Source organism: Fringilla coelebs (assembly GCF_963513975.1).
Source record: "Fringilla coelebs genome assembly, chromosome: 18".
NCBI classification, from domain to species: Eukaryota; Metazoa; Chordata; class Aves; order Passeriformes; family Fringillidae; genus Fringilla; species Fringilla coelebs.
In genome coordinates this window covers 7,975,120-8,092,925 of record NC_140044.1, presented here as the reverse complement: position 1 = coordinate 8,092,925, position 117,806 = coordinate 7,975,120, and the positions used below count along the sequence as shown (strand labels likewise).

Here is a 117,806-nt window from a genome sequence, read left to right as displayed (position 1 = left end):
ATTGTTTTTGTCACTTGAGTCAGAGCATTTAAAGAGCTTTGATTTCTTTAAGAGCTTTCCTTGCTGAGGGAAACAAGCTTTTAACTTCTGTTCAGATTTTCCCCTCCTAAGTTTACTTGCTTTTTGATGTCTTCCTTCTCGCTGCCCCCTGTGGGGCTCTCAGCAGCCCCCGGCTGCGGGCACGGTGTTGGAGGGAGGATGCCACGCTGGGATCACATCCTGCAGAACGGCTGCTCACAGGTTTCCCTTCCGTGCTGCCAATCACTTCACCCCTGTCTGGTGATCACAGAGGTGCTGGTGATGTGAAGGGGATCCCCAACACTCCCTGCACAGCAGACGTTGTCTGTGAAGTCCTGGTGTGCCCCACAGCCCCAGAGGCAGACAGGGATGTCCCACCTGTCACCAAGGCACGATGTTGTGTCCTGGGCCGCAGAGCAGCTGCGGTGCTGGGCAGTGCCCTTGGAGTGCCACCCCCAGGTGGGCTCTGCCAGCCCCTCACACAGGACCTGGGGTTTGCAGGGCTCCCAGCCAGGCACTGGCTGTCACCAAATGGTCTGAGCTGCCCAGGGCAGCAGGCAGGACATCAGTGCTCCCTGGCCCACAGTGGCTGGGGGAGAGCTGCTTCCATGGTGGATCTTGCTGCAGGGTGCAGGAGAACCCCGGGCTCTGGCTGGGAAGAAGAATTCCTGCTTGCACCCAGCTGACAGCAAAGCATCACCATTAGCAACAGAGCAGCCATCCCAGGAGATGTGTGTGAGGCCAGAACCTGCTGGCACAGCTCTGGGGCCGAGCTGGCTGCAGGTTGGGCAGCACATCTGTGACACCTCGGGATACCCAGGGTGTCCCCAGCCCAGCACAGTGTCCTGCAGCAAACCAGCGTGAGCTCCCAGCAGGATTGCTTTCGCATGTAATTCCTGGGTTTGGGAGGCAGGTGAGGAAGGTGCCAGTGGGATGTGCCGGTGCTCCTTAGGCTGCAGATGATGCTGGAGGAAAGCACTGGGTGCCCAGTGCCATCCCAGCTTGCCAACTACCACGGGGAGAACTGAACAGCCTGCAGAGTGATGTCCTTGCACAGCACCTCAGGCCATCCTGGCTGGTGCAGCTCCTTATCTGTTCATGTTGGGAAAAAATCAATTATATCATTGATAGGTAACTGATACGGTCTCCCAAGGCCTGACACATCCTGGGCTTGTCATTGGGTTTGTCCTTTTAGTTTAACTACAGCCACTGTTTTCTCTCTTTGGAGAAGGTTTAACTGTAGATATACATGTGTGTCCATTTTTTTACTGTGTGTTGCTTCCCGGCTGCTGGCGTTGCTCCTCTGGCTGCAGCACGAGACCCGGCAGCGGAGAGGGACAGGACCTGTGCCTGCCCTCAGCTGCTCCTGCCCACTGCCACCCCTGTGCGGAGCCCGGCTGGGCTCATCCCGGGACCAGGAGCCCCTCCGGTCCCTCCGAGGAGGGGATGGTGCTGCGGCTGGCCCCTGTGCCCAGCGTGCTGCTGGTTCACTGTGACGATGCTGGGGAGGCAGCAGGGCCCTCGAGTGCCAGCTCTGGCCGCACCATCTCAAGCACGTGGCACCCCGCGCCTCCAAGCAGGAGAACGGAGAAATCCCTCTCTTTCCTCAGGAATGTGTTCGTGTTTTCCCTCTGGGCTGCAGAGCTGAGCCCCTCCGGCACTGGCCCTTCCTCTAGCCAAGTGTTGTGCAATAGCAGGGCTCTGTCCTAGGAGATGGGGTCTGACAGGGTCGGTGTTTAGCACCCCTCCCTCCCGGCGGGTTCTCCCCATCCCCGAGCAGCCCGTGCTCCGCATGCACTCACGCTCGCGTTTTCCTTTCTGTCCCCCTGTAAATACGGGAGGAGCAGCGCGGTGCCCGCGCCCCCTGCCCGCCCCCGCAGGAGGAGCTGGCAGCTGCCACCGTGTCCGATGGAGTCACTTCGGTTTTGTTTCTCTACCCAGATGAAATTAGAAGGTTGATTTCCTCACCCTTGTTATTTTTTTTTTTCAAGGTCTTTGTGGGACCTGGAAATAAATTATTTCCTTGTCGTCTAGCCTGAGTCTTATGAGCTTTTTTTTTGGTCTTTTTTCTTTTCCTTATATTGCCCTGTCATTGTGGTCCCTTTGGTGCCTTCCACAAAGGGCTGGGTGGCTGATGGGCCATGGCACAGCCAACCCCTGCAGCAAGTTCCCCCTGGCAGGATGCTGCATCTCTGCCTTCTTCCCATTTTTCATTGAAATGCTCATCAGAAAAAGCTTCTTCAGGGGAAGGGTCATTTTTTCTCTCTGAACTTGAAAAAAATGAAAATGAACAATGAAAAAAAAATGCCCTTGGTTTTCTCCACCCCTTTCAGGAGAAAGTTGGGTTGTGCTTTGAGCAGCCCAAACCATTGTGTGATTCTGTAATTCTTGATGGATTCAGTACAGCTGAGCATGGCCAACAGCTTTGGTACCTGACCCGTTCTCATTTTGGTGATGCTGTGTGTTACAGCAGTGTTCAGTTACTGGCAGCAGCTAAAAAACCCTTCTTCAAACTCAGCTTTAATACTGAAATAATGCACATAAATGACATTCTACCCTGACCCGGCTAAATCAATTGCTGGTGGTTTCCTTGATGGCCAGGGGCTGGGGAATGATCAAGGTGATCAAGGCAAAGTGTGACCCTCCCTGGGCCTGGGGAGCCTCACTGAGGTGGCTGCAAATGCTCCAGCACCCACCAGAGTGACAGTGGCACAGCATGGAGGGATGGAGCAGGCACAGAGAGAGGGGACATGGCCGAGCAGTGGTGGCCACAGTGTAGGTCAGCAGAGAGAACAGGCAGACTTTAAACTGCTCCATAAAGGAACAGCCATTTAAACAGCATCTTACAGTCCTGGCTCCAAAACAGGATTATTGTTCCCCCAGGTCTTTGAGTGTTTCCTTATCCTTCACCATCCCCTTGCCTCCACTCCATCCTGCTCCCTTGATTATTCACTAAATGTTATGGAAGAAGCATCTGGTGACCTTTGATGACAGCAGTTAGTGGATGCTGTGACAGAAGGGGGAAGCCTTGAGGCCGGAGGGTTTTCCAGAGGCACAAGGTGTGCTGTCAGACCTCAACATCCATGCAGTTTTCCTTCTCACACTTACAGTGAGTGCTTCCACAGCTGCCAGCCTTGAGGAAGCCTTTCTGCTTCCTGACTGTTCTTTCTGCCAGCATCACCATTAATTGCAGCATTAATTAACTGCCCCCTCAGAGCAAGTCAGTCAGTGCTGTGGTCACAGCCACCTGCTCTGGCAGGTCTGCACACTTGGCCCGAGGCTGTTTGCAAAGAGCTGAGTGTTTGTACCCGAGTTTCCAGCCCAGGTCCTTGGCAACAAGAACTCTCATCCAGCTGCAGCTCTCCAAGTCCTGCTGTCCCACTTCAGGCACCCAAACACTTTGGGATTCTAGAGGCTGGGGTCTGGAATGTTCTGGGAACTCCACATTGAGAAGGAGGAGGAGGAGGTGTCTGCAGTCGCTGTGCTCATTGCAGTGGAGGTGACAAGTGCCTGGCATTGAGTGAGAGCCTGTGCTGTGCAGGAGGATTTGCTTCTTGTATATTGTGGGGAAATGGAGAGAGCTCAAAGCAACAAATTGCCAGTCAGAACCAGACCCTTCACTACAAAAGAGGAGGATTATTGAGAGCTTTGATTGCAGAAGCATCTGTGAAGATGCCTGAATAGCTCCATGCCTCCTCAACACAGCCCCTTCTGAGGAAATTCTTCTATAGCAGCTTCTCAACAGCCTCCTTGCAGAGCAGGGTAAGGGCAGGTCCCTCTCCTCCTCCTTCTGCAGGAGGAGAAGCCAGTCCTGCTCTGCAGATGATGCTTCTCACCACATGGGACGTGATCTGTGGCTGTCTGCTGGCTGTGCTGGCCAAGGACAGTGGCACTTGCCACACATTCTGACCAGGTCCTACAGGGCTGGTGCTGCTGTGTCCCATCAGCCACGGGCTGCTGCAGCCCCTTTTCCATCCCCAGCACAGGGAGGCTGCATCAGTCACCTCCAGCGCCTGCACTGAGCCATGGCAAACTCCAGAAGGCAAGGTGTCCAGGTCTCCTCTAGAGAGGTATTTGCAAAAGATGGATGTGATCTGCTGGGATCATTAAAAGGAAGTGAAAAAAGGGCAGTGATACCTTCAACCCCAGGAGGAAAATCCATCTCTGGTAGCTGAATGTAGCAAGGCTGTGTCAACCTCTACCTCCCGTTCCCCTGGCAATATCTTGCTCTGGAAGGTGATCCCTTCTCTCCCCATACCCTCTGAGGAAGCTGCTTTATCACCACAAAGCTGACTCCTTTTAACCACCTCCACCACAGCTAATATCCCAGCCCCCTACATCCTTTCATTTACCCAGCCCTTGAGCTGCTTTCAGGGTTGGTGTCAGACTCTCCCTGCTCAGCAAAATCTCTGTTTTACATCTCTGCCCTGCTCTTGGTGCAGGCAGCAGCTCTGTCTTGTCAGGGCTCTCTTGCTGTCACAGAACTCTGGTTTGTGCTCTCTACTTGCTGTGGCTCTGCTGCCTCCCAGCCCATCCCAGGAGTGTTCCCAGTATCTGGAGATGACCTGACTTTGTGCTCAGCAGCAGCAGTTCTTGCTCCACTCTCACTGCTGGGAGCAGAGCTGTGTTTCCAGGCAGCTGTCACAGCTCTGTCACCACAGCCAGAGAAGTTGGAGAGAAACAAAATCAGTGAATTTCACTTGGCCCTAGAATTGTGCTTCTGGGCAGTCAGTGGGGCTGAAACCACCCCTCACTGTGTGGAGCAGCCAGGGCAGCATGGTGGAGAGCTGGTGCTCCTGCTGCCAGCAGGGCTGTGCCCTCTCGGGGTGCTGGTACCATGCTGAGCAGCCAGGCTGGCCATCATCTGCCACTCACACATCCTTTCCAGATGAGTGTGGATTTAATGACTATTCTTCAAATTTTTAGGGAAATACCTTTGGCTTTGCAAAGCTGAATCCAGCATGGATGGGCAGAGTCTGAAGCAGTTGGGATACACAGCAAAGCCACAACCAGGGCTCCCCACGCAGCAGTCACAGAGCCCTGGCTCTCCCTTGGCCCATCCCAACACTGGAACCCAGCTGTGAGGGGTCAAATCTGCCTTTAACAGCATGACATTGGGCAGCAAGAGAGGGTGAAAGCAGGAGCCCAGTGCCTTGGTGTTTGCCTCCCCTGGGCTGTGCAGTCTCACCATCCACCCACCTTTGCTGCTGCAGCGTGTGCCCAGCGGCCGTGCTTGGGAGGCCAAGTGGTGATTCTTAGACATCCCTCATCTGTAGTCAGTGACAGCAAGTGTTTGTGGCTCAGGGTTGTTAACTGCCCTGTCCAGCCACACTGCAGGTTTATAGACATCCATTTTTCATCTCTCTCCCCTTCGCTGCTGTGGAGGAGCTGCTCAGGTGAGCATGAATTGGCCCAGCTGTTCACTGGGGAAGCAGCCACCAGCCATTTCTAAGCACAGCACATCCCCTTAGCTTGTGTTTTAACCGTGGTAATTCGCAGAGTTTTAATCCGTCTTCTGCTGGGGGAAGCACAGGGTTCCATCCACCCCGGCAGAGCCGGCCCACGGCAGCCTCCGCCGCGGTCAGGAGTCACTCACCTTTAGCCAGGAGCCAGGCAGCCGCTGAAATCCCTTCACACCGCACGCAAATTAGGCATTGAAAACACTCATTACAGGCAACATGACACGCCTTCATTATTCCAGAATAATTGTCTGAAAAGCTCAGCTCGCAGCACAAGCTTCACTTGGTGCAGGAATGTGATAAAAAGAAAACAGGAAGTGCAATCAATGCTTGTAATCCTTTTAAATAAAAAGGTACTTGCTAGTAGCTGCCAACATCTTTAAAAAGCTGTGATTTCCCCGGAGAGAGCCCTTATCAGCTATGACTGCGTGTCATTCTGGCAGTCTGTCAATCCATCAGACTTCAGTGCCACTGACATTAAGAAGCCAGGCGTTAAGATTATCACATTTACCCGTAATGTAGCACAGATTGTGTTGACATTTGGGAAGTATTCCACCACAGGAGCTATTTGACTTCAATTCTTTCTTCCTGAAGAAAAAAATGCTTTGAAATACTCGAGGGCAGGAGCCTGCTCTGCCTGCAGCATGCTGGCATGGGGAGCAGGAGGAGAGTGAGGGTGCACAAGCGATGACCCAGGATGTATCCCAGGAATTCTGCTCTCCTGTTCTTTGGCTGCACCTGGCATGGAGCAGGCAGGTATTTGGGTTGGCTGAGGAGGGTTCCCCTGTGCCCTGCCCTGAGGCAGCTGTGATTCAGTCTCCACAGGGACCCAGAGAGCAGCACCATCTGCTTGCACCCCCCTTCCTCCTCCTGGCACTCCTCCTCCTGAGAAGGCCTCGGCTCCGTCCACAATGGAGAGGGGGATATTCCAGACTAGGCCATGGAAACAATGGTAAATGACCTAAAATGAACTGATTAATCTCTTTAAATAATTGTGAAGCCGTTTTCCAGAAAAAGTTAATCTACTCTAAATGGCTTTGGTGTTTTTCTTGGGCTCCAATCAATACGTAGTCACTTGCTTTTCATGTGTAATTCAGAGTAATTGCAAAAGAGCATTTTCTGAAGAAAATGACACTCTGCAAGCAGAAATGCAAAGGGCCAATTGTCTTTAAATCCCAGCACAAGGCATGCTGTCAGACACACTGGTGAACTGGAGGTGCTTCAGCATCACAACTCTGTGTCCTAGGTTCTTCTCTGGGAAGCTGCTGGAAGTGCTGGAGCGTGTTGTGTCCAGATGGCTTGATGTGGAATCTCATCTACTTTCAGGTCTGGCTGCCAGGGCCCTGGCCTGTGGACCCCTAGCCCACCAGCTGCACAGAAAAGTTGGCTGCAAGATTACAAGGTTAGGCAGAGACACATCCCTTTCCTGTCACTGCAGACATTGCTGGGATCCAGAGGCAGCCATGCTCCTTGCCAGGCTGCCCCATCCAGGGCTGCACACAGCCAGCACTGCCCATGCACAGCAGTGCCCAGCCATCCCCCAGGGCCTCTGGGGCCTGGGATGAGTCCTGTGTGCAGACTTGCTGCAGTCCAGTGCAGATCACATTCCCAGGTCTGTCCTGTCTCTTTCATCTCCTGTTCAAGTTTCCACCAACCAGGCTCGCTTCATCCGCACCCAGCCTCGAGCCACAGCTGTCTGATGGTAGGACAGGCATCCCCTTCCAAAGTGTCCATTGCCTTTCCATCATATGCTGTAAAACCAGAGCATAATTTTCCAGGATGTCATTCTAATTCTACTGAGAAAGCTTATTACTTGTGATTTACCCATAAAAAAGGCCCGGTGACTTATGCTGGTGTGTCTGTGGGTTTGCCCATCAATCCATCACGGCAGCAGCAGGCTCTCCTCAGGGCAGGGGGAGCAGATCCAGGGCTGAGGTGAGCATGCCACTGTGATTGACACGCTGCTTTTAGCGGCCATAAAGCCTCTGACATATTCCTTTTGGCTGGCTGCGGATCCGCACTGCTGAGCTCCAGCACAAATGTCATTAAAACATGTTCTACCCATGGTACCTATAAATAATTGAGGCAGCAGGTCTGCACTGAGCTCTGTGCCGCAGCTTTCTGCTCCTCCAGAAGGAGATGACCTCTCCTTCTCCCACTCACCATCTTAGACATGAAGGGGCACCTGACACTTGTCCCCACACAGATTTCTCTGCTGCTCCCAGGGCTGGGCTCTGGGCTGCTGCCTGCAGGGAGGTGAGTGCAGACCCTCGGGCTCCAGACCTTGCCCTTCCTGCCTCCAGCCTGGGGCACTGCCACGTGTGGATGTGTGGGGAGAACCTGGCACGTGGGTAGAGGAGCCCAGTGATCTCAGGGACTCAGGAGCAGTTCCTGGCTGTCAGTGCCCACCACTTCCCAATCTGTTGAAGTTTCCAGAGCTGCCCAGGGCAGCACCTGCAGGTCTCCCTCTGCCAGCACATGGCCAGCACAGTTAATGCTATCTGAAATAGTTTAATGTACTCAGATGCATTTCCAATACTGTCACTAAATGTGTGAGAAATTCACAATCCATGGCTGAGAGTGCTTGTTGCTGCTGTGGCCTTGGAAGCACAATCTATCCCTGAGCACAGCTTTCCTCACTCAGCTTGCCATGAGTAGTGGGAGCATCCTGTCCCCTGTGAGTCCCACCATGGTTCTGTTCACCAGTCTGACACTCCAGCCCTTCTGCAAGTCCTGGCACAAAGGACAAGTGCAGTCCTTGACTGGGGCTCCTGCAGGCCATTGGGCATGAGCTGTGGGCTGGCAGATGAGCTTGCAGGCAAGGCTTACCTGTGTGGGATTCTCGTGTGGAACACCCATGTGGGACACCTGTGGGGGACATCAGCAGGTTGCTTTGTCCCCGTTGAGAGGGGCAAGTTCACACCTTCAGCATCAGCCCCCTACACCTCCCATCACATGGTTCTGGCTCCCTTCATGCCCACGAACAGTTTTTTCTTTCCTTCCTTCTCATGACAGCCACCAGCTCCCCCGTAGCAGTGGGAGTCATTAGCAGGCACCACGCTGGGAATGTGCAGGGTAAATATGGAGTGCTGATATCCCACTTTGCAGTGCTGGAACCAGCAACCCCAGACTGACGCTGTTCCCCTGGCAGCCACCATCCATCAGTCTGACCCTGGGTGTTCTTTGGATCCACAGGCTCCTTCCTGCTCCCTGGGGCTAGGAGGGCACAGTGCAAGAGAGCTGTGTCATGGCCACACCAAAGGCACACAGGGGCTCATGCACTGCCCGGCACAGAGACACACATGGAGCCACAGCAAGGTGTTCTGGCGATGGAGGAAGCACCTCCTACCCCAGGGACACATCCTGGGCAGCAGTGCTGAGTGTGGCTGTCCTGCCCCTGCACACACATGTGCAGGGTGCTGGGCACGTGCAGAGGCAGGTGCTGTGTGCGTGTGGAGGTGTGCAGCCATGCAGAAGCATGCGTGTGCTGAGGCAGACGCTGTGCTGTGCAGCCTGTGTGTGCCCTGACAGATCCTGAAGGTGTATTAAACAGCAGCTGTCGGGCTCCTCCCGAGCACAGCGGTAACACAGTTGGGACCATTGTGATGTCTTCTTAATTTAAACTCCTGTTGTCTTTCAGCCACGTGCTAATGAGGGCTAATGGGAAGATCAGCTTGCTGTTTGCCAGCGTTGCTGTGTGCATTGCCATGGCCTTGTCACTCCTGCAGCCTGGCTGTCCTCACTGGCTGGTGTCTTTCCCTGCCTTGCTGCTCTGATGGGAAGAGGGACTCAGGGTCTGCTTCCCCTGGGGCTCATGTGGCATGTCAAAAACTGCTCCACCAAGCCAACTTCTGTGACCACAGAGCAGCAGGACTCATCTGGGGAGCAGAGCCTCCTGGTGCTGTCCATGGGCAGCCCCCAGGATCTCCAGGGCTCCCTTGTGTCACAACAGTCCCGAAAACTCAATTGGCCCCTGTGGCTGGGACATCCACAGTGCTGCCATATCCCCAGCCCCAGGACAGCCACATGACCCTTGGGACGCTCCTCTTAGAGAAGGGGCAGCCAGCTACCCATGGAGTCTGTGACACCCCTCGTGCTGCCCTGCTGTGACTCGGGGTCTGCACAGGGTACAGAGTCACTGGTACCCGCAGGAGTGATGGTTTGGCCACAGCTCAGTAACTTTTTGTCACCTGCATGCCCATCCTGGCTCACATGGCTGTGGTGCCTGGGGACAGAGCAGCTCTGCATGGGACATCTCTGCTCCACAGGCCTGGGGCCCATTATCCCTGTGCCTGTCCCCTGCTCTCCCTGCTCCCCAGCCACAGGTGCCAGCTGCACTGTCCCAGGGCTGCCGGGTGCCAGCACCAACCCTCCGGAGCGGGAGTGGAGCACAGGGAGCTCCACAGTGGCAGCATCCCTGGAGCTGCTTCTCCCAGCACTAACCCACACATTTATCAGGATTAATGAAGCGTGCAGCAAATGGATCAGGGAGGCAAAGAAAGCAGCAGAGACAGAGCCAGAGGCTGGCAGACGGCAGGAGGGACATGAGGGGGTGTGTGGGTCAGCAGAGCTGGCCAGGGCTGCACAGGAGCAGCACACCTCCCTGGGTACCTGCTCCCAGCTTCCCACATGGACACACAGGATTGCTCACGTTAGCTCATCATGTGCACACAGGCATGAAGAAAAGAGAGACAGTCTTACCAGAGACCAGCCATCAATATTTGAAAAAAGCCATTGAATACTAACACAGCCACTTACGCCATATTTGCATTCTTGCTTAATAAAAAATTATGGCCATGCAAAGCTCAATCATTAATTACCCAGCATATTTTTGTTTAACTCCTTCCCTTTTTTATTACAGACTAAGCTGTTTTCCTGCTTATTCAGCAAAAATTCCCTACTCTTCCACGAGGATGAGGCATGCAATAAATATGTACTTATTAAGTGTGCATTACAACTGCACGAGCTGGGAGAAGTAATAACAGGCCCAACATAAAGCTGAAGTATTTATGCATGTACCTAGGGCCACTTTAGCTATTTATTTTCACAAAGAAATTAAATTAGATAGTTTGATAGCTCTCAGTGTGACTATGGTGGGAATTTACATAGGCCCCAGCCTGTCAGGTGGGATGGGTTTGAAGGCACAAACTCATGATAAGGACAAGCTGCAGACATCCTGGCAAGCCAGCTGTGCTGGGCAGGACTCCCTGCCGGGAGGATCAGTGCCCAGCCAGTCTCCCCTGCCTCCCAGCTGGGAATCCCATGGGGACACCAGGAAGCCGGGATGGACACCAGGCAGTGAGGATGGATACCAGGCAGGCAGGATGAGGCTTCCCACTGTTGGGACCACAAGTGACTCCGTGAGAAAAACACAGTGGTGCAGTGTCCTTGGAGAAAAACTGTTGGGATGTGAAGAGGGATGGATTTTCTCAGGAAAATTGACTTTTCAAACCCTTCTCCCTTGAAAGAATCCCAGCGTCTTTGTTAGTGTTTAACGCCCACTCTCCGCAGATGCCTTTGACAAGAGATGTGACACCTGCCCGGGACAGGAGAGGGGATGGGGAGGGCAGTGCCACCCTCCTCCGCGCCCCCCAGCCCTGCGGGAGGCCCCGCAATTAGTGAGCGACCTGATTAGCGCTGATTACGCACACGCCGCCTGCAGCGGGGGAGCTTGCGGGGCTGCCTGCGGTTCTGCCAGCTCTGCCCCACCGCGACCCCGCACCAGCCCCACCCCAGGGCACCAAGCCCGGGGGCTCTGAGCCTGCAGGGGACACTGAGCCCGGGGGCCGCCTGCCTGTTCACATGGGGCTGGGACCAGCTGCAGCATCCCCTGGTCCCCAGGGACTGGCTTCCCCTTGCGCTTGTCCCCTTGGTGTCTGACATCCCCCTGTGCCTGTCATGCAGGTTCCTGATGTCTCCGAGTTATTAAAGATGGGATTTTTAAATAGCACAGGGGATGTACAAGTTTTGCAGTGTCAGCACGGGGGAGTGACAGGAGTTGCTGGGAGCCAGCCCAACCCCGGCAGTGACAGTGTCCTTTAATTACAATTGATGACCTGGAATCTCCCTTCCCCAGTGCTCATCAGCTCATTGCCTCGCAGCGGGACAATGGGACCCCAGGCCCTACCCAGCCGCCCCCTGAACCCAGCACAGCCTGCTCTGCTCCTCCAATTGCCCACATTTCATCCAGAATAAAGGAAACTTTGGCAAGATGCCTTCCCAGAAGGCAGAGGAATCTCTGTTCAGTGCCCACTGCCTGCCCATCCACGAGTACGAGGCTCTGTGGTCCTGGTCATCCTGTGGCCTGCAGCAGCTGCTTCCAATGAGGGCTTGTAGAGAGACCAGCAGCTGGCACACACGGGGTGGTGTTTGCTGGCAGAGGAGTGAGAGGAAAGCTGCCTCTGCCCGGGGCATGGCTGGGGTGGAAGCACGCGAGCTGCGCGCCGGGGCCGGCCGTGGATGTGCCAGCTTGCCAAGAGAAGCGTGAGAGCCGCCTCTCGCTGGTGGAACAGGAGGGAGCACAGCTCAGCAATTACAGCACAATTAGCTCAAACAGCAGGTTGATTGTAAATTGCAGCTCTGTGCCAGCTACAAGTACGGAGCGAATGGCTGGCGGGAGCTCTCCTGCAGCCCGGCTGTCGCTGCTCGGGTCTGAGCCAAGCAGGACGTGTAGGGCCATGGCCCACAGCATCCCCTGTGGGGTCTCCTGGCACTTGGCCCCACAGCCTACCCCTCGAGCTGCTGCAGACACAGGAGAGCTGGTGAGGAGCCCTGTGGTCTCCTCTGTGGAGAACTGCCAGGAGCAGCTCTGCAGAGAGGACCTGTGGGCCCTTCTTGGGGCCACAGGATGTAGGAGCCATGCTGCCTTCCCAGAGCAGCCCTTGCTCCAGAAGAGCTCCTGGGCCTCCCCTGCTCCGTGCTGGAGCCTGGACTACACTGGTTCAGAGCCCAAATGAGCAGTGCCACCCATGGGTCCCCAAACCAGGTGTGCAGGGTGCAGCAGCCTTGCTGGAAAGTGGGTAGTTGTAACACTCCTCCTGCATCCTGTGTGGGGAGCAGCCTTGGGGAGGGCACCTCTCAGAGGGGAACCCCCCGACCTGTCCCGCTGGGGCAGGGAGCCATGGCTGAGCATGGGCTCACCTTGCAGGCCACAGCCAAGCAGCGAGTGTGGTTGTTGTGTTGCCGTGGGATGGGTGGCAGTGAACATGTGCATTTCTCTTGGGCATGACAGCCTCAAAGCAGCCTGTTCCCTGCACCATCCCATCATCCCACGCTGTCCTGCCTGGTGTACACAGGACAGGCACTGTCAAGGACTAGGAGGGGGCCCTGGAATGGGCAGTCTCTCATGCCCGAGCAGTCATCCCTCCCTAATCCTTGTGCAGGGTATGAGGCAGCCTGGCTGCTCTGGCTGACCAGGGAGACATGGCAGGACTCCTGTGCAGCCCTAGGGAGGGACAGGCTTCTGGGGGCCCACAGTGGAGCCCCACTCACTCAGCTGTGCTGGGGGAACCTCTGGTACAGGTGCAGGAGGATTCGGTGCTGCCCGTGGGGCTTGCAGCAATCCCTGTCCCCGGGACAACACCCCTCTGAGGGATGGCAGGGGATGCTCACAGGCAGCTTTGGGGATGGCTGTGCCCTCAGCAGGATGTCCTGTTGGCTCTGTGCCCCAGATTGTGCTGGCAGTGGGGTCGGCGTGCATGGAGCTGTGTGCTCAGTGGAGGCAGCAGACGGACACAGAGTCTGTGCCAGGAGGGGCAGGAGGGGCCCTGGACACGGAGTCTGTGCCAGGAGGGGCAGGAGGGGCCCTGGACACAGAGTCTGTGCCAGGGAGGGGCAGGAGGGGCCCTGGACACGGAGTCTGTGCCAGGAGGGGCAGGAGGGGCCCTGGACACGGAGTCTGTGCCAGGAGGGGCAGGAGGGGCCCTGGACCCGGCTGTCCCCGTGCGTGGGCTGCCGAGGGGCCTGGGGCAGGGGGGGCAGCGCCTGTCAGCCCGCTGAGGCTGATGCCTTCCATCTCTGAGTTACTGGCTCGTGTCAGGGCAGAGCTGGAAATGTCAGGGACTGCTGCAGGGTGACCGTGCAGAGTGGCAGATGGTCAATGATGGATTTGTCACTTCAGATTCAGGCGGTTTTTAAATATTCAGCAGAATCGGAGGTGACAGCTCATGGCAGCAGGCAGAATTTCTGTACGTCTCAGTAAGACCTCCTGGCCCCCTGGGAGGGGGGGCACAGCAGGACAAACCCCGGCACCTCCCGGCAGTGGCTGGGGACAGCGCAGGCTGGGATTGTGGTGAGCAGGGCCAGGGCTCCCTGTGCTCCCGTGGCTGGTGACCCAGGGGAGGTGCAGGAAGGAGCCTGCTGCTGAGCTTGTTGTGCTCCAGCTGCTCCCTGCGAGCTGGAGCATGCAGGTAGTGCCTGTGCTGCCTGCAGCCACCCCCCTTTGTCAGCACCAGTGCATTGGGGTGTCTCAAGAGCTCTGGGGGCTCCCACCAGCTCCACCAGAGCTGGCACTCCCCGGCCCTCTGGTGATGGCCCTGGCAGCCACATCCTGAGGAGAGGCTCAGCAAGTGAAGGAGGCTCCTGAGCCAGGAAGAACAGGGGTCTGGGCAGGCTGGCAGTGCAAGGAGTGTGGGCAGAGCCTGTAGGCTCAGCTGAGCATGCAAAGTAGCTGGGTGAGCAGGGAAGAGAGATGGAGCTCGGCACAGCCCACAGAGCCACCATGCAGAGTCGTGCCTCGGACAGGGAGCAGGGTGCCTGCTGGGCTGGCCTGCATACAGGTGCCCTGCAGACTGCCAGGGCAGCAGCACTGAGGCAGGGCCAGTGCTGCAGTGCTGTGCAGCAGGTCAGGGCAGACTGGTGAGAGTGATGCTGCCACACCTGCTGCCATCAGCCCGGGTCCCACTGATGGTTATGAGGAGCAGTCACTTCTCCTTGCTGGTGCTTCTTCCTGCAGCACAAGCTATTGTTCAAAAACTGCCTTGGACCTGCTCAGGGCCCCGGTGGTATGTGGGATGGACATGGCCCTGCAGACCCAGCACAGGAAATGTCTCCTGTTGCAAGAGGAAAGCCAGGATGGGTCCTGGCTGATGCAAGGGAGATGAGCTTTCCCTCCCTGGGGGTATGTGTGGCTAGGGCCACTGGCAGGAGGAAGGCAGCAAGGTCATTGCAGTAATGAACACACCCGCCCTTGAGGGCAGGGGATTCAGTATTGACTCTGCATCCTCTGTGGCTGCTGCCTCGCAGAGAGCTCTGCTCACACCAGCTGGGTTGGCTGGTCTGTCCCTGTGCCACAGCTCATCAGGTGCAGCCCTGGCTGCAGGGCACTGCCAGCCACGCTCATTCGCATCAGACTTTGCTAACGGTGCAGGTCCTCCTGTACATCCACCGTGTGTGCAGAGGTGCCTGGCTGGGGGCATAAGCAGAGGGATAGCATGCTCCCCCTGATCCTCCTGTGCTGCAGGCAGGTGTGGGTAGCCTCCCTGCCTCCCCCAGCCCGGGGAGTGGTGCCCTTGCAGTACAGATTTGCAGTCCAGGCTGCCCATGCAACCCACAGGGTGGGCAGCACTGAGAGTGCTGTGTCTATCAGGGCTGTCTCCCCATGCCCCTTCGGGACTGAGCAGGTGAAACTGCAGCCCCTTCCTGCCACTGTCCAGCCCTGCCAGGAGCCTGATAGACAGTCAGTGATTAATGCTGAAGTCAAACCCTTCCAGCAGCTCCAACCTCAGAGTGCTCTGCAGCAGTGCTGCAGCCCCCACCAGGGAACCCCAGGAGAGTTCACTGACCACCCTGAATGTTGTGGCTCTGCCCTGCTCCACTGAGCTGGCTCCTCTTCATCACTGTGTCTGCTGTCAACAGCCTGTCCCTCTCTCCTGCCCTGGCTGTGTGATCACAGCAGTTTCCAGCAGGGCAAGTTCTCTGCAGCCCAGCCCAGTGCCAAATTCTTCGTCCTCCATTAGGTGCTTCTCTGATCAGCAAGCAGAAGGCAACTTGCTGGTCAGACTCTCCTGAAGGAGCTGAGCTTGGCTCTGGCTCCAGCCAGCGCTTAGAGCAATTTAATATCAGCAGCAGGAGGGGATAGGGAATTAATTTTGGTTGCTGCCACCCCTTCGGGCCACACCTACGTGTGCTGGGTAGTGCAATGCGCTGGCTCCCCCCTTCCTCTGCTGGAACAGCTGCTTGAATTTCCTTGTCCTGCCTTCATCCCTCCTTGCATTAACTGTTTCTGAGCCAGGAAACACTGAAGGGCTGCAGCTGGCTCTGCCCAACAGGCTTGGCCCTTCTGCTGATGGAAAAACACAAAGCTCTCAAGGAAAGCAGAGACCATAAATCAAGGGCAGCAGCAGCATCAGGCAGCCCTTGGCTCTGAAGGGGCCCTGTGAGCACAGCCCAGGTGCTGGCGGCCACCAGCCCCCCCAGATGACTGCAGTGGGACTCTCGGGTCGGTGCAGAATCCAGGCTTTACAGGGCAGCCCCACACAGCAGCGGGGTGTCAGGTCACACAGGACAACACGCTGTGTCCCCACCCCTGGAGACAGCACAGGATGTGTCCCAGCCCGGCTCTGGGGGTGCTGGCTCTGGGGGGCACTGCCTGAGGAGGTGGGGCTGAGCACTCTCCCTGCAGAGGGGCAGGCAGCTCCAGCTGACTCTGAAGAGGTTAAATCTTTCTAATCGCTCAGTAAGACCTTCTCTAAGAATTTATCTACTTTCTGCCTTCCAAGAACATATGGATAAAATCCCCCTGAGCGGGACTTACATTTATAGCATCTATTACTGAGATCAAGGTTAATCCAGAGTAATCTAATGGGGTGAAAAGGACTTTATATAAATCTGTTTTAATCTAAGGGACATGATAGCCTGACAAGGCCATCAGAACACTCCTGCACCACTGCTGGGGCAGTGAGAGGTGCCAGAGTTGCACAGGGGATGCAGGAGGGAGAGCTGGCTCATCCAGCACCCACCAGTCTGAGTGCAACGGGGTCAGGAGACTGGCAGGGCTGGAACATGGCCCACCAGGCTCAGAGCCAGGCCAGCTGTCCTGGTGTGCAGCTGCTGCTGGTGCCCCCAGAGAGACTGAGTGGCCCTGTCCCTGTAGGAATGTTGTGCCATGGCACAGGGGAGGCTGCAAGTGCCCTAAATTAAGAGCCATCCCTGATAGGTGTAATTGATCCACACTTAAAAAGAGGGGATTCAGCAGGGAGACACAGAAGGTGAACACCCTGTGTGCTTGCCCATGCAGAGCTGGTGCTTGCAGCACATGCACAGGGCATTCCAGGTGGGCAGAGAGGAAGGACTGCCCCTGCCAGGATGTCACACTGTGGTCCCTGCCTCACCCCATCTCCCACAGCTGGGTGAGTGCACCCCCTCTAAACCATCTAGTGCCAAGCATTGCTCCCTCTGCCACCACCAGGCTCACTCAGCCCTGAGCCCTGCAGAGCCTGGGCTCTGCACCCACCTCAGCTGTGCCAGGGCTGGTGCTGAGGGCAGGGTGCCCAGGCAGCAGGAGTGAGTCCCAGGGACACAGGAGGCCAAATGAGGGAGTTCTCCAGAGCATGGCGTGTCATTTTACATCTGCTCAGATGGAGACTGAGTTATCCAGGTCCCTGAGTCCCAGACCCGCCAGAAGACAGTATCTCAGCTAAACGATGCAAAAATGATTTAATGGAGGGAACTAATCAAGGAATCCAAGAGAGACTGCTCACCAAGGGCTGATGCAAGATTCAATTAAACTGCAGCCTTTGTGGGTTCACCATTTTAATTTTCCACAAATTAGCTTAAAAAAGGTATGGAAATGAAGATATTAGATTTTTTTTAAGTCAAAAGGAAAAATCCTTTGAGGATTATATTAGCTATTTCGCTTTAACAAACATAATTTCTATACTCATTTTCTTGTTTTAATCTCAGCTGTTGAGATACTCTTTCCATTCCACTCCAGTGTCAGTGTGGAAGGCTGTTAACCCTTCCCAGAGCAGGTCCCACAGCCTAGCTGCTGCAGTGCCCCATTCCCATGCCAGCCACGGTGCTGGGGCGAGGGCAGCACGATGGCATGGGAACCCTCCTTGTTCTGCTGGGAAGCAAGTGCAGCCCCCCAGCAGTGATGGAGATGCCTCCCCAGTTTGAGGGCTCTGCTCTGTCCCTGCCTGTGCCAGGCTGGTTGGACAGAGGCTGGCTGTGAGTGATTCCAGTGCAGACAGGGCTGTGGATCTGCCTGGGGCTGCAGCAATGCTAAGCTCCAGACACCCCACATTTTCTGTAACTTCACCTGCTTTTGCCCTCAGGCAGCTGGAGATAAACACGGAGTAACAGTGTTGTGTGTCGGCTGTGATTTGTCTTCTGCAGGAGTATGTCTTGCACTAAGGATCTCCTGTGAGTAACAACAGCTGCTCTTATGGCACCTGCTGGCCTGGCACGGCTGGCCTTTTCCTGCCCTGTGTGGTGCAGCTCCAGGGCTTGGCTGGAGGATGCTCTCCAGCAGGAATGGTGCCTTGAGAGTGTCAGGGCTAGTGGCTGGTTCCCTGGGCTTTGCCTGCACACACAGCCCGCTCCCCCACCCCAAGGAGCAGAGCTCCTCTCCCTGGGCTCCTGCTCACAAGTCCCCATCAGCAGCATCACTTACTGGTGCGGGGGCTTTGCCAGGACTGCAGTGGGTCTGGCTGGGCCACGCTGGCCAGGGCTGGCATGGCCAGGCCTTGGCACCAGGCACGTACCAGGGTGCTGAGGAGCACCATCCACAGAGCCCCTGCTCCCAGGGTGGGGTCAGCTGCTCCTTGCCCTCTCCTCCCAGCACTGCCTGCACCTCTGGCACTGTCAGTCAGGTGCCACATCCACCATCCCACCCTGCTTGCACCTTCCTGTCCTGCACTGTCCCCTCCCGGACCCCCCCCTTGCCTTCATCTGGCTCCTGAGTGACCTTCAGCTTGCAGCTCCTGGAAGCACCTCCCTGTCCCCTTCCTCTGTGCCTCGAGTGGAACAGAGCTTCATTTGTCACTGTCTCTTTTAAAAGGTCCAATCTCTTCCGTGGGGTCACCTGGCTGCTCTGCCAGCAGCTCCTCGTGCTGGCACAGCTCTGCTGCAGCCGCCACAGCTGCCAGTCCGGGATGCGTCATCCCTGTCCCCTTGTCCTTGGGGTCCTCAGTGGTCCCCTCTCTGCCCGTGGAGCACTCCCAGTCAGAGCCCAGCCCACAGGTGGCTGCAGCACAGAGCTGAGGCTCAGGGCATCCCATCCCCTCCTGATGGAGAGGAGCAGCAGAGCCGGGGACATGGGGCCTCTCCTGCTCCACCCTCCCAGAGCAGTGCATTGTGCAGGGCTGGCTTGGCCCTGGCACAGGTCTGGCAGTGGAGGCTTGGCCAGGACCCTCCCCACCCTGCACACACTGAGCCCTGAGTGGAGCTCAATGCAGAATTAATTTGTCATATTGACACTGATCGTTTATTAGGGAGCAGAGTGGAGCCCATTCATTTGAACAGAAAACATTTCATCTTATCTCCTGCCTTTTCATGCCTCAGCTCTCACTCTTTAACCTTGGACAACGAGACATTCATAATTTCCTCACTGGCTCTATGGCTCCTCTAGATAAGAAACTTATTTTTTAATCTTTCTTTCTATTGAATTTTAAACATGTTCCATTACAAAACCTGATGCACATAACAACACATTTCACCCAGAATTAATGTGGCCATGCTGTGCTGCAGCCCTGCCCTGAGCTGGGCTCCTGGCCCTGCCATTCCCTGGGACCCAAGAGCCAAGGAGCAGCTCTGGTTTTCCAAATGCCTGGAGGGGCTCTGGCAGGGGTTCAGGGGCAGGCAGGGCCCAGCAAGCCTCTGCTCTGGGGACAGTGTGACACCAGGGTGCTGCCTGCAGAAAGGTGCACAGGTCTGCAGGGCTGGATCTGCCCCCTCCAGGGACTGCAGCCAGTGGGGCTGCAGGGAAATGGGTGCCACAAGAGGAACGTGCTGTCACCACCTGATGCTTTTCAGCAATTCCCATTTGCTCTAACATGGTCTGAGATTGGGAAAGCATTTCTTGTTTGGGGATGGTCAGTGGGGAGCCAATGTGTGACTGGGAGCTCTCGCAGCCCCACACCTGAGCCCCACTGCAGCCCCACAAAACAGTGCAGGGTCTGCCCCAGCCCAGGGCCATGAGCAGCTGCAGAGAGATCTGTCTCATTTCCAGTCCACAAAGCTACTGCCCCGACAACAAATAGCCCCACCAGGGCCCCTACAAGGAGAGGCCATGATTGCTTTCCATGTGCAGAAGAGCCACAGAGATAAGGCTTTCACCTCCAAGGCTCTGCTGAAAAATTAGGGATGGGAGGTGGGAGGGAGCAAATTGAGATAAATGAGCGCGCTGCATGGCATCCTGCCTGCAGGATGCTGAAATAAAAAATCAGTAAATAAAAAATCACCAGTCTTTATCTGGTCAGAGCCTGAATGGGCTGTGTGATAACTATAACGGATGAGCCTGCCATGAGGGCCTCTGAGAGGGACCTGCTGGCCCTCGTGCCACGTGGAAAGGCACCTGCTGGCGCTGGGGACACAGCAGTGGCACCACAAAGGGCCAGGACAGCAGCTCTGCCGTCACACACCGGGTGCTGTCCCTCTGAGTGCACCATGCTGGCTGCTGCACCAATCCCAGGTGGCTCTGGGAAGGGCTTGGCTCCTTCCTCAGTGTGAAATGCACTTTTCCAAGTCGTCCTTCACAGTGAGAAAAAGGCAGATCAGATGCCGAATTAGCCTGCGAGAGCCGTGTTCCCGTCTCTCTTATCTAACTCACTGTAACAAGCTCTTTGCATTTATTCTACCAAATGTGCTGCAGAATTGCGTTACAGCTCATGGCTGCGAGCCATCTGTGGAGAGAAATCCAGTTATACCTTGTATAATAAGTTCCTGACAATCTTACAGAGGACTCCGGGTCATAAAAGTCTCCCAGTTTTATCGCCAGTAACAGACACGGAGAGAAATTAAGTTGTCTTATCAAATTTAGATAATATATATCCCTCTGGAGTGGAAGGTTTCTGATGGATCTTTTACAGTATTAGAACATTTAGAGGGGTGAGCAGAAATGCACAGTGGGGGTGGGAGAGCAGCGGGGTGCAAAACACCCAGGGGCACCCAGGAGTTGTGTATCTGCTGGGCAGAGACCAGCCCTGGGGAGCCCTTGGAAAGCAAAAGGGAGGTGAAAGCTGTTTGCAGGCAGGAGCCATGCTGAGAGGGGGGCTCTGCTCCTGCCTGGCTCACCTCGAGCTCTCTCATGCAGCTATTAATGAAAGCAATAACCTCCAGCATTCTGATACGCACGCTCCTTCCCGCTGCCACCTGCACCCGGCACTGCGGGCAGCAGGAGCCACAGGGTGTCTGCTGAGCTCCTGGGATCTGCTGAAAGCAGGAGCCAAGCCCTGAAGGGAGGCTGGAAATGGGATGTCCCTGTCACATATCCTCTGTGGTCGGTGCAGGGATGAGGATCTCTGGTTGTGGAAGGGTCCTGCTCTGGCAGCCTGCACAGTGTTCGTCCCATCTGGGCTCTCCTTGCAGATGTTGGCAGGGACAGGAGTGCTGCTCCATTCAGGCAGTAATTTTAAGCTCCCTGGAGAAGGCTCCCTGCTGATCCCATTGCCCAGGACTTGGCCTGTCCCTGCCCCTGGCTCAGGTGTCAAGGCTCCTGCAGCCAGGGGGCTGGGACAGGGACGGTCACCACCTGGACTGACCTGTGGCCCCTGGCCAACCTCCCCCTCCTGTGGGACCAGCTGCCCAGAGGTGGTGTGGGAGGGCTGGGATCCTTGGCACACCTGCTCTGTGTTCAATATTTAGTTTCTGCAGAGGCAGAGAGCAGTAGCCATGGCAATGCAGCGGGCAGGCCCAGCATCGCCGGTGTGCCGTTTATTATGAGCTGAGCAGTCTCGGGCACTGGGGATGCAGACACATGCCTCCCCCGAGAGCCCTGTGCTAATAAAAAAAATGAATCCTCACTTACTGATCTCTGTATTTTTAAAGATTGGTTACTCTATCTTTTCCTTTTTCATTCATTTTATAAAAATCTATCTTGCCGTTCAGGGCAGAATTATCTGTTTAGCACCGTTGTTACTTTAATCACAATTAGCTTTCCCACTCCATTAATAAGACTCTCAATAGTGCTACATCATGGGAATGTGCCTTCACAGCCATCCTGGCACTCTGCCGAGACTGATGCCCAGGGTTTGCTCTCCCTGCAGCTCTGGCAGCCAGTGCTCTCAGTGCCACGCTGTGCACTCATCTCCATCGCCCCCGTGCTCCCAGGGGGGCTGAGCCCCATGGCCAAGCAGGCTCTGGGGCAGGCAGGAGCTGGCAGCTCTTCCCTGGAAGGCTGAGCTGGAGCTGTTCCCGCTCCTGGCAGCAGGAGCAGAGAGGCTGGGAATTAGGATTTAACCTCAAGAGTGGGTCAAGAGACTACCTCGCCTCCCCACATCTTTTCTTCAGAGCATTTGGTGAACAATGCATGCAGAAGGCTTTTTATTTTTGTGTAGAAACGTGTGTCTAATGAATTAGCCACGGATTGGAGCCTAACATGGGTAATTTACACTGAACATTCGCTTGCTCAGAATCATGCATCAATTTTGTACCACATTAAAACCCACGTCCCGCCCTGGGACTGTGTGGCTGGTGCTACACTGCAAGTCTCCCTCCCAGCACATCTCTTGGTGCAGTGTGACTGCCCTGGTGCCCTCTGCAGAGAGGGGGACTGGTGTGCCACAGGCTGTGGTCACACTGGGCTGGCCACTTCGGGGGAATGGGATTTGCCCAGGAGTCATTGGCATGCCATGGGCAAACACGAGGACAGACACAGGGTCCCTCTCCTGCAGCCTCTGGGCACAGGGTGTCCCTGTCCCAAGGCACTGGGGTCAGCCAGAAGCCCTGCTGTGTGCTCAGTCTCCCCCAAAAGCACAAACAGCTTTTCTGCTGGAAGTCGTGTCCCCTTGGCTTACAGTGTGGTGTGAGCCTAAATTGCCTGCCTGGGGCAGGCACCCGAGCCAGGAGAGGATGCTGCCACCAAAAACCAGCATGGCCACAACGGGGCACCTGTAGCACCAGCAGGGTGTGGGTGGGGTGGTGTGTGACCATGCCCAGGGCAGAGCAGGCAGCTCACCCCTTGCTCAGGAGTACTGTGTCCCCCTCCTCCCCACCACTGCAGGGACTCCCCCCCGGGGAGGCATTACACGAGGGAATTGCTGGCACAGGCGTAATTGCTGAGATAACTGCTGATTGTGGAGTTTGCAAACAAAAAATAGAGTGGCCGGGGTCAGTCATAATTGGTAAATATTTGTCTATCTAATCAAAAGGCCTTTTAATTAACAATTTTCTTCTTGCAACTGGTTTAATTTTTTTAAGAACTTCTGCGGGAAGTCAATTAGACCCAACAGATGGTGAAGAACATCCCAGCATCAGCACATCCTGCCATCTGCCACCTCTGGAAATGGCAGCCCCACCAAAGCCTCATGCCCCATGGCAACCACCTCTGGGACAGGGCAGCTCTGACACTTTGGCCCCCATGGACTACAGACAGGTGGGGTTCTCTCAGCAAGAGTCATGCCCAGCCAGTGCTGGTGCAGATTCTGGGCAAGAGGAGGGGCTGGAACTGCCTGGAGCACACGCCAGGGGCCTCTGGGTCTGCAACTCTGCCCCAGGCATTTTGCCTCTTTTTTCCTGTCCCTGGGCAGCTTTTGAGCCCTGACCCAAGCAAGCAGCAGGCAAAAATGGAGCTCTGCCATGCCACAGGCTGGTTCCGGGTAGCATTAGCAGCTGGCACTGCTCAAAGTGGGCACAGATTGCCCTGCTGACAGGCTCTGCCCCATAGCTGGAGACCACAGCACAGTGGCCCTGCCTGATGCTGCCCATGGGGCTGCCTGGCCCCTGGTCCCCACATGGACTGTCCCTGCCAGGATGGGACAGACCTGCCAAGCCCTTGGCAGAAAAATACCTGCAGGGACACAGGGCACTGCCACATGGGGACACAGGACACTGCTGTGCAGAGACACAGGACACTGCCACACAGGGACACAGGGCTCTGCTGTACAGGGACACAGGACACTGCTGTACAGGGACATAGGACACTGCCACATGGGGACACAGGGCTCTGCTGTACAGGGACACAGGGCATTGCCATAGGGGGACACAGGGCTCTGCTGTACAGGGACACAGGGCACTGCTGTGCAGGGACACAGGACACTGCCACATGGGGACACAGGGCACTGCTGTACAGGGACACAGGGCACTGCCATAGGGGACACAGGGCTCTGCGGTGCAGGGACACAGGACACTGCTGTGCGGGGACACAGGACACTGCTGTGCAGGGACACAGGGCACTGGCATAGGGGACACAGGGCTCTGCTGTGCAGGGACACAGGACACACTCCCTCTCGCATCCTCCCCGCTGTCCTCCCCTCCACCCGGGCAGGAAGGGCTCCTCTCTGCAGGTGAGCTGGCAGCACTCGCACCTGCGGCTCTCCACAATCAGGAGATTGCTGTGCACAAGAGGCAGCTGACGCATCTCTTCCTCAATCAGCTGCTCTTGACGCCCAGCTCCGTGCCACTCGCTGTGCCACTCTCGGTGCCACTCGCTGCTGATTGCCCTTTGTCTCCCGCATGGCAGCGCAGACAGCGGGGCCAGGCCGCTCCCGTGGCGCTCCCGTGGTGTGGTTTTGCCCTCTGCTCCCCATGAACCCACAGTTCCCAGCAGAGGAAGATGCTGGGGCTCTCCCAGCGCCGGGGGATGGAGGGGAGCCCCGCGGATGGGCTCTCAGCAGGCTGCTGGCTTTGGCCCCATGTGGATGCAGGATCCTGCCCTCAGCAGGTGTCCAGAGAGCCTGCAGCCAGCTGGGTCTCCAGGTCTGTCTGGTGATCAACCATGGGGCAAGTGGATGGTCCTACAGGGCAGGGCAGGGCAGGATGAGCAAAGGGCTGTTCTGGGAGCCAGGCAGAGCGCCCGTGCCCCAGGGCTGGGCACAGGGCAGGAGGGGGTACAGCCACCCCAGCATCACTGCCCGGCCACACCACTGGAACATCTCCAAAGCACCAGGGAGCAAAGCACCTAAATCTTTCCTGCCAGGCCCTCCGGAGATGTCCCCCTTTATTCACAACTGCTTTTTAATTGCCTTTTGTCAATTACAACGAGATGGATCGGGTTCCTCGGGGAGGCAGCAATTAGCGCGGGGATGAATGCCGAGGCAACCAAGCTCCCTCTGCACGCAGCAGTGGTGATTTGTAAACCTGTCACCCAGACACCGAGCTCTGCTGCCAGACACAGCGGGAGCACCATCGCACCTGCCCCGGAGCGACAGGAGCGGGGCACCCGCCCCCGCGCTCCCTGCCAAGCGCCCCAGCCGTGTCCCCTCCGTCCGGCTCCGGGGAGAGGTGTCCGGCCGGTGTCCGGGCGGGGTGTGCCCTGCCGAGGGATCTCGGGGCTCATGCAGAGCAGGGTGAGGATGGGAACGTGGTGCCAGGGCCAATGGGAGCTGCTCTGGACAGGCTGGGTGGCAGGAGCCCCTCTGGATGGGGCACCACCCTTGCCAGAAAGAATTAACACCTACAGTTTCCAGCTGGCTGTGACCAGCCTCCTAATTAGGTGTGGTGACAATGGCAATTATTCATCCAGGTTCCCTGCTGCGGTGCCTGGGACGTGCAGGGAGCTCTGACCAGGTCACTGCTTTCCATGCTATGGCTCCAGGTGTCCTCTCCATGGCTCAGCCTGCAAGGATACACTGCCTGCTGCTGCACAGCCACCACAGCTAACTGTCCTTGAGCTCAGGATGCTCTCATTCATGCCAAATTCATCCCTCCACATTACCTGGTCGGTGATGGGACAGCCTAGGCAGGGCTTGTCTTGGCTGAATCCAGAGGCTCAGACTGCCAGGGGCTTGCTCTCCCTCAACCCCCATCCCTTCTTGGCATTCACTCATGGCTCTCACCGTCCTGGTCCCAGTTCTGCAGGGCTGTGGGACCAAGGATGTTTGGCCATCAGCCCCTTCTGGGGCAGCAGCAGCCGCTACCTGCTCTTCCCAAATTCACCCGACCCTCCCTCCCTGCTTCATGGCCTTTGTCTAATTCCCTACGCCCCTTTCCTATTTTTCTTCTTGACAGAAGCAGCAGGCTCATGCATCCAGAGACTACACAGCCCTTTCTTGTGGCTGTAGATTAAATTTCCCAGCTCAGTGTCTGCTGGCCTCTGGCTGAGTCACTGTGCACAGGTGTCCCCCTGTCCCCAGGAGCTGCAGGCAGTCCTGGTGTGCCTGAGCCTGGGGAGAGGGTGTGTGCAAGGACACAAGGTGGTCCCTGCCGGCTGAGCTGAACTAAGCACAGCCTCCTGGGCCATGGCTGTGGGCAGAGAAAAGGGGCAAATCTTGTGTGGGCCCAGCAGCTAAACTCTGCCAAGCATTCCTCAGCTCCTGCTTCCCTCACTCCACTCTGTCCTTGACCCTGGGGAGGGTGCAGCATGTGGAGGGAGCCCGGCTGCTCTAATTAAACCATGTTTGCAAACTCCCATGGCAAGCATTACTAATTATAATTAAGGAGAGTAGATCTGCTCTTCCTGCCTCTTGGACACGTGAAGCACCCTGCATGCCGACCAGGCTCAGGGGCACTGAGGGCTGGCACATGGCACTGCTCAGCCTCCCCTGGGCTGGGCACATCCCTGGAACAGCCCCCATGGGGCAAGGACACCACTGGAGCCCTTGGGCCGGAGTGCCCAGCCAGGGGCAGAGTGCCACAGCGCAGCTGGCAGCAACCCCTGCACCCAGGCATGGCGTGACTGCACCCCTCTCCCTCTGCATGCACACTTCATGCTTGAACCACTGGCCTAACGATTTCAGGTTTCTCCCCATTTTCCTGTATTATTATTTGTCGTTGTTCCTGTTGCAGTTCAGTGACCATGAATTATTGAACGTCTGCTTGCTCAGTAACTCTTTACTTCCACCTCGGCACACTGCCGCCTGTGTGGGACGGCCGCCAGCTCCTGCCCCCGGCCCCTCCTGCTGCCCTGGGACCCCTCGCCATGCTCAGCACATGGCAGGGCCCCACACGCTGCCAGGGCTGCGGGCAAGGGGCCACACAGGCTCTGGGGCCAGCAAAGGGCCTTTCTCTGGCTCCTCTACAGCACTGCAAGGGCTCTCGGCCATGGGACCCCTGGCTGGGATGTGGGTCCACTGGGATGTACTGGGATGCACTGGGATGCACTGGGAGGGTTTGCTGCTCTTGGGGCAGCACTCACAGGCGTGAGGGGATTTGCCCAGCACCTATCCATCCCTGCTGTCAAGAACTCTGTGCCCATCCGTGGGCAGGGACATGTTGGTGATCCTTGTGCTGCCCTGGTGGTGATGGCAGGACAGGGGCTGGAGCCATGGCTGAGCCATGGTGTTTGCAGGAGTGAAACGGCTTTTGGTGGGTGACAGTGCCTGTCCAGGCCACCAAGGCACAGGGAGGGCTCAGGCAGAGCCTGCTGGTGCTCCAGAGCTGCTCTGGGCAATGATGCGAGCATTGGAGATGAGCAAGGGAGGCTCATGTCAGAGCCCAACCCAGTCCTGGGATGGGAGGACTGGGCTTTCCCAGGATGGCAGAACATGTCCCTCCCCTGTGTCATACTCAGGATGCATTTGCCAGGATCAGAGGGGAATCCCGAGGTCTAACAGGCCTTGGAAGTGGCCCTGGGATGGGTGTGAGGACACAAGTACGGTCTGTGCCAGTAGAAGCCAATCCTGGCAGTGCTGGAGCAGCCAGGGTGGCTGTGGTAGGAGCTGCTGCCCTTGCAAAGCCATCACTTTCCCTGAGCTGCTTTAGTACTTGGGGAAGAGTTGAGAAATCTCTGCTGGTATTGTGGGATTTCACAGACATGAAGGATAAAGTCTCCGAACTCCCACAGCTGCATTTTCTGAGCACTGCAACACTCCGGTACCTCTGAACTGCTATTAAGCACCTGGTGCTGGTTTGTCTTTGCAAGTGAGTCCCCTAAATAAATCCTTTCCCCACGCTGAGCCATGCTAATGGCCTATTGTTAAATGGCCAGCCAGTTGACTGTAAGCTGAAGTCATTATTTTTTCCACTCATCACTGGGAATAAAATCTCTCCAGCATCTGTCTTGTAGGATAACACTGAAACTTGGAAGCTGCAAATCCCTGTGCAGGCACAAGCCCCTTGCCCTGAAGCATCAGGGGCCACTCAGGCTCCTGCAGGGCTCCTCAGAGGAAGCAGTGAGGGTTTGCCATTTTGAGCTGGATGAGGCACCTCTCTGGTGGGACAGGATGGCACCAGGGCAGGGGAGCAGCGTGGCAGCAGCTTCTCCTTCAGGGCGGGCTGGCAGCACCCACAGGGACCCTCGGCTCTCTCAGACTGTCCTGGACCTACCAGCACCTCTGGCCTCCTGTTGTGAGCCTGGGCAATCTCTGCCTGGTTCCATGCTGCTGGGGAGCTGGCCCTTGGCACATGTGTGTGCCTGGCACTGCCTCCCACCGCGTCCCACCCCGGCTGCTCCCTGGCACCCGCGCCTGTCTCTGTCTGCTGCCATCTCGCACGTAAGTGGCTCCCTGGGAGACTTGATCCATTTTTTTCCTTTAACCTTGAAATGCAATTTCCTCCCCAAAATATCCTTTTTCCTGTAAACAACATCTCTTTAGTGAGATTACAGCAGAAATCCCTGAGCTCCCAGGTCCCGGGCGCTTTATCACCTGGTGAGCCCCATCCGTCACGGCCACGCGTGGGTTCTCAGCACCCCGCCCTTGCCAGTGGGTGATGGTCTTTTCATCATTTTTACAGATTTATTTTACAATAATTTAATTTCATCCTCAGCCCTGGGAAGACGAATTGGCCCCTGATGTGACTGGGAATTCAGAGCCAGTCTCATAAATTTGCCGCCTCTACACAAAGCTCTATTTGGAGTTCCTGATGCAGCCGCCAGCGAGAGTCCTTAAACAACGGGGGGCAAAGGGGCTGCAAATCGCCTGTGTGGCAGGGGGATGTGGTGCTCCCTGAGCCTCAGCCTGACTTGCTGGCTCTGGGTGGCCATAGGGCATAGGGCACAGGGCTGGGAAAGGGGCAGACAGGGCTTTGCAGGCTGCCCCAGCATGGCCCATGTGGCACTAGGTGCTGCCAGTGCGGCACTGCCAGGATGCCATCTGCCCACATGGGCACTGCTGCACAGGTGCCCTGAAGTGGAGAGGGCCCAGGACCCATCTCTGCCAGCACATACCTCACTTCCTGACTCGCTGGAGCCAGTGCTGTGCCAGGCACGGCGTCAGGGTGGTGCCACCAGCTCTGCCACCAAGCTCTGCACATTCCTGCACATCTGCACTTGACACATCTGGGACTTGCTGTGCTTTTGCTGCGAGAGGCTTGCCAATGTAATTAAACTCGAGTGACTCCCCTACCCCCAGGCACAGCCCCTCATTTCCCTTTGATTTATTATGTCTTCTTAATTTATTTAAATGAGCCTCGGTGTTTGCACAGGCTCGGAGGGGGCTGGCTGGAGCTGTAATTGCTGGAGTGAAGGGAAGGCGGCTGGAGGGCTCCAGGGGATGTCTGCAGGGCTGTGTGCTGTGGGGCTGGGGGCTGAGGCCAGACCTCCAGCTGAGCCCCAAGCATGGGAAGTGCCTTTAGAGCAAAGCTTCCTGCACATCAGTGGTGGTTTGGCCCCTGGTGCTGGGCTGTGCCAGTGCCTGGAGATCTGCCTCAGTGGGGCTCTGTAGAAAATGTTGAGCATCTTTTGGAGCTGGCATAGGGGCATCTCCCTGGGGATTCCAGGGCAGTGTCTGCCCCAGCTCTGAGCTGGTAAAGGCAGGGGATAGAGTAGCCCAGAAGGGAACCTCTGCTCAGCCACACACCTGAAGTGTACAGGGGCTGGGATGCTGCCAGATCTCACCGTAGCTCCTGGCCAGGTGGGAAAAGTGCATGGGACCACAGGGGAGCCCACGGCACAGCTCCAAGAGGTCAGTCTGTGCTTGAGGCCAACAGAGGTTTCTCTCATTCCCTCCATCCATTCCTCCTGCCTCCTCATGGCCCTACCCCCCCAGCTCAGACTGAGCAGACAGCCTGAGCCTCCTGCCTGCCCCTGCCCTGTGCTGCCCCATGCCTGTGTGGCCTCATGCCTGGCTGGGCCCCACGCCGCCAGCCCTGCTTGTGTTTGCACAGCTGATTGTTCCCCTGCTCAGCATACTGCCTTGCACTTGTCCCTGTTGAATTTCATCCTATTTTTTCCAGTCCATTTCTTCAATTTGTCAAGATCATTTTGAATTCTAATCCCGTCCTCCAAGATACTTGTAGTCCCTCCCAGCTTCGTGTCATCTGCAAATTTAATAAGCACTTTCTCTATTCCATCATCCAGGTCCTTAATGAAAACATTGAGCAAACCAGAACCAGGGCAAGCCCTTCGCCATCCGAGCAGCCCAACACATGCTGTGCTCACCATGCTGTGCCCAAAAGGTACCAGAGCTTTGCCATGTTGGCTGTGCCCCACTGCACCCCCAGCTCACCTGGGACCTCTCTGCTTTGCTGCCCTGGAGCAGTGCTGACACCATGGTGTGCTGCCAGTATCAGGGGCACTGGTGCTGGGATGAGGCTGGGAGGGGACAGGGCACATCTCCAGGATGGCTCCAGCTTGAGCTGCCACTGACTGGCACAGTGCAAAGGCCTGGGAGCAGCTCCCATGTTCTCCCAGGTGACCCCAGTGGTCAGTGTGGGCACAAGGGCAGCACAGCAGCCCCTGATGGGGCCATCCTCCCCCCTCACAGCTGCCCACCCCCTCCTCCACTGGGCGAGGCTCTGCCCAGCCACATTATCTCCCCATTCTGAGGCTGCTCCTTTTGGGCTGGGACTGCTCCTGGGGCTGTATGGCAGGGACCTGGAACCAGCCCCAGCCTGGAGCCATCTCGTGTGCCACCTCTGGCTACAGCCATCTCTTTTCTTTAATTGATTGTAGAAAGCAATTTACAAAATACAAACTTCTGCTTGTGCCAAGCCCTGCGTGTCCAGGCAAAGCCTAATTTCACAGTAAAATTTCAAGTGCAATGAATGGCTTTTCCCAGCACCAGTCCTTGTCCAAGCCAAGAGCTTTGCAGTCTGCATAAGCTGTGCTGAGCAGCCCAGCAATGGCTTTGCAGTGCCCTGTGGAGCATGCAGCTCCCTGGGCTGGCTGTCACAATAGCCAGGGCAGCTCTGCCAGCACTCACTTTTGGGCTGGTGCTGCCTGGCTTGGCATGGCTGGTGGGACCACCATGGCTGCAGCCCAGTCTGCAAAGAGCCACAAGCCCCAGCTCTGTGTGCAGCCAGCTGGATGATCCAGGGATGCTGCATGCTCCGTGTGGCCATCAGGAAGGTGTCCCAGCAGAGCTGCAATGAGGGGGGCTCAGCTGAGAGATGGTGCTCCCAGGCTCTGGCTCTTTTCATGTCAAAGTCATTATTTCATGGTCAGGGTCTAGGAGATTTGTACACACAGATGCATTAATTCTGCATTTAGTGATACAGGAATAATTGGTGTCACATCAATTAGATCGGTTCTTGGATACTGCAGTGATAAGTGCTGTGCAAAGGCCTCTGGGCTGCAGGATGTGAGGAATTCCAGCAGTGAGCGAGCCTGGTGGGGCTGGCAGGAGCAGGCAGAGCAGGGCTGGCAGGGACATTGGGTGCTGAGGGAGTGGTGGAGTGTCCAGCACTTTTTTTCTTTGCAAGAGAACAATAAGGCTCTCACAGTGGTCAGTGCCTGGGGCTGCTGCACAGCCTGGGGGTGCAGCCCTGTGCTTGGGGAGGGGCTGGCAACTTGGCAAACCTCTGAGCCTAATGTCCCAGTCCCACCAAGGTGATCCTCTGTGTCAAGGATCTTGTGTCAAGGCATTTGCTAGGCACCTGGCTCAGCATCATCAGCTGTATCCCTCATCCCTGCGGCACGGCTTTGCACACACACTGGGTTTGCCAGCTTGCTGCTGCCCACCCCACCAGCCAACAGGATGAGGCTCAGGTGGGTCTGGGGCAGCGTGGAGACCCCCTGTGCTCACACCCCCACAGTACAGATCGGTGCTGTCAGCCCCATCCCTGCTGTGAACTGTAGGGGGAGTAATTTGCAGATGACAAATATCCCTGACAGTAAATATTTTTCCCACCCTCATCCTTCTACAAGCAGATAAGGTGGCAGCACTGTAGCAATACGGTTGCTGGAGGGAGACAAACTCTTTGGCAGACTTAAAAGTCTATTGTGTCCCCGCAATTATTTATAGATAAAGAGAAGAAAGCCAATAAGCAGAGAATGGAGGTGCACAACTGCATTTGTTATGATGATGATGATGTTATCTCTCCCTCACACCCACACACGCACATCTCCAGTGCATGGGAACTCGCTGCTGGCAACAATCAAATCCCCAACCAGGACAAGGCAGGACAGACTGTAGGCTTTATCCTCTCATCACTGACTTGTGCCCAGCCTGTCTTCCCCACCAGCTGAACCCACCACACAATTCCTGTGGCTTAACACCTGCAGGAATAGCACCTGCAGGGCCCCTCTGAGGGGGTCCCTCTGTTTCTGGCTGCAGGATGTAGAGACCAGATGGTCTTTGTCCCCAAAACCAGCCCCTTGTGGGTGCTTTGTGGCAAGGGGGATCAGGGGTTGCCTGCAGGGAGTATGGGACCGGCTGGGTCCTCACCAGCTCGTGCAGCAGGGCCCCAGAATGTGGGTGCTCCCCACTGATGGCAGGGTGCAGGGGGACTCTGTCAGCTTTCCCAGCTTTGCATGGCCAGCACCTCCTCTCCCATCCCACACCACTACTGAGAAAAGAAATGTGGGTGTTTGGAGGGATCTGGGATTAAAAGATGTGGCAGGCAAGAGTGATGGAGGTCACTGCCAATAAGTGCATTTCTGCAACCACTGGAGCAGAGACACCCTGAGTGAGAAACATCGACTGCAGCGTGGGAAGAGGCTGGGAAGCACTGTGTTCTGCCTTTTCAGTGAGCACTGCAGGAGCCAGTGGAGGAGACCAGGAGCCTGGCAGGGCTGGACCCACAGATGGGAAGAACAAGGAAGTTGAGGGGTCAAGACCTGGAGTGCCACTGAGCCAGGCACCGGGGTCCCTGGGTGACATGTGTGACATGTACGACACTGGGGCCCTTGACCAGCCCATGTCTCCAAGGGTGCCTCATGGCATGGTTGGGCTCCTGCTGGGGCAGAAGTCCTGCACCTCCCCAGAGCATGCACAGCCACTGCTCCACCCCAGGGCTGGGGGTGCAGGAGGGGTGTGGGCTCCTGCCAAGTGTTCAGCCCTGTCTCAGTGGGACCCCCACCCTGAGGGAGCCCCAGGATGACCTCTCCAGCTGGTGAGATATTGCCCATCAGCAACTGGGAGCCCTTAACTGGACTAGAGAGTGGGATGATTTTTCATTGCTTCCTCATAATAAGAGGACAGGAGTAAGTGACTAGTACAGTCCGTTCACTCGGTAAAGATTTATACAATCACTTCATCCGGTAATTGGTATTCTGGGGAGAGAGAGCGAGCTGCAGCTCCAGCATCCGCCTCTATTTGTTTTATCTCTGTCTTTCTCTTTTTCTCTTCCCTTTTCAGAATGAGTAATTCTGTCCCTCACAATCCCATTTAAACAGAGCATTTGCAGAGTGAATAATTAGTTACATTCAATTAGGCCTCACGCACTCTCCCTCCTCACTTTGGGGGACAGACGTGCTAATGAGATGGTACATGTGTGACACGCAGGAGAGGGCACTGAGCATGCTGCACGCCAGCAGGAAGGGTCAGCCTTGGGGGAACTGGGGAGGTGGCCCCAGATAGTTCAGCCTGCGACCTGGGGACACAGTCCTTTGGAAAACCATCTGGGGCCACAGGCTTCACGTTTGGGGCCAAAGACTTTGCATCTGTGGCCCACATAACACCTTCTCCTCCAGCAGGAGCGGGATCACATCTGTCCCCAGAACTGGGTGTTCTCTGGGCTGGTGCCAAGGGAATGCTGCCCAGCCTAAGACCATCCCACTAGCACTGCTGGGATTGCCAAGCCCTGAGAGGAGGGAAAGCTGCTGCCGTGTTTTTATCTCCCTTATTAAACCTAACATTAGGTTTTAAGAGGAACCTTAAATAATGTGCCACTGCCTGTACTGGCAAAGTTGCTCCATGCTCCAGCTGCTCCTGCTCTGGGATTTATGGCCTTTCTCATGCCGTGCTGCCTGTGTTCAGATCGTGGGTCACAGGCTGAGGCTGCTCCCAGCACCTAAAGCCTGCAGTGGGCTCAGTGCCACTGCAGCCCCACACCAGTGCTCTGGAGCCCGGGGTGACTCCACTGCTACACTGCAGCACCCCACAGTGCTGCCCATACAATGGACCCCACTTGTGCATTTTACTGCCAGAGCAGTGAGGAGAGGGGCACGGAGCTGCCTGCTGCAGGCAGCCCTGCCCACATCCCGTCTCCCCTGGCGTGGGACACGGGCTGGGCATGGCTGTGCTGGGGCAGCTCCTGCTGTGGGGGTCAGGAAAGGCAGCCACAGGGGAATGGGGCCAGCCAGGTGTGCTGGGGAGGGCCTGGGGGCACGGTGCGGGTCAGCACATCTGGTGGCAGCTCTTCCCTCCCTCCTCAGCTGGGAGCCTCTGCCTTGGGAGCACCCGCCCATTCCCAAAGCATCCTTCCCGGAACATCAGAGCCGGGAGCGCCGGTCCCGGGGGCGCGGTGGGCGGCAGGGGCTCGGGCTGCTCACGCCTAGGGGCAGATAATCACCTTTAATCACACGCTTTCGCCACCAGTGGGTGGAGGTGACGGAGCGCGGCCGCTCCCGCACGGACGGGCGGGTGTGCGGGGGAGCCGCGGGAGGGGCCCCGCGCTGGGCAACCCCGAGGCCAGAGCCCCCCGAGGCCAGAGCCCCCCGAGGCCAGAGCCCCCCGAGGCCGCCCGGAGCGTACGCGGGACGGGGCGGGGGCGGGCGGTGCCGGAGCCGCCCCGCGCAGCCCGCGCCGGTCCCGCAGCACCATCTCCCGGCCGCCGCACGCCGGTGTCTGCGCTCCGGCCCCGCCGCCGCGATCCCCGGCCCCAGGCAGAACCGTGAGCCCGCCGGTCCTGCCTTTCTTGGTCCCACGGAGCCCGGCAGCGCTGGGCAGCACGCAGGGGCCGGGGTGCCCTGTCCGGATGGCAGCAGGCCCTGCTCCAGCATGGGCAGCGCTTCCACAGCACCCCAGACAGAGGACTGAGCTCTGCCGTGGTGATTTCATAGCCCCCTTTCCCAGCTCTGGCTTCTCCAGCACTCAGGGAGACAGGGCTCTGTGCTGGGGTCTTCCTGTCAGCATGGTCACTCTGCTATGGCCTGGGGCTGCCCTGGGCTCTGCAAGGGCTCAGCAGGTGAGCAGCCACCCAGGTCATTGCATCACCTGGGCAGGAAGCAGGATGGGGCTCTGTTCCATGTGCCCATGGGGGCAGCCAAGCCTTGCTCCACCAGGGCAGTCCTGTGCAGGTGACCAGACCAGGAGTTGTAGTGGTATTCCCGTGGGGTGGTCATGCCATGGTCCATTGCAGCATCCCATCATTTGCAGCCAGGCCAGATGCCAGATTTCCTCCCCAGCTGGAGAGGGGACAGAGGAGATGGTGCTGTCCAGTCTGTGCTCCTGTCGGGGGCAGTGCCCTGCGCCTTCAAAGCATCTCCTGCTCCGAGATGCGGCTCTCCTTGCCATCCTCCTGGGCCACAGGCTGGCCCCTGAGTAGGGTCTCCTGCACAGGCAAGACATTCTCATCCTGCTCCATGGGCTGCTGGGTATCTGGGTTCTCTCCGGGCTCCCCAGCCTCTATCTGCACAGGGGCAGGGGTCAGGGGCAGGCAGCTACATTCCCCCACTCTGCACCCACGTCTTTCCACAGGATCCTGCTACAATCCCATGCAGGCCAGAGTATGGGTCCCTCCCAAATGCTCAGCACTTGCCAGCAGCACCCTCAGGTTGCCCCAGCCCTTGTTCTGCCCCAGCTAGGCAGCCTAGTTCAGCCCCCACCCCTCCTGCATTGCAAAGCCACAGCCCCTGCTCTGCTGCTGGCACATCCCCAGCTGTGCCCAGACAGGATCCCAACCCACTGCTGGAGGGGGCTCTAGGTAGACTCACCTCCTTTGGCACTCGTCGCCTGGAATCTGGATGGAAAGAGGGACAGAAAAGGCAATGTTCAGGGAGAAGTGCTGTCCTGCAGGGAGCTTCCCAGGGTCAGAGCCAGGGCTGGTGCTGCTGCACCACAGGTCCTGCAGCTCATGTTATGCCTGCTGCCACTGCCAGGCTAGGCAGGCTGGGGGTCACAGCAGGAGCCAGAATGGACTTGTGGGGCACCAGTGCTGTCCCCCAAGAGCTGGCCCAGCTCAGGCTGCAGCAGTGCCAACACACCTGCTCCCAAAGACAGAGCAGGACTCAGCAAACCCTGTCCTGGTGACGTCCCCAGAGGAGCTTCCCCACTCTCAGCAGAACTGCTGCTGTCCTCCCTGGCTCAACCTCTCAGCCCTTTACGGCCACTCTGGCTGAGGTTCTCCCTCCCTTGGCCAAGGCAGCAGTTCACAGGCTCTAGCCCCTCACCTGTGTGCACCAGGCAGTAGATGCAGACACCCACGAGGCACGTGACAACTGCAGCTGTGATGGGGATCAGCACTGACAGAGAGGAGCGCCTGCTCGACTCTGCGGGACGGAGGACACAGGTCAGTGAGGCACCCATGGGACACCCAGCGTGACACAGAGTCATGCCCCAGCCCCACAGGGATCCCTCAGGGAGACAGAGGCAGGAAGGCATCACACTGGCCACGCACTCAGACCTTCCTCCCCCAAAAACACCATGCATGAGGCCAGCTCTGCTGAGTGCTGCAGGAGTTGGAGCCCTGGGGCGCTCTCTGCTTTGCACTGGATCAGCCCAGGCACCAGGCACTTACCACAGATCACATCTGAGGAGTTCGTCCCTTTCACCTTCACCACCAGCCCCTTTTCCTCACACCTGCAGGGAAGAACAAGACCATGTAACCACAGCAGTAACCCGAGCTCAGGAAATAGTTGGGGCTGGGCAGGCACCAGAGCTGCCCCCAAACACATCCTGCTGAGCCTGCCAAGCTCCAGTAGGGCGAGCAGGGGGACCCCCACCAACACAGCATGAGTGGGACAGCAGCTACACAGCAGGGTACCAACCTGGGGCTTGGCCTGGAGTTGCTGAAACTGCGGAGGATGGGAACAAGTTTAGGGACAAGGGACAGGAAGGAGCAGACCTGCCCGGTCAGGGAAGCCCCCAGGGCGTGAGCAATGTAGCTATGACAGAAAAGCTAAGATAGGCTACAAGTGGCTCTGTGGGGAAGTAATTTCTGGGCACAGATAAAAGCTAAGTGAAATCCAATGGCTGGCAGCTGAAGCAAGACTAATTCAGCTTGGAAATAAGGCTCATGTTTCTACCAGGAACTGCAATTAACCCTCAAGCAGCTTTCTAAAGACACTGATGACCTGCCAGTTCATGGCATCCTCAAAGCCAAACTCCCCATGGAGAGGGCTTGTGCTTTGGCTGATGACCACAGCCACACAGAGCACTGGGAGGGAGAAGATGAACAGGGCATGGGGCATCCCCATAGATCCCAACCCCTTACTTCCAGCATGGATGACAGCATGGACTCCTCTAAAGGGACAAGCAGTCTGCACAGAGCAAGGGACAGGTACAAGTGCCTGAATGTCTGCCTCAACCTCAGCCAATGCTGCCCTGGACCACACTGTGCTCCTAGCCCTGTTGCTCTCTCCTGGCCCTACAGCAGCCAGATGCTGTGTCCCTCAGAGACCAGCCTGGCTGCCCAGTCTCCAAGGCGACCAAGAAAACTGGCAGCAGAGGATGTGCTCACTGGGGCTGGTGGAAGGACATGGTGGGTACTCAGACAATACCTTGTCCAGGGGTGGCACGGCTCGGTTTTAGAAGAGACGTTGGAGAAGGTGCCTTCTGCACAGGGTTCACAGGGGGATGACATCCGGTCCATGGCCTTGGCTGGAGAGGAGCACAGATGGCAGCGAGGTCAGCAGGGGCTGTGGGGGGTGAGGGGCTGGGGGGGAAAGGAGCTGCAGAGTCCAGATGTGCAGCACGCCCTGTGGCAATGGCACAGCTGTCCCAAAGCCCTGCCAGGGGCACCACGCTGGGGGAGCCCCCATTCCCTGATGTCAGTGCTGACAGGGCATCAGTCCTGTTGAGTGGGAACAGCTTGTCAGATTTACCTGCCACAAAGCCAAAGCCAAGCTGGCAAGGATGGTTCTCCACGCAGGTCTGGCAGCTGATGTCAGAGCAGTGCGTGCCAGCCCGGCACTGGCACACCGTGTTGTGTGTTGCATTTCCTTTCACCTTCTCAACGAGGCCGGCATCTGGGCGGAGGGAACATGGACAAGGTGAGACAGCGAGCAGGGGAGCCAGTCCCCCCAGGTTGGGGTCAGTGGTGACAGGGAGCACTTACTGCTTTCACAGATTTCATGAGGAGCACAGTGCTTCTCCTTGGTCCAGCTTGGCTGATAGTGCTCGCTCTCACAGGGGACACAGTCAGAGTCTTCTGTTTCATTGCACTCAGAAATCAGTTTTTCCCCTGCAATAGAGGCTGGTGAGGAAGGGGCAAGGGGGCTTTCCCTCTCTCCAGAAAGCACCTCTGCCAGCAGGACAGGGGAAGGCTGGCAGCTGTGGATGCCAGGACTGCTGCACTATTCTGCATGGAAGCCAGGGCTGAAGGAGTCAGCTTGCCTGATGACCACAAACACTGCAGGGCCCAGGTGGGGAGGGAGGGCTGTGGGGCCACTCCAGGGACCGAGAGATGACCTGACAATGACAGCAGGACCTGGCAAACACCACCACAATTTCCTAGTGCCAGTGCCAGCACTCTCCCCACAAAGCTGTCTTTGCCATGGGGTCCTGTAGCTGCAAGAGCACAAACAGTCCCAAGAGAGCTGTGGCACATTTGGTGAGGTCCAAGGGATCTCCAAGACCACCCACAAGGTCCCAGCTGCTCTATCACTGAGACGACACAGGGAGGTGAAGCTGTCAGCATTGCTGGCAATGAGGTGGAGGGGTCTGTCACACCAAGCGAAGCTTTCCCCACTGTGCCAGGCAGTAGGTCCTGGCACTGCCCAGTTGTGAGGTCCCCAGGAAAGGGTTTCCATACCTGGCCGACACCGGTTGCAGCATCTGCCCTTGTATGGATACTGCTTATCAAAGCACGTCAAGGCATCACCAGGCTCCCAGCACTGGAAGAAATAAGACCTGTGAATTCATATCCAATGCTCCCGGATCACCATGCTTCCAAAGACACCTGCTAACCTGCACGCTGAGGTGAGGGCTTCCTCACACTGCTCTTCCCACACCTCCACTAACCACAGACCACAGCAGCCACCCACGCTGCCTGATGCCATCTGTGCTGTCTTTGAAGTGGGGTGGCAGTGATTCCGGCAGAGTTGCTCCACATTTCCCCACATTTCCTATCATAAGGTGATTGCTCATCACCCTGTGCCCCTGCCAACAGTACTGCAGTCCCGCACAGAGGAAGCAGCGATCACCAAGCTTGCACGCCCAGAGCACTGCCAGCCCCTTCCCAAGGCTGACACGCCGCCGTCCCTGAGGGACAGGAAAGCCCCAGACAAGCGCATCACCCACGAAAACTTTGCCAGAGCCTGCCCTTGCTCCTCCTGGCAGGGGACTACCTGCACAGGGAAGGGTAAAAAGGAGGCAGGCAATGAGCTCTCGGGCAAGACAGGGTGCAAGAGGGCACCCGGTGCACCGTTCCCAGCCCCTCGCCGCCCACCCCCAGTAGCCCGGCAGCTCCCGGCAGATCTGCCTGGCCATCCTGCGGAGCGGGACGGGGCTCCGGCAGAGAGCGAGGGACAGAGGGCCGAGCCGAGGGTGCCATGGACGAGCAGGCAGCACGGCCGGGCGCAGCCCACCCCCGTGGGCACCTCGAGCAGCCCCGGCGCGGGGACAGCGATGAGGCTGCGGGGCCGTCCCAGCCGCCCACATGCAACCGAGAAGTGAAAGAAGAGCGGCAGCCAGTTCCAGCGCCCCACCCGACTGGGGGTCCCGGCTGGGGGTCCCGGCCGGGGGTCCCGGGGCTCGCCGCTGCCCGTCCTTGCCCGTGGGGACCCCCGGCCCAGCGCAGGGAGAGGCTGCGCTGCCGGGCCCGCGCCATCAGAGGAAAGCGAAAGCGCGTGGGTAGATAACCTCGAGAAGATACCAGGCAGTCCAGATATCTCCTCCGCCCTGGCGGTGTCCCGGGAGAGCGGACCGACGGACCCGACGCGGCAGCGCCGCCGGGTCCCGCTCACGCCGCCCGCGCACAGCCCCGGGTCTCCCCAAGGGAGCGGCTGCGCCGAGGGGACGGGCCGGAGCGGCCGGAGCGTGCCCCTTCCCGGAAAGCCCGGCGGGACATGGAGATGGAGGGATCCCCTCCGCCTCTGCCCCCGTCCCGCTCCTTGCCCCGATCCCGGCCCCACTCACGCCCAGCAGCGCCGTGCAGAGCAGTCCCAAAAGCCCCAGCCGGTTCATGGCGCTGCGCCCCGGCCGCCGCCGCCCTCCTAAGAGCGCCTCGGTCCGTTCCCGCCCAGGAAGGGGCGTTGGGCCGCCTTGTCCGGGGCTTCCCCGCCGGCCCCGGCTGGGGACAGCTCCCCGCCGGCCCCCCCGAGCCCCGCGCTGCCCCGCCCGGAGTCACGGCCGCAGGCAGGAGCAGGGCCAGGGGTCGGCCGGGGTCCGCGGGAAGGGGAGGGGAGTGCCTGTGCAGCCCCCCCGCAGGAGCTCCAGGTTTCGCTTCTTTCCAACAGCAGCTCAGAGAGGGTTTTGGGGGTTTTTTCTTACTTAGCCTTTAAGAGCCCCTGAGCTGTTGCCCTGGAAGGCCCCCACGGCTGTGGTCAGGGAGAGCCCCTCTGGCTGCAGACCTGGAGAGCCCCCAGAACCCCCAAGAGGGGCGGAGTGTCCCCACAAACGCGTCAGTCCTGAAAGGGGAAGGGGCGACAGTGCTGTGCCGGGGCTGTACTTTCGTTTCAGTTCCCCAGAACGGTTCCCAGTAACCCCCAAGGAATTTCCAGGTTCCCTGTCCGCTCCGGAGACGTTCCCTGCACTTCCCTTGGCATTGCGCTGGCTGGACAGCGAACGGTGGCTCCCCAGCGCCCCTCGGTGCCCCGGTCACCTCCGTGCCCCGGTCACTTATGGCACTGCCGCCACACTGCCCACACTGCCGCGACGCCGGAGAGGAGCACACCGCAGCAGCCGCCTGCCCGGTCACGACCTCGGCCCCAGCCGGAGCCTGGTGGCCACAATCGGCCATGGCCGGGTCACAGCTGCTCCCGGGAAGAAGGGGAGCGTGCTCCCCGCGGGCAGCGAGAATTGGGAACCGAGCGCTCTGGATTCCCCGGCCCAATGTCACTTCCCAGAACTGACTCGCTCGGGAGCACGAAGGGTCCCTGGGGAATCTCGAGGACAAAGGGGGCGGCCGCGGAGAGAAGGGGATTTCTGGGCTCCCGTGAGCCTGGCCTGGGAAATCCCCGCGGCGCCGGGCACTGCCTGAGCAGAGTCTCCTGTGGCCACGGGCTGTGAGCGCCCCTTGCTCCCTGTCCCAGGGCGGGGGCCGGTGCTCAGGTGCTGCTCAGGTGGGAGGAGCTGCTGAGGCGGGAGCCCCTACGGGACCCCCCGGTTCCGCTACCCGCACAGCGGAGCAAAGTACCGGGACAGCTGCTGCTCGGGGCGGCGCCGGGGCTAGGGCCGCAGCACGGGAACGCCACCCCTTGAACGGGTCAGGAACACTCCGGTCCTGGCCCTGGGTACGGTCTGATCCCGACTCCGGTCCCAGTTTGATCCTGACTTCGCTCCTGGTCTCGGTCTAATCCCGATCGCGGCCCCAGTCTCAGAACCTGTCCTGGTTTGATCCCCACCCCGGTTCCGATCCTGACACCGGTCCCGGTCCCGTTCCAAAGCCCCATCCGGTCTCTGTCTGACCCCGACCCCTATTCCTGTCTCAACAGCAGTCTGATCCCGATCCCGGTCCCTGTCACTCTCTGACCCCGATCCGGGTCCCTGTCCCAGTCTGATCTCGATCCCTGTCCCAGTCTGATCCCGGTCCCGATCCCTGTCCCAGTCTAATCCCGATCCCAATCCCTGTCCCAGTCTAATCCCGATCCCGGTCCCCGTCCCAGTCTGATCCCGATCCCGGTCCCCGTCCCAGTCTGACCCCGATCCCGGTCCCCGTCCCAGTCTGATCCCGATCCCGTCCTTGTCTCTGTCCCAGTCTGATGCCGATCCAGCTCCTGCCGCCTCCCCCGCGCGAGGTCCGATAGCGCCACCCAGCGGCCGCCTGGCCTCCTCGGCACTACAACTCCCAGCCTGCCTTGCAGCACCGTACCGCGGGATACGCCGGGAGCCGGGGCAATTGGCTGTGCCTCGGCAGGCATGGCGGTGCGCCGCCGCGCCGTAAAGTGCACTACGTCGCCATAGCGACCGTGCTTCCCCCCTCCTCCTCTTTGCGACGGCGCCGTGCGGTAGTGGCGGGTGGCGCCTTTGTCCTGGCGGCGGCGGCCTGACGGGGCACCGGGTCCGGGCCGGGAGCGGCGGTGAGTCTGCGGGTCCGCGGCCGCGGTACGCGGAGCGCCAGAGCGACAGGCTTACGTCAGCGAGCCCCGCAGAGGGCCCGGTCCCTCCCGGCTCTCGCCTGAGGCCGGGCCGGGCGTGCCTCGCGGCCTGCGGGCGGGCCGCGCCTCCGCCTCGCGTCCGGGCCGCGCGGGATCACGGGGATTCGATGGGGCTGCTCCGCACCTCCGGAGTAGCCGCTGTGCGGGTTGAGCGGCGCTGGCAGCGCCCAGGCCCGGACGGAGAGAGGAGAAGCACGGGTGGGAGCGGTGGCCGCCGGTGAAGCTCCTGGCCGGGAGTCCCTCCCCGCTGCCCCGGGAGCTGCGGCGCGCCCGCGGTGAGCGGGGCCCGGGGCAAGGGCGGGGCGGCGGGAGGAAGGCGGGGGCGCTCCCCGGGTTACCGTGTGGGCGGCACCGCGAGTGCCCCGGTGCGGGGGCCGGGACGGGACGGGCGGTGCCGGCTCTGCCCCGCAGAGCGCGGCTCTGCTCCGAGGGAAGCTCCCGCTCCTCGGCACCTCTGCCTTCCGGGCCCGCGGTTTCTGCTTTGCCCCCGAACTTCACGGAGACTTGTGTCGTGTTTCGCTTGCGGCAAATGAGTTGGAATATCCCGCTCCAGCAGTCTTGCTTCCTTGAAGCTGTAGCTCTATTAATAAACAACTCTGGTTTTAAATATAAGGTTTTTAGAGAGATGTGGCTTTAATTAATTTCCAGAGGATTTGTTGGCTCATGAGGTGCCGTGGGCTGTCCTGTGGTAGGACCCGCGGTTACTGCGCGGGGAATCGGCACCTTTAAACTGTCCCGGTGCCTCTCTGGCTGCATTTGTACAAGACTTAATGTGGGAATTAGATGTTCGCCTGATGTAGCGTGCCCAGAGGTGGGACAACATTCATTTATTCTGGTCTTAGGATCACTAAGTGGCCCTTAATTATGTAATCTGCTGCGTGGAAAATGATAAGAGGCAGTGAATTACCTTAGATGAGAGTTCTGATTTACTGATTGTTTTGAAGTGGGAAAATAGCTCTCTGTTTTTCTGAACGTGGAAAGTTCTTGCAGCCTCTTCTTCAGGCACCCCCTGCTATCCCTACCCCTAAGGAACACGAAAGAGAATTTCTTACAGCTTTTTATCCTGAAAGTGAGATGTGCTGCCAGCAGCTACAGGCCTGTTTGACACCTGTTTGCTGTGTGTGCCTGTGAACTGCATCCTGCTCTGAATGTGAACTGGGGCTAGATGGTGCCTTCCATGTTTTATTGCCTCTTATAATTTTAAGGGAATTTTGAAAGCTTCTCTACCCTCAACTGATGAGAACTTGAGCTGCAGTAGTGGAAAAGACATCCAGTGCTTTTGTGTAAAAAAAAAAAAAAAAAGGGATTTGGTACTTCTCATGGGGAAGATAAAAACTGTGTGTGTGTGTGTGTGTGTGGACAAAGTTGCAGGGGGATTGGGCAAATATGATAGAGGACATTAATTTTGTTGGATTTTAAAAAGTTTATTAGACAGGGAAGTGTTCGCTGACCCCCATCTCTGCAGGATTTCCTAAAAAGGGGCAAGAGTGATACAAATGTGAAGTTGATTGATCTTTAAAGGATAAATAAATATATTTTTTGTCTCAGATCTGGAGTACATGTATTTTTCATGCCAGTTAAATGTTGCAAAAGTATTCATATAGAGTCATCTTATCTATTTTGACATTTGATTGATTTATTTAGAGATGACTTTTAAATTGTATTTACTCCAGGGTGCTGTTAGGGAGTATCTTGGTTGTAGGCATTGCATGATTAAAAAGAGAAGTTTCTGTTGATACACTCAATTTCATCATATTTCTTTTTCCAAGCTTCTTGCATGTTACAAACAGAAAATCCCATCCTGCATTCCTGTAGGTAAATGTTTAGGAAGTAGAAAACTTTATTAAATAATTTTCAAACTTTTAAGTTCACCTTGAAAGTTTCAGTGTTATTAATTTCTTTGAGTTTTATCTAATGGCGAATTTTAAACCAGAAAGTGAATATTGGGGATGGTGTTTTTTGTTAGCCTTGGCAGTGTTTGTTATGTTATTATTTTTTTTTTGCTGGGGTGGTTTTTTTTTTTATTTGTTTGGGTGAGTTTGTGCAGTGAATGTTGCTGACTGCTCCAGCTGTGTGCAGGGGTGTGGGCTAAGGGAATGTGCTTTTTCTGCATGGGGGAGGTGAGGAAGGGTGCAGCATTTACCTGGGGGTGGTTAAATTCCCAGCTATGGACCCGCCTGCTGTGGGAGCTGACATCTCCATGGGGACAAGGCTGTGCTAACAGAGATGCAGATAAGGACCTGTGCTCTCTGGGATTGGAAAGCTGAGATTTCACATGTAATGAAATGACCCACATGAGGTCACTTAGGAGTATTTCAGCAGTATTTCCTGATGCCTCATTCCAATATTTGGAATATTTGGGTGCTCTTATGCAATGTTGCAATGAGTGTTTCCTTTCAGCTTATTAAAATATTGCATAAATTTCAATATTTCTTATCAGTGGATTGAAGAACTAGATGTGACAACAATGGGCATGTTGAAAAGCTTAAAGTTAAGGAGTTTTAGTGGAAAATTAGTTTTATTTGTATCTTAGTTTGGAGTCAAACCATTAAAACCTATCTGCAAAATAATTAGGTTTGCTACCTTTCAGTATTACAGAAAAGCTCTACCAGAATGCTGCAGTGAGTGTTTTTGCCTGACCTCTGTGTCCCTCGTATTAAGATTTCTCTGGAGTAAAGTTTGCGTCAAGCAGGACCCAGTTGGCTTCTAGTCTGCAAAGCTGTTAAGTTTAATCTTGTTCCAGTTTAATTTTAATGTCATGGATTGAAATTATATGCATGGCCATTTTTTTTTTTTGTGAAGAGTTGGATTTGGAGCGAAAGCAAAATGGCTCGAGGACGCAAGAGCAATAGCATCAAACAGAGCGACTTCACTAACAGCACCAATCCTCAGGATTTAGAGAGAAGACTTTTTGTCGGCAATTTGCCCACAGACCACATGACTCGTGAAGAAATGGAAGAGATATTTTCAAAATATGGCAAAATCAGGGGTTAGTATATTATCTTATGCCTTTTTGTGGCAGGGATTCAGGGAGAAATATTGCTTCATGCTTGTCAAATGCTATTTGATGATGATGAGAGGAGTGACCAATGTTGTTCCTAAACAGTGACCTTTTAATGATAATTTTCTCTGCGTGCATTTTGTCTGGAAAAGTGATTCCTTCAGTACAGCTCAAACGTAATGCAAATATATCAGCTATATTTTAGCTTTTAGGGTCGCAGTGTGATGTCACAATACTCTTTCATAGCCTCTTAATCAAATCTTGGTCACTTCACGGGCTGAATTTTGGTCACTGCCTTGTCAGAAGGAACTTGATCAGAGTCTTTGAGCTCTGCACTTTGATCCTGGTGGATTTGATTTTCCCAGGAAGCTTGCATAGTGGTTTCTGGGTAGAGTGCAGCTGGTGGGGTTAGCGATGTGTGTGGGGGTCAGCACTGTCCATGGTTGTAACCGGTCTTGCCCTGCTGTTAACTCTTGCAGCCCTCAGCATGTACCATGGCTATGGGTTCGTGCAGTATGACCGTCTAGAAGATGTCCAGGCCGCTCTGGACGGTGAGAAGGGTCGCCTTTATAAAGGGTATAGATTAGGTAAGGAAACTGCTCCTCGCTCTCCTGACCCCAGCATGCGTTTGGGAGAAAGGGTGCTGTTGTTTTAAAGCCCTCCTCGAAGGTCACAGTGTGACACTTGTCTGGCCTTAGTCTCAATCAATTTAAACAGAATTTATTTGCCTCCTGAGTTCCTGCTGTGTGCTTCACCTTCCGTGTGGTTCACCTTACTGCCTGGGTCTTACCCTGAATTTTTATGTGTTAGTGTTTGGACAGCTCCGTTAGTCTTCAGAGCAGAGAAGAAACTGTGCAGCAAGTGAGCCCTGGAGAGGGATCATTGAAACGTCCAGCACAGAGTTTAATAACATTTGTAAACCAAAACTGGGCTTCATCTTGACGTGCTCAAAGGAATTGGTCACAGTGCTTAGTGGCTGGTTGGCTAAGTAAACTTAGCTGGGATTTTTGCACAAGTGGAGCCTGTCTTTAAGCAGTGCTATAAATACTGTGTGCTTTAAAAAGGATATTTTCATAAAGATGAAGATAATTCTGCTAAATGTGCTGGGAGCAGACTTAAATGGACATGAATGGTTAGAAATCCACGACTAATCTTTTAAATGCAAGGAAAAAAATTACTTTCAAAGTAAGCCTATGATAATTTGAAGAAAAACAGTGTGACTTTAAAAAGAATGACAGGAGGAATAAATAGTAACCTGTGGGAAGGTGTATGTGCAGTAACAAATAGGAGCCTGAAGATGGAAATGAAGGCAAATAGACAAGGAAGGTAGAAGGATACAAGAAGAAATTATGTCCAGCATTATCCAAGTGTAGAGACTTAAATAGGAACAACTTTGGCTCTTTTAGAAGCTAAGGGTAACTAACTGGCAATGATAAAATTTCTAACTGAGAAGACCAGTTAATGTTTCTGCTGTCTGTTTTTGAAAAGGCAGGAGATGTGTTTAATGTAATTTCCATTTTAGTAGCAAAACCAAAAAGGTAAAAATGCAGCTACCAAATCTAGAGCTCTCAAAAGAATTAACGTCAGTGAGGCTCAGTGAACTACTGACCTGCCTAGTCTGTTACTGGTGTTTTTCCACAAGCCTTGGAAAACTAGGGAGTTTCCAGGGAGCTGGTAGAGTGCTGCAGGTGAGCCAGTAGGCAGGGTAAATGGAAGGAGCCTGGCAACAGAGCCTGGGAACAAAGGGATTCTTTCACCTGGCACTGATGAGAAGGCAATTGATTAATGTCCATCACAATAAATTCTGTCTTAATTACTCTTATGGTACTGCAAGCTCTAGGGCTGGAAGCAGCAGTGTTAGTGTACAGATTGCTGTAAGGTGTTTGACTTATAAGAAAGGAGAACAGTTAAAAACAATATAGTTAAATGGATTTCAAGTGAATCTAGAATGGAATAGTTGTAATATGATGGAATTTCTCAGTGCTTTGAGTGGTGGTCTAGAAAAACTGAGTCCTGGCCATACAGGGCTTTTATAAGTGACTTGGAGAGAAAAACATATTTTAAAAAAAGGATGAAATAAAGAAGATTGAGTCACTGATGGTGAAGGGACCTGGACTTCCTGTCCTGGATGCAGACAGACCTGAGCTTTAAGTGAAGCTGACAGGGAAGGTCTGCACCCAGCCAGAGTGCTCTGGTCATCCTTGGTTGTGCAAAACACAGGTGTGCAAGTAGGGAGGTTTTGGTGCTTGTGGGATTTTGCTGCTGGAAGAGTGCTCAGTTCTGGTATGCCTAGTTCAAAAAGGATAATGCTGAAATGGAAAAGCCTTGAAAAAACCTGACAGAGGTTTAGAATTAAAGAACAAACCCAAGCAAAAATCTCAAGAGAAAGGAGTGATGTGATCTGTGTTACAGACAGACCTGGGATCAGGGAGTTTTAGTGTAGTCGGCATAAGTGTGACAGTGCCTTGAATGTGAATAAAGACTTTTCTCTAACAGCAGAGTAATTGGCTTCCGGAGTAATTTATTGGATCTGTGGTGGTTTCTGTGCTCTGAAGACTTTTAAATTGGAATTGGATGTTTTGCTAAAAGATAAGCACTAGTTCAGTGCCACTGCTGCACTTGAGATAGATGGATTCCAGAAACTCCTGTCACCTGTGTTTGTTCAGAAGGTTACACTGTGTGATTACAGTGGCCTTGTCATCTCAAAATCCTACAGGACATAAGACTTTTTATTTGGGCTTTTTTTCCAGAAGTTTTGTCAGTGTTCAAATACTTAACTTGTAAATGCTGTTGGCATTAAATAAAATGTTACTAAATGTGTTTGTTTTGCACAAGAGAAGGATCCCTGTCAAAGTTTTTTTTCTTTTTTCTTCTAGTAAAATATTTTTGTGCAGATCTAAATACTTTTTTTATTTGAAAGAAATGTATGATACCGAGTGTAAAAATCATAATAGGTTTCTTCAATGGCATCTTAACACAGAAAATAAAAATAATCTTAAACCAAAGAAAGCAGCTAGTGTCTTGCTTAAAGATAACACTTGATTTTAAGGGGCAAAATGATCAACTAAAAAATGAATGCAAGGAGAACAGTTACTTCAGTTAAGCAGTGTGAGTATTAAATACAATTGTTAATAACACAGTAAGGTAAAAAGTTTTGGGAGAGTTTAACTCCAGTGTAGCATAATACAAGTATTTCCACAAATGCACAGTAGTGTTTTCATATCTTTAGTAGTAAAACTACTTAGAGAATAAATGTCCTTCAGATGTAGTTTGTAACAGTAGACCCTGCAGCTGTGTTTGATCCTGGGGAGGTGCTTTGGGGTCCTGTGAGTGGTGTTATGCTGCAGTTGTAGTTAATGTTCAGATTGCGTTTGCTTCTCTGCCCCATCTGAGAGGCAACATGCTGCTTCATGGACATCAAGAACAAAAATTTGACCTGATCCTTTAATTACAATTTTAATCTTGAAAATAATGAAGGATAGTTTGGGATGTTACAGAAGCTATTAAGACTGAGTCTGCCTAAAGACGTCACAGCATGTTTATATTCTCATGCAAGAGCTTTGAAAGTGGTTAATGCAAATAACTCATCAGAAATGTTAATTGTTGATAGATTCTGGGGGAGCAGATAGGGCCTAGATTTGGGTTCTTTTCCTTAAAAGGTTCTCAGTAAAATGTCCAAAGTCACGTTGCTGTTTGCTCTTGCTCCCCTCCAGTGCATTATTTCATCTCCAGTCAGCTGTCACGGGAGGCTTTGAGAACAGTGTGGGTCCCTGCCAGTTCTGGGCAACTTCACTTTTGTGGGTTGAGGACAAGATTCTGTTTCTTCAGCTCTCTTCCTTCTTTGTGTTTCCCTTCATGGTGTTTTCCACAGAGATGCTCAGAAGCCAACCAGTTTTCAAATTTCTGATCTGTTGCTTTAGTCTGTATCACATTAACGATGGTGTTTTGGATGCACCATGTTGACTTCATAAGGAGCCTGTGTTCCAGGCTCCTGGATCCGTTTCTCAGTGGTGGGGGCCGTGCACCTTAAGACTGCAGCAGTCTCTTGGAAGGCAGTTGCACGTGCCCCTTTGAGAACCCTTGGATTGTTTCCAACAAGGGTATCGGCATGCTCCGTTGAACAGGACTGGCTGTGAACTTTAGACTGTGCTGGCCATCATTCCTTTCTCGGAGGTTTTCAGACTCTGCTTTTTCTCCTAGAGTCCATGAGTTGCTTTCTGCTCGCTCATAGACTGCAGAAGAAAGAGGTTCTCTTATGGAAGGAAGAGTCTGGATGTAGGCCTGAACATGCAGGGTTAAAACTTCACCCAAGCTGTCCACCCTATTTTGAAGTCAAAGAAATCCATGAAATTTTCATTATGTTGTACTATCTAAACTTAATAAAAAATTGTCAAAGTGACAATGTCTCTCTGCTGAATGGATTTCCTTGCACCATCTGGATGTTGTTGAGCTTAAGTTGCTTTCATTTGAATTGTGCTGATGATCTTTTTTTTGTTTCATAGCATTGAACAGATGGGTTGATTATTCTTTACAGATATTAATAAAGCAGTGGAAAGAAGAAATATGAATAAGGCTTCATCAAGGTCCAGTCCCACACGAAGGTAAAGTACCTGGAAGCAGTGAGTTATACTAGGGATTCAGGCCTTTGGGGCGTGAGCCCAGCGGCCTGTGCTAAATGTCTGTGTCTCTTCCCTACTGCCACCTCCCCAGTCAAACAGTGATGCTCCAGCAGGAAAGTGTCTGCTCCCACCTCTGAGAGCCCTTTAGGCTTGGGCATTAAAGGCTCAAGGGAAACCTTGTGTCTGCTGCCCTTACTGCAGCCCAGCATTCAGTTTTGCAGCACAGGCTGTAAGAGACTTGACAGGAAGAATACACTTGATGTTTACTCCTGCCTCCAAGGATCAGAGAAGCCAAGACATATCTAGAGAATGCCAAGGGGCTGCAGCGTTCCTAGTGCAGAGGATCTTGGGATCTTGCCTCTTCTGATGTTGAATGCTTCCAATGCTGCCATGAGACTGGAAAAGAGCACTTGAACAAAACACAAGGCAGAGCAAATGTCTCTTGCACGGTCCTGTCTGCCTGTGTGGTTGTGTTATCAGAGCCTGGAGCCAGCCCCCCCCGTGCAATCACTGTTGTACTCTCCAACTTCTCCTGGCTTCCCACCCTGCAGTGGGCACAGCACATTCACCTCTTTCACCACAGCACATTCACCTCTTTCACCACCTCTGTGTAAGCAACCACAGGCAAGGGGAAAAGATATGGATTGGCCTGTCACAGGAAGACAACTTCAGTTTCCTTTCCACAGCATCACTAGGAAGCACACAAAGACATGCTCCAGTGTTGTTTGGTACAAGGTATCCACCCTGTGTGCTTCTGTAAAGCTTTCCATGAAAAAGCATGGTGCTTATTGGACTTGAAGGTAATCGAGGTGCCACATCTAGTGTGCTTTACTACCTTGAACTGTTAAATTACCAAAAATCAGGGAAAAGTGCAACTAGCAAGATATCTACACACACCAAAAAAATAAAAAGGCAGAGAATGAGTAGCTGCAATTCTTGGCACCATCTAGGATTTTTATGCACTGCACCTAACCCTACACAGGGCCAAATGTGCTTGCAGAGACCAGCATATGGGCATCAGGCCCAAGAAGTGCTGGGATTCCTGTGGCAGATGCAGCAAGTCTTGGGCCTGGGGTGTTCTCAGTGCTGGTGGGAGGACCCTGGGAGTATGTGAGCAGCAGGCACTGATGGCACATCTTTGGCCTCAGTGCCACTGATGCTGCAGCACTGCAGGGGTGAGGGGCAGGTGTCTGTACCATGAGCATTGATCCTTGGACTGCACTGCAGAGAGATAAGCACAGGCACTGATGCCATGGGCATTGCAACCTATGCCATCCTGCATGTGTGCAAGAGCAGGTGCCTGTGCTGCAGTACTAAGGAGCACTGGACGCGACTGGAGAGCAGCCAAAGGCTTTGGTGCCACTGTGACATGCACTGGGTTTCAGCTGGCACTGCATACACCATGGCCATCGCATGTGGTTAGCACCAGGTCCCAAGCAGCACTGTGGGCACAGGTGGCAGTGGGGTCACAGTCACAAGTCCTGGGCATGGCTGTGATCCATGGACTCTGGATCACGCCGTGGCCTGGGAGCAGCAGCTGCCGCTGCCAGTGCTGCAGAGCCCCACGCTGCACCACACACAGCAGTGCTGGGCCAGCAGGGCCAAGTCCCAAGCAGATGCAGGTGGTGGTGCTGATGCTGTAGGAGCCAGACCATGGTGACTGAGGTGTGGAAGCAGAAGGCGGAAGCTTGTGTCTTTGTGCTGCTGTCTCCCTCCAGCAGGGCAGCCATGCGGGCACAAGAGCTGAGGCAACCTGTGCCACATCTCTACTTCTGTCGCAGTTGTGCATTGTTCATTCTGGATCTCTTTGTCTCTGCAGATAATAAATGTGGCCTGTTCTGGTCACCCCCACTCCAGCTGGAATAAATGTCATATGCCAAACAATTACCCTGCATCTGGTTGTTTTGCTAAATGGTCTCACAGCTATGGAAAGATCAGTTATTCAGTATCCATTAGAACGAGTCAGAAGTTTCCCCTGAGCTTCCGCCATCATTCATTGTAGGTTTTGCGGGAAGGGGGCTATAATGTGTGTCTCACAGGATATGGTTTCAATGCAGATCATAAACAAAAAATGGATTTATATGTCTAAGAAGCTGAAGGAGTTTATACCTGGCTGCTTGCAAATTCATTATGTCACTTAGAGGAGGAGGCTATATGTGCTCTTGTTGGCATCTCTCACTTGTCCCAAAATCTGGTTTGTATCTCACATGCAAACAGAGAATGCCAGCACTCTTATGTGTGCCCAGCACAGCTGGGTGTCTGACACCAAAATCCATGCACAGACTGCTCTTCCATCTCATTCCTGTCACTCTGCCTGACACCAAACTCGGCTCATCTGACTTGTTCTCTCCAGGTGATCTCTATGTGACTGCACTGCAGTGGATGCAGACTTAGGTTCTGCTTATCTTTCATAAACTAGATTAGGCTGTTTGAGGACTGTACAAATCATGTCAAGTATGGGAAATAAAGATTCAAAAAGCTGGGGGTTTTTTTCCTGATGGTTGTCACTATTTGGGGGAAAAACCAGTCGGAACACATCAAGCTCCATCATTTCTCTGCAAGATTTTTTTTAATGCTTTGTTTTGACTACAGTGAAGTTATAGCCTTCTCTGGAAAACAGAGTACGACCTGGAAAAATCCTACTGCTTTGGGAAAAGATGAAGACTGGAACATTATTCTTCCTTGCCTGTGAAGACTGCAATATAAAGTCTGAATGAGATGGATCATTCAGATCCAACAGAGAAGTCTTTTGTGGCCACTGAGGATGCAGTGCTGGTTGGGTTTAGTACCCTCTTAACCAGGGCATTATAAACATAAGGCTGGCTTTCTGCAGAAACTATCCCTCAAATCCAGGACAAGGCCATAGCTGTCTTTGCTTTCTGTCGGCAGCACAAACCCAACCTCAACATGGAACCTGCAATGTCTTTCCTCACAAGCTGCTCCTTTTTTAATCATATGCCAGTAACGTTACTGCAGGTGTTCTGCTGTCATTGATGAGCGAATTTAATGGATCCCATTAAATTGAACACTCCTGGCTATTGCATATATGTGGGTATTAGCCTACATCACCTTCAGTTCTCTCAAAGAATTTGCCAAACATGATTGATAGATCATCTATGGCTGGTGTTGGAGGTCAGAGGCCTTAAAATGGTGGTTTCTGAAGTGCCTGTTCACTTCATCCACAGGTGCTCTACACTTAGTGCTCCATTAAGGAGCTTTCTGGGTATTGTTTGGCCGTGCTGATTATTAGAATTAAGAACCTTCTCCAGATTGCTTTAAAAAATATGACTTTTGGTCAATGTTTGTTGTTGTGGGGTAAGAGGGAGGATTCAACTCCTGTGAAAGGTGACTTTGGCACCTCAGGTAAGGGATGTAAGGGTAACTGTACTCATGTTGTTAGGAGGCTAATGGAATTTCCCTGGTGTTTTCCTCAGAGAGCAATATGCCTACGGGGATGGCCGAGATGCCAGGCGCGACCGCTCCCCTCTTCGGGGGAGCCCACGGAGAGACCCCAGGGATGGCAGGGATGGCAGGAACGGGCGAGATTCTAGAGACGCTCGAGACATTCGAGGTAGAGACATGCGTGATGCCAGAGACCACAGGGACCCACGGGACCTGCGAGACCCACGGGATATCAGGGATCCAAGGGACTTGAGGGACCCACGTGATGTTAGAGATCTTCGTGACCCACGGGAGCCACTGTATGATCGATACAGGGATCCACGGGATATGAGAAATACACGAGATATGAGGGATCCACGGGATATGAGAGACCCTCGGGACCCTTTGTACAGGTAAACACTCCAAGATCCTATTTGCCAAAGTAATGTTTTTATGGCATTTCTGACACAATTGTTTGAGTGATGTCAGGTGTTTAAGGATCTCACCCTTGGCTGGGGACAGTTGGGTGCTGCTCTGTGTCTTGTGAGGAGCAGATAGGTACCTCAGAAATTAAACCTGGGGGAGGTCTGGGTGTGATGCTTTGCCCGAAGTTGCTGCCTGAAATGGTGCTGCAGGAAACCATTGCTGCTTCTGAATGTTGCAGACGAGACGAATCTTACGACCGTTACCTGCGCTTTGACGACTACTACCGGCGCAAGGACGACTCCTACTACGACCGCTACAAAGAGCCAGAGGGTGAGTACCTGCACCACTTCAAAGGGAGGGTGCCATGGTTGTGGTGCTCTGTGCCCCTCTGAGCAGGTCTGAAGGGTGTCACTCATTCTGTCCCTGTGGGTCATTTCAGACCGCCTGAAGCGCGAGGAGCGGCGCCGGGAGGAGCTGTACCGTCAGTACTATGAGGAAATCAAGAGACGGTTTGATGCAGAGAGACCTGTGGATTGTTCTGTGATAGTGGTGAATAAACAGACAAAGTAAGAAAATAGTTATAATCAGTTTTATTATTGCATGGTAGAAGAGAATGGATTTAAACTTAGTCCTGCCTTGAGGCTGCTTGTCTTACAGGCTGCTCTTGAGGAGCATGGGTTTAAGCCCCCAGGAAGCTACAATTCCCATTTTTCTTCTGGGAATATATGTTGATGAGATGAGGAAATGTATCTTGTGCTTTGCTTGTATTTCCCCCTTGTAATCTATTGCTATACTTTCTCCTGATACTTTTATACCTACTCTCCATATAAGCCTATCATTTCAACAGGTTGCCTGTACTTGCTTTTCATGGGTAGCATGAAATGGAACTTAGTAATATGTGCCAACCAGGTGGCAGTACAGAGCAGGGGTCAGGGTGGATTGGGGATGTTAGTTCAGAGCTCCTGCTGGATTGGTTCCTAGGGCAGATGCCAGTCATTGCCATTAGTCCAGTGTGCAATAAATACTGAATCACTGCTGAAGGCAGTCAGGGACAGTATCAAAAGCAGGTGTAGGTAGTAACCAGGGTGATCTCCTATGGCTGGCTGAGCACTTACTGAGTTCACAGGGCAGGCTCTCTGTTGGGAACAGGAGGTACACCTGGCACAGTAGTAGAGGGCTTTCACAATGTCACCAGTCTGATGACTGTATCTTTACAATTAAATATAATAAAGAATAGTAAATATGTAAATAAATCACAGCTCTGGCTTGTAATCTGAGAAAAATGTTTGTTGGCGGAAAGTTAAAGCTCTGTCTCCTTCACCCTTCAGAGAAAAGATCAAGAGTTGCTTTTCTTTAACTTTGCTGTACATGTGGGGCAGAAAGAGACAGCTGGAGCTTGCCTCATCTGCTGGTAGAAAATGGAGCAGGAAATGGAAATAGGAGAAGCAGTGAAACTAGAAATAAACTTCTGATGGAGTTGATTACCTATTGGTACAAATCTTGAGAGGAAATTTTAGATCCTTTATCCCCTGGTGGCTGAAATTCCTTGGAAGATATTCTAATAGACCACAAGTTATTGTGCTTGACCCAAGAATATTTTTTTGTGCCAGAGGATCAGCTTAGTATCCCAAGAATCATTTTGGTCTGTAACAGCTAGAAACCTTAAGAGCTGGAGCCTGTTCATAAATCTTGTATTGAAGCACTGATGTTACCTGCTATAGACCTGTTGAAAGATGACTCCTGAATGCCTTAGATACAGTCATTTGACTTCAAAGCTCTTAAAAAGATGGTTGAAGAGGGGGACAGTTTTAATCACCATTACAGACTTCACCTCCAAAGACAATAAAATTACCCTCTTTCTTGAGGTGTAGGTGCACACAGACTGAATTTGTCAGACTTTTGTGCAGTCAGTATTGCAGGTTTGGTTCTAAGTATAGTAAGCTTAAAAAAAAAAACCAGACCCTTGGCAATTCAAGTTCAGCCTTGTGAGCTGTGTTTTGTGCTTGGATGGGGAAGTCTGTAGGACAGAATATACAGGAGCAGTGGATCCAGAGATGCTGTTTTGGCAGTGGGTTAGACCAGAAAGCAGCTAGTAGAAAAGAGCAGGCCAGTAAGGAATGAGGCACGTGTAAACAGTTGAGATACTGAACAAAGCAGGAGTAAATGAGTTCTACAGGTTGGCTCCTCTGCTCTGTACCCCTTGGACCTCTGCCTGCAGAAATTCTTTCCCCTAATGAATTCAGTTGAAACACATTTATGTGTAAACAAATTTGTAATAGTGTAAATCCCTTTGCAAACACTCTGCTTCTCAGCTCAGCTAAGGCTTGATTTGTAATTTATTTTGGTTGAACTGAAATGACTGATTCAGATCAGAATAAGGGCTTTTATATTGCCGTAATGGGATTGCTTTAGTACTGTCCTGGTAAACGTCATGAAGCTGGGCAAGTAATCAGAAAAGCAAATCTGGGATGGTGGAGAGGGTGCAGTGCCAAGGTTTCTGTTCCTGTGTGTGACTGATTTGTTAAACTGCTGCTTTGCTTTCTGGTAGGGAGTACGCAGAGTCCGTGGGGCGGAAGGTGCGGGACCTGGGCATGGTAGTGGACCTGATCTTCCTCAACACAGAGATGTCACTGACACAAGCCCTGGATGATGTGAGCAGGGGAGGGTCTCCTTTCGCCATTGTCATCACCCAGCAGCATCAAGTCCACCGTTCTTGCACGGTTAACATCATGTTTGGCACCCCACAAGGTACTAAGGTCTCAGTAGGCTGGGAATTATGTGGTCACTCTGAACTTTTCTTTCAGGCAGAACCACATAGAACAAAGTTCACCTTGCTGTCACATAAGGAGTTATAAATGACTTGACACCATGTCATAAATGTGAATATCATTATTTAAAAGCTTCCATAATACTGTTTGCCCCTTGTCAAAAGGATTGTCTAATTCCTGCCAAGAGGGAATCTCATCTGTGTTCTTGGCTCCTAACACTGCCAGCCTTTGCAGTGTTAGGGCAAGTCATGGACACCAGAGCTGCACTGCTCTGGGACATCTCTGAGTAATACCAGCCCAACCTCACTCTACTACTTGTTGCTCTCAGAAGGAGCATGTTTGGAATGTGGCAAATTAAAGGACAGATTTTAAAATCAAATGTGATTTAATAAGGATTTGGTAATGGTGGTGATTTGATAATGAAACTGGGAAGAGTTATGAAAAGATAAAACTACAAAGTGTTATGAAAAGATAGATCTACAAAGTGTTTGGGTATACAGGCTCCACCTTCTTAGCACCTTTACACTTGTCACATCACTTTCCATCACAAGGTGTGACTTGGTTGTTTCATGAGGGTGGGTGTAAGTACTAAAAATGCCTTGTCAAAATGTGATTGGGGAAAGCAGCTGTTGCTCTGATCATAGCAACATGTAATGTTCATGTAATCTGACAACACAGGTGACTGGTCTGACCACAGCTGAGCTTTCAAAGGTTACTTCTCCCTCAGTGTGTTCCCAAGTAATGTTCTGAGTTCATGTGGGAGGGGAAACCTCTGAGTGCACAGTCAGTGCTTGGTGTGTCCTGACTGACTGGAGAAGCCCAGTTTCTTTTAACATCAGATGCAGATGTGATAGGAGAGCTCCCTCATTTCTTGCAGACACACAGCTCACATGCACTGTCACTGAGCTTCCCATTACCCTTGGTTTTAATTCTCAACTTCTTTGGTTTAACACCTGTTAAACCTTTGGCAGGAGGCCAAAGCTTCTTTTCTTCACTGGATCTGCTGGTTTATCAGATGTGATGGGAACCCCAGCCATTAACTCATCCACAGCTCATTCCAGAGATTAGATATGGTCACTTCAACTGCTCCTGGCCACCTTTGCATGCATGTTTGTTTCAGGGAACTCTTTCACAGTTTGTGCAAAGCTTAATGTTGAAATGAACCCAAGTTTCCTGTTAGGAGGAAAAGGCTTGCAGGATTTGATATTCTGCAGGTGTTAAAAGGACCCTGCCCAAAGCTTTGGGCACTTCTAGGAAGGTAAAGGCTATTTGGATCTGTCCCAGGGTTTAGCAGTAAAATGACTGGGAACATCTCATCTCGGAGAACTGAGGATTTATGTGAGAGGTAGAGGGAGCTGCTTTCCTTTTAACTGGTGAGAGACAAGAAAGACATTTCTGGGCCGAGCCCTCAGCTGTGGAAGGAAAGGCTGGCCTTGCTGGCTGATAGCCGTGGGCCTTCTGTTGGCTTTGAAAATGTAATTGTTCCCGTGTGCCTGGGAAGTTCCCGAGTCTGCACTCACACTCCCTGAGCGATGCCTGCTGCTGACTGGGCTGTGCTGGCAGGCAGGAGGAACAGCACCTCCATCAGGGTCACTTTGGGTCACTCAGAGCATTTCTCCCTTTGTGCAGAGCACCGCAACATGCCCCAGGCTGATGCCATGGTGCTGGTGGCAAGGAATTACGAGCGCTACAAGACAGAGTCCCGGGAGAAGGAGCGGGAGGAGATCGCCCGGCAGGCTGCCAAGATGGCAGATGAAGCCATTCTGCAGGAGCGGGAGCGCCCACCCCCCATGGAGGAGGGTGTCAGAGGAGGTCACCCTCCTGGGATCCAAACTCTCTTGAACCTGCTGGCAGACAATCGCTATGTGACTGCTGAGGAGATAGATAAAGTCATTAATTACCTGAGAGACCGGAAGGAACGGTTGCTGCGGGGCAGCACTGAATCTCTGCAGGGTAAGTCCCACAGCCCCAGACAGACTTTACAGTGTGGTTTGTGGTCCTCAGGGCTGGGACAGGAAAAGAGTCCTGGGACTGCAGAGGAGTTTGGGAGTATAATATCCTCATGTAGTACCTCATTTTACTGAGAGAGATGGATGTGTCGTTGCATGCCGTGAGACAATTCAGAGTATTCATGTGGAAGATCTTTTATGCTGGATTCTCTTAGGGCAACAGCCGGACTGCCATAACTGGTTGGGCTGCTACGCTCAGTCCTCTAGAGTGGTTTGGGTTCCCAGAGCTGTGCAGCTGTGATCTGAGGGTGGATGTTCACTGATGCCATGTCTTTGGTAGCTGTTTCAATAGTTTTCTTTAGGTGTCCCTTCAAGGGCATTTGCAGAGCTTTAACCACCTTTCCTTTCTTTCCCAGCACCCATGTCAAGACAACCTTTGGGGCCACCTTCAGGATCATCACTGGGTAGTCAGTCCAACCTTCCAAGTTCTCAGGCTCATCAGAGTTCACAGCCTCTGGTCTCTACTCCTTCTGTTCCAGTGTCCTCTTCTACTCCTCAGCAGGAGCTTCAAGCAAAAATCCTCAGTCTCTTCAACAGCGGGGCAGCGGCGGCAGCAGCTGCTGTGGCAAACAGCGGCCCTGCGGCCTCCGCGGGCTCTTCGGCCAGCACTCCCAACCAGAACTTTGCTAACCTGGCCGGCGGGCAGCCCCGGCCAGCACAGATGAATGCTGGAAATTTAAACCAGGCTCAGCAGAGATTGCAGACTCCGAACACGCAGATTCCTGCTCTCCCGGGCCCTTCGAGAAACGCGGGTCCGAGACCCGGAGCTCCTCCACAACCTCAGCCGCTCTATGGTCAGCACCAAACCCGCCTCCCTGCGCCTGGCAGTGTGCCCGCCCAAAGGCCGGTGTCTTCTGGTATCAACTTTGACAACCCCAGTGTACAGAAAGCCTTGGACACCCTTATCCAGAGTGGTCCTGCACTCTCCCACCTTGTGAGCCAAACTGTGGCCCAGGGGCGAGCGGGGTCCTCAGCCCAGCAACCGATGGGTGCCTACCAGCGACACTATTAGAGCTGAGCTGTTGGACCCATTCCCCTTCCCTTTGCCATTCCATTCTTATAGCTGTTAAAGAATTCTCCCATCCTTGACCGGGGACAGATGCCCTGGACATGCATGTCCTCTCTACTCTGGCGAGAGCATACCCCCTGCAGCATTGCTGCCAACGGTTGCTGGCGCTGCCCTCCCTCTCCTTGGTCTGGTTAGCAATGTTTGGAGCAGAATGCTCAGTTTTCTCCAAGGCACAATGTGCTGAACTGTGTTGGATCATTGGTTGTCTTGTCCCGTCCCAGAAGCTGCCGCAGCATCAGTCCTGCTGCATTTTCCTTACTCCCTGCACCTGGTGCACCTTCCCATTGAGGTGCAGTCTAGGCTCACTGATTGGTCTCAGTGTAGTTTTGGATCATCAGTTTTGATGAATAAGGGGACAGAACAGAGCAGCAAACTGATGGGCCTTGGACACCCACCAGTGTGGAATGGGCACTGTTTTTCTTTGGATTTCTTTTCTTTCTTTCTTCTTTTTTTTTTTTTTTTTTTTTTTTTTTTTTTTTTTTTTTACTTTTAATAGCATATAAGCCATTTGGAAAGTCCAGTGATAGTGCTGGCAGCCAAAATCATGAAGCACATGCCTGACCACTGCTCAGTAAACAGGACTGTGCAGTCCATCTGCAGCTGGCCTGCCCTGTGCAGGCAGAGAGGCCGGTGTTCCTGACCACTCACAGAGACTGGCAGCTGTGGCCTGAGCACACATCTGCAACACAAGAACTTCCAGCCAAGGCAGAGATTTCAAACAGTCTGTCAATTTTCCTACCGTGAGTAATCAGTGTTAAGATCAACCTGGTAAATTTGGTGTGTAAATTTCCTTTTCTTACAGTCTTTGGCACCGTTGTTAGTGTAGCTTAGCTGCAGCCACACTGATGTGCTGCTGGCTCTCCTTGGGAATGCCTGTCACCAGGTATTGGGGGCAGTGCTGCTCTTTCAGACCTCTTGCTGTTGATGGATGTTTGGTCCATCTGAGGAGGAGAGGTTAATACCATAATTTTAAAGATGTTAATACCATAATTTTAAAGATGTTAATACCATAATTTTAAACGTTTTCTCAAAACTTTGGGAGCAGCAGTGGACAGTGGAGTGGTAAATCAGGCAGTGATTCCTCACCCTGTTTATACTGGGAACATACTTTGATACCAGAACACAAAGCATCACTTAGCTGTGTGATCCTTCCTGTCATGGCCTTCTTGGAGTCTGTGGGCTTCCTGCAGGGAACTGTGAGATACTAAAAAAGCAGTGGATTGAAGCAGAGGATTTTTTTTGTCCCAGGTGGTTTGTGTTGTAGCATTTCTTTTATCTCTGTGCTGTTAACAAGAAGACATTACTTTGTAATAAAAGTCAGAAAAATTTCTTGTTGCATTTTTTGACACTTGAGTACTTTCAGATTACATCCTTTCACTGTGTTTGCTGTTACTTTCCTCTCCTGGAGAAGCTGTGCTGGAAGCTTCAGACTGGATGCTGAGCAGAATGTGTGTGGACCTCACAGGTCCTGACTCTTGCACAGCACTGGCGTGGCCAGAAGATGTGGTGTGGCACAGCCACTGTGCAGAGTCCAAAACCTCACTGGTGACAGGTGGTGGGAGGGACAGGTCCAGGTCAGTGCCACAAGCCAGCGTGAGGTCAGGGCTGCAAGTCCCTGTGCCTTCAGCACTGGTGTCCCACAGGCTGAGTCTGGGCAGCAGTGTGTCTGTCTGCTGTCTCTCCTCCTGTCAGATCCCTTTCTCCACCTCTGCAATCCTGCAGCCAGGTAGAGCACTTTTGGTGGGGTAACCAGAAATCTGCACCCTGTCAGGGCTTGCTCCATGTTATGTAAATGATGCAAAATAGCTGTGGAGACCTGGAAGCAAGTGAAAAGTCCCCGTGCAAGTAGTGAAGGGTGTAATAAAATCATTTATTGCATTTTGTGCAGACAGGAGTCTAGAAAAATGAATACAGGTAAAGCAGTAAAGCAGTAACAGGGAGCATTCAACAGCTGAGGAGCCACTCCTCCATGAACACCTGCACAGAGAACACAGGGTCTGCACTGAGGCGGCCTAATGCACAACACTGAAACACACACAGAAATTAAATGCAAGCCTATTGGGGTTTTTTTTTTGGTTTGCAACCTGTTTTATTTACAAGGTTTTAAACTTAATTGCATTGCTCTGCACACAGATTCTCTGAAACACAAAGCATTCTAGGTCACTACATGTCTATTGAAATATTGCACTCGAATAAAAGTCACTTGAATGGACAGAGAACATCTAGCTACAGTGATTAAAAGAGTATTGAATGAACCGACTTTGTGATAACATTCATAACAAATATATTGCACATGTAGCACAGAAAGTGTTGTAACCAGCAGATCTCAGACCTTTCGGTCTTTCTGCTAGTTTTTAGTCCTGCTACACAGAGGAGGGTCTTGACTCTTCTAGTGCAACTCTTGCCCTTGTGCAGTTTCTTGTCCTTCTCGTCCAGCCACGGACCAGCATCTGCCCAGGCTGGATGCTGCCTGTGCCTCCTGTCCCTGCTGCCCTGTGGCTTGCTGCCTGTGTTGTGTGGTGGCCACAGCAACCTGAGCTGCCCTCCACAGCGACCTGAGCTGCCCACTGCCACTCAGGGGCCAGGACTGCTTGGCCCTCTTGCAGCAGGGACCGGAGCACGTGCCACCAGCGCTGTGCGCTGGCCGAGCACTCCCTGCCAGCTGTGGCCACGCTCCAGCCCACCCTCCCGTGGGTTGTGCTGCTCAGTGCTGCTCCAGCAGCAGCCTGCCTGTAAAACAAACTGGGGGGTCAAGACCTTCCTGTCTGGAACAAAAACCGGACCGTGTCTGCGCATGTGCCAAGGAGGAACTTGCATGTGTACCAGAGGAGGACACTGTCTTCACCACGGTGGAGCGGCAGAAGGGTGCTCCATGGGGAAACTGAACACTCACAGAGGCCAAACGTGCAGGGCTGGGTTTGTAAACTAACATGCAGTGCTGTCTGCTAAAACTGGCCCTCTCCAGCCGACGGCGAGGGGACACTCTGTGGAAACCAGCTCCTGTATTGCCACAGCCAAACTGCCTGGCAGGGGTGTGGGCGCAGCCCTGACTGTCCAGAGCTGTGCCCCTGCTCTTGCTGAAGGATGGGGAAGGAGAATGCCTTTTTTCAGCAGTAGTGATGGAAAGGAATGGCCTTCCTACTCCCTGGGGGAGCCGGGACCATGGCTTTACCATCAGGGTGGAGTGATGCTGAGGGGAATGGGATCCACTGGTGATGCTGGGGGGATGAACCAAACCTGTAAGAAGTGTGCCTTGGCTGCTCTCACCACTGCTCTGCAAATGTCATTCCTGGCTGCCCTGTACCTGCAGCTAACGGAGGAGCCTCTCACCTGGCGCTGTGAGGGTGGGTGCTGTCTGCAGGCTCAGCAGAGGCTGTGCATAACCTGTCCCTGCCCTCTGCCCTGTGCCAGGGCAGGAGGGGACCGTGCTCACTGCCTCAGGCCCAGCAGCACAGGGGGCAGCAGCCAAGCTGCAATTAGAGGGCAACTGCAGGGAGTGAGTGGCATCTTGTGAAGAGGCAGAGCAGCTGGCAAGTGCTTGAGGCCCAACAACATGGTGCTAACACATGAGCTGTGTGGGCAGGCTGCTGTGCCTCCCCCGCTGCTGCTGAAGTGCCTCAAATAATTTTGGGAGGCTGGAAACAGCCCACGAGCTTGTGTGTGGTGGTAAAGGGCCAGCTCCAAGGGGCAGAGCAGCTAGACACTGGCAAATGCTGGCTCCCACGGGCTGCCCTTCCCAAAACTAAAGGAACTTTTCACTTGCAGACCCCTACCTGCTCTTCTCACAGCTCCTGGGCTGCTGAGGCAGCAGCAGGACCAGAAAGTGCTACCCTGTGCATCTGTACCACTTGTCAGCCCTGAGCTCCTGTGCTGAAGCCAGGTCTCAGCCCAGCCTGACAGTCCCCCTGTATATGCTGAGCTCCCCATGCCTGTGGGAACAGCTTCCACAGCAGCATCTGTGGCACAGACCTGCAGCCACACAGGCCACCAAGCTACCCTGGCAGAAAGTCTGGCTGTGACTGGGACTGCTCCTGGAGAGAAGGGAGGCACTTCGGGAGTGATGGAAATGTAGGAGCAAGGTATGAGCAGGCACAGATGTGCAGCTGGGGCTTGGTTTTGGTCTAGGAGTGTGTCCAAGTAGTATCTTACAAGAACAACAAAAAAATCCAACATCAAAAAACCCACTGCTTTCTATCCAAGCATCCCCAAATAGCTTTGGCCTGGACCTGGAGTAGAGGAGCTCTGAAAGGCAGCAGGGGCTGGAGTGGGCGGTGCAGGGGGGTTTCCTGTTCTCAGGGAGGCAGGAGCCAAGGCTGGCAGGGGGTCAGGTGGGCAGGGAGCTTGGAGCAGTCAGGCAGGAGGCAGCTGCTGCCTGGATGGACACCCGCGGGGATGCTGTAGCAGCACTCGCCCCCCCTGCCCCTGCTCAGTGCAGAGCAGCGCTGGGGAGCGTCTGGAGGGGCGGAGGGGGCGAGTGCTTCAGCACAGGGGCTCAGCTCTGGCCAGGGACAAAGTGCTGCCCCAGGGCCCAGGCTGGCACAAAGCCGCCAGCGCTGCCGGGAGAGGGCAACTCTTAGCAGGCTGCACTTTGAGTGGAAGCTCAAATCTGCTGTGAAACAAGTTCAGAAAAGTCTGTGACTTCTTTTCCCTGAAAACTCTTAAGAAGCTAAATTGAGAAGAGAATAAACCTGCGACCTGGCCCTTTCCCAGGGGCTGCTGGTGGCCGAGGAAGGCTGCAGCCTCCACCACCACTCTGGAGCGCTCAGTGCGACGGATGGGCTCCTGGTTTGTGCAGGAGCAGCCCGGCTCAGCTCCCCGTCCCTGCGGCCTGGTGCTAGCAGAGCCCTGCATCTCTCAGAATAGATATAGATCTCTATATATAGACTTCATCTGGTTCTATTAACATAAATATGATCACTTTAAAAATACACGTACTGTATTATGTACACTATGTACATGGGGCTGGGGCGGGCGCCAGCGGCACCCTGCTGCCCTCGCACCGCTTCCTGCGTGGTTCCTGGAACCGTTCACATTTGTTAAAAGCGCCTCAGTTTCTCTTCTGTGAGAGATGCTGGGGAGGGGGGGCGGGGGTGGGGGACGGCGGCGGGGGCGACCCTGCAGCTGCTGCCAAAGATAAGAGGTGTTTGATCTTCCCCGCGGGGCTCTGCGGCTGTGGCGTGGCTGGTGCCGGGGCTGCCCTGGCCAGCCGGGTGAGGGAGTGTCAAGATGCCGGGGGAACAGCGGGACCCCTACAGCCCCCCCTCCGCCCCCCACTGTGACGTCTTGCTGGTCATATCAGCAAACAGCCTTTGCATATGTTAAAAATACACACAGATCCAGACTGTCCCACAGCCCCCGGCAGCATCTGCGACTGCCTGGGGCCGCGGCCAGGGCTGGGTTAGCAGCAAAGCCCTGGGGAGCAGCAGGGAGTGCAGCGGGGCACAGGGGGGACCCAGACACATGTGCAGGTGCTGGGGCCAGCCGGACTGGCTGGTGCTGGGCCCTGAGAGCCCCCAGTTTAGTGCGGCGGGGGAGCAGGGTGGGGGTCCGGGACACCCCTGTGCCAAGCCAGAGCAGGCACTGGTACCTCGGGGGTCCCCAGCTCACGCTGCACACGGCAGGGCCCCTGCGCGGCTCCCGACACCGCAGCTCCACACCGCGACTCCTGCGCAAGCACCTGCACAGCGTCGGGAAGAGAGAGCCTGGAGTCAGGCAGGGGGGACAGGGACCACCCCCGTCCAGGACAGGGCTCCTGCTCTCATGGCCTTGCTGTGCTCCAGCACCTGACCCCGCACAGCCTCCCCCCACCCTCTGCCTCCTCCAAATCACCGTGCTGCACCTCCACAAGCTCAGCCCGCGGTCTCCGGAGACGACGGTGCCGAGGCAGCGGCGAGGCGGGGCCGTCGGGGCCCGTGGCGGTGCGGGCCAGCAGCGAGGGTGCCGTGCCGAGGGAGGCAGCCCCGGGCGCTGCCGGAGGCGGGCAGAGGAGCGTCCGGCGAGCGGAGCGTGCTGCGGGTCTCTCTCTTCTCGCAACGCCCCGCAGGGAGGCGCGGCGCAGGCGGCGGGCACAGGGCACGGGGCACGGGCGCGTCCAGCCGAGTCTGTGCAGGAGTAGCAGCACGGTGGGGCCAAGGTCCGTCTCGGCACAGCCGCCCTCCGGCCCGGCAGGGGCTGCAGCGGCAGTGCTGGGGCTGGCGGCGGGGCTGGCCCTGCCAGGGCGGGCGGTGGCGGCAGCGCCGAGCTCTGGTGCTCAGTCCGCGGTTCACTGTATATATTTATATATAAACAAGGACAGCAGTGCTGTGGTGTTGCAATGAGGAACAGCTGCTCTGGTGCTGGATGCTCCCGGAAGATCTGGTGCTGCAGTTCGAATGGAGAGATCAGGGGCACGGCCAAAGCCAGGAGAAGGTTCTGCGCACCGGCTGCCATCCGGCCTTTCCCTCCTCCCCTCCGGGAGCGCGGTGCAAAGGGGTGGCGGGGCTCTCAGTGTGCAGACAAACCTCTCTCGCGCCGTCTTTCAGGAGTAGATGGTGATGACCTCCCGGCCCCCACCACGCACCAGGAGCACTCTGTCCAGATGCTCCGTCAGCACCTCCAGGAACTCCATGTCTGCACAGATGTCAAGGAGGACAGACTTCACACTTGGGGAACAGGGGGACAGCCCTGTGCCATCCCTGCCCAGCCCCAGCTGAGCCTGCAGCACTGACACGTCACACCAGAGCCAGGAGCCGGCGGGGTCAGTCCCAAGCCAAGGGGCCAGGGAAGCCCACCCGTGCTGGCGCTGTGTGATGGGGATGATGACTGAGCCAGCAGATGGCTGAGCCCCACAGACCTCTACCCGGGCCCCTGTCATGTGCCACTGCACTCCTGGGTGTAGGTGCAGTGTCTTGTGGTCCCACCACCCATCACGTGTCGGAGGGGCAGGCTGGTACCAATGACAGCTCCAGCCAGGAGCTGGAGGTGCGGGGAGGTCCAAACTCAGGAACTAACCTGTGCCTCTTGGCACTCGCCTAAAAGACCCACCAGTTTTGGGGAAGACATGGACCCTGGTCCCCCTGGCACAGAGGGGTTCTGATGAGTGGCCCCACAGGAAGGATACAGTTCTCATCCCCTTTCCGGTTACGGGGAGGCCCTGGCATGTTCAGCAGGACCAGCTTGGCATCATGGGACTTCTGCACAATCACCTCATTGAGCCTCACAGCCGTGTGCATCCTCCTCAGGTCGGACCGGTTCCTGTGGGTGACAGCACGTGTGGGCACAGGACAGGCAGGGTCAGCCTCCAGCCCACACCAGGCCAAAGGGGCCACAGGGCACACTGGCCTCCTGCCCTCGGGCAGTGCAGGCTGGGCTGCAGCACAAACTCAGGGTGCAGCAAGCTTTGCCAGGCACTACGCTGGTGACTCTGAGCCTGCACTGGTGGCCATGAGCCACAGGGCCACGCACGGTGCCCATGGGCAGTGGCAACCACGGCTGCTTGGGGCCAGGCTGCATGGGAGTGAGCAGGAGCAAGTGTCACCGTGGGTGCCCAAGCCCAGGCTTGGCAGCAGAGCAGGGCAGATAAGGAGCGTGTGGCACGGGCAGTGCACAGTGCACGGGGCTGGCAGCCAGAGCTGCCGCACGCTGCCCGGATGAACTGTCTGGCACTGCAGCTGTCACAGCTCACTGAGCCGCCCTCCTGCACAGGGGCAACCCCCATGGCTCCCATCATGCTGCCCCATGAGCACAACCCAGCTCCCTCCACCCCAGCCCCGGCACCCAGCCAAACCCAAACTTACAGGTTCTCCCACTCCCTGCCAGGAGCATGATGGGGTTGGAGAGAGAGAGAGAAGGAGAGAGAGAGAGAAATGCGGTGAACACCAGGTGGGCACCCCCACCCCCCACAGCACACCCAGCCTGGGCACCCCATCCCTTGCCAGCACAGTTCTACACAGGGACCCCTCCCCACCTGCCCCCATCCCCTCTGCAAGGGCACACTCAGAGCACCCGGGCTGCCTGACCACTCCTCAGGGCAAGGATCAAGCTGGTGCTGCCGATGCCCTGCCTGCACCCTCCGGCTGGGGCAGGCAGGGACAGCCAGGATCAAAGGGCATGGGTGGGACAAGGTGGCAGCATGGGGGGCCGTACGGCTTCATGCTGAAGAAGTCTTTGATGCCCTCAGGGCTGACAGGGCTCTTGCTCTTGTTCTTCTCAGCAACGGACTTCTCCTTGGTCCAGGTGAGATGCACCTTCTCAGGGGCTGCCTCCACCTCATCACCAGGAGACTGAGAGCTGCTGGAGAAGGTGGTGGCATTCTTGTCGTGGATTAGTTGGACCTGCAGAGGGAAGAGGGGAATGGTGGGTAGGGCCTGGGGCTATCCACCTGCCTGACTGTGTCTTGGTACAGCCCCTCACCTCCTCCTCTGGCTTCTCCTCGCCGTCGGCAGCCTGCTCCTCAGGGACGTTCAGGCGCAGGCGTGTGTTGGCCGGGTTCTTGCGCCGGATGGAGCCACGGGACTCATCCGTGATGCTCTGGATCTGTGTGGGAGGGGTCAGCCAAGGGAGTTGTGCACAAGAGGGCTTGGCTGGGCAGAGCCTAGCCTGAAGCCCATCAGGATGAGCACACAGAGCTGCAGGGCAGCTAGGTTCCCATCAGAGCCACCATACGGGTCAGAGCCCACCCAGCCTGTCCTGCAGCCTCACCTCCCGCTCCCGCTCATTCTTGGTGAGGTGCATTTGTTTGAGGATCTGGGAACGCTGCTCCATCACCAGCGTCTTCTCATAGGTGTAGGCAGAGATGTCACTCTCGTGCTGTGGGGGGAACAGAAGGGTAAGCTGTACTACCTGCTCCCAGCATGGCCCAGCATGTCCCCGTGGTGCTGTGTCCCCCCAGGGTGCTGTGTGTCCCACGTCAGGCTCTGTCTGGCTCTCCCATGCACAGCATCCCTGACTGCAGCACGTGCCCCGTCCCAGTACTCACCATCTCCACCACCTCCACCTCAGCGGTGATGCGCAGGTGGTACAGGAACGTGGTCAGGTCCTTCTTCATCTGGATGCTGTTGTCATCCATCTGTGCCACCGTGAAGATGCGCATCTTGCACTTACGCCACACCTGCAAGGGATGGGGAAGGCTTGGGCACGGCTCAACAGGGACAGCCCCAGCCCCGCACAGCAGGGCCCAGCACTGCGGGGCCCAGCCTACCTTGTGCTGCCGCAGGAGGAAGGGCAGCAGCATCAGCATCCCCCCATCGTGGACAATCCACCAGATGTCGATGTGGCCCTCCGAGAACCGCTCCTGGTTGCCCGGAAACATGGCAACATTCTTGGCCACCAGCAAGGCCAGATGCCCAGCTGTGGTCTCTCGCACCAACTCTGGGAGGGGAAGGGCCACGTCAGCCAGGGCAGCTTGCAGCCCCCCAAGCCCGGCAGTGCCCACCCTCCACGGTGCCTACCAATGAAGTTCCTCCAGGTCTGGTGGTCCTCCTTCTGGCGCCAGCTGCGGGGCCAGCCCACCAGCACTGTGTTGTGCTGCAGCCCCCCCAGCCCGCTGGACTGGATGAGGTGGGACATGCCATCCCGCAGGTTAGAGGAGATCACCACCTGACAAAAGCCCTTCACCTTCTCCGCTTCCATCAGGCGCCGGATGGACTGCAAGGGAGAAGGAAGTCAGGGATCCCAGGGCCTCGGGGACGGGCACTGATCATGGGCACAGCAGCTGCCAGGCCCAGCTGTGGCCCAACCCTGGCCAAATGAGGTAGAGGGCGCAGGATGTGGGGTACAGGGTATAGAATGGAGGGTGCAGAGTATGGGGTACAGGGCTGTGCAGGGTGCAGGCTGTGGGGCGCAGGTCCTCACAGGGTGCCTGGTCTCTGTGCCCCATGGCAGGCCAGTGGCTCTGGGCCAGGGGGATGATACCCAGCGGAGCACAGAGCTGGCACACAGCTCTGAACCGTGCAGAGTGGAGGGTGTCCTTGTGCCAGGGCTCTGACAGGTGGCAGAGCAGCAATTAGAGTTATTTACTCAGAGAAATTATAACATGTCTGCATGGGAGAGAAACTGTTTGCTTCCAAGGGCTTAATCTCATTAATGTGCCGCCCCGCGGGTGCGGGGGGTGGGGAGTGCTCTCACTCTGGCGGGGAAAGGCTCATCTCCCACCTTGCCTGGCACCAGGGCCACAGAGACTGTGGCAAGGGTTGAGGCTGAGGAGTCTGCTCAGCCCAGGAGCACAGCAGCTGTGCCAAGTCCTGCAGCAGCTGGCCAAGACTGGGACCAGTGCTGTGCTGGTGCCAGCATCTCTGGTGTCTTGGAGGGGAAGAGGAGTCCAGAGGTGCCTGTGGTACTGTGAGCACCAGTGAAGCATGGAGTCCTCAGGCTCTGCCTGATGCCACTGAAAGCTCTTTGGGCCATCCCGGGGCCACTAGCCCTGGCCATGGGGCAGAAACAACCCTGGGCACCTGGGAACCTACTGCTGTCACCGCGTGTCCCAGCGCAGGCAGCTCTCACCTCCTCTGCCCTCTGTGCCTGAGGATGGTTGTCCAGGAAGGTCCCTTCTAACACAGAGGCCACTATGGTGAGGCCCTTCCCAGCCTTGAGCTGTGATGTGAAGGACAGGAGCTGCGGGTGCACCACGTTCTGCTCCTGATCCCCACGGACCAGCACCAGCAGCTGTGGCCTGGAAGGAAGGTCCTGCAGTCAGTGCCCGCACCCAGCTTGTCCCTGCCCCGGAACCCCGAGATCCCCATCTCCCTGCCCAGCCTCACCTCCAGTTTTTGGTGTGTGGGGGCCCTTCCTCCAAGCGCAGCAGGGCATAGCGGGCTGCACTCAGCGACAGGCCCCGGATGCCATCACCCCACTCCTTCTCCGCCCTGCAGGAACCAGCAGCAGCACATAAGGGATGCCCATGGCTCTGGCCACAGAGCACCACCCTGGCACCCTGGAGCATCCTGGGACAAGCAGCCCAGGGGAGCCGAGCAGCCACACTGAGAGGCCACGTGGCCACAGGGGACTGGTCAGGACAGGACCTGCGGGCCATGACCTCCCTTACCCGCGGTACTCGATGTATTTGTAGATGAGGCCAGCGATCAGCATGGCCACCAGCGCGTAGTACCAGGAGCAGATGAACATCAGCGCCAGGCAGAGGCTCATGCCCAGGAAGGACAGGGTCCTGCAGAGGGCACAGAGCTGTCAGCGTGCCCTGGGGCGGGTGTCCCGGGTGTCCCCGTGCTGCCCCGTCCCGCCCGGCTCACCAGTGGTAGTAGCGGAAGCGGGGCCGCCAGTTGGGCGTCCGCAGCAGCGTTTGCACCGCACACGCCAGGTTCACAAACATGTAGCACATGAGGAAGAACCTGCAGGAGAGAGCAAGGGGCTGAGTGGGTGCAGTGTGAGGGACTGAAGTCTCCACACCTCCTGGCCCCGGGGTGGCCAATGCTGGAGCGCCCTGCTGATGGACAGAGGAGCAGTGCCATGGACAAACCAAGCCTCAATGCTGGCCAAGATGTGACCCCAGAGCTCCTGCAGGGCCCCCCTCTTCCCAGGCAGGGGCCAGGGCAGCAGGTGCGTTCTCCCCTCCCCCCGACGAGCAGAGACCCACACACGCCACCCGCTGCTTGTGAAGGTGCGGGTCGACAGCACGCTGCCTACATGGAGAGGATGGGAGCCACCTCGTCCAGGGAGGCGATCAGGATCCCGATCTCGCAGATGCAGGCTGTGAGCAGCAGGGCCCATGTCGGCTCCCCGTTGGCTTTGCCATGGCCAAAGACCTGGAAGCGGGGAAAGAGGGGCGTGTCAGGCTCTGCGGTGCCCGGTAGCCCTGGGCAAGGGCACTCAGTGTAGCCCGCTGAGACTGGACCCTCCCATATACCCAGCCCTGGCAGGAGCAGGGACTGGGAACACTGGGTGCCGTAAGCTGGCACATGTCCCATTGGAATCTGCCAGGAAAGCCGTCTCAGCGCTGGCTCCTGCCGACAGTACAGTCCCGTTCCCGGCAGATCCCGTGGTTCTCCCCACAGCCAGCACAGCGGCCCCTGTACCCCACCAGGGAGGAGCCCCAGCTCACAGCCTGGCCACAGCCAGCACAGAGCCGGGCACCCCGTGCTTGGGACGGACACACAGCCGGGGGACAGTGGCCCCTCCTGCGGCTGCGGGGGGGGCGGGGAGGGGGCCGGGGGCGCGTGTCCGGACGCATTAGAGGGTGCGGGCGGTGCGAGCGAGAGCTCGGGCTGGGGCTGGCAAGGAGAAGGAGGGAGGATAAAATTAGCCCGCTCTTCCCTGGGGGGAGCTGTCGGGTTGGATTTGGAGAGATGAGGTTGTGGGAACGCGTCTTCAGAGAGCAGATAAAATATGAAGCGGCACGGCAGCGGGGGGAGGGAATTCTGACCTTTCCCGACACTCTCCTCCCACCGATACCGCAGCCAGAGCCACCACGGCCGCCCACCGCCGTGCCGGTGCTGGCGGGACGAGGGCAGGGAAGCGGGGTTGCTCCGGCAGCGACGGTGCTGGGAGGAGGCAGAGTGGGGTCCCACCGGCCTCCCTCTGCAGCCACCGTGGGCACTCAGGGTGGGGAAGCACTGGACTTGGGGGTCACCTACCCTGAGGAAGGGAACGATCCCATCCCTGGAGATGGCTTGCAGGAGGCGGGGAGCTCCGGTGAGACTCTGCAACCCAGCCCCGCAGGTGGAGAAGAACGAGCCAATGACAATGACCCACGGGGACGGCCACGCCAGGGTGCCAACTACCAGGTTCCCGTTGACAGCCTCACCAAACCTGCGGGGCATCAGCATCACCTGCAGTTCCATCCCATGACCGAGCACCAGCACCACAGTGGCACAACCCAGCCCCTCACAACAGCACCACTCGGGGGGGATGTGACACAAGTGGCATGTTGACTTAAGGGGTGAGCAGTGGAGCAGGCTCAGAGGTTGCCAGGGGTCTGTCCTCATCCCTGTACCCATTATCAAAGGACAAGGGCAGGTGTGGGACAGGACTCCTCGTCCCTGTGCCGGGGGGAAGGGGGGGGCAATGATGATGCATGCAGTTGGATCCTGTTTGTGTTGGTGCTGGCGACCCAGAAGTGTCACCTGCCACGTGCGGTGAGCAGGTCTGCCCCAGATAGGCAGGAGCACAGGCAGCCCTGCCTGTTGACAAACAAGTGGCTGCCTGCAGCCCCGGAGGGGGAGGAATGCAGCAAACATGGATGGTTGGAATGCACACAAGACCCAAGTGCTGGTTACAAGCTCCAGCCCCCCCAGTGACACCCACCAGCCCCCCAATGCCCCCATGTCTGCTCTGTGTGTCCTGGCTGCAGCCTTCCCCACCTCTGCCTGCCCCTGGGGCTGCCCCTGCTCCAGCCTGCTCCGGGGGCTGCCAGACTCTCTCCACCCCCGCCCCCCGCCATGGCCTTGGGACACTCACTTGTCACGCAGGACGACCCCCTCGATGCATGCTCCAAAGAGGACAACAGAGCTGATATCTGCCAGGTAGTCAAGGAGAGCCAGGAGGATGCAGAGTCCTGCCTGCCCAGCCAGTGGGTGCTGGGAGCCTGTCCCAGCCCAGTGAAGCACCTGAGCTGATCTGCCCTGCAGAGCCCACCCACCCTCAGCCCCACAGGCTCAGGCAAGCCCTGAAGGATACAGACCGCAGAGGTGGTGGCAATGGCCAGGATGGTGCCCGTGGGGATGGACTTCTGGGCATCCCGCAGGTCTCCAGAGCGGTTGGAGCCAGCCATGATGCCTGGGGAAAGGGGGGATGGTGTCAGGGGGAGCAGAACTACAGCCCATACCCGTTCCAGATACCCTCATGCCGGGCACCGTGTGAGCCCTGGGCACAGCAAGGCACGGCTCGGTGTGCGCCAGGACGGGAAGCAGCCATGATGACGGGGGAGAAGGCGCTGCTGCAGCTTGGGGTACCCAGCCTGCTCCTCTCACCACCCCCCCTCCCCCCCCAGCACTCCCCCCCTACCCCAAACCGCAGTCTGAGGCCACTCAAGGATTAGGCTCAAAAGCTCTCAAGTGCCTTGTCTCATTAGCCCTTAATTAGCTCAAGCAGGGACGGTGGCTGCCGCAGGGGCAGGGACAGGGTCCAGCCCCGACGCTGCTCTGGGAGGGCAGGAGGTCACGCCGGGACACGGCTGCACAGGCGGGTTCAACGCAGCCCGGGGGATGACCCGTGCTCCGGCCGCAGCTGCAGCCGGGGCAGGAACCCAGAGCCGCGGCACCGGGGGACCGGCGTCGTGCAGAAACCGGCACCGGCTGGTGAACGGCAGGGGAGGGACGGCAGCGGAGGCTGCCGGGGACCCCGCAGCGCCGGACCCTCCAGCGCTCGCCATGCCCGGGGCAAGCCGGGGGCTCCCGCCGGCCTTGGCCCCGGCGGAGCTGCAGGAGAGCCCCGGAGGCTGCGCCCCGCTCGGCTCCGCGGCGGGGCTGGGCCGGGGGGGCTGCTCTGCCCCCGGAGAGCTAAAAATACCGGAGCGGCGGGACGTCAGCGCGCACCGGGCGGCACCGTCAGATCTGGAGCGCGGGCGGCTGCGTGGGAGGCGATGGCGACCGGCCGCCCCCGCGACGCCGCTGTCACCGCCGCACCCGCCCCCCGTGCGCGGGGGTGGCACACGTGGGGGAGCACGCCCGGCCGCACGTGCCCGCGGCACGGAGCGGGGCCGGCGGCGACTCCCACCTGTCACCGAGGGGAAGTAGATGCCGACGAGCAGGGTGAAGTAGGACGTCATGTCGCTGAAGACGTAGGGCTGGTCCATGTCCACTGGCGTGTCGGGGGAGCTCACCGAGGGCAGCCCCCGCTTCTCCACGATCACGCCCTTGGTCAGGTATGAGCTCCAGAGATTCTCTGTGAGGAGGGAGGAGCCCAGGCAGTGCAACGGGCATGAGATGCCCGCAAGCCCCCATACCCAGCACAGCATCCCCACCCCACAGGAACGGAACTGGGGCGGTGTCTGGTTCTCCCACCCCTTCCCCGGCCTCACTGGGCAGCCAGCTCAGCCAGCACACAGGGCCACGGGCATGCAGAGGGTGAGGATGGCAGCACAGGTGGGCAACCAGAGCAGGTTCATACTGCTGTTGGCAGCGTCCCCACAAGATACTGGAGCAGCTGACACGGGATTGCAGTAGCAAATAATTAAGAGGGTAATATAATTAATGCTGATCAACACAGGTTTAAGGGAAGTGGATCGTGTCAAAGTAACTTGATAATGTTTTTGATGGGATTATGAGTGCGGGGCTGATGTAACAGGCTTAGCGTCCCTCCGTGTGCTGCTTTGGCCGCAGATCGCGGGCAGAAACTGGAGCAGTGGAGAGCAGCCAGCACCGGGCAGGGCAGGCAGAGGCAACTGCCCTTGGCATGTCACTGCTGGGGGGGCAGAGAGGAGCAGCCAGCCCTCAGCCCCCGGCACTGAGCCCCCTTCATGGCTGCTCACAGGTGACAGATGGAGCTGGCAGCTCCTACTGGCCTCACCTGTCTCATCCTCCCTGAAACGTTGTGTTTCTCCCCACCCCTCACCTAGGGCACAGCAAGCCCCAGTCATCTCTGGCAGGGTCAAACTGTGCCACCCATCTTAAGATGCTGCTGGGCCGGTCACCCTTGTCACCAGCCACCCCAGAGTGGGGTCCTGGCTCTGTCCCAATGCCCCCAGTGCAGGAGTGTTTGCTGTCTATTGCCCTGAGAGAGACCAGCTGGGTGGGTGGGGGTCTGCACCCCTCCCCAGCAGCACCATTGCCAACAGCAGCAAGTTCCACCCAGCAGCCAGGAACTCCTTATCTGACCCAAAAGACCTCGGAGTGCAACATCACTGGGAGGCTCCCAAACACCCTGTGACTGCACTCCACTAATCACCATCACAGCTTCAGCCCTGAGCACCACGTGCTCAGCTAAGTCTGACCTCCCATGCCTGTGTCACACAGACACCAGGGCAGGATGGCTGGGGCAGCCCTGCAGTCATGAGGAATGACTGATCCTGCTTGTGGCTCTGCTGCTTTCCTGAGTCCCAACAACTACTCCAGCATGAGGGTCTGCAGACACCCTTTGAATGTGGCACAGAGCATCAGCCTCTACCACCCACTACTGAGCATGAACACCTAGCAGATACACCAGCATCTCCAGAAAAACAGGTCATAAGTGGCTCCTCCCAGCAAATTCACACATCTTTCTGTGGTCCTGGCCACTCTCCCAGCAGGGCTGTAGCCACAGTAGCTAAGTGGCCCCAAGGGGTGATCACTTCTCTCAAAACCTCAAATCAATACCAGCCTTTCCAAAGGCCAAGAGGAAGCAGAGGGAGGATTTATTCCTCCCCAGCCTTCGGGCCTCATTCTGAGCCACCCCACTGCCTGACACAGACTGTGTGCAGGTGACTGCAGCGCCCTGCTCTGTCACCCAGTGCAGGAGCCTGTCCCACTGCCCAGCACAGCATGAGCACAGCTCCCTGTCCCTCAGGAGCAGAGCAGCCCCCAGCAGGGATCTCCCACATGCCCTGTCACCTGGACCCAGCCCTGTTTTCCCCCACAACACCTGGAATGGCCTAGGAGCCATGCCCCCCACAGCACACCTCCACCAGCCCCATTGGCAGAGCTGCCCAGCAGGCACAGCCACTGCCCCACCACAGCTCCCTTGCTTCTCCATGCTGCCATTCCCACGCCTTCATGCCCATGCCTCTATCAGCATGTGCTCACCTTGGATGAGGCCGCTGGCAGCACCAGGGATGCCCTCAATCTCAGTGACATTGTTCATGGTGAAGTACTCATCGCAGGTCGCATTGAGGAAGCGGGAGGTGCAGAAAAGCTCCCAGAGCTTGGAGCCAACTGTCTCGTTCCCTTCCACCACCATCTTGGTGCAGAGGTCGAAGCCGTGGCGTGAGAGGGTCCTGTTGCCCAGGAGGCAGATCCTGGGGGGACACGGGCACTCAGCACTCAGCAATTGCATGCCCCAGCCCTGCTGCATCCCTGCAGGACCCCGTACTCACGGGAAGCTTGGTGGGTCAAAGGCAGATTTGATGACTCCAGCATAAATGGCAAGGATGGAGAGGATGACACAGCCCAGGAAGACCAGGGCAAATTTGTTGACATACTTGACACCCACGAACACAACAGTGGCCATGCAGGTCAGCACACAGGTGCCATACACACGCATGTTGTTGAGCATCGCAGCTGCCTCCCCGCTGGCATCCTCTGCCTTGAAGATGGCCATGGCTGGGAAGATGTAGGCCTGGGAAAGAGTCATGGCATCACCACCTGGCTAACAGCCGGGAGCTGAGCCCATGGCACTGCACAAGGCAAGGACTGGGTACCTACCAGTAGGATTTCGATGGTGCCCAGGATGTACATGGCACCAGCAAAGGTGGTGCCCAGGTAGAAGCAGAGCCCCACAGCCCCACCAAACTCAGGTCCCAGGGAGCGTGAGATCATGTAGTAGGAGCCACCCGCTGTCAGAGAGAGCAAAAGTGGGTCCCAGCCAGACCCCAGTGACACCCTCAGCCCTGCCAGGTATCCCAGAGGGCAGACTGGAGCCAGGATAGCCATGGGCCCTGCTCCAGCACTGAGCAAGATGCAGAGCAGCAGGAGTGACCACACAGGCAGAGTCATTCCCCAGCAGCCCAGCAGCCAGGTGCAATGGCCAATGGCACAGGTGTTCCCTGGACACCAGACAGGAGCTGGAGCCCCAGGGGCCTGGGCCATACCCTGCTCCATCCTCCCAGAGGAGCCCTTAGAGCCGGGCTGCCAGGATCGATGGTCCCGCTGCGGCAGCAGGATGATAAATAGCTTTAATTACACCCCGCGTTGGGCTGTCAGTGCTGTGCCCAGCCTGGCGCAGCTCACGGCTCCCCAGGGCTCTGCAGGGCTGGCATGTTCTGGGGGAGGCAGCCAGGGCACCCACCGGCCAGAGCCCGTGGTGCCTCCAGGGAGGCAGAGCCCACACACAGCAGCGTCCCCGTGTCCGGCGGTGGGAGAGCCCATCGCATCACCCAGCCCGTGGCACTCAGCACGCCCTGCTCCCATCCTCCTGCCGTGCGTCTCCCGGCTCCCCGCGGCCTCGCCAGTCTGGCGGAGGGAGGAGCCGCGGCTGGCGGCTCTCGCTGCCATCTGCACCTCGCGGCTTTGGGGACGGGTGGCGGCTCCAGCTCTGCGCTCCCCCGGGCCGTGGGGATCCCGCGCGGGCTGGTGGCAGAAGGCTGGGGAGCGGCTGGCAGCCCCGGGGGATGCTCTCTGGGAAAAGCCCCTGCAGGCACCCCACCCAGCTGCCCGCACACCGCGGACCGGGCTCGGCTGTACCTGGCACCACACCGTTGGTGGCGATCGCACTCATGGAAATGGCCGTCAGCATCGTCTGCGGGAAGAAACACAGCGTGCTCAGGAGCAGAGGGACAGGGGAGTGAAGGGAGAGCTGGGGCCATGCTAGGACATGGGGCCTCTTGGGGCCACGCTGAGATGTGCCACAGGGCAGGGATGCCCAGGGAGGATGAATGGATAGATGTATGTGTGGATGGGCAGGCAGGATGCTGGCTGGCAGCACAGCTGACACAGCTGAGCCCTTGGAGGGGCTGGCAGCGCTGGGGTGGCTCAGGACACTGGACAAGGCCAGCCTTCCCAGCCTCTGCCCTGGGGTGACTGTCCTGGCGAGGTGGCTCTCTGCAGGGTACCAGAGCAGGGGACCCCCGGCACATCCCCCCACATGGCAGCTATGATCTGGGTCACCATTTAAGCACCATTCCACTGCTGATTCCTCTGGGAAGCTGAAGGCTTCTCCTTACTCTAAGTGGGGCAGAAGCTAGGGCAGGGGCAGAAGGTTGGGCAGGAGCAGAGCTAGGGCAGGGCATGGTGAGCTGCAGCCAGTGCACCTCTCCATGGTCCAGCCAGCCAGACTGGTGACCCCAGGCCATGGGCAAGGCTAGTGAAGGCTTATACGGCTCCAAAACTCACGCAGGAACAGCAGAGGAAGACCATGCAGAATGACTCCATGATGCCAGCGATCCCCACCACCCAGGTGAGACGCAGGAAGAGGATGACTCCAAAGATGTTCTGAAGGCAGGGCAGGTAGACACCCATGAAGGTGCCCATCCGTGGGGCCTGTTGAGGGAACAGCAGTTACAGGGCTCAACGGCCTGGCTGGCAGAGGAGCAAGAGGTCCCACTCTTCCCACAAAGCAGCCAAGAGCCCAGGGTAAAACTGCCCCTGGCTGAGGCCAAGGGGTCTCCTGTTCCCAGGGCAGTCTATGGCCTGGCACTACATTGGCAAGGGCTGGAGAGGGAGAGAAGGTTACCTCCCTTCTAAGCCCTCACCTGCACTGGCTTCTTCTTGCCTCCATCATTGTTCTCAGCCTCCTCGTGCTCCCGGCTGCCCTGTGGCAGGTTGGTGTAATTGGCCAGTCCACTCAGCAGGGACGAGACCATAGGGCTGGTGTCCATCTCCTCCTGCGGAGAGCAGATCCCGAGTTGTGAGGACAGTCCCTTGGGACCCCAGCCAACCCCAGGAGACCTCACCAGATGCTGCCCCACTGCCTGCCCCTCCAGGGGTGGCTTTGGCAGTGCAGCAACCCTGGCCTGGGGCTCTGGCATGTCCCAGTGCCCAGGGTGCAGATTGGGTGCTGTGGGACAGCTGCTTAGCTCAGCCCCCTCCCCGTGCCCCACTGCCTGCATGCCCTACCTCGAAGAGGGCCATGTTCTTGCCATCATACTCCTTGCCCTTCTCCAGGTCCGTGCTGTTAATGAAGGGGCTGCTCTCCTTGGGATTGCCATCGCCTGCAGAGACACCACGGAGTCAGTCAGGCAGCCCCTGCCCCACCCACACCTGCAGAGCATCCACCCCACAGGGTCACCACTGTGACGGGTCACAGCTGCCTGTGGCTGCCAGGAGAGCTGCCAGGGCTGTGAGCACCATGCTCACACCCAGACCCAGCACAGGCAGCGCCAGGCGGGCATGCCAGCCCCCAGCATCACCTCGCACACCACACACACAGGGGCTGCCATCCCCGGGAGCCACACGCTGCCCCGCCCGGCCGTGCTGACACGCGGAGCCGGCGGAGCGCATCCACGCAGAGAGGCAAGCAGAGTGCATCGGGGGAGCCCTCCGGCGGGACGCACGGCTGTAATAACTCACGGCACGGGCTGCAATAACTCACGGCACCTGCGGGTGAGCGCGCTGGGACTGCCCTCAGCGCTGGGACTGCCCTCAGCGCTGCGTCTGCGGGGCTGCTCAGCGTCGGCGCACTGAGGATGGTCCCGGCACAGTGCCTGGGACTGGGGCGACTAGCCAGTGTCTGGTCCTCCTCCCAGACATGCACCACAGGGCGGGAGGTGACATCATTGAGGGCAGATGATGCCCGGGGCAGTGGAGCCACCCAGAGCAGGGCCAGGCCCATAGGACTAGCAGGACAGGGACCACAGCCACTCACTGCATTAATGACCTAGTGCAGAAGAAACCTGGAGTTGGTTTAATAGCGATGAAAACAGCTGAGCTGCAGAGCAGCAGAAATAAATCAAGCTGGAAATGGAGCAGCAGTAAGGATGGTGCTGCCGGAGCAGCACAGCTCCAAGAGAAGGTCCAGAGCAGAGAGGGACCAGAGCATGGGGGCCAGGAGCCAAAGGACACAGTCCTGGGCAGAGCAGCTGAGGAGACACCCATGGCATGGGGAAACCTGGGCAGCTAGGCTAGCCCCAGCCCTCAGTGGGGCGAGAGATGTTCCCTGCCACACACCCATCCCACCACCACAGCCCTGCAGCCAGAGCAGTCACACTGCCATTGGCCACCGCACTGCTGGGCAGGTTGCCCACACGGGCAGGGTCACAGACCAGCTCCACACTTTGGGACCAGGGACAGAACTGCCCCCTCCACCATCCTTCAGCATGGAGCCCATGAGTGGCCCGGGGCAGACGGATGGTGCCCTAGCAGTGTAGTCACCCACTCACAGTGGCAGCCACAAGACAAAGCCTGCGACCGTTTGGAGCATCCTGGTCCTTTGGAGACCGCCATTCTCCTGCCAGTTGACTCATATTTGGGATCCTGGAAGCCCGCGTGCAGCAGTGATTCACCATCTGCAATTCCCTGGCAGACACGGTGCTCCTGGCTGACCAGGAGGTGAAGCCTCAAATGCTACAGGTGACAGGGACCTGCGGGCTGGCCCCCAACTCCCACCATCCCTGGGCTCCCCCAGCATGGGGAGCAGGGCAGCAGCGTCCCCAAAGGCACAGACAAACACCGAGGCACAGCCCACAGGCTCCTCCTGTGCAGGAGTGGCCATGGCAGTGCCACTGGGACACCCTGGCCCACAGGGTTCTCTCCAGAGTCCCCTTGGACACACACCCAGCAACCCAGGTTGCACCACTGCCATGTGCCTGCCCTGTGTCTCCCACAATGGGTCTCATCATGAACCTCATGCCCTCCTTGCTGTGTTTGGTCTAAAGCCCCACTGAACCCTGCTGTCATTAGGTAACTGCAATTGTGTGGGTTGGCAGCCACCCACTCACCACGGCTCTTGCCCACCTGCACCAGCTCTGGGGACCACACTGATGTGAAATGCCCACCATGCTGACAGGACACCCTCCAGGCTGATGCTGTGGCCATCCCCAGTGAGGTGACAGAAGGGTGCAGGAGCAGGGGTGGCTCGAGCTCACCTCCCCCTTGGGGCTGGGTGGCACCGGGGGACACGGACAGCTTGGCAGGGAGACGTGCTCAAAACGTGGCAAGGCTCTGGGACCCCTCCGGGAGAACCGAGCCCGCGGGGGCCTCGCCTCACCGCCTGGTACCCAGCCGACGACATCACCGTGCAGGTTTCCATGGCAACGGCGAGCCACGGCCGCCTCGGCTCCCGCTCTTATGTAACGGCGCAGGCAGCCGGACGCTGGCCCCACATGGCACCCGCGCCCCGGCCCACCGGCGGCCGATGGAGGGTGCGGCCGGACCCCCGGCCCCAGCGCGCCCCGACCCCACGGAACTGCCCTGCTCGGCTCCACACGACAGGCGCCAGCAGCACCCTGGGGTGCCCGTGCTCCAACCCGTGGCACCACAACTGTACCCACAGCTCGCAGTCCCTCCACCCCCAGCTCACGCCGGGGCCACGGCCCGTGCTGACATCACCCAGGCTGCCGGGGATGGCCCGTGGGCAGGAGCCCCTCGCTTGGTGATGCTGCTGCGAGGACCAGCACTGGGTGAGGCCCCGGGCTGGTAAGCGTGAGGATGCAGCACGTCTCGGGGAGACTCTCAGTCTCCCACGTCGCTGCAGCCCCACAGACTGGAAGGAGTTAAGCACCAGGGCGCAGGGTCCCAGGTGACAAAGCGCTCCCGCTCCTGCTCCTGACGGAGACCATTTTGCCGCAGCGGGGCTGGTGCAGCCTCTCCCCGGTAGCTGCCTCAGACCCGTGGTCTGAAGTCAGGGGCAGCCAGGGCAGGCAGGAGCAATGCCCCCGTCTCTCACCTGCCACTGCCACGGCCAGCCCTGCCCGGCGACACAAATGGGGTGCTGCCTCCCGGCCCTGGGGACACGTGGGACACTGCCAGTGCCAGCAACGCCCACAGGGCTGCCCCTGCCCCGCTCCGCCAGCGCAGCCAGGACAGAGCAGCGCCGGGCCGGAGCGCTGGACTGGGCTAGCAGCCCCAAGGCCAGCAGTCGAGCCGGGAGAGACAGCGTGAGCTGAGCAGAGCCGAGCCGTGCCGTGCCAGGCTTCGATCCCGGCGCTCAGCCGCCCCCCTCCCCAGGGATCACTCAACACGAATCGGCCTTTTAATTTGCTGCGGCGGCTGGAAGGGCTGGCAGCGGGATCGCTGGCAGGAACCCGCAGCCCCGCCGTGGGCACCGCGCAGCCCCACTCTCAGCAGGGCTTCCACCAACCTGTCTGCCCGGGGCAGCCCGGAGCAAACGCAGCAGCGCCAAAGGACCGTCACGGCACCCTCGGAGCCCCCCAAGGCAGGGCTCAGGCAGCAGCACCAACCACAATTTGATCTTCTAATAGCTTTTTACTTAGCCCTAAATTGGGTTGGGAAGCGTCATGTCCCTTATCCCAAATCCTTCCTAATCGCTTTACACGGCGCAGGGCACTGAGCACTGGCTGGGGTAGCCCCAGCAGCCACCCCCCCGGGCTAATTAACCACAGCTGCTGCCAAGGTTGCTACCCGACCACGGCCCGCCCGTGCCCTCCGCAGCATCCAGAGCACAGTGAGCCCCAGCCAGGGACATCGGGCACTGGGGCTGCGGCACTGCCGGGAGGTGCAGTGGGTGAGGGGGGCCGTGGCAGGAACAGCCCCGACCTCAGAGCCCTCCGCGCCTCCGTCTGCGCTCCTGCACAGGGCTGCTGATGGCTCCGGAATCCCCTGCGCCACCCCCGCCCCGATCCCCGCAGCCCCAGGGGCAGCAGCAGTGCGATGGCTGCTCATGGCACTAGGGATGCCCTGGGGGTCCCCTGGAGGTACACAGGACGCCTTGACTTTTGCCACAGGACACCTGGACTCCCGGGGCTCTGCCTGCAGCAAGGGGCACCCCAGGGTGACCCCAGCAGGCCGGCGAGCACATGGGCGAGCACGTGGCCCTGGCTGATGTCCCCAGCTGCTGCCGTTTTGCAGGAGCTGCTGGCCAGGGAGGCCACGCTGCTGTTCTGTCACCTCCGGCTATCAAGGGGACTTGGCTGTACACACACTGCCTGGCCCTGGGCTGTTGGCCTGGGGCGCTAAGGCAGATGGGGATGGCCGAGGTATTCTTATGGAAGTGGCATCTCTGTGCCCACCCGGCTTCCTTCTACCCTGCACAGGAGTGTCTGACAGCTGCTCTGGGGAGGGAGACCCTTGGAGAGGCCACACAGCCCTTGCAGCCCCACTGAGGCAGAGACCACTGATGATCAGAGCAGTGCTGGCTCGTGCTGGCAGCGTCACAGCAGAGCCCCTCCAGCTGCAGCGTGTCAGGGGAGCAGGGCTGGGGGTCAGGGGTAGGATGGTGGAGTAGCCCTCCCCCCATACCAGGGCTGCATTTTCCCCCTCCAGCCAGCAAGCACACCCAGTGGCCTTTTGGGCTGGATTCCTTCACAGCCTGACCCAAATTGGACCAACTGCCACTTCAGACCTATCCTCTTCCTTCCTAAACCCAGGATTATCCTCCCTTTGATCAGCCGGCCCTGCAGCGCAGGATTTCCAGCACAGGCGTTTTGGCTGGCTGCATTTAAACAGCTTCCCAGATTCTCCGACAGTCCAAACCCTGTCTTGGAAATGGCTGTGGACACAAGTTCCAGCAAAGCTCCTGGTCCTGGATCTGGGCTCCCCAGGCATTTCAGTGCCACTGGGCTGGATGTCAGCATGGCACCCTGCAGTGGGGCTGCGGCTGACATCCCAACACCCCAACCAGAGCAGCGCAAGGTGCCAGCCCGGACACTGCAGGCAGCAGCCCTGCCTGCTCCCCGCTCCCACCATCTCCCCAGAGGGTCCAGCCCTTGTTGGGTTGCTGGGGCTGGAGCCCTTCCAGCCACTGTCTTGCAGCTCACGCATGCTGTCCAGAGCATGACCTGAGTGGGGACACTGCTGACCTTTCTGACAAATAAGGCCTAAGTGGCACCCAGGGCTTCAGTGGTCGCGCTGGGCTTGGCAAGTTGCTGGACAGCCAGAACTGGAGCAGCCAGGACATGTGGAGGGGGCCCACAGGCATTCAACAGCTTTGCTACCCGACAGGTTTTCCATGGTCCCTGCAGACACACCTCACAATGGGAGTTCAGCTGACCCTTGGCATGGGGGTGAAAACCCACCCCCCCACCGCAGCCACCATTGTCACAGGTGTGGGAGCTCTGCTGAGCCCCTTCCTACAGACAATCCCTGCTCCCCCAAGTCCCCTGCTTCCTCCAGCCCTTCACACGCTGTCCCACAGGGCAGCATCTCGGCAGGCTCAGCTCCAGGGACAGTCTGCCTGGTCCATCTGTAGTGGCACCGTGTCCAGCCTTCCTGCCAGACCCCAGCATGGCTGCACCGCCTGCTGCCACGCCGCTGGCACTGCCGTGATGGAAATCAGGGAGTGGGAGAGTCCTGGTGCTGCAGAGGGCAAGGGGAGGGCAAGTGCCCGGCAAAGGGCACGGCTGGGGGCCAGTGCGACAATCCCAGCCCAGCAAGGTGCCCCTAAAAGTCTCCTACCAGCCCTGACCTTGAGCGGAGCCGCAAATAAACAAGCAAATAAACAGACTGGGGTCGGCAGGGCAGAGGAATACACAGAGCCTGTCTGTGGCTATGCCCAGAGCCCCACTGTGGACAGCCGGGACCCCCACAACCACTGCCACAGCCAGTCATGCGCTCCCGGCTGGGGCTTTGGCAGACCCCACGAGGGAACCTGGAGAGGGGACTTGACGTTGTCTGGGAGGGTCAAAGGGGCAGTGCAAGTCCTCCTGTGCACACACTGCATCCCCCTGGCTGCAGCCCACCCCTGCGCCCGGCAGGAACACCCACAAGAACAGGGCCTGTGCTGCCTGGTGCTGGACGTGGCCCCGAGAGGAACGGAGACCCTCACATAGCTCGGTAGAGCCGGGAGGGGCTGAGGCCGAAGCGCCAGCAGTGACGGGGCTGCTGCGGGGCCGAGCGGCCCCTCGCCGGCGGAGGACAACGGCCCTGCACCAGGGCTGCAGCGGGACGGGGCACAGCGCGGCGCGCCACGCTGCACCGGACCGGCTCGACTCGGCACGACAGGGCTCACTTCGGCTCAGCCGGGCTCGCTTCCGCTCGCCTGGGCTCGGCCCCGGGACGAACGGCTCCCGTGGCCGCGGTGCAGGGCCCGGGCGGCCACTTCAGCACCGCGGACAGCGGCGACGGCCCCGGGGGTTTGGGGGGGGGTGGCAGGGAGTGGGGGGCGGGAGCGGAGAAGAGAGCGGGGGGCGGCTGCCGGAGATGGGGGGCGGCAGAGGAGAGGAATGGGGGGGAGGGCAGCGGGGGTGAGAGAGGCGATATGGAGAGATGGGGGGGCGGCAGCCGGAGGTGGGGGACGGCAGCAGGGAGGGCTGGGGGGCTGCAGCGAAGATGCGGGAGGCAGGGGTGGGGGGCTGGCAGTTAGATGCGGGGACCCTTGCGGGGATCCCGGGCGGGCGGGAGCGGTACTGGTGCGGCGACTGGCGGGGGGTGTCCGGGAACCGGCGGGGCCAGCCCCACAGGGTCGCTCGGAGCACAGCAAGCAGCCCCCGCCCGGGAGGAGGCTCCTCGGTGAGCCCCGCACCGCTCGGCCGCACCGCCGCTTCTCGGGGCTGCCGCAGCGGCGGGAGTGCGGCCGGGGCTGCGCGGAGGCGCCGGGAGCGGGAGCATCCCCGCACCGCCCGCCGCAGCCCCGCGGGGCCGCCGGCCGAGAGCCGCCGTCGCGGCCGGTGTCGGTGCCGGTGCCTCCCGCTTGCCCCGCGGCACGGCACCCTCAGCCCCCGCTGCCCCCGGCCCCGCGCCGCTTCTGCCCCGCGCCGGCGCCGGCCCCCGGCCCGGCGGGGGCGGACGCCCCGGGCCGTTCCGCTGTCCCGCTCGTCGGTGCCGATGCCGGTGCCTCACCTTGGCTGGCGCCGCCGTCGCCGTCCTCGCAGTCGGTCAGGTTGTTCAGCATGGCGCCGGTGCCGCGGCCGCTCGCTGCCGCCGGAGCTGGAGCTCTCGCTCCGCAGCAGCCGCGTCCCCGCGCCGCCCCCCGCGCCGGTGGGAGGGGGCTGCAGTGCGGAGGCGCCCGGGCTCACGGCTCACGGCTGCTGCCGGCGGAGCCCAGCCCGGCCGCCCGCTTCATCACGTATGCGGGAGGCATTGCCCCCGCCGCGGCGGGGAGGGGGGTGCGCGGCGGCGCGGGGGGGCACAAAGACGAGCGAGCAGAGCGGGGCCGCCTCCCGGCTGCGCCAGGCGTGGGGGGGAACTAGGGCAGCGCTGCGGGCCCGGCTGGTGCGGGCGGGACGGGACGGGACGGCCCCGCAACCGCACCGACCCTGCACCCGCCCCGGCCCCGAACCCCGCCTCCAGCCCCCGCACTCCGCACCGGCCCTCGCACCGGCCCCGCATCCGCCGCCAGCCCCCGCACCCCACACCAGCTCCCGCCCTGGACCCCGGCGCAGCCTCGGGACCTGGAACACACTCGGGGTGCACAGAGGGGCAGAACCTGTGACTGCGGGACCGACACATCAGAGGCGGCCGAGGCCCGGGATCACGGCAGCCCCTGTCTGCGAGGCCCCTGCCCCGTGACGGGCGGCTACCGGGGGGGGGGGGCTCCTGGTTGGGTAGCACCCCGTCATGCAGGGGACCCCTCTGCAGGCATCAGGGCCTCGGCCGAGGATGGAGACCCCCGCCCCAGTAGCAGAACGACCCAGGGCACACGGGGAAGGGGGGGCGTCCAGACCATCCCACAGTGGGGCTGGCGGGACAGCAGAGGTGATTGGCCCTGCTCTGCCCAGCTGACCTGCAGCGCAGGAAACATTGCCTGCAGAGGGGAGCAGGCTTGATATCACCTCCCCAGGTGACCAGGGGTCTGAGATCACACCCATAGCAACCTTCTCAGACCTGGAGAAGGGTTGCAATGGGGCCAGAATCCCCAGGCCCTGTGCCGTCTGTGGAGGCCCCAGCTCTTCCAGCTGTCACCCACAGGACCAGGGGCACAGGCCACTCTTGAGCTGGGGCTGTAGAGGGACCCTGCAAGGCTGCCTGAAGCCCCCTGTTCTCTTATGGACTTAATCCGGGAGGATCCCCCAACCGGAGCTGGCTGCAGCTCCCGGCATCTCCTCCAGCACAGGCTGAGATCATGACAGCCCGCTGGCCTCCGTTACTTCTTGACGGCTGTAATTAATTGTTTACTTTCTCCTGGTGCGGAGCCAGCTGCTCCGCAGCGCGGATGCTCCCCGGCCTGACCTCGCGGCCAGGAGAGATGCTCAGACCCCTCACCCCAGCCCAGCAGGCAGCACTGATCCCTGCCCTACGGCTGCAGCCAGGACCTGGCATCCCTGGGGAGCTGCAGCAGCACAGACCCGGGGAACTCCATGGCAAGTGGCACAGGAGGGCTGCAGGGAGGATGGGCAGTTCAGGGTGGGCCACTCAGGGTGGGCAGCCCCCACCCAGGACTCTGTGGCAGTCACCACATGGGGCTGCCCCCATCCAGCTGCAGCAGCACCAACCCCTCACACCTGCACCGCTCAGCCCTGAGCAGTAGCCAGCACTGGAGCAAGGGACTGGCCCACTCCCAAGGGTTGGGACTGGAAGGAAGTTGCTGCAGACAGGATATAGTGGACAAAAACACTGTCCCATGTTGGCCTGGGGGGTCAGAGGGCACCCCCACCCCCCCAAGGGGGCTGTGGCGGGCCAGAAGGGCAGCAGGCCAGGGTCCAGCCAGCCATGGTGAGTGCCAAGCACCAGAGGGTGTTTTTTTGCAGGAGGCCACAGCGCGTGGGCTCGGCACAAGAGGGATTTTCCTACTAAAACAGATGCGGGGGAGGGAGCACGTGAAAGACCACTAATCCCCTAATCCCTGGATTATGGCTCCATTTCAGGGGTTGGGATTTGACGGCAGCACAGGGGGCTACGCTATCAAGAGTGCATTGGCTTATCCTGTGCGCAGGGTCCCACCAGCATGTGGGGGCAACTGAGAGCGTCTCTGAGGCAGAGGAGACTGAGAGGGCTTGATCCCCCAGCAGAGCACTGGCGTTAACCCTGGCCAAAATGCCCCTGACTGGGGTATGTGGTGCAGTGTGTCGAAAAGAGAGAGGTCTGGCGCAGTTTGGGCATCATCCATGCCCTTGTATTGCTCGCAGTCGTGCTGCAGGCAGCACGAGGACATGGGGAAAGAGGAAAACCAACGCTTTTCCCTGGCCATGGAGTGGGGGATCAACTGCAAGTGGCCCCTGAGTCGGAGCAGCAGGCAGGATCCTGGCACCAGGCCAGGCAGAGCATCAGTGCCCCACTTAACTACAAGAGGCTGCCCAGGAATGACGACGGAGAGCAGCCAAGCCAAGAAGCATCCCTGCAAAGGGTCCTGTACCCCTGCAGAGACTCCCGAGAATGTCCCAGACCCCTCTGCACAGAGCCTGGGTGGGGGGAATCATTCTCACAGACATTCCCAGGGCAGGAATCCTGGCTGCTGGCCACACAGCCCTTGCCTGTCCTATTACCAGCAGCGGTCAAACCTCCCAGGAGTGAGACACGTGCTGGAGTCACTGGGAAACCTCCTGAGGGCAGGGAGCGGGCAGCCTGGCAGTGTGCCACACAGGCAGGGAGGGCGGCTGTGCTGTGGAGATGCTGGTCAGCACATTGCACTGCCTGCTGCGATCCCTGGGCACTGTCAACGGCCTGCCCATCCGCATCCCACCAGGATGGGACACCCCACACTGAGGGCTTGAGGCACAAGGACAAGCAGCTCCCAGGGAAAAGAAGAGCTGGGGCAGGAGAGACCCCAAGACGATGGAGGTGCAGCAAGGCAGAAGGGCAGTGATGCCAGCCAAATATCGTAGCAGCGGGTTGGCATCACAATGTGCCCACACCACGCTGTCCTGACAGCCCCAAGAGCCCAGGGCAACACGTCCTGCAGCACCTAGGCAGGATGGAGTGCTCTTGTTCATCTCCATCCCGACAGGTCAGGGCCCTGCCACCAGCATGGGGCAAAAGCAGAGCCCAGAGCTGACACGGGCAGCAGCTGGGACTTGACACGAGCTGCAGCAGCAGGACAGGACACGGAGGGAGGTGCAGTGTCCCGTGGGGCAGGGTGGGGAGCCACGGGAGGCACTGCAGCTGCCTGAGGCTGAGAGCAGAGGGGCAGCAGTGGGGCAGGGCTGGCAGAGGCCGTGGGGCAGGGCTGTGAGCTCCTGCGTCACGCGAGCCCAGCGCAGCGCGCAGCTGGCGCAGCGTCCCCAGCTGCCCTTGCCCAGATGTCTTGCCAGCAGCAGGGCCACGGCAGTGGGCGGCCGGGCAGCCTGGCAAAGGGATCAGCAGCAGAAGCAGCCTCCTCTCACCAGGCCCTGCTCCTGGCAACGCAGCTGAGGAGCCCCCAGGCAGCCAGTTGCAGTGCCCTGGAGATTCCAGGCAGCCACTGCTGAGCCAGGGCCAGAGGGCCCAGTGATGGCCGAGGAGCAGCTGCACGGCCACTTGCCAGTCGCTGCCAGAAGGGTTTGGGTGCAGGATCAGCTGATGAGGCATTGAAGTGTCCTGTGTCCCACACGGCACCCCTCACTCAGCCCCACAGCCTGTGCAAGGACCTCCACTCTTGGTGCTCCACTGAAACACCTGTGGTGTGTTCAGTGGCATGGAGACTCCTTGGGAAGGTACTCGTGGGGCTTCAGCTGCTCCAGCCCCCCGGCAGCATCCCACACCCCCCATATCATCTGCCACAAACCTGACCCGAGTGACAGCGACGGGGCTGGGGGAGCCTCCTTAGCAGCCCCAGTTACCCACGTGTACCCCTCTGTGCATGGTGCCCCAAATGCCCCTGTCCCCTCCCTTGTGTCCTGGCCCCTCTCGGCAGGGGCCCTGCAGGGGGTGCAGCCAGGGCTGGTGGGGTCCCTGCTCTACCCAGGCCCCCTCAGGGCCTCACCTCCCACCTGGGGCCACACAGAGCCTCGTCCAAGGCTTATGGCACACAGCCCCGTGACCCCAGGGGGGGCGAGAGAGCTGCTGAACACCCTCAGCACCGAGAGCCACGGCAAGGGTGACACCGGGACCGGTTTCCATGGCAACGAGAGGCTCCTTAACTGGTTGGTTGCCATGGCTACTGCCGCCGAGCCCGACCGCTCGGGACACGGAGGAGCTGCGCGGTGGGGATGCTCCGGTGCCCTCTCGGGCCAGGGCGACTGCCCCACGGGCAGCGCACCGGGCACCGGGGCAGCGGCCCCACGTGCAGCCCGCGGGGGAGTCCCAGCCCCACGGTGGGTCCCAGGTGAAACACATCGACCCCGGTGTCGCGGAGTCCTGCCCGCGCTGCGCTGGCGGTGGGACCGGGTCCCCGCGGGACGGCGGCACCGGCGAGTCCCGGGGGCGGGGCGGGGCCGCGGGGGCGGGGCCGGGAGGGACACGCCCCCACCGGAGCCGTCCCGTCCCGTTATCGCCCCCTGGCGGCGCCGCGGCCCCGCGCAGCCCGGTCCGCCCCCGCCGCCGCCCGCACGGACCCGCACAGACCTCGCCAAGACCCCGCGCAGCCCTGCCCGCCCCCGCCGCCGCCCGCACGGATCCCATTTCCCGGGCCAGCCCTGGATCGGGCCGTACTCCTGCACGGACCTGCACCCGACCCCGAGGCCCCCGCGGCGGCGCCTTGTCCGTACCCTGCCCCGCCCGGCACCGGGCGGTCCCTTTCCGCCGCCGCCCCTCTCCGGGGGCTGAGATCCCTCCTCAGCACCACCCGCCTGGGGCCGCTCCCGGGCAGGGCCTTCCCAAAGGGCGGCCTCAGGAGCCACAAGACGCCCCGAGCACGGCGCCAGCTCACGGAGGAGCAGGGGCCCTCCAGCTGGCCGGGGGGTCCCCGCAGCGCCCCGGCACTGGTAGCATGGCTGGCTGCAGCCTTCGCTCCCGCACCGCCCCGAAGTCCCCGGGATCTCCGTCTCTCTGTCCTCCACGCGTGATACTGACATGGGGTCAGGCAAGGCCAGGGCCGAGTCCCTCCCGGATCACTGCTGTCCAGAGCTCCCGCCTGCCATCCACAGCCCCTGCCAGTCCTGCAGCTGCCGGCCCCATGCACCCCCTCCCATCAATCCCCTGGGAGGCAGCATCCATGGTCCCAGCGCTGTGGAGAAATGTGGGATGTGAGGAATTCCTGAACGCTGCCAAGCCCTAAGTAGCCACCCTGCCACAGCGTGACCATCCCACAAAACAGGGCACCTCCAGCAGGACCAGCCACTGGCTGTCCTCTGGGAGGGCACAAGGTCACAGCTCAGCCAGAAGGATGTGTCCCTTGCTCCCACCACGGCCACTCGGCATGGCCAGCCCCGCTCCCGGCAGCCCCCCACCAGCAGACTGGCTGCCAAACTGAGGAGCTGCTCCTGGAGGGCCTCAGAATTCAGCCCTGGCTCATCATAGTCCGCTCCACCCCAACACAGCCCACAGGCCGGGCCCAGCTGGCCCAGCTGCCATAAAGTGACAAGTGGCCCTGCATCCCCTTGCCACTGGACACAGCCCTACATCACCCACGACAGTGTGATCCTAGACAGGGCCCCAAAGGCCAGAGCCCACTGACAGAGGCACAGCCCAGCCCGGGTGCCGTGGTGTCCGTCCGGCTGCTCGCGCCTCCCACCCGCGCCCTTCGCTGAGGGTGCAAGGTCACAGCTCCGGCAGCACAGCTCCGGTGCTGCTGTCGGCCGGTTTTCTGGGATCGATACGGCTCCGGTGACAGCAAAGCCCCACCGCCGCGTCCCCTGGGCGCCACGGGGCGATGGCTGCCGGCTCCAGTGCCTGTGTCCGTGGCAGCCCGGTGGGCACTGCTGCATCTGAGGGCTGGACACAGCTTGCCCTCTCCCGGCTGGGAGCAGGCACCCTCCACCATGGCTCCCTGGGGAGCAGCATGTGACCTCGCCCCCACAGCCGACCCACAGCTGTAATCCCGCTCCATCCCGCCGCCGGTCCGGCAGCACCAGGGCCTCGCTCCAACAGCCCTCGGTATGGGGAGGGAACACGGGAGCTCCCTGAGGAACGGAGGTGGCCGCGGGGAAGAGTCCGAGACGAGGGGTCCTGCCCGGGAGGGCGGCTGAGCCCCACTCCCTGCTCTGCACCTCCCATCTCCCGGATCCCGCAGCTCCGTGCCATCCCTTACTCCGGGGGTCTGCACTGCCTCCGAGGGGCCAGACCGACCGCAGCTCCGCGCCCCCCCCGGTGTCCCGACGGCCCGGCCCTCCCCGCAAACCCTCCTCGCGGACCCTCCCCGCAGAGCCTGTCCTGCCCCGCGGATCCTCGTCGCGGACCGTGTCCCGCCTCCGGAGCCTCCCCGGGCCCCCCTTGCCCCCGGCGCTCACCCCCGCCGCCGGTGACGGTGAACCGCCCGCTCATGGCCCCGTCGTCGCCACAAGTGGCTCCGGCCCCGGCGGTCGCTGAGCGCGGCCCCGCCGGGCGCTGACCGGGGTCCTAGTGCCCGCGGCACCGCCCGCCGCGCCGCCCCCGCGGCCGCAGGGCTGGCTCCAGTCCGAGCGGATCGGCTCGGCCCCGCTCCGGTCGCCTCGGTCCCGCTCAGTTCGGCCCCATTCGGCCCCGACTGGACGGGACCGGACCGCTCCGCCACGCCCGGTCGGTCCCACAGCCGCAGCCGAACTGGGGGTGCTGGGACCGTGCCCCAACGGGACGGGAGAGAGCCGCGCTCTGCCCCCGCCCTGTCCGGAGCGGCGGCCGCTAATTACAGCTAATTACAGCCCCGGAGTTGCGGCTGCCCCACCCTGCCGCGGACCCGGGCACCCTCGGGCACGATCCCGGCCCTGGCCGTGCTGCCGCGCTCTGCGGCCACGCAGGGACAGACCGGGGCCGGGGGAATCTACGGGGCCAGCCCGCGGCGGGGTCTCAGCTGCACTGGGGACTTCGGTCACACGCTGAGTGCCGGCCACACGCGGCGACAACCGCCCGCTCCTCATCTCGGTGCAAAGGTGGAGCGCAGGGGAGGGCAATGGGTGGAGGATTATGCGGAGCCAGGGTTTGGGAGGTTCGGCCAGTCGGTGCGGGGGTGCCGCCCCTGGCGTAGGGCTGGTGGTGGACAATGTTCCACATCATTCCCCGTTGGACCCAGTGTCCCTGCGGGATCCAGAGTCCTTTGCAAAGGGGGATTTGGTGACAGCCCCCCGACAGTGCCTCCATGCCCACTGGTGCTGGCACCCCCGGGGCTGGGGGAGGATGATGCTCCCAGCACATGGGAGTTGTCCAAACCATGGTCCCAACAGCTGATAGAGCGCTCGAGGCTGTGTCCAAAGAATTGTCTTTATTACAAATGGGCAGGCAATGGCAGAGGGGGTAGTGGGCAGTGGGCAGGAGCAGGCAAAACTCTGTGTCCAACCCTGGTGTGACCCCGGGCGCCAGCTCCCACTGGGGCTCAGCCTGACCTGGCATTGCTGGCTCAGGAAAAAGACAAATTTGTCTTGAATCCATGTGCGGTTTGCACCAGACAAACACCTCTGTGCAGTGGAGCTGGCACTGGCAGGGGTGGCACAATGCCAGCTGTGGCAAGAGTCCTTCTCCCCAGCTGGGGCTTTCCAGGCTGGGCAGCTCCCAGGAGGTAAGGACCCCCTGCCCCTTTCTTCCAGGAAGATGGTGATCTCATCTGGGGCTACCCACAGCCACAAGGCTCCCAGGGGTCAGCCCATGAGACAGGAGCTCGCAGGTCAGGAGCAGTGGGCAGGGAGCAGCACTGGCAGAGCTGGTGGCTGGTCAGGCCTTCAGTTCTGGGGACACTGCAGGATGTCATACTTGACGTAGCCCACCCTGTCCACCTGGTAGCGCGGTGTCATCCTCCAGTAGAAGCTGCCCCGGCAGAAGTGGTACTTGCCTGGGCAAGGAGGGGGATGGGGGGAATGGAGAGTCAGCAGGAGTTTGGTCATACAAAGATCCATCCTCGTGGCTGCCCAAGCAGCACAAGCACATGACACCCTGCACCTTGCTGGCACCCTTCCAGCTCCACCACAAGGACCCACCAGGGCTGATGGCATGCCCTGTTCCAGGGCCATTCCCCACACACCCGAGCATCTCGAGCAGGAATCAGAGCAATGCCAAGAGAGGCTCAGGTAGCCAGGGCCTGAACACACAGCACCCACCTGCCAGGTCCCACTCACCTTGGTAGAGGAACACATTGCGTGCATCAAGGGGAACGCCGGTGAAGACATCGTCGGTGGCACGAGGATAGCCCTTGTCCACCCTCTGAACCTTCACATCCAGCCTGTGGGAGAGCAGAGCCGTGCTCAGGGCTGCTGGGAACCCCCCTCCCAGTCCCTCGCCAGGGCTCAGGCAGGCGCTGCTGCTCTCCAGCCCTGCTCACCTCCAGTAGCTCTCCCCACTGAAGAGCAGCACTTTGCCGCGGCCCCGCTGCAGGGCCCCCGAGAGGCGGCCGGCTTCCTTCCCTATACCCAACTTCTCGATCCCCCGGGGGCCCAGCGCACTCTTCCCAGAAAACACCCAGAACTGCCGACCTGCAGTGAGAGATAGTGGGGGTGTCAGACAGCCCTGAGCTCCCAGGCTTCACCGGGCTCCTCCCACTGCCCGTGGGACTGGGCCGAGGGCGGTGGGGGCAGAGCTCACCAGCAAAGAAGAAGACCCTCTTGGTGAGCAAATCCTGGAAAACAGCATCGATGGTGTCTGGGAGGCCAGGCCAGGTATCAGCAACAGAGAAGGCACCCTGGACGCCCGATTTCCAGAAGGATGAGTAGGTCCAGTATTTCCTGGTGGGGAAGATGAGCTGTCCTGATCACCTCAGTCTGCCACAGCCTATGTCTCCCACATCCCTGTGTTTCCCCACATCCCACCTCACCAGGGCAGGAGGTGCCAGATGCTGCCACTCACCCATCCTTGAAGAAGTACAGCTCCCCATTGATCTCTGTGATAGCATCAAAGTTCCTCTCCATGCAGGCATCCCGGCTGGGGTCCACAGGAATGGGCCCAACTGTGGGCTCTGGAGTCTCCTCCTCCTCCTCCTCCTCAGTGGTGGAGGTGCTGCCAGCCTCTGTGGGCAGGGGCTGGCTCTGCTCCGTGGGCAGGGGCTGGGTCTCCTCCGTGGGCAGGGGCTGGGGCTCCTCAGTGGGAGCAGGTGCAGGTGCAGTAGGCTTAGGGTCAGAGCCACGACCTGAGTGAATACAGGGGAGGGCATGAGGCTGGAATCAGCTTGGTGCTGCAGGACACCCAATGCACCCAGCTGCAGTGCAGCTGCTCACCGTAGAGGTACTGGATGCCCTGGACATCATCAGGGTGCAGCTGGAAGTCCTGGATGTAACTGTACATAGGGTACATCAGGGCCTCACGCACACTGGAGTGGTCCAGACCCAGTGAGTGTCCAAACTCATGGGCAGCCACCAGGAAGATGCTGTAACCTGGGAGAAAGCACTCACCTAAGTGCCTTGTAGGCCACAACAGGGCAGGACACACCATCCAGAGACTGGGGTCCCCACAAGAAGTGTGACATATGGCATGGGTCTGGGAGGCAGAAAGGGGAGCACAGGCAGAGGGGCGAGTACCTCTGTCAGGGCAGAAGCCCCACTTCTTGTCGGTGTCGTAGTTGCTGGTGGTAGCACACCAGAGCTTGCCATCCTGCCGGCCCTGGCTGGTGCAGGCACTGTAGGACTGTCCCAGGAAGGTGAAGGGAAAGACACACGGGTCCCCCTGGGAGTTGCCGCCGATCACCGCCGTGTCTGCAGCAAAATGTCAGTGAGGCTGTCCCTGGCCTCTAGCTGCACAGGCCAGAACCCAGGACAACGCTGAGATCCCTCATGTGCCCCCTCCCCTGCATGCCCCCTCCCTGCTGGCACCTCGGTTGGGGCAGAAGCCGTATTTCTTGTCCTGGTCGAAGCTGGAGGTGGTGGCACACCAGCGGTAGCCATCGGAGCGCCCATCTGTGGTACAGGCATCGTAGGAGGTGCCCTCGAAGACGAAGGGGAAGACACAGGGGGCTCCGTCGCTGTTGCCACCATTGGTGTAGAGGACTGTGGGGTGAGGGAGGGTGAGGAGGGCCCCAGGCAGCGCGGGGCTGGGCAGGGGTTATGGTCACACTACTCACGCTCGCTGGGGCAGAAGCCATATTTCTTATCCCGGTCGTAGTTGGGGGTGGTGGCACACCAGGGCAGCCCATCCTTGCGCCCCTCCGTGGTGCACCGGGAGTAGGAGTGGCCCTCGAAGATGAAGGGGAAGTGGCATTCGGCTCCATTGGCATTCCCGTGGCGGGTCTTCACCACTGCTCAGAGAGGGGCAGCTCAATGCTGCAGCTAGGTTTGGCACCATCAGACCCCCCCTCAGTCCAGCACAGCCTGCCCTTACCTAAGCCAGTTCCCAGTGTCCAGAACTCATCATCGTCAAAGTGGGCATCACCCTGGATGCCCTGGCCCGGGGGAAAGGCGTGGGCCAGGAGCCCGTCCTTGCCATCGAAAGGGTACCCGTCCCCATGCTCTGCACAGAAAAGCAGTCAGCTGGACCTGCCAGAGGAGCCCTCACATCCCCAGCATGCACACAGACACCCAAGCCCTGCACACCTCCTGCATGTGTGGGGGCAGGGGGACTGTGGGCACAGCCCAAGGAGACATGGGGTAAAGATCTCACAGGCATGGTGCGTCACCAGGCCCCTCCTCACTCCCTGCCTACCCAAAGGACATCACCTTGGCTGCCAAACATGATCATGATGTCTGCCTCGCCGCTGTAAATCTGGGTGAAGGTGAGAGGGGTCACATCGCTCCACACTTGGAACGCCCGTCTGAAGGCGTCATCGATCACGGCACGGTCCAGGTCAGGGGAATAGTTTATCACCCTGCCAGGGAGGCAGAGGGTCAGTGCTGCCAGATCCCCTCCTCATGCAGGAGTGACCCTGTTATGGGAAGGAGCAGACCCCCACCTCCATAGGTGATAGCAGTCACCACCCTTGACCTCACCCAGGGCTCAGGTGCCCTTCTGGGCATTGGGGAGCAGATGCTGCTGCCATCCCAGCTTGGCCCTGGCAGCACTGGGACCCAGCTGTACAGGCAGCAGCAAGCCCGGAGAAGGGCTGAGCAGAGGCTGCCAGCCTCCTGCTCCCTCAGGCTCTCTATTCTCCCGGGACCATCACACTGGGGACACAAGGGATCATCTCCAGAGCAGACTCACCGGTAAGTCAGGTCCATGTGGTCCCATTTGAGGTCCCCCTCAAAGGTAAGGAATGTTCCCATGTCAGGGACACCACAGCGGGGGGCTCGCATGGCCTCCAGTGTGGCAGCATCCAGCTCTCCTGTCTCCTCCAGGCCCAGCTGCTTCTGCATCTTGAGCAGTGCCTTGCCCAGGGACACATGCATGCCACCAATCTTATCCTCTGCCTCTGTGATGTAGCCGAACCTCTGCAGGTAGCGCTGTGGAGGAAAGGCAGACAGAGGGGTGAGCGAGGCAGGAGGGGGCTCCAGCAGCCCCGGGCACCCATCCCAGCCTGGGTGCTTCCCTGAGCTCAAGGAGACTGACAGCTCTCAAGCCATCCCTGCAGCCCTCACTGTCAGCCTGGGTGCCCCCTTGGGGACCTGGGTGCCAGGAGGGCACCACGGGGCCACGCTCCCCTCACCTCTGCCAGCTGTAGATCCGGCAGGGTGCTGATCAGGTCCCCCGGGAAGGTGACAACGGCCTGCGGCTTGCCCTGGAGAGGGGCGGCACAGCAGGAGGCGGCCAGCAGCCCGGCGACAAGCGGGGCCAGGAGGAGTGCCATGGTTCGGCGGTGACAGGAGGGATGTGGCGGTGCTGGTCCCTGCTGTCTGCTCTGGGCACCGCCGGGCTACCCGCTCCTATTTATGGGGTGGGAGGGCAGTGAGTCACCCTCAGACCCCTCAGCGCCGACTCACGCTCCCTTCTCCCTTCCCACGGTGACGAAACGCACACTCCATCTCTGCCTTAACTGTTTCATCACCTTGTTTACTAAACACGCTGCGTTTCGCAGCCACACGAGGACAGGAAGGACAGTGGCTGGGCAGCTGCACCGGGCCACAGCACAGCACTGAATGGCCGCCCTGGGGCTGCCCTGCACAGGCACTGCCCTGCTCCCTGCTGGCCCCAAGACCGTGGTAGCTGTGGGAACAGCAAGGCATCACTGGAGGCCAGCCAGGTGCTCAAGACCTTGTAGCTGTGTCATCACACCGGCTGACACTGAGCTTGGCTGGCCAAGGGCTGATGGTGTTGGATCCAGACCCACAAGGACATGGGTGGGCATGGGGGCAGATAGCAGTGGAGCCCCCACCTGAGCCCCAGCATCTGGAGCCCACCTGCCTGGGATATGAGAGCTTGCACCCTCACCAGTACTGTACATCCTTCCCCACCACAGCTGCATCAGCCCAGTGGGTCAGAGTGTTTCCAGCACTGGAGATGCCCATGGCTCCTCACCCCATGACTACAGGTCCAAATGGCAGAGCTTCCTGGTACCAGCGTCAGGGCTGGCCCAGGAGCAGCTCTGGGCATGAGAATGCTCCACCTGGGGCCCTGGGACGTTAGGGGTGCCCCATCCTGGCTGCCCTGCTCTGCAGGGTGCTGCTGACTCAGGTTCCCACCCAGCACAGCACAGACCTTGCCATGGGATGGTGTTTTCCTGCTTCTCCCAAAGTGCCGACGCTTGTGGGAATGAGAGCAGTGAAGGGGAAAGCAAACAGGGATGAGGAGCGAGGAGAAAACAGATGGCAGAGAAGAAGGCGCAGCGTCAGCGGGGGGGAGGGAGGACTGGTGCAGCCCAGCGAGGCTGCTGAGACACAGGTCCCAGAGCAGATCCCCTGCCCCAACTCTCACAAACCCCATGAGCCCAAGGAAGCTCAGCCCCATGAAGCTCAGCTGGCTTCATCAGGAGGATTCTCCTGTTCACCCCATTGCTGTTAGTGTCTGTCCTCCCAGCTCCCAACAGTGCCAGACTAGGGCTCAGCAGCTGCCCCCTCCCAGTATCCCCCTGGCTCTGGCTGAGCCAAACCAGCAGCTCCTGACCCAGCCAAAGGATGAGCAGGTTATGCTAGCACCCAGCACAGCTGAGGACACTGAGAGGTCAGGGCTCTGCTCCCTGTGCCCTTGGAGAGGAACCCCAATGCCCAAGTGAGGGTTCATTCCTGGGGCAGCATCACCTGCCAGATGCCCTGTGCTGGGGGGATGCATCCACAGCTGGCTGGGCACAGGAAACTCACCGGCAGTGTGGGCTAAGCTGGGAGGAAGCAATGGTGAGAAATCAGGGGGTTGCCTCACTCCCCCACCACAGCCCTGCAAGAGCAGCCCCCATTCCCTGGCACAGGAAATTGCTTCACAAGCAGCCGCCGTCCTGCACCCGGTGGGACAAACACATCCGGCCAAGCATTCCCTCATGGTGGGACATAGCCCAGGGACCCTGCAGCCACATCACCCTACAGCCCCCTCCCACAGGGTCCAGCCTGCCTCCCTTGTCCCTGTGGTGGCCCAGCTCTTCACGGCAGGAGGCAGTGGCTCTCTGTGCTCCCTGCCTGGCTGGCAGCTGAGGTGAGGAGGGCCTCTGCCAAGGTGCCCTAAGAGGCCATTGAAGCTGGTGGCTCCTGAGGCATTTGGGGAGCAGGGACTGTTCCACATCCTCCACTCTCCAACCTGCAAGGACCTCAGCCCACAGCACAGAGCTGTAGTGGGAGCTGCGTGCTAAATAACCTGAAGGGCATCCCCAAAAAGAAGACTTCTGACTCTAGCTCTGGGATATAGACAGACACTCAGATCTGGCTCTGGTCCCCCTGGCACTGTGGCAGACCCCTTAGCCTTCCCTATGCTATTCCCATCCTTTGTTTCCACCACATGCAGAAGCTGCAGCTCCAACAACCTGGGCGCTCTGCCAGGGCACACCATGGCATCGTGCTGCCTGTGGCACCCTGAGGGCAGAGCCACGGCCCAGCAGCACAGAGTAGTGCTGGCAGAAACAGGGCTGGGAGGGGAGTGGGACCTTGGAGCAAGTGATGGCAGAAGGAGATGAGGGTCAATGCCCCACACACTGTGCACCAGTCCCAGAAAGCCCTCGAGCTGGGCAGTGGGAGCTGCAGTGGGGGGTTGCCAGCCGCAGCTCGGCCCCCGTCCTGGCCGCTCCCACTGACTCATGGCCCCGCTCACCAGCTTCCTCCTGGAACCATCCCGGGGGAATTTCTGGTGACTCTCTGGAGGCTCGTCAGGGAGCAGGGCCAGGGCAGCAGGGAAACCCCCATGTCTGGCAGTGCCAGCAGCCTCTGTGCCAGGCAGGGAATTCTGTGGAATGGGCTTGGCACTGCTGGCATGAGCCCCATGCAAGGCAGCCTCGATCAGCTTGTCTGTGGAGCTGGGTCAAGGCACAGGTTCCTCAGAAAGTGCATGTGTGGAGGGAGGCTTGGGGCAGCCACTGCGGCCGGTGGGAAAGAGAGGAGGGCAGTGGTGATGGGGTAGTGCCACAGGCAGGAGAGGGCTGTGGATGGCAGGGACCCCAGGAGCTGTGCACAGCCCAGGCTGCCTTTTTCACTCCCAGAGCCCCTGAAAGGAATGAGATGGAAAAACCCAGGCAGACATCCTGCATCCCAGACACTGCCTGAGCCACGAGGTTGCCGGTCACCACCGTCGCTGCCAAAAGGGGAAGGAACAGCCACCACAGCCCCCTCACACAGCCTTACTCATGGCCACCCTCGTGCAGACCCTCTGTGGGAAACTGATCCAGGACCTCAAAGGGGGCTGGTGCCTGCCTGGATCCCCTAGACCCCCCCCATTTCAATTCCCTCATAGAGGCAAGCAGGGTGGGGGCCAGCCAAGGAGGGAGTGTGGCACCAGACAGCCAGGGGAGAGGTCCACAAACATGAGATGCACCAGGGCAACAAAGCTGGTAGGGAGCTGAGGAGCCAGGGGTGAAGGAACACCCACCCAGTTGCCAGAGTCACCACATCATACCCAGGAACCCCACGTAGGGCACAGGGGTACACAGGAGCAAAGGACAGGCACAGGCATGTGGATGGCATCAGGTTCCCTCTCAGTATAAGCAGGAGTGTGGTGGCAAGGGGAAGTGGGGTGGGAGAGAGTCAGCATCTTGTGCGGGTGACACAGCACTGGACTGGGGAGAGCAAGTGCTGGTCTCACTGGGAACACGACCTGTGCAGAGGGAAGGGAGCACTTGGATTCAGCAGAAGCTGCAAGAAGAGCCAGTGCCACGGCCACCACACCACACACCCTGAACAGTGGGCAGGGCATTACTGCATGCCTCTAGCTGAGCATGTCCCATGGGCTCTGCACCACCCCATGCCCAGGGAGTAGAAGTGACACCCCAGCACTGGCTGCCATAGCCAGCTCTGGTCCATGGTATGCAGTGACCGGGGCACGGGGACACTTGGGGTGGAAGCAGGACAGGGCAGAGGGAGCAGCTCTGCGTCAGAGGCTCGGAGCTCCATCACTCCTGCTCAAGGGCTCCAGACAGAAACAACATTCCTGCACACGCTTCCCGTATCTGCTGTCCTGGCGCTGGGCCCCGCGTGGGCAGGGACTGCAGTCTCCAGCTGGGCCCAGGACCCTTCCCGGCAACCACCCTGCATGCCACAGAACCGCAGCTCTCCAGCACCAGCAGTGCCTGGCTCTGCATCCCTTCCCTGCCTGCCCCAAACTCTGTGGGGCACCTGCTCACCTCCTTGCTTGCCCCTTGCCTCACCTGGGGAACTCCCCACTTCTCAGCACCCCCTTCTTGCCAACCCTTCACCCCTGCTTGCCTGGTGTCCCAGCCCCTTACCCCTCAGTCCCACTGTCACCCAGCCCCACTGTGTCCAGACTGATGCCGCTGTCCCCACACCTCGTCTGGGTGGGGATGACGCGGCCGCTGTCACCAGGCGGCTCACTTCACCCTGCAGGCGCTGAAACCAGCGCTGCCGTGTCACCACCCATCCCAGCTGCAAAGCACACATGACGGATGCCCTGCCTGCCACACCGACTCCCGGTATCCAGGTGGGCGGCACAGTCACCTCCCTGTGCTGGGGCATCCCCTCCATGCCCACCCTGGGAACCCCCCATATCTGTTTGGGTCCCACTAGAACGCTGCAGGAATACCGCCCAGAGCTCCATTCACCAGGTGCTGGGGCTGACAGCTGGCACCTGGCACACCTCACACCAAGGTCACCAGCAGCCTGCTCCAAACATTGCAGGGCTCTTGGGCTTCAGGACTTCCTTATTGTAAACTCCATCCCATCCCTTGACTTTCTTCCTGCCTCAGCTTCTGCCTCCAGCTTTGACCAACCTTTCTTCTCCCATACTTTCCCACCTGCTGGGAGCAAGAGCATGGGGTATTTATGCAGGTGAGAGGGGCACAGGGCCCAGGTCACCTGGGGAGCATTTGGGAAGGGGAATGGGCAGCCTCATGGCCATCATCCCCTCAGCATCCCCTCTTGGATGGCCTGCTGGATCAGCTCCGTGGAAGCATCTCCTGTGCACCACAGGAGTGAGGCAGGGGCCGGGAGGGGAGCAGGGCAGGACAGAGCTGGGTGGCTGCCAGCTCCGGGGGGCAGAGAGCTGGGTGGCTGCCAGCTCTGGGGGGCACAGAGCTGGGTGGCTGCCAACTCCAGGGGGCACAGCTGCTGCGGTGAGCCATCAGCACCATGGCACAGGACAGGTGGGCAGCGCTGTGCCCCCAGTAGTGACATGGGCACGGCAGCTGCCTGCTAAAACAGGAAGAGCAGCAGTTGTGACAATGACAGGGAACCTGACTGTATGCAAGGGGACAATGTGCTGCTAGGAATCCATGGCTGTCAGCAATGGAGCGGCTTGGGAATAAGGAGCGGGGGTTTGTGGAAGGTGGAATATGGGCAAAACTGGTGGTATTTAATTGTAAACTGCGCAAAGCAGAAGGAAAGGCGGTAGATGCAACACGTTCAGATTTCAGTAAAACATTTGACAACTGTTCCAGCGCTTGCTGCCAAATTAACTCAGAGCAGCTCAGTTGTCAACACAGGCATATGGACAAAGCCCAGGCAGCCCAGGAATGGCACACAGCCTGGCTGTCCGCCGGGAGCTGCCCCGGACACCCGACCTGAGACCTTTCAAAACCGGGCATCGTGTGAGTGGAGGACGGCACACCGGGCTGAAGGAACACCAGGATGGACAGAGTTGCCGTGCTGCCCGGGGAGGAGAAGGGCTGGAGAGCACCTAGGCAAGAGCCAGCAGACCTGTGGGAGCTGCCGTGCCCCCACGGAGTGGGGAGCAGCCCCATAGTCTGCCTGCTCTACCCTGGGGTGTAGCAAGCCCTCTTTTATTTGAAGGGCTGGAGCGAGGGGGACTGAGCAGAGCAGCCTTGCAGGACCAGCCTGGGCAGGCCTGCAGGACTGGCAGGGTCAGGAATGCCATGGCAGTGCCAGGTACTGACCCCCTGCTCCAGGAGTGCTCATCCAGGCATAGGCTCTGTGCTGGGGACGAGTGCAGGAGACAGACAGAGCCCAGCACACTGCACACCCGAGGCCTTTGGGGCTCTGCTACACACACAGTTCTCTGCCCACCTTGTTTATTTTACTTATATTTCAGTAATTTGCTGATTACCATTTTTTAACTAACCAGCAGTGATGAATCAGCAGCACGGGAGAGGGTGGAAACTGGTGGCCTTGGACTGTGGCTCCAAGGTCTCAGGGTCTGGGAAGGAAGCCACAGGATCCCTCCAGAAGGGGAAAAATAACACTCAGCAGTAGCAGCAGCAGTTCTGGCAGGCATGAGGGAGCCAGCTGTTTGCATCCAGCAGCTCCAAGCACATCCTGGAAAGGCTGTTGATAGCCCCAAAAACTTCCAGGAATGGCAGCCATGGCACTGACCTGTGTGAGACAAGACCTGTGGCACTGGGGGTGGGACAAGATACATCAGAGAAGGAATGCATGGCTTGGCACCACCGTCGCTCTGTCTTGGGGTCAGGGCACAAGGACACATCAGGAGAGCCCCTCCATGCCCAGGACACAGCCACCAGCAGCACCTCCAGGGCCAGTGAGCTGCCTCCTGCCAAGGGGACTGTGTGAGGTTTTGAGTGGTCTCTCTGTCAACTTGCACGGGCTCCTCGACGGGGAGTGGCTCCTGCCTGTCCCAGGAGTGCCCTGCCTGAGCCCAAGGGTGGCATTATCACAGCTTTGTTGGCCACAGAACACAGGCATCATCCTGCGGCACTCCCACTCACATCAGTGCTCTGGGAATGGGGATCCCAGCAGAACAGCCAGCACAGGGGGAGGCTGCTCACCACATGAGCACCACCCTGGCACAGGGCAGAGGGGCCGGGGCAGTGCCTAGCAGGAAGCTGTGCCAGCTCTCACGGCCACCCTGGCATAGAGTGGCCCCCCAGGAGTGCCCCAGGAGCCTTCTCCAGGAGCCAGCATTGCTGGGAAGGCAGAGAGCCGTGAGGCAATCTGGTGTGAAGAAAAACCATTTCCTGCAGCAAGGGCTGCTTTGCTCAACGTTTTACAAAACGTGCTGATGCAATTGCCCTTCCCAGGTGGGATATAAATACAAGCCTTGATGTGGATTCGTGCCCTGCAGCTACACAAACATCGCAACAATGTTTTCTTTGAAAAGAAAAAAGAAAACAAGGAGGAACAAACAGCGCGGATGACAAAATCACTGGCAGTGGAAGTCCGGGGTTCAGGTTGCAGGGGGGGGAAGCTGAGGCTCTGCCTTGGGCACCGTGCTCAGCACAACCATCTCCTATTTTGGGACAGTGACTGAGGCCATGAGCACATGGAAGAGCCATTGTGGGAGCTCAGCAAACTGTACTGGGGAGGGGGCAGCCCGGCGTGGCCAGGGGGCACCAGCAAGGACAGCCCCCTGAAGGGGTCACCCTGCCTGAACGGCAGCTTGTCTGATGGGAGCTCCTTCCCAGTGCTGCATCCAGGCTGAACAGCACAGAGCTGGGAAACCTCCCCGGGCGTGGGACAGCCTGCCAGAGCAGCCCATCAAGGAGCCTGATAAAACCAGCCTCATACTCCGCCCAAACCTGAGCTTTGTCCTCCAGGCACAAACGCTGCGTTGTCTCCTCAGCCCGTTCCCAAAAGGCCTTTAACCTGCTGCTCCCCCCGCTAAGGTATTTGGACACACATCCAACACGTCTTGCAGCCATTTCTGGATTCTCTTTAAGCCTCTTGCTGAGATTTCTTTGTGTTTTCTTTGGCTCTGAAGTGATTTCAAGCTCGGAGGCACAACAGCAGAGAATTATCAGCGAGGAGCTGTGCCTGCAGAACTGAGGACGGGAGCCGTGCTCTGCCTGCCCTGGAAATCCCCCGCTCACCCCGCTTGGGGGCACGCAGCATTTTTAAAAATAGCAGGTTACCCATCACAGCAAACCTCTGCTTGGGACAATTCACCGAGACAGAGGACATGGGGCACCTCTGCAGGGTGACAGGGAAGCTTGATGCAACTTTCCATCAGCCGAGCCAGCACCAGGAGGGCTCGTTTGAGCCCCTGTGGCCCCTGGAGCTCAGGCTGTTCTGCCCTGCAGCCATCACCAGTTGGGAAAATCCTTCACTTGTCTCACACAGCAGCTGACTGAAGGCAGAAAGAGGAAACCTGCTGGTCTGACACAAATCCATCCAGCTTCCTCTACCTGGCAGGCAGCTTTTCCTCTGACACCACTGCCCCTCCCCAACAGAAACACGGACCTTCCCCCAAGAGAGGGCACAAGGGCATTCCAAACCCAGACAGAGCCGGTCACAGGCAGTGCTGGGCTCTACCGGTGTGAGCTACAGAACTATGGAGAGGGGACATCAGGCACAGGAGTACCTCCCTCCCATCCTCCCCAACTCCACTTCCCCCCCTGAGCTACACGGGGCTGCTTTAAAAAGCAGTAGTGGGAGAAAAAAAGCTCAAGCCCTTGGTCTTTCTGCGTTTCTGACATGACAGTGACGGCAGCAGCCGGGCGCATGTGGGGACTCAGCCCTCAGGCACTGGCAGCAGCGCTGCGGCAGCAGAGCTCACACAGCCAGCCCGGGGATGGCTCTCACCGCTGCTGTCTGCCCATGATGGATGAGGGCATAAACCTTTCAAGGATGCATTTAATTAGCTAGAAAAAGAGCCGGAAGGTGCACACGCAGCAGCTGGCGGTGCGGCTCCTCTACTGCCTCTGCCGGACACACAGTGCCTCCGGGAACTGTCACCTGGGGCAGGACACGAGGGACGCGCAGAGCCCCAGGGAAGAGCCCCGGGCTGTGGAGGCTGGATCCAGGCACCGCCTGCCTCGCCCCGGAGCAGAGGCACAGGGGCACCACAGCCAAATGCTGCAGAGTACTGATCCAGCCCAGCACCCATCGGCTCGGATTTCTGGCAGGCTACGTCCATGCTCACAGACTGCGCCAGATGAGACACTGTCTGTCCTCCTGCCGCTGGCACCATGTCAGCACCGGCTCGGGACCGGCCGTCCTGGCCAGTGACACGATGGCACTGCCCACCCCGACCTGCACTGCGGGCTGGCTTGGTCTGAGCGGCCCCGGAACCGGCTGGGATGCAGAGCCCTGACACCCCTCACCCTGTGTGTTTCTTCCACAGGGACCCAGAGCCAGGGTCAGCCCACCATGGCCCAGCCCCGACAGAGCACAGCCACGATACAGCTGCCTGCCTTTCTTCCAGGAAAAAAACGGGATAGAGCAGTCGTTAATAGAGCACTGCAACAAGAGAAAACATCAGTGGGAACAGGGAGCCACCTGAGGCTTTGTTAAAGCCATCACCATGGAGCAGAGGCCAAGGCCAGGCCATGCACAGCTGAGCTCAGCTGGAGCATCTGTAACTGCACTGCGATCAGCAGTGCTGCAGGGAGCTGGGACAGCAGCAAGGTCCGAGCACATCCCTGCAGGGAATGCTGTGGCATCAGGAGGTGCCAGCAATGCCCCACTGCCGGCAGTGCTCCGGGAGCCCCCGGTGAGGGCAGAGCAGCCCCCCGGACTGTGCACCCCCAGAGCGGGCAGCCAGGGCTGCCAAATCGGGTGCTTGTCGCCATCTGCTCTGGGGAAAAACCATCCCGGAGGGCAGAATTTGGGGAGCGAGAGCCCATCGGAAGGTGGCTGCTGTTCAGATGCGGAGCTGCCGTCGAAAGAGTCAGGTTTGGCATCAAGGAACAAACGGACAGTAGGTGCCCTTCTCCGCCAAAGACCGAGAGGGAAAGCGCTCAGCAGTCTGAGGCTGGGCCGCCGCCCGGGCTGAACACGGCAAGGCCCCGGGCCTGGCAGGGAAGGACGAGGCGGAGTTCCCGCGGCTCGGCCAGGATCACTCCGGGGATGGGCGGCCCCAGCCCACAAGGCCCTCCGGTCACGGCGCCCACCGCGGGTTATGGAACGGGAGCTGCAGCGTCGGGGCTGCACGGCTCAGCCAAGGTAAGGATCTCGGCAGGAGGAACGCGCTACCGGGTCGGGTCGGGCCGGGCAGGAAACGGAGGGAGGGTAGAGAACAGTGTGCCCGCACCAAGCGCCCGCTCCCGGCCCAGTCCCGCCGCCACTTCCGCCTTCCCGTCACGTGACCGGCGCAACCCGGCGCGACGCCGACGCTCAGGGCCCGGGCGCCGCTTCCTGACGCCATGACGCAGGGTCCCACCACCGCCGATCCTTCCGCGGGGAAAGTAGTCCCTGGCGGGGCGCCGAAGCCTGTCTCCTCCCGCGGGAGGCGGGCGGCCCCGGGAGGCGCCTGAGGCGGCGGCCGGGGCGCGGAGTGCAATTCCGCCGCGGCATGCGCTGCAGGTGGGGCAGGGGCTGGTCGGCCGTAAGTATTTCCGGCGTGGGGCCAGCGCCGCCATATCGCTGCGCGGCAAGAGGGCGGGGGGGCATGGCGGCCGCCGTGGTGCCGGCTCCGGCGGGGGCGCGGCGGGGCCGCGGCGGACCGGGTGAGGGCGCGGATTGGCGGGCGGGCGGGCGGCGGCGGCGGAACTCCCTCGCCCCGGCGTGGCGGCGTCTCCCCCGCCCCGGCGGCACCGGGGCCGCCCCGCCGTGTGCGCGCGCGCGGAGGCGGCGGGGGGGACCCCGCGGCAAGATGGCGGCCAAACGCCGGGTGGGGCCGCGGGGCATGACGGGACCGGGGGCGCCAGGTGGCGCCGGGACCCCCGGGAGGGTGCTCGGACCGCCGGGAATGGGCCCGCGGCGGCTCCGGGGCCCCGGGCCCGCCCAGCCCGGACCCCCGCGGTGGACGGGGACGGCGGGAAGCAGACGGCGGTCCTGACGGCGGCGGTCCTCCCGCAGGTCGAGCGTAGCGGGCCCCGGCAGGGCGGGCATGGAGGAAAATGCGGTGGAGAGCAGCAGCGACGCGAGCTCGCTTGCGGCGCGGGAGGAGCCCACCGAGAGCGGGCTGGGCGTCGGGAGCTCGGTGGCCGTGTCGGCGGACAGCAGCGATGCGGCCGCGGGGCATGGTCTCCTCTCCCGGGCCGATGACTCCTGCGTGGGGCAGAGCTCCGACAGCAGCGGGGTCTCCTTGGTAGGTGCTGGTGGGAAGGATGGGGTGGCGGGGAGGGCAGCCGCGGTTCTGGTTCCTTGCGGTTTTCTGTAGACATTTCTGACAGACTGAGCTTTGTGGCCTTGGCAGGCACTGTTATACCTCTGGTCCAGCATCTGCTTGTCAGTCCGAGGAGCAGAACTCCCCTTGGTAGCAAGAGCAGCCCTGCAGTTCCAGGCTTTTGTCAGTACCAAAGGATTTGCTCTGATGCCTTTCCTGGAAATCTTGTAGTGATACTCCGGGTCATTTGCATAAGCTGGCAGCCCCAAAGGCTTGGGCTGGCAAAGGTCTCTCACCTGAGCTCTTCTGGACTCTTTTTATCTGCCAGGAAGAGGTCTCAGAGAGCAGTTCCAGCACAGATGCCATTCCAAGGATTTACCTGCCAGACTCATCCTCTATTGCTCAATCCACCTTGGTCTCCAGTGTCTCCACTGTGAGCCAGTCCATCATGGTGTCAGAGTCCCCACAGGTCCTGGTCCACTCCAGTGTCATCACCGATGGAGCCATAGTTGTGTCAGACTCCACTGCATCCACTTCCTCCGACCTGGGTTCTGCCATTGACAAAATCATCGAGTCCACAATCGGGCCTGACATCATCCAGAGTGAGTGTGTGCTCCCGTGTGGAGATGGCTTGGTGGGCTGGGGAGGGAGCCGCTACACCAGACCTCGGGAGATGGGGGAAGTATGGACATGGAATTATTAAGGCTGGAAAAAAACCTCTAAGATCATTGAGTCCAACTGGTCAGCAGGGTTTTCTCTTCTTGCTTTGCTGTAGTGAGGGTTTGGTGAGGAGCTCATGTTGCTGGACAGCCTTCCTTCTGTCCAGCTGCTCCCTCAGCCCAGGGCAGGCTCCACCTCCGAGTCAGACCCCTCCTCCCACCTTCAGGCATCTGTCTGAGCTGGGAGAGCCCCAGGAAGCCCCAGTGACTCTCCAGCTGTGGACCTGGCAGTCACCACTCTGCTCTCCTCTCCCTGCCAGGCTGCATCGCCGTGACCAGTGCAGAGGATGGAAGGGCAGAGACCACGCAGTACCTCATTCTGCAAGGCCCTGATGATGGTGAGGGAGCTCCCTGGGCTGTCCATGGTGGCCATCTGTGCCTCTGAGCCTTGTGCCACTGGAGCAGGGCCTGGAGCGGGTGTCGCAGCTCTATCAGCCGCAGTGCTTGTACCACAGTCCTGTTGGGAGCCTTGTGTTCAGCCCTGTGCCCCTTGTGCAGGTGCAGTTTTGTTGCAAGTGAGAGTCTTGGCTGAGTTGGTTTTGGTGTTTCAGGTGCCCCCATGGTGTCGCAGATGGCCACTTCTGCTCTAGCCAATAGCTTGGCAATAGAGGCTGTTGGTGATGGACCTACCTCCACGTGCCTTGACCAACCTGGCCCTTCAGAGCCTTCCAGGCAATTGGAAGTGCTGGAGCTGCCTGCACAGCCAAACCAAGCCCAAGAGGCAGATGGTGGGGAGGAGCTGGACCATCCAGACTTGGAGACCCTGGAAGAGATGATGGAAGTGGTGGTGGTGCAGCAGTTCAAGTGCAAGATGTGTCAGTACAAGAGTGTCTCCAAGAAAACACTGATTAACCACATGAAAGAGCGTCACTTCCAGCCAGGTGTGTGCCAAGGGCTCAGGGAAATTCATCTCACTGCAGACAGGCTCTGCTCTCTCCTGGGAAGAAACAAGAGGGGAGCTGGAGCACAAGGGCATGTTCTGGCACAGTCTGTAAAGAACTTTCACCCTGTTCTCTGTGGCAGTGGGTTCGGCTCTGGCTCTGAAGAAAGGACGACCACGAAAGGTGGGAGCTGTTCCAAAGACTGAGGATGAGGAGGCCGCAGAAGAAGAAGATGATGATATTATGGATGCTGGTGCTATTGATGATCCTGAAGGTAGGACTTGCCCTCCCCACATCGTATGTAGCTTAGTCATTTCCCATCATCTTTTCTGACGTTTTGGGGCACTTGCCTGCAGAGGACAGTGACTACAACCCAGCTGAGGATGAGCCCCGGGGGCGGCTGCCCAAGTATGGCTGCACCATTGCCACCTCCAGTGAGGAGAGGCCACGTCGACGCCCAGGGAGACCCCGCAAGTTGCTTCGTCTGGAGAATATGTCTCAGGACATGCCTGAAGGTGAGGGAGCTGGGAGGTAGCAGCCCTGTTCAGGGGTGAAGCAGGGAGTGGTGCTCCTGAAGCCACAGTGAGAATGGGATGGAGCTGTGCTGTGTTCTATGGAGCAGGAAGGGAGGTGGAGCCCTTGGTGACATCCCAGAGCACACCAAGCCGGGAGCTGCAGAACTCAGAAGCAGCCAGTTCCTCCGGCCTGGAGAATGGGACTGGCGAGAGCCTAGCAGAGCCTGGTATCAGCCAGTCTGACTCCGAGAACAAGGACCCTTCCTCCAACACCACTGCTGAGGATGCAGACGTCATCCCCCGGCGGCGCGGGCGGCCCTCCCGCCGTTTCCTGGGCAAGAAATACCGCAAGTACATGGGGCGCAGGTGAGGGGTGTGCTGGGCCCTCTGGCCTGTGCCCAGGGCTGGTCCAGCCCGTTTGCCCCTGCAGCTCTGAGCCCTGCTCCTGTTCCTGCAGGTACTACTACAAGTCCCCCAAGCCCCTGATGCGGCCCTACTTGTGTCGGATCTGCGGCTCACGGTTCCTCACACATGATGACCTGCGCTTCCACGTCAACTCACACGAGGCCAATGACCCGCAGCTCTTCAAGTGTCTTCAGTGCAGCTACCGCTCCCGGCGCTGGTCCTCCCTCAAGGTGAGCTTCATCTGCCCTGCCTTAAATCCACAGGCTGCCTGGCAGCCCCAGGTCTCATGGCCCTCATCTGCCTCTTACAGGAGCACATGTTCAACCATGTGGGCAGCAAGCCCTACAAGTGCGAGGAGTGCAATTACACCAGCGTGTACAAGAAGGATGTCATTCGGCACTCTACAGTGCACAGCAGGGACAGGTGAGGGCAGCGCAGACCTGGGGACTGAACAGCACTGACACTGTTCTTCCTGTTCTGGGAGGGTGGCCATGGCTGCCCCATCCCCTGACCCTTTCCAAAATGGAGAGTTTTGGTGTCCGGGTATAAGGAACTTTCGGCTTGGGGTGTGGCTGACACAAGGGGCTTTTCTTACTTCTTTTTCAGGAAGAAGAGAGCTGATCCGGTGAGTTTGAATACTCTGTTGACTTGAATCTCAGCACTGTTATATGGAAAAAGGCACATCTGGGTCATCACAAAATCTCAGTGCCTCATTGGGGGCATTGTTTCTGGATATCTTGAGGAAAGGCAACCCAGGTTCTCCAGTGGGGAGAGGGTAAAGAAACTGATGAGCTCATCCAGGTGATATCATCTTTATGCTCTCCATCTAGCCACCAAAGCTGAACTCCTTCCCATGCCCTGTCTGCAACCGTGTCTACCCAATGCAGAAGAGGCTTACACAGCACATGAAGACACACAGTACAGAGAAACCACACATGTGTGACAAGGTGAGGGGGGAACAGCCTGGGGAGGGGCTGGCAGTGGGTGAGGAAGGGCAGGGGGTGAGTGCTGCTTCACTTTGTTTCACCAGTGCGGGAAGTCCTTTAAGAAGCGTTACACCTTCAAGATGCACCTGCTGACGCACATCCAGGCCATTGCCAACCGCAGGTAGGAACCCGGTGTGTCTGGGCAGACCCTGTGTCCTGCTCCCCCTCAGCAGGTGTCACAGGTGGCTTTGTCCTGGCAGGTTCAAGTGTGAGTTCTGTGATTATGTGTGCGAGGACAAGAAGGTCCTGCTGAACCACCAGCTGTCACACATGAATGACAAGCCCTACAAGTGCAGTGTCTGCAAGTATTCCACCTTCCGGGAGGACTTCCTGGTCTCACACATGGCAGTCAAGCACACAGGTGAGAGAACCTGTTTGACTGATGTCCTGCACCCCCCCCCCCCCCCCACTTCTCCCAGAGACAGTCAGGGTCTGCCTGCTCTACCTCCCATCCCCTGGGGACGTCCTGCCTGACTCCCCCTCCTGGGCCCTGCAGGAGGGAAGCCGTTTGCTTGCGAGTTCTGCCACTTCACCACCAAGCACAAGAAGAACCTGCGCCTGCACGTGCAGTGCCGCCACGCCGACTCCTTCGAGGAGTGGGCACAAAGGCACCCCGAGGAGCCACCCTGCCGCCGCCGCCCCTTCTTCACCCTGCAGCAGATCGAGGAGCTGAAGCAGCAGCACAGCCAGGTGCAGGCACCAGCTGAGCCAGAGGCCAGCCCACCGGTGAGTGCCAGGCCTAGTCCAGCTCGTCCTGGTGCTCGCTGCCCACTGTGCTGTCAGCACTCTCTCTCATGCAGGCTCCTCTCGGCCCCATCACTTGCCACACGGTCCAGGCTGTTGCAGGTGCAGAGCCCTCTGTTCTCTCGCAAGGTTCCCTGGAAGGGGCCACCATCATCTATGAACAAGGCAAGTGAGCACTCGGGAAGGGGGTAGGATGAGGAAGGAGGTCGGTCAGCTCCTGCCTGACCCTTCCTATCTGACCCCACCAGGTGTGGCTGGATCAGCAGAGCTGGCCACGCAGACGGCCCTGGATCTCCTGTTGAACATGAGCACCCAGCGGGAGCTGGCCACCAGCTCACTGCAGGTGGGCAAAGTCAAGGGGAGCCAGGCCTGCTAGGGGCTGGCACAAGGAGGCTTCCCAGCCCTGTTCTGCTGCAGGGGTGTCTTGCAGAGCCTTGCCCCCTGGGCTGAGCTGTTGTATTGTACAGGTGGCAGTGGTGAAGCCAGATGACCCAGGAGAAACACCAGGCCCCTGTGAGCTGCAAGCACAGGAGGAGGAGGAGGCAAAGGTGGACTCTAAGGAGCAGCAGCAAAAGTTGGTGATGCTGCACATGGCAGAGCCTGGGCAGACACTTGTGCAGGAGGCTTATGGGGAAGCGAGCCTGAGTGGCTCGGAGCTGCAGCAGATCACCATCCCCTTCAGTGGAGCAGCAGAATACAGCATCATCACACCCATCAGCGAGGAGATCCAGGCTCCTGCCACGCTGTACAGGTCAGCTGTATGGGAGGAGTGGGGAGGGGGAGGCACTTCTGGCCTCCAGTCGGGAGGCTTTAGTGGTGAGGAAGAGGAGGAGGCAGACCATCCCTGACCTGGTGCTCTCCAGCAGTGAGGAGGAGAGTCCTGTGGAGACCTCCCACACAGTTGTGGTTAGTGGAGCTGTGATGACAGAGGAGGCACTGAAGGACCACAGCAATCACTACATCATGTCATCCGGTGTCCCAGGGAGCCAGTTCCAGACCATGGAGGTAAGGATCTGAGCCTTCTCCCCATCCCAAACAGCAATGGCAGCAGATGTGACTGGTGTTTCTCTCGCAGCCCCTCAGCGGGGATGCTGCCTTTTCCTCACCTGCGGAGGGCCAAGAGGCAGAGCCCGCCGGCATCAAGTGGCCCGTGGTGCAGTGTGTCACCAGTCTGGTCCAGAACGACTCGTCTTTGTCCCCAGCATCCGAGGGGCAGGAAGTGTCATCCCCAAAGATCAAGTGGCCTGCACTCCAAGGCATGGCCAAGAAGCTCACATGCAAGGTTTCCACAGCCAAGAAGCTCTCATGCAAGATTTCCACGGCCAAAAAGTTTTCATGCAAGATTTGCACAGCCATGTTCACAGGGAGAGCGGAGATGGAGAGTCACAAGAGAGCCCACATTGGGCCCAGCACTTTCAAGTGTCCCGACTGTCCCTTCACTGCCACACTCTGGCCAGAGGTCCGGGTAAGTTTCCTGGTGCAGAGCAGCCCTGGGAACAAGGGTTTTGGAGAAACAGGGGTTTCTGACCCAGCGCTTGTCCTTCTGCCCCAGAGCCACATGGTTCAACATGCCAACCTCCGGCCACACAAGTGCCCACACTGCAGCTTTGCCTCCAAGAACAAGAAGGACCTACGCAGGCACATGCTGACCCACACCAATGAGAAGCCCTTTGCCTGCCAGGTCTGTGGGCAGAGGTGAGTGGTGGAGCTGGGATGATCCTGCTTTGAGGGATCCCACAGAGCTCTACAAGGCTCAAGAGGAGGTATAATCTTGGCAGAGCTGTCTGCCTCAAACCTTCCCCAGCGTCAGCCCATTAGAGGGGACAGTGCCCTTGTGAATGGTTCCTGGTGTAGGTGGACCCAACTTTGTCTTCAAGGGACCTCTGCATAGGAGGGTTCAGTCCCTGGGCACTGATGGGAACATGCTGGGAGAGGGGACAGGCCATGTTGTAGGATGTGCTTATGGGCCCCGTGTCCTGCTGAGATCACAGGATCCTGTGCTGCCTGTGGCACACTCCACCTCACTCTGCCTCTCCATAGGTTCAACCGTAATGGGCACCTCAAGTTCCACACGCAGCGTTTGCACAGCTCAGAGGGCAAAAGGCCTGGGCCAGCTGCTGCCCAGCAGACCATCATCCTGAACAGCAACGAGGACACCCTGGCCACCCTACACAGTAAGACATGTCCCCGGGATCAGGGCTGACCTGTGGGTGTCCCACATCAGGATTCACCCAGCGTGTGCGTCAGGTGGGGCTGAAGGGCCGGGAGAACCCTCCTGCAGGGATTGCTGATGGAGACAGAGACCAAGGGGCTGAGCATAGGCAACTGTGCAGAATGAAGGGGAGCCTGTCTTCCCTCCAGACAGGTCCTGGTAGATTAGTACATGTGGCAGCAGCTCACACTGGAAGCAGAGTTGAGGTTCTGATATGGAGGGTGTGTTCTGCCCCTAGTTGTTTAGCTCTGACCTCGTGTGAGCAGAGCCCAGAGAGTGCCTCATGCTTTTCACTGGGGCAGGTGTCAGGCAGTGGCCGCAGGGGAGCGAGGCCATTGGTAGCCCTGGCAGCGTCCCCTGCAGCATCCCCACCGCCTCTCTCTGTGTTGCAGCAGCTCTGCAGGCTGGCCAGGCCGTGCTGGCTCCCGAGCGGCTGCAGCAGGCTCTGGGGCAGGAGCACATCCTTGTTGCACAGGAGCAGAGCGTCACCAGCCAGGTGAGTTGGGTCCCTTGGCCTCAGCTCATGTCCTGTGTGGCTGCTCCTCACAGTGGGGGCCTCCTGGGGGACTGTGGTCAGGTCCAGTCCCCCTGACCACACTGGGAACTTGCTGACGTTGCAGGAGGAGGCAGCCTACATCCAGGAGATCACGACTGCTGACGGACAGACAGTACAGCACTTAGTGACTGCTGACAACCAGGTGAGGGGACATGGCCCACAGATGGGAGACTCAGGTGGGAAGAGCTGGCAGCAGTGTGGGAGAGCAGGGCTCCACAGGGAGAGCTGAAGGCACTGGGATGGTAGAAAGAGGCACCAGAGACAGACCAGATCCAGCTGTTGTGATGGGAGGTGGGGACTGGTGACCTTTTTCTGGGTCTGAATTCTTATGTTTGCAGGTTCAGTACATTATTGCCCAGGAAGGTGTCCCGCACTTGCTTCCCCAAGAGTATGTTGTTGTCCCGGAGGGACATCACATCCAGGTGAGCTTCAGACTGTCTGCTCCCATCACATGGTGGGTGGGGCTCATGGGGTGTCATGTTGAGGCTGGGCCCCCTCCTGCTCCCTCTTGATTACTCTGGGTCACAGCATTGTTGGCACCCTCAGACCCTACCACAGCCTCACTGTTTGTCCCCAGGTACAAGATGGTCAGATCACCCACATCCAGTATGAGCAGGGTAGCCAGTTCCTCCCGGAGTCACAGGTAAGGAGCCAGGCATGGTGGCAGGAGCTGGAGGGTCTGAGCCTGCAGTTGGACAGGGATAGGTGAAATAGAAGGAGCTCATGGGCTGGTGCCTAAGTACAGCAGGAGGAACCCTCCCCTCAGGCATTGCCTGTTTTCCCCTGTAGATCCAGTACATGCCTGTGTCACCGGAGCAGCAGCTTGTCACCCAGGCACAGCTGGAAGCAGCAGCACACTCAGCTGTCTCAGGTACTAGCACGGCCCTGTGCCAGAAGGGTCTGTGCTCCCAGGTTTAGGGGTGCCAGTTCTGTTGTTGGGGTTGGCAGCAAATTGTGCAGCAGTCCTTGGTGGGAGGGCTGGGAAGATCAGGCTCGATCGCTGTTTTGCTGCCAGCCATGGTGTCCAAGGGCAGATACTTGCTGGTTCCTGCCTGTCAGTTGTGGAACAGGGTTAAGCAGAGCTGAGTTCCCTGCTGGAGCCCACATGGCCAGGGTGGCCTTTTGTCCCTTCCCGGGGACAGGTGAGGAACAGGGAGGGGAGCCCTGAGGCGGCAGTGCCTGCCCCTGCCCTCAGAGGCAGCACTGACCCCCCCCCTCCCCTGCAGCAGTGGCAGATGCAGCCATGGCCCAGGCCCAGGGCGTCTTCACCACCGAGGCAGCAGCCGAGCAGATCCAGCAGCTGCAGCCGGGCATCCACTACGATGTCATCACGCTGTCGGACTAGCGCCGCACCGTGCTGAGCAGGCGGCCGCACTCAGCCGCCCCAGCCAGCACTCGCCTTATTGTGCCGGGGCTGCGAGGGACACACCTGAGCCGTGGTGGCACAGACACAACCAGGGACACGCTGCTGCTCGGCCCTGTGCCATGGGGGTCCTGCACCTTCTCCCAGAGACTGCTCAGCAGCCACAGGGGCAGGCCTTGTGTGGACGGTCTCTTTGCCTGTTGCACTGGATGGTCTGAAACCCCTTTTCCTGAACGGTCTGTGTGGGCAGCCGTGGATCAGTGTCTGCCCAGCACATGAGGGTCCTGGGGAAGCCATAGGGCTGGGCACAACTGTGTGATGCAGTGTCAGAGATGAGGTGTGTGCAGCCACAGCCACTGCTCCCCGCAGCCATGGGGCCAGTGGTCCTAGTGTGCCAGCAGCCAGCCCTCCTGAGGTATCTCCAGCCTGCAGGCAGGCAGCAGCAGGGCTCTGGACTGGAGGAACCCAAGGAGAAGGAGGCAGAAGATGCTCTATTTTTCTTCTGAAGAGGAATGGACTCTCATGTTAATCCGCTGGTGGTTGTTGGAGGGTTCAGCCGTGACATCCTCAAGCTTTGACTATGCTTATGAATAAAAAGGGATGGAGAGCCATGTGTGTGCTTGCTTGGGGGTCCAGGGGACAGGGATGTGACAGCCCAGCCTCAGCATGGCCCTGGAGCTGAGGCCCTCGGGCTCAGGAGCCCAGCACTGTGCTGGGCCGGTCGCTGCTGGCAGACGCCCTGGGCTATCAGCTGCCTCCCGCCCGAGTGACCTTGACTCCTGAGCAGCGAGCCCAGGCAGCTGGGACAGCGGTGGGCTGGGGGCTGGAGTCATGAAATTAATCGAGTGGTAAACAGCCTAAATCCCGTGTAACTCTGTCCCGAGCCACACACTGCCCTCCTGAGCGGCTTGTCTGGCCCTATTTACATGCGATTATAACAGCTAATCGCAGAGTTTTAGTTCTCTGCTCCTGCATTAAACTGATTATCCACGGAGGGGAAAAAGGCCGGGAACCACCCTGGCTCGGTGAGAGCCTCTGTGAAGCCTGAGCCCCGCGGGGGCGGGGTGATCTCTGCGGGGCTCTCCCTGCCCTCCTGCACGGTACGGCGGTGGCACCGGGGCCGCTCTGGG

At 58.4% G+C, this 117,806-nt stretch overlaps 5 protein-coding genes across 13 annotated transcripts; 2 read left to right on the top strand and 3 right to left on the bottom strand.

The window, feature by feature from the left end:
* Positions 1-34,018: 34,018 nt before the first annotated feature.
* Positions 34,019-39,988, bottom strand: CD40 (CD40 molecule). 3 transcript variants are annotated; one of them, XM_084218017.1, is made up of 9 exons: positions 39,914-39,988; positions 38,589-38,670; positions 37,893-38,018; positions 37,660-37,803; positions 37,336-37,435; positions 36,354-36,415; positions 36,007-36,105; positions 35,551-35,576; positions 34,019-35,246 (listed from the first exon to the last, which is right to left on the bottom strand). In XM_084218017.1, the coding sequence occupies exons 1-9, from the start codon at positions 39,959-39,961 to the stop codon at positions 35,091-35,093; spliced, it is 843 nt and encodes a 280-aa protein (XP_084074143.1). In that variant the 5' UTR covers positions 39,962-39,988; the 3' UTR covers positions 34,019-35,090. The 3 variants fall into 3 exon arrangements, with proteins under 3 accessions (XP_084074143.1, XP_084074144.1, XP_084074145.1); XM_084218018.1 differs by having other exon boundaries at positions 34,019-35,168; XM_084218019.1 differs by lacking the exon at positions 36,007-36,105.
* A 1,943-nt stretch (positions 39,989-41,931) lies between these two features.
* NCOA5 (nuclear receptor coactivator 5) lies at positions 41,932-60,694 on the top strand. Of its 2 annotated transcripts, XM_084217967.1 has the most exons (10): positions 41,932-42,015; positions 44,896-45,082; positions 45,574-45,681; positions 49,629-49,695; positions 53,148-53,507; positions 53,759-53,850; positions 53,960-54,086; positions 56,069-56,268; positions 57,918-58,241; positions 58,654-60,694. In XM_084217967.1, the coding sequence occupies exons 2-10, from the start codon at positions 44,920-44,922 to the stop codon at positions 59,307-59,309; spliced, it is 2,097 nt and encodes a 698-aa protein (XP_084074093.1). In that variant the 5' UTR covers positions 41,932-42,015; positions 44,896-44,919; the 3' UTR covers positions 59,310-60,694. The 2 variants fall into 2 exon arrangements, with proteins under 2 accessions (XP_084074093.1, XP_084074094.1); XM_084217968.1 differs by lacking the exons at positions 44,896-45,082; positions 45,574-45,681 and having other exon boundaries at positions 41,944-42,015.
* A 521-nt stretch (positions 60,695-61,215) lies between these two features.
* On the bottom strand, positions 61,216-92,405 carry SLC12A5 (solute carrier family 12 member 5). Of its 2 annotated transcripts, XM_084218199.1 has the most exons (27): positions 92,218-92,405; positions 78,980-79,074; positions 78,616-78,747; positions 78,257-78,403; positions 77,609-77,663; positions 76,631-76,761; positions 76,303-76,544; positions 76,013-76,224; positions 74,010-74,177; positions 72,972-73,070; positions 72,753-72,810; positions 71,930-72,104; positions 70,983-71,101; positions 70,589-70,687; positions 70,387-70,506; positions 70,103-70,207; positions 69,846-70,014; positions 68,795-68,990; positions 68,545-68,714; positions 68,323-68,454; positions 68,046-68,153; positions 67,758-67,880; positions 67,491-67,678; positions 67,142-67,156; positions 66,466-66,599; positions 65,867-65,975; positions 61,216-65,726 (listed from the first exon to the last, which is right to left on the bottom strand). In XM_084218199.1, the coding sequence occupies exons 1-26, from the start codon at positions 92,249-92,251 to the stop codon at positions 65,884-65,886; spliced, it is 3,318 nt and encodes a 1,105-aa protein (XP_084074325.1). In that variant the 5' UTR covers positions 92,252-92,405; the 3' UTR covers positions 61,216-65,726; positions 65,867-65,883. The 2 variants fall into 2 exon arrangements, with proteins under 2 accessions (XP_084074325.1, XP_084074324.1); XM_084218198.1 differs by having other exon boundaries at positions 61,216-65,975.
* Positions 92,406-93,391: 986 nt separating this feature from the next.
* Positions 93,392-97,598, bottom strand: MMP9 (matrix metallopeptidase 9; the record flags this gene model as incomplete). Its single annotated transcript, XM_084218164.1, has 13 exons — positions 93,392-93,728; positions 94,012-94,115; positions 94,215-94,365; positions 94,475-94,614; positions 94,736-95,015; positions 95,104-95,259; positions 95,404-95,577; positions 95,695-95,868; positions 95,943-96,116; positions 96,200-96,328; positions 96,535-96,683; positions 97,016-97,254; positions 97,458-97,598. 13 exons carry the CDS (start codon positions 97,596-97,598, stop codon positions 93,619-93,621), a joined length of 2,121 nt encoding a protein of 706 aa, XP_084074290.1. The 3' UTR covers positions 93,392-93,618.
* Positions 97,599-107,443: 9,845 nt separating this feature from the next.
* On the top strand, positions 107,444-117,285 carry ZNF335 (zinc finger protein 335). 5 transcript variants are annotated; one of them, XM_084217655.1, is made up of 28 exons: positions 107,444-107,550; positions 108,046-108,277; positions 108,624-108,897; positions 109,275-109,352; positions 109,566-109,895; positions 110,038-110,169; positions 110,252-110,410; positions 110,518-110,761; positions 110,868-111,045; positions 111,126-111,238; positions 111,422-111,440; positions 111,646-111,762; positions 111,846-111,922; positions 112,002-112,162; positions 112,298-112,527; positions 112,602-112,710; positions 112,794-112,888; positions 113,013-113,296; positions 113,412-113,550; positions 113,621-114,010; positions 114,098-114,240; positions 114,586-114,719; positions 115,150-115,253; positions 115,378-115,455; positions 115,652-115,735; positions 115,891-115,956; positions 116,103-116,184; positions 116,540-117,285. In XM_084217655.1, the coding sequence occupies exons 1-28, from the start codon at positions 107,540-107,542 to the stop codon at positions 116,656-116,658; spliced, it is 4,182 nt and encodes a 1,393-aa protein (XP_084073781.1). In that variant the 5' UTR covers positions 107,444-107,539; the 3' UTR covers positions 116,659-117,285. The 5 variants fall into 5 exon arrangements, with proteins under 5 accessions (XP_084073781.1, XP_084073782.1, XP_084073779.1 ...); XM_084217656.1 differs by having other exon boundaries at positions 110,518-110,776; positions 112,638-112,710; XM_084217653.1 differs by having other exon boundaries at positions 110,518-110,776; positions 115,153-115,253.
* The last annotated feature ends 521 nt before the right edge of the window (positions 117,286-117,806 follow it).

What these genes read in the sequence shown, in the direction of transcription:
- ZNF335 (XM_084217652.1), top strand. An exon ending in GCTCCTGCCACGCTGTACAG is followed by an intron (nt 113,297 to 113,411) that starts GTCAGCTGTATG and finishes GCTCTCCAGCAG; the next exon opens with TGAGGAGGAGAGTCCTGTGG. An exon ending in AGCAGAGCGTCACCAGCCAG is followed by an intron (nt 115,254 to 115,377) that starts GTGAGTTGGGTC and finishes CTGACGTTGCAG; the next exon opens with GAGGAGGCAGCCTACATCCA.
- NCOA5 (XM_084217967.1), top strand. Translation starts at nt 44,920, where the DNA reads ATGGCTCGAGGACGCAAGAGCAATAGCATCAAACAGAGCGACTTCACT. An exon ending in GTGGTGAATAAACAGACAAA is followed by an intron (nt 54,087 to 56,068) that starts GTAAGAAAATAG and finishes GCTTTCTGGTAG; the next exon opens with GGAGTACGCAGAGTCCGTGG. An exon ending in CAGCACTGAATCTCTGCAGG is followed by an intron (nt 58,242 to 58,653) that starts GTAAGTCCCACA and finishes TTTCTTTCCCAG; the next exon opens with CACCCATGTCAAGACAACCT.
- SLC12A5 (XM_084218198.1), bottom strand. Translation starts at nt 92,251, where the DNA reads ATGAGCGGGCGGTTCACCGTCACCGGCGGCGGGG. An exon ending in GCAAGAAGAAGCCAGTGCAG is followed by an intron (nt 78,404 to 78,615) that starts GTGAGGGCTTAG and finishes TTCCCTCAACAG; the next exon opens with GCCCCACGGATGGGCACCTT. An exon ending in GGGGTCGTCCTGCGTGACAA is followed by an intron (nt 72,105 to 72,752) that starts GTGAGTGTCCCA and finishes GATGCCCCGCAG; the next exon opens with GTTTGGTGAGGCTGTCAACG.
- CD40 (XM_084218017.1), bottom strand. Translation starts at nt 39,961, where the DNA reads ATGAACCGGCTGGGGCTTTTGGGACTGCTCTGCACGGCGCTGCTGGGC. An exon ending in TGGCTTTGGCTTTGTGGCAG is followed by an intron (nt 37,436 to 37,659) that starts GTAAATCTGACA and finishes GCTCCTCTCCAG; the next exon opens with CCAAGGCCATGGACCGGATG. An exon ending in CTCCTCAGATGTGATCTGTG is followed by an intron (nt 36,106 to 36,353) that starts GTAAGTGCCTGG and finishes TCCGTCCCGCAG; the next exon opens with AGTCGAGCAGGCGCTCCTCT.